Genomic DNA, 144,179 nt, shown 5'->3' with positions numbered 1-144,179 from the left:
AATTAAAATGTAAAAAATATAAATAAAGCTATATCCTCTGTGGGCAAAGATACGTCATCCAGACCCCAGTATGGTCTCTTCAAACCCTACACATTCAAGCAAAACAGACAACAAACACTAGTGTAAGAGAAGGCATGACTTTGAATTAAAAATGACTGTCATTTATAAAAAGATACATTGGAGATCCAGATCAAAAGCCGACTTTAAAATACGTGTGATAAATAGGTTCAAAAAACTAAATGGCCAGAGAAAAATTTATCAGATCATTGTAAAATAAAGAATCACTTAAGAACTGAAAATTACGGTTACTTAAAAACATAGTGAATGGATTTCATTGTAGAGTAGACATCGTTGCAGTGAGCAGTAGTGGATTACAAGACAGTTGAGAATAAATGTTCTGATTGAAACAAAAACAGACACAATAAGTTTTTTTTAAATACGGGAAAGGTTATAAAAACATGGAATTTAATTTAAAAAGACAAACATACATTTAATTGGAATACCAAAAGAGGAAGAGAAGCGAGAGTAGATGAAAAACAATACTTGAAGAAGTAATTGCTCAGAATCTTTTAAAACTAATGACAGCGATCAAGACAGATTTGAAAGACACTACAAACACTAAGCATATATAGAAAGAAAATCACCTCCAGGCACAACATAAACTGCAGTGAACAACAAAAGTGAGAAAATCTTAAAAGCAATCAGAGAACAAAAGGCAAATCTTAGAAGCCAAATAAGACAGGTAGCTGATTTCTTACAATAAATTCTAGAAGACAGAATGATATATTCAGACTGCTAAAAAAAAATTAAGTACATAATTTAATATACAGAAAATATTCTTTGAAAAGGTGGTGAAATGAAAGCCAATTTTAGACAAAAATATCTGAAAAAGATTTTGTCATCAGAAGATTCACACCAAAGGAAGTATTAAAGGATATTAACCTTCAGAGTGCAGGAAAGTGATCTTAAATGACAGAGATGCAAGGAAGAATAAAGGGCAAAATAAAAAGTCTATGGAGAAAGAAACATCTCTGGAATGATAGAGTAAGGACCTCTGAAAATCTGTTTTTTCATAAAAACACTGGAAAAATTATCAAAATCAACTTTTTCAGAACTCTGGAAATTAACCAAAGGCTTGTGAAAATCTGATGAATGTTTATTCGAGAAAAATTATTGAATCTAAGTAAGAAGAGCAAGCTTTGTGGGATTTTAATTTGCCCTATTTGCAGTCCCCTCTCCCAACTATATGATAGCTCTGAAAACCATGGAGATAAAGAAGCTTTCAGTCTAGCAACCACTGATGGAGTCAAAATGGATTTAGTGCTTCCCCAAAAGCTTCATATCCAGATAATTGTTACTTTTTGACTTGTCTGTCAGTTCCCAAGGAAAGTCCAATTCACAGTGTTTATCTCTATTGAATTGACTCAGAACCTGTTCAGTGGGAAAGGTCCTGTTACAGTAGGTAGCTAGTTCGGTATGAGTGGGGCAGGAGAGGACTCCCCTCACCCACACCACCATGAAAGTCAGAGGACCATCAAGAGATGGTCAGGCAATTGTTACACTGCCTCTCTAAAATAATAATTGGTCACAGTCAGCGTCAGAGAAAAGCAGTTTCCCAATAGATAAAAACACCTGAAATTGGTCATTGGTAGCTTTCAGAAATTGGGCAAGTAGGCTTGAGCATGCACATTAAGAGGTATGACATTCTCTTCTAGGAACATTCCACCAGAAAACGGAACACAGTCTTAGAGGCGCATGCATACCACGCCAGTGAACACACTGCGCATGCTCGCCTCCCAGGCGCAAGCCAGAAACCGTGCTTGCAGGCAGCTTGCCCCAGCGGAAAAGTCAAGGGAAAGCCGGTGCAACACACCGGAAGTAGGCCACCATGTATAATCTTAGGTTCAAGATCAGACAGGGCACTTGACAACCAAGATGCCTGCTAGGACCTCTTCCAAGTGTACTTTTTTTTTCTTGCTTGCTCTAAAGCTTTTTCATAAACTTTCACTCCTGCTCCGAAACTTGCCTTGGTGTCTTTTTTCTGCCTTATGCCCCTCAGTCAAATTCTTTGTTCTGAGAAGGCAAGAATTGAGGTTGCTGCAGACTCATACGTATTCGCCACTGTTAACCCGGATAACTTCCACCGCTAACACTATGTCCAGAGCATTTGTGAAAACCAACAAACAAAAAACGAAACAAAACAAAAACAGCAGCAGTTATTTCACACCTAGCCGACTGAGCTGGCAATACTAGTTAGGGCAAATAAGAGACCGGCCGCAAAACATGGAAAGAAAATTTTGAGGGGAGCTTTTGTTTCTGGAGATGGTATAATCAGTTATTTCAGAGTAGTATTCTCTGTAAACAAACAAACAAACAAAAAAAAAACCAAAGACACAGATGTACAAAATAAAGTGCATTTATCAATTTGAAGGCATTAGAAAACTACCTAATTGGAGAATGAGATGTCCTTATGGGGTTTATCAAAACCTCTGATATATACCGGGGGATCTACAAGGCCATATACATGGGTATGTCTGTGGCATGACCAGGACAGACCTAAGCCCTTACTCTCTCACAGAAAGGAACGCAAGCAGAGTGTGGTGGCCTTGTTGGGTTGAGAAGACAGATATTAGAGCATAGAAGCTGAAGGGCTGGATATTGTGCTGAAGAAAACTCGAGAGGAGGGAGCCATTTATCATCTGTTCAGGAGTTGCAGATGTGGAGATGGAGTTTTTTCTCTGGCTTCTTCCCTTTCAGGTTTTTGTTTTGTTTTGTTTTTGTTTTTTTTTCCTCCTACTTCAGTGGTATTTTTCTCGCATCAGTTTTTTGTTTCCTCCAGGCAGAAACACAGTGGGATTTTTTTCACAATTACTTGCCACACTGCTGGGTGGCCTCAAAGACTAATTAACCCTAGCCTAAAAAGCCATGGAAATAGATGTTTAATTTATACCACTCCACTATCCTGCCTGGAGGGTGTGTTCCTCATCTGAGCCTGTCTGCTTTCATTCCTTCTTCAGTGCCTTTTGGTATTATGTCTAAATTTTACAGTTGCTTCCTGATAAGTGAGTGCTCTGATAGGATGTCACTCCATCATCAGTAGAATCTTTCTGACTGATTAATCTCTAGAGTTCTGAAAAAAATTGATACGGATAAATCCTGTTAGAAACTTAATTTTTAAATAAGTAACATCTATTCTACAATATTTACTTTGAATCTAAAGGTGATGATAAGTTTGATGTAAACATGAACCAATAGAATATATAAGATAGACTGGGTGCAGTGGTCTGTGCCCATAATCCCGAAGCTTTGGAAGGCCAAGGTGGGAGAATCGCTTGAGGCCAAGAGTTCAAGACCATCCTGGGCAACATAGTGAGAACTAGTCTCTCAAAAACAACAACAACAAAATTGAATGTAAGACATGTCAAATATGCTCCCATCTCTAGTTGGCATGTAATACCTAGCCTGCCATTCACTAGACAAGAACAACATTATAGTCTCTGCCTCTTTCTGAAGTACATTGATCTTGCTGGAAATAGTTAAGTGAAGTTACTGAGACCACCTAACACAGGATGGGATAGAGAATTCTTGTGAACAAAGAGTCAGCTGGGAATAAACAACCTAAGGAAACAGAATGACCAAATAATAGCATAAGGTAGTACATCCCATCCCTATCAGCTGTCATAGCTTTGTTTGCTTAATTGATTGATTACTCAGCTTGTTGAATGAAAACAAATATATTTTATAACAAAAGGTTGTGTTCTTGGTCATCTCTTTTAATTGACATCCTCAACCAAGTCTTAACTGTAGCCCGAGGGAGAATCTAACTTAAGAATGTATGCTTACATTTAATAACTGGCCACTGCCTCAAATACAGCAGTATCGCAACACATGTACTCTAGCCATCCAGTATTTTAGTTCCCTTATTTTTTTAAACATCCCAAATTAGATATTACTCTTATTAACTTATACAAACAACTTGTTTTATATTTATATATGTATTTTATTTTACTTCAGACAGGGTCCTACTCTCTCACTCAGGCTGGAGTGAACTGGTATGTTCACTGGTGTGTTCACGGCTCACTGCAGCCTTGACTTCCTTTGGCTCAGGTGATCTTCCCACCTCAGCCTCCCTAGTAGCTGGGACTGTAGGCACACGCCACCATGCCTGGCTAATTTTTAAAGAATTTTTTTGTAAAGATGGGATTTTGCCATGTTGCCCACTTTGGTCTGAAGACTGCTGGACTGAAGCGATCTTCCTGCCTTGCCCTCCCAAAGTGCTGGATTACAGGTGTGTCACAGTGCCTGGCCCATTTATTATTTTATTTGTTCAGTATTTCTTATGTCCCAGCTGTCTTCCTGTAATCAATTTTCTTTTCTGATGTACCTCTGAAGTTCATTTAGTTGAGATGATAAACTTTCAAAGGTTTGGTTTCTGAAAACGCCTTTACTTTGCTCTTGTTCTAGAAATAGAGTTTGGTTATATACACAATTCTTGGGATATATATTTTCTCTCAACACTTTAAGTACTTTCCACTTTCCTCTTGCTTCCTTTGTTCCTCTTGAAATTTCTTTTTTTTTTTTTGAATCAGGGTGTTGCCAATGGTGTGATCTTGGCTGACTGCAACCTCTGCCTCTGGGGTTCAAGTGATTGTCCCGCCTCAGCCTCCCAAGTAGCTGGGACATAGTAGGCCCGCCACCATACTTGGCTAAATTCCGTCATCTATCTCTCAATCATTAATCCATCATTAATTACTTATCATGCCTTTGTAGATGATCTGTCTTTTCTAATGATTTGAGGATCCTCTTTACAGTAGCTCCTTGTTATCCATGGTGGGGATATGTTCCAAGACCCTAAGTGAATGCCTTAAACTGCGGATAGCACTGCACTCAGTTGCTGTCCATCAGAACACACTTCCAGTCATCTCTTCTTCTACCCACAAATTTAATTCCTTTGTCCATAACTAAACGCTTATCATGCAGTGTGATTGTGGTTTTTTGTTAGAGATGTGACAGTAAAAATAGTATGACTTTTCTTTCTTCACAATTCACAGATAAAAGATTCTTTCTTACCCAGACATGTTAGAGCCCTCAATATACAATTTCTTTTTCCTTTACATTAAAAACTTTCAATTTTCACTTGAAGGAAGCACTTGCAGCTTCTCTTTGCGTATCTAAAATGCCAGCGTCACTAATCTATTTTTTTGGGGGATGGGATGGAGTCTGGCTCTGTTGCCCAGGCTGGAGTGCAGTGGCCAGATCTCAAGATCTCGGCTCACTGCAAGCTCCGCCTCCCAGGTTCACGCCATTCTCCTGCCTCAGCCTCCCGAGGAGCTGGGACTACAGGCGCCCAACACCGTGCCTGGCTAATTTTTTTTTTTTTTTTTTTTTTTTTTTTTTTTTTTTTGAGACAGGGTTTCACCGTGGTCTCAATCTCCTGACCTCGTCATCTGCCCGCCTCAGCCTCCCAAAGTGCTGGGATTACAGGCGTGAGCCACCGCGCCCGGCCCAGCATCACTAATTTTACACTGTTGAGCCAAATAAGGTAACTTGAACACAAGCACTGGGATACCGCGACAGTCAGTCTGATAACCAGGATGGCTGCTGATTGACTAATAGGTGGGGATGCAGTAAAGTTACCCTGGACAAAGGGATGATTCATGTTCTGCGTGAGACAGAGGCAGATGTTATGAATTTCATCATGCTACTCAGAAGGGTACACAGTTGGAAACTTATGAATTAGTTCTGACATTCTCCATTTAATATTTTCAGACTGTTGTTGGCTGTTGGTAACTGAAACTGTGGAAAGTAAAGCTCTGGATAAGGGACAACTATTATATTTCTTCAATGTTTCCATTTTACCAAAATGTTTCTAGATATGTGTTTTCTTTGTGTTTGTCCTGTTTGGATATATTTACAGATAGCTTTACTCCATGTAATTATTGACGGATTCAGTTTTATAAAATTGTTAGAATCAAAATGAAGTCTCTGGTGTTAAAAACTCCGACAAATAGAGCCAGGGAAGGCCATGAAGTGAGTGTTCTTTTGTTTCGTTTGTTTGTTTTTGTTTTTGTTTTGAGACAGAGTCTGGCTCTGTCGCCCAGGCTGGAGTGCAGTGGCGCGATCTCGGCTCACTGCAAGCTCCACCTCCTGGGTTCCCGCCATTCTCCTGCCTCAGCCTCCCGAGTAGCTGGTACTACAGGCGCCGCCACCGCACCCGGCTAATTTTTGGTATTTTTAGTACAGACGGGGTTTCACCGTGTTAGCCAGGATGGTCTCGATCTCCTGACCTCGTGATCCACCCGCCTCGGCCTCCCAAAGTGCTGAGATTACAGGCGTGAGCCACCGCGACCGGCCGAAGTAAGTGTTCTTATGCACAAATGCCTAATAACAAGGACCATCACAAAAGACAAGCCAAAATCTTGAGCCCAGTGTCTTGAGCAGTAATATAAGGTATCTCTAAAATGCTTCTCCACTTGCCTTGACTAGTCAAGCAAACCAAACTTGCAAACAAAATAACCATTTGTTACTAAAAAGTTCAAGGCTATATGCAGACTTTCTGTTTATTATACAATCCAGCCAATCTTAGCTAAAATGTAAAAATTTGAATATTTAACTCTAAACTTTTTTAAAACTGAAAACAGAAAAAGGGGTAAAAGAAACTTATTTCAAACTGCTGTATTTCATTCAAAATTTTGGTCCACAGCTTTCAGCAGATTACCTATTGGAACAAATAAAATTTTGTCATGTGAACGAGTCTCATTTTGTCAAAAATTTAACTTGGATCCAAGTGTCCTTTTACAAACTAGTGAGGTTGTATTACCAGGTTATATTGTCTCATCACTAAAATTCTACAATGAAAGCTATCTTTATTTGTGTGTGTATTTATGGGTGTATTTATACATGTTTTACGTTGTGTCTACAAGGTAAATAAGTAGTTGTTAACCAGAATGCCTTTTAGTTCCTGTGACTTAATAAATCTTTGATAATAATCTGGTTTTAAATTTGATAATAAAATAAAAATAGAAATGCCTTCAAAATTGTCAGCATACATTTTTGCCTGCTTTTTATGGCCAGTTTTATATTTGTCTCTGCTAGACATAAATGATTTAACTGGTTTAACTATAAACCTAGCCTACAAACAGAATAATTTTTGTGTAATAATATTAATATTGCTTGTTTAATTACAACAACTGTGTCTTCTGAGTTATTGACAAAGTACCCATATATTTAAGTTTCTTACTTAGGTAAGCGCTTGATATTCACAGGCTGTCAAAGTGCTTAAAATTATGATTAATTTTGTCTAATATCTCAGTTTTTTATAAGTAATCTAGGTATGGTTAATAAAAACAAAAAATTAGACACATGTAAATTGGTTAAACATTTATAAATGACTTTTTATGTAATTAAATATCTTAAATTTATGTTAAATTAAATGTTACTCGTTAAATGTCTGAGTCATTTTCAAATCAATAAAATATTAAAATATAAATTACTGAACATAAATATAACTATGTCCTTGGCTTCTTAAATGTCACAAAAGGCTATATTTGGGTCAATTAACATGAAGAGTATGTTATAATAAGCATGTTTCTAAAGTTATAAAGTGGTTCTTGTATATAAAATATTGACATGTAATAAGCAATTCAAATTTCTTTGTTCTTATGTTTTTACTAAAATTAGTATTACTGAAAATTAAAAACTATAATTAATATATAATTCTGTATTCAAAGTGTAACAAAAACTAAAATATGTTTTTGTTTAAAAAATTATAAGACAAATATGTGTTTTTTATTGAAAAATAATTATATCTAAATTCAGCAGTTGCTAAAGGTTGTTGCAAACTATGGAATTAGAAAAAATAAAACAATAAAAATCCAGTAAGTAAATGAGAGAGATGTTTAAATAGCTATACATAAAAAGACTTATTTTTGATAAAGAATAAAAAAGGTTGAAAATTTTTGCATGAAAAAGTATCTTCTATGATAAATTTGTCCCCAAGTAAAACAACTGGTTATTTAAAAAAAATAAAATACAGGACACAACAAAAGGTCTAAGCATGCTGTGAAATGTCTCAGTAATAAAAAAGTTTGTGAAAAATAAATTTGTAAAGAAAATTTTGCATGTGATCACTTTGACCATAATTTGAAAAATTATTTGTCTTTCTAAGGATTAAGCTTTGGTAAAAGTATATGCTGATTTAAAACTAAACATTTGGTCTCTATGTTAGAACAACAAAGATTTCATAAAGTATTTGTTTATAATAAAATTTACAAAAGGTTTTGATTTGATTTGAAATCTGTTTCTTTAAATTTTCTTTTTTTTTTTCAGATGGAGTTTTGCTTTTGTTACCAAGACTGGAGTGCAATGGCACGATCTTGGCTCACTGCAACCTTTGCCTCCCAGGTTCAAGCGATTTTCCTGCCTCAGCCTCCCAGGTAGCTGGGATTACAGGTGTGTGCCACCAAGCCCAGATAACTTTCGTAATTTTAGTAGAGATGGAGTTTCACCATGTTGGTCAGGCTGGTGTCGAATTCCTGACCTCCAGTGATCTGCCTCGGCCTCCAAAGTGGGATTACAGGCATGAGCCACTGTGCCAGGCCTGTTTTTTTAAAATTTTCAAGCATCCCCTGAATGGCAGCTTTACACATTAGAGAAATGTTTTCCTTAAGTAAAATTTAATTCTGCATATTTAACTTTTCTTGTCTGAATCATTCCTTTTTTTTTTTTTTTTTTTTGTACTTTTATTTTTTTATTATACTTTTAAGTTCTAGGGTACGTGTGCACAACGTACAGGTTTGTTACATAGGTATACATGTACGATGTTGGCTTGCTGCACCCATCAACTCCTCATTTACATTAGGTATTTCTCCTAATGCTATCCCTCTTCCAGCCCCCTACCACCCCCACAACAGGCCCTGGTGTGTTATATTCCCTTCCCTGTGTCCATGTGTTCTCATTGTTCAATTCCCACCTATAAGTGAGAACGTGTGGTGTTTGGTTTTTTTGTCCTTACGATAGTTTACTGAGAATGATGGTTTCCAACTTCATCTATATCCCTGCAAAGGACATGAACTCATTCTTTTTTATGGCTGTATAGTATTCCATGGTGTATATGTGCCACATTTTCTTAATCCAGCCTATCATTGATGGACATTTGGGTTGGTTCCAAGTCTTTGTTATTGTGAATAGTGCTGCAATAAACATACGTGTGCATGTCTTTATAGCAGCATGATTTATAATCCTTTGGATATATACCCAGTAATGGGATGGCTGGGTCAAATGGTATTTCTAGTTCTAGATCCTTGAGGAAATGCCACACTGTCTTCCACAATGGTTGAACTGATTTACACTCCCACCAACAGTGTAAAAGTATTCCTATTTCTCCACATCCTCTCCAGCATCTGTTGCTTCCTGACTTTTTAATGATCGCCATTCTAACTGGTATGAGATGGTGTCTCATTATGGTTTTGATTTGCATTTCTCTGATGACCAGTGATGATGAGCATTTTTTCATGTGTCTGTTGGCTGCATAAATGTCTTCTTTTGAAAATTGTCTGTTCATATCCTTTGCTCACTTTTTGATGGGGTTGTTTAATTTTTTCCGATAAATTTGTTTAAGTTGTTTGTAGATTCTGGATATTAGCCCTTTGTCAAATGGGTAGACTGCAAACATTTTCTCCCATTCTGTAGGTTGCCTGTTCATGCTGATGATAGTTTCTTTTGCTGTACAGAAGCTCTTTAGTTTAATTAGATTTTACTTGTCTATTTTGGCTTTTGTTGCCATTGTTTTTGGTGTTTTAGTCATGAAGTCTTTGCCAATGCCTATGTCCTGAATGGTATTGCCTAGGTTTTCTTCTAGGGTTTTTATGGTTTTAGGTCTTACATTTAAGTCTTTAATCCATCTTGAGTTAATTTTTTGTATAAGGTGTAAGGAAGGGATCCAGTTTCAGTTTTCTACGTGTAGCTAGCCAGTTTTCCCAACACCATTTATTAAATAGGGAATCCTTTCCCCACTGCTTGTTTTCATCAGGTTTGTCAAAGATCAGATGGTTGTAGATATGTGGTGTTATTTCTGAGGCCTTGGTTCTGTTCCATTGGTCTATATACCTGTTTTGGTACCAGTACCATGCTGCTTTGGTTACTGTAGCCTTGTAGTTTAGTTTGAAGTCAGGTAGCGTGATGCCTCTAGCTTTGTTCTTTTTGCTTAGGATTGTCTTGGGAATGCGGGCTCTTTTTTGGTTCCATATGAACTTTAGAATAGTTTTTTCCAATTCTGTGAAGAAAGTAGCTTGGTGGGGATGGCACTGAATCTATAAATTACTTTGGGCAGTATGGCCACTTTCATGATATTGATTCTTCCTATCCATGAGCATGGAATGTTCTTCCATTTGTTTGGTCCTCTTTTATTTCATTGAGCAGTGGTTTGTAGTTCTCCTTGAAGAGGTCTTTCACATCCCTTGTAAGTTCGATTCATAGCTATTTTATTCTCTTTGTAGCAATTGTGAGTGGGATTTCACTCACGATTTGGTTCTCTGTTTGTCTGTTATTGGCATATAGGAATGCTTGTGATTTTTGCACATTGATTTTGTATCCTCAGACTTGGTTGAAGTTGCTTATCAGCTTAAGGAGATTTTGAGCTGAGACAATGGGATTTTCTAAATATACAATCATGTCATCTGCAACCAGGGACAATTTGACTTCCTCTTTTCCTAACTGAACACCGTTTATTTCTTTCTCTTGCCTGGATGCCCTGGCCAGAACTTCCATTAACACATTGAATAGGGGTAGTGAGAGAGGGCATCCTTGTCTTGTGCCAGTTTTCAAAGGGAATGCTTCCAGTTTTTGCCCATTCAGTATCATATTGGCTGTGGGTTTGACGTAAATAGGTCTTATGATTTTGAGATACATTCCATCAAGACTTAGTTTATTGAGAGTTTTTAGTATGAAGTGCTGTTGAATTTTGTCGAAGGCCTTTTTTGCATCTATTGAGATAATCATGTGGTTTTTGTCATTGGTTCTGTTTATGCAATGGATTACATTTATTGATTTGCTTATGTTGAACAAGCCCGACACCCCGGAGATGAAGCCGACTTGATCGTGGTGAATAAGCTTTTTGATGTGCTGCTGGATTCGGCTTTTCAGTATTTTACTGAGGATTTTCGCATCAATGTTCATCAGGGATATGGGTCTAAAATTCTTTTTTTTTATTGTGTCTCTGCCAGGCGTTGGTATCAGGATGATGCTGGCCTCATAAAATGAGTTAGTGAGGATTCTCTCTTTTTCAGTTGATTGTAATGGTTTCAGAAGGAATGGTACCAGCTCCTCTTTTTACCTCTCTTAGAATTCGGCTGTGAATCCGTCTGGTCCTGGACTTTTTTTGGTTGGTAGGCTATTAATTATTACCTCAATTTCAGAACCTGTTTTTGGTCTATTCAGAGATTCAGCTTCTTCCTGGTTTAGTCTTGGGAGGGTGTATGTGTCCAGGAATTTATCCATTTCTTCTAGATTTTCTAGTTTCTTTTATAAAGGTGTTTATAGTATTCTCTGATGATAGTTTGTATTTCTGTGGTATTGGTGATGATATTCCCTTTTCCATTTTTTATTGTGTCTATTTGATTCTTCTCTCTTTTCTTCTTTATTAGTCTTGCTAGAGGTCTGTCTATTTTGTTGATCTTTTCAAAAAACCAGCTCCTGGATTCAATGATTCTTTGAAGGTTTTCTTGTGTCTCTATCTCCTTTGGTTCTGCTCTGATCTTAGTTATTTCTTGCTTTCTGCTAGCTTTTGAATTTGTTTACTATTGTTTCTCTAGTTCTTTTAATTGTGATGTTAGGGTGTGGATTTTAGATTTTTTTTTGCTTTCTCTTGTGGCCATTCAGTGCTATACATTTCCCTCTACACATTTTTTTAAATGTGTCCCAGAGATTCTAGTACATTGTGTATTTTTGTTCTCACTGGTTTCAAAGGACTTATTTATTTCTGCTTTCATTTTGTTATTTACCCAGTAGTCATTCAGGAGCAAGTTGTTCAGTTTCCATGTAGTTGAGCAGTTTTGAGTGAGTTCCTTAATCCTGAGTTTTAATTTGATTGCACTGTGGTCTGAGAGGCAGTTTGTTGTGATTTCTGTTCTTTTATATTTGCTGAGGAGTGTTTTACTTCAAATTATGTGGTCAATTTTAGAATAAGTGCGATGTGGTGCTGAGAAGAATATATATTCTGTTGATTTGAGGTGGAGAGTTCTGTAGATGTCTATTAGGTCCTCTTGGTGCAGAGTTGAGTTCAAATCCTGGATATAATCTTTTATCGTCTGTTTTAATCTTCTGTTTTAATCTTCTGTTTCGTTGATCTGTCTAATATTGACTGTGGAGTGTTAAAATCTCCCATTATTATTGTGTGGGAGTCTAAACCTCTTTGTAAGTCTCTAAGGACTTGCTTTATGAATCTGGATGCTCCTGTATTGGGTGCTTATGTATTTATGATAGTTAGCTAGCTCTTCTTGTTGAATTCATCCCTTTACCATTATGTCATGGCCTTCTTTGTCTCTTTTGATCTTTGTGGGTTTAAAGTCTATTTTATCAGAGACTAGGATTGCAAACCCTGCTTTTTTTTTTTTCTTTCCATTTGCTTGGTAGATCTTCCTTCATCCCTTTATCTTGAGCCTATATGTGTCTCTGCACATAAGATGGGTCTCCTGAATACAACACACTGATGGGTCTTGACTCTTTATCCAATCTGCCAGTCTGTGTCTTTCAACTGGGGCGGGGCATTTAGCCCATTTACGTTTAAGGTTAATATTGTTATGTGTGAATTTGATCCTGTCATTGTGATGTTAGCTGGTTATTTTGCTCGTTAGTTGATGCAGTTTCTTCCTAGCATTGATGATGTTTACAATTTGGCATGTTTTTGTAGTGTCTGGTACCGGTTGTTCCTTTCCATGTTTAGTGCTTCCTTCAGGAGCTCTTGTAAGGCAGGCCTGGTGGTAACAAAATCTCTCAGCATTTGCTTGTCTGTAAAGGATTTTATTTCTCCTTCACTTATGATGCTTAGTTTGGCTGGATATGAAATTCTGGGTCATTCTATGCAACCAGGAAATTTCCTCTTATTTTACTAAGAACCATGAATTTCTCTGCTTAAGATATTACTTGTTTTTTTCCCATATAATATGGTATACACTCATAATCTTGAATACATGCTTTTCCTGTGTGATGAAATTCAAGTACCTTTTAATCAGGTTTGGCTTCTAACTTATTTAAATTAGCTTCCCATGAAGGGAAACAATAACACTGGAGAAAATTCTTTTTATCTTAGTGGTAAATGGCCTAAAACACAGACTTGGCAGTTTTATTAGATAATTTCCTATGTTTCATGTTCTCTTTGTTGTGTTTTTTGATTAGTTAAGAAAACTGAGCTTTAAAAAGTTTAAGGCTTTTTTTTAAAAAAAAAAAAAAACATCTGTGTAACTTTCTGTATTGCTTTTGAGGTATTTCATTATCACTCTGGGTAAAAAATGACTATTATTTTACAGATACCTGTTATATTCTCTTGGTGGGGTGTTTTAAACCTTTTGTAATCTTTGACAGGGTTTCTGCATATTAAAATAACTAAATTAAGTCTTTCTGCCTTAAAATTACTTTAGAATATTTCACTTGGGCCTCTAAAGAGGATCAACAGACCTCTCTCTCATCTTGTAGATATATTAAGTGATTAGGTTTATTTAGTAATTGTATAAAGAAAGTCAAATGATAAGTGATGTTACATTTTTAAATTACATTTATGGGTATGTTATTGATATGAAGATCATAAAATTATATAATATTCCTAAAAATCTAGTATGTCATTAGTCATAATTCTGGTTATTATATTGAATGCCACAAAATAACCAAATTTCCTTGTCTACTGCTTAAGTTCCATCAAATTTTTAACTACGGCTATTCTAAGTCTCTGTCATCCATAGTTTTCACTTCCTTGAATGTACACATAGTTTATCATGGGACACATTTCCATTGCAATGCCTTTTCTCAAATATTATTTTTTAAAGAAAGTCTTTATTTCTGGTTGTTATTTGGGTTGACAGTTTCATCCATTTTGTTGTATCTCTACGATTTCCTTTTCATATTATTAATCCAACCAGCAGAAGGGGAAAGAGACTGTTAGGAAGGCACACTAGCCTCTTAAATTATTTGGCCCAATGTTACATACACCAATCATTTTCACTCACCTTTTGTTAGACAAACACTAGTCACGTGGCTACTTCTAGGTGCTAATGGGGCCAGGGAAATGTACAACCTGGTTGGGCAGCTGCTCTGTAGTCAATCCTTTTATTTTCAGCCATAAAACACATTTACCCTCTACTCAAGGAAAATAATGCAAATTCTCATTCCCTTCTCATATCCAGAAAAACAGTCCAAGCTCTCTGGATGATGTTCAGTGGAGTAGGCTGAATAATGTTCAGCTTACTATAAAATGTGACCCCATAAGTAAAAAGCAACTCTACAGATGTGATTAAGGATCTTGACATTGCAGATGAGCTGGGATTAGCTGAGTGGACTTTAGATGCAATCACAAGTACCCTTAAAAGCGAGAGGCAGAAGGAAATTTGAGACAGAAGAGAAGACGGAAAAGGAGAAGACCATGTGAAGATGGATGCAGAGATTAGAGGATGTGGATGCAGCAAAAGTATGCCATGTACCATCCAAACTAGATGAGATAAGGAATGGTCTTCCAGAGCCTCTGGGGGGAACACAACCTTGTCAACACCTTGATTTCAGCCAAGGAAACTGATGTTGAACTTCTGACTCCAGACTATGAGAGAAAAAAATTTTGTTGTTTGAAGTCACCAAGTTTGTGATCATTTGTTACAGAGTCATAGGAAATGAATGACTGACAGTGACTCTTCATGGTCATTGAGCATTTAATTGACCTTAAATGCTAGGACAATAAAGCATTCAGTAGATCTTCTTTTTCCTTCTTGGAAGGGGACAAGGACTTTTTAGCAGTGGATGTCGCATTAGCATCTCTGATACTTTTGGTCTGATGAGATAAAGGTTGATATTATTTCACTGTGAGAAAAAGCATTGGAGAACATACAAAGATGGTCTGCCTCTTCGGAATCTTCTTTGGTGTTTCCACATTCCTCTTTTAACACAGATCTACAAGAGACTATGTTTATCAGACTTTCACCCATTACAATCAATTACTGTTTGTGAGTATTCCTTCTGTGTGCCTTACCTGTTATCAGTGGTGCTTAAGGAATGAGAGACTTGACTTAAAATATTTTTGTGGTGACAAGATTTTTTGATCACCCTATTTCTTTTCACCCCACTCCAGCTAATAGCATCCTGATTTCTATTGGGGTAGTTAACTCTCCCAATTTTTTAGATTAAAAACTACAGTGCTTGTCTTCTCTAGGCAAGGAATAGGCATATGACCTAAACCTCAGATATTGGACTTACCTTCCAAGGATTTTGACTTTTAAGCAGAGGAGGAGTAAAGACAGAGGGTGTTTGGATCTCATTACTTTCTGCAGTTATCTTTTGCAGGATGATCAAGTTGTGCCTGCTGCCTGGAACTCTAGAACAACTCTTGATCCAGATTTTTCCTGAAGTTCTCTAGACTTCCTGCCAATCGTGTAAACTGCCCAACAGCATCAAAATAAAACTTTTTCTAGTTTTTTTCTTTGAAAGTTTTACTTAAAAAGTTTCCCCTAATTATCAGAACCTATGAATAAAACAAAGTTTATGTTTGCTTAGGTTGGACATTGATATGTTTTGGCTCTGTGTCCCCACCTGTATTAGTCCATTTTCATGCTGCTGATAAAGACACACCTGAGACTGGGTAATTTACAAAAGAAAGAGGTTTAATTGGACTCACAGTTCCATGTGACTGGGGAGGCCTCAGAATCATGGCAGAAGGCAAGGAGGAGCAAGTCACATCTTGCGTGGATGACAGCAGGCAAACAAAGAGAAAGCTTGTCCAGGAAAACTCCCATTTCTAAAACTATCAGATCTCATAAGACTTATTCACTATCAAAAGAACAGCATGGGAAAGGCCTGCCCCCATGATTTAATTACCTCCTACCAGGTCCTTCCCACAACACATGGGAATTAAAGATGAGATTTGGGTGGGGACACAGAACCAAACCATATCATTCCGCCCCAGCCTCTCCCAAATCTCACGTCCTCACATTTCAAAACCAATCATGCCTTCCCAACAGTTTCTCAAAGTCTTAACTCATTTCAGCATTAACTCAAAAGTCCACAGTCCAATGTCTCATCCGAGACAAAGCAAGTCCCTTCCACCTATGAGGCTGTAAAATCAAAAGCAAGTTAGTTACTTCCTAGATACTATGAGGGTACAGGCATTGGGTAAATACAACCATTCCAAATGGGAGAAAATAACCAAAACAAATGGGCTACAGGCCACATGCAAGTCCAAAATTCAGCAGGACAGTAAAATCTTAAAGCTCCAAAGTGATATCCTTTGACTCCATGTCTCACATCCAGGTCATGCTGATGCAAGAGGTGGACTCCCAAGGCCTTGGGCAGCTTTGCCCCTGTGGCTTTGCAGGGTATACACCCCATCCTGGCTGCTTTCACGGGCTGGCATTGAGTATCTGTGGCTTTTCCAGGTGCACAGTGGAAGCTGTCAGTGGATCTACCATTCTGGAGTCTGGAGGATGGTGGCCCTTTTCTCACAGTTCCACTAGGTGGTGCCCAAGTAGGGACTCTGTGTAGGGGTTCTGATCCCACATTTCCCTTCTGCACTGCCCTAACAGAAGTTCTCCATTAGGGCCCTGCCCTTGCAGCAAACTTCTACCTGGGCATCCAGGCATTTCCATACATCTTTTAAATTCTAGGTGGAGGTTCTCAAACCTCAATTCTTGACTTCTCTGCACCCACAGTCTCAACACCACGTGGAAGCTGCCAAGGCTTGGGGCTTCCAATCTCTGATGCCATGGTCCAAGCTGTAACTTGGCCCTTTTATTCATGGCTAGAGCTGCTGGGACTCAGGGGACCAAGTCCCTAGACTGCACACAACATGGGGACCCTGGGCCTGGCCATTGAAACCTTATTTTCCTCCTGGGTCTCTGGGCCTGTGATGGGAAGGGCTGCCATGAAGACCTCTGACATGCCCTGGAGACATTTTCCTTATTATCTTGGGGATTAATATTCAGCTCCTTGTCACATATGCAAATTTCTGCACCTGGCTTGAATTTCTCCTCAAAAAATGAGATTTTCTTTTCTGTCATATCGTCAGGCTGCAAATTTTTCAAACTTTTATGCTCTGCTTCTGTTATAAAACCAAATGCCTTTAAAAGCGCCCAAGTCACATCTTGAATGCTTTGCTGCTTACACATTTCTTCTACTAGATACCCTAAATCATCTCTCTCAAGTTCAAAGTTACACCAATTTTTAGGGCAGGGGCAAAATGCCACCAGTCTCTTTGCTAAAACATAACAAGAGTCACGTTTGCTCCAGTTCCCAGTAAGTTCCTCATCTCCATCTGAGACCTCCTCAGCCTGGATTTCATTGTCCATATCATTATCAACATTTTGGTCAAAGCCATTCAACAAGTCTCTAGGGAGTTCAAACTTTCCCATGTTTTCCTGTCTACTTCTGAGCCCTCCAAACTGTCCCAACCTCTGCCTGTTACCCAGTTCCAAAGTTGCTTCCACATTTTTAAGTACGTTTTCAGCAATGCCCCACTCTACTGGTACCAATTTACTGTATTAATCCAGTTTCATGCTGCTGATAAAAACATACCCTAGACTGGGCAATTTACAAAAGAAAGAGGTTTATTAGACTTACAGTTCCACATGGCTGGGGAGGCCTCACAATCATGTTGGAAGGCAAGGAGGAGCAAGTCACATCTTATGTGGATGGCAGAAGGCAAAAGAGCTTGTGTAGAGAAACTCCCATTTTTAAAACCATCAGATCTCATGAGACTTAGTCACTCTCAAGAGAACAGCATGGGAAAGACCTGCCTTCATGATTCAATTACTTCACCAGGTTGTTCCCACAACACGTGGGAATTCAAGATGAGATTTGGGTGGGGACACAGCCAAACCACATCACCACTGAAATATCATGTTGAATTGTGATCTTCAGTGTTGGAGAGGAGGCATGGTGAGAGGCAATTGTATCATGGGAATGGATTTCCCTCTTGCTGTTCTTGTGATAGTGAGTGAGTTCTCATGAGATCTGGTTATTTAAAAGTGTGTAGCACTTTCCCTTCTCTCTCTCTCCTGCCACCATGTGAAGTCGTGCTTGCTCCACCTTTGCCCTTCCTCCATGCCATAATTGTAAGTTTCCTGAGGCCTCCCCAGCCATGCTTCCTGTACAGTCTGTGGAACTGAGCAAATTAAAGCTCTTTTCTTCATAAATTACCCAGTCTCAGATAGTTATTTATAGCACTGTGAAAACTGACTAATACAGACATCATAAATATCTGTTGTTTCCAACTAAATAATCTTAAATCTATAGGAAGTTATGAAAGTAAGTTCTGATATCTTGAGGGAATTTTGCCTCTAGAGGAGAGGAAGGAATAGCACAGTTGAATGGATAATTTGTAAAGAGAAGTGTTGACCTACATATTTATTGAGGTCATGGAAATACCTTAATATCTCTAAAAATTACCTAGTTCTTTTGACCTATGTGCTTTTTAAAATGTCCATATTGATGATAGGGAGCGGCTTTTCATTCTGGTAAATTCATTCGGCTTTGAATTATGTAATCTAACATGTAATCAAATCTACTTCTATTTAAAAGTACACAAATTGATCTCATTTTCACTTGGCATTTTAATGTATCAATACCGATGTGGATATTTCACAGTATTTTCAGTACAGGACATTTCCTTCCAAACAGTAGAGATTAGATACATGTATTGTATTAGATGGTATATTTATATTGCCGTGAGTGGATACTTTAAAAATAATGTCTACTTAAAGAAAGATTGTGGGACCTTATTTTGTTAAGGTAATATTTTGGATTTCCTACATTTTTATGTCATTATTTTGAAACAAATTTATATGTGTACCATTAATTATTATTGAATTTAAAACTGTTTGAAGATGTATATCATTCTGGGATCAATTAGGATACAGGACCCACATTGTAATTTTAACAGAGAAAGTTTAATATAAAAAAATAATAACTACAACCTACCTCCGTTGCTTACCAAGTGAAAAAAAGAACTCTAAACAATAGCGGAATTGCAGATATAGGAAACAGCCATTACCTGTAGGCCTAAGGCAAGAGCATCAAAGGAGAAACAAATCTGGAGTAAGAACCTTTCTCTGCCATTTGAGAGGCTGGGGTCACGACCATGTCCCATTGGTTAGTGGAAAAGTTCTCTGAGGACTATTGCCAGCAGAAATTGCTAAGAAGTTGCCTTCTGGGATGCTTGGGAAACTATCCACAGGGGAGAGTTGCTTCATGGAATTTGCTGGTAAGCTGCTTGAAGGGAAGCTGTCCTCTGAAATGCCAGGGGAAGCTGCCTGTGAAAAGTTGCCATACAGCAGAGCTCACTGGAGGGTGGCCCTAATGCATTTTCTGTGCCCTGCTAGATGTTGTGTATCATAGGAGCAAGCAGAGAAAAACACTGGAAACAAGCCCTGTTTTCCTTCAGTGTTTCCTAGAGCCATCTGCTGACAACACTAACATTGGGCATCTGACAGAGGAGAAATATTTATAAGGTTTAGCTCCAGTGTCACAGGCAGAGCAATGGAGGATGGATTTGGAGCTGCAAGGAAATAAACTGGTAACTGAACAAAGTAAGTAGAATTGCTTTATTTTTTTTCCTAAGTGAAAACAAGGGGTCTTGCAAGACTTGGAATTCACAGATTTATCCAACCAGGCAGAAGAGTAAAATTTTACATATGGCTTCATATAGTTGTTTAAACTGCATAAACAAGAATCTAGTTAATGTTTAGTTTTTGGAATATTCCTTTGAAATATTTAAGTGCATTTATGCAGTGAGAGTGTCAGAATTCTCAGTTTTAGCCTGTGAATATGCTCTATTGGAGAATTTCTTTAAAAAATAAAAGATACTGCCTGGTCATAAACAGTTCATTCCCTAGGGGGAATGTCTGTGGTTTCTTAAAAATTGAGTTGAGATAGTATTTGCATGGTTTGAGCCAAGCTGATTTTGGTGTATTGCTGAATCATCTAAGACATGGAGTTGTATTCCGTTTAACCTGATTGGATAGGAATAAACATGCCATGTGTTGAGGTCGCATCTACAATACATTGTAAATTGTAAAGTACTATGTAAATCTACTCTAGAAGTATTTCTGTTTTGACTCTACTTTTTCTAATGTCATTTAACTTGCATAACATTTAAAAAATTCTCTTTGTAAAATCATTCTTAAAAGCTGTTGAAGTGATATCACAGAGCTCATCGGAGAGGCCAATTCAAAATACTATTTATAACTCTCTGTGACTATAGGAGTTTACTATAAAATAACAGCTTCTAGATGTCATCTAGAGGAAAACTAACTCTTTCCCAAGTGGGCTTGAACATTATTAGAACCTCAGACAGCTGTCACCCCTTAGGCAGAAATCTCGTCATTTCATACTACACTTGTAATGTTCTGAATCTTTATTGTCCAGAGTTAGTTTTGCAGTGGCTGTAGAACCGATCAAAGAGGAATTAAATTGAAGTAATGGCTTGCTCTTTCCCAGTGTATTCCACAAAAATATGATGAAATCCTATCATCAGAATGAATGTTTTATAAAATTGAGTTTATTTTTGTGCTAAGAATTCTAGAGTTTACCTTTTACCATAAGGTTCCAGCATATCCCAAATTTAATTTAAAAAGATTTGGGAGGTTCCAAATATCATTACCATGTTTTCAAATCATGCACAATCATTTTGTAATTTAAGCAGAAAAGAAAATACAGCATGAGTACGGCTGAAGTGTTTGCATCTGATATATCTGCCTAAACCGTGTAGCTGAAAGAGTGGATATTTCAGATACCACAGGGTGGAGCATGGGCCACTCTATAACTCTATTGCAGAAACTGCTTTTTAAATTTTCTGGAGTTATTATTTAATTAAGTAATAGAGATCCCCCTCTAAAAATTAGTCCCCTCCCAAATTCCTCCTCTCTCAATTACTGTAAATACTGGTTTCATTTTGCTTGTCAGTAATTTTCTGCTTCCTACATTTTTGAGGTGTACTGATTTGGAAAGAATTATAATTTGTGCACTCTACCTCATAAAACTCGGTAATGCTACAGAGTCCAGGGTCGGAAAGTTTCATTTTCCGTGTTTTGGTCAATTTCCAAGAACTCTTATTCATAACACAGTCAGTTTTATTTGTTTTATAAGACAAGAATTTCTTACAAATACAAGAATGTTGGAACTGCCATTTAAGAGCAAAAAGCTTCCTGTCTTCGTTTACTTAAATATTAAAATTAGAAAACCACTTTTGCCTAACAACATTCATCCCTTAGATTCAGATACCTTCAAATAAAACCAGTAAAGGTAGAAAGAGACACATTTATCCTTTTACATTTGATTTAATGGAAAAGTTAGTCATCCACAATTTTTTTTTCTCTTGAAAATAAAAACCAGGTGAAGAAATCATGTTAAGGCAAATGGCCATGCAATTTCAGATATTCAACGGTTTTGAAATCTCAGTGGAGTCTTCCAATTCTTGCTTTTAAGAGTGAAAGGTTTACAAGAACTTTTATAGTCTTATCTCACAGGGAAAAATATTCCGTAAAAAGGCTTGTATTGCTTTTGAATCATGCCATTATCTCATAAATAAAGACTCAATAAAAACTGACTAAAAAAGAGAGAGAGAAGAAGCAGTATTTACAGTGAGATGGTATATTAAAGACAATCAAATTCAATAAAACCTTTTCGCGCTCGTTTTTCAAGGAACTAGATACCAAGAACTCATTAAGGAAGAAAACTAGTTCAGAGCAACTAGAAAATTAATGAACTATTTAACTTAAAGTTTGATGGGCACTTGTCTCTAAGGGTTCCATTCTCACGAATAATATTCATAATTATGTTTGACAATATTTAAATAATCCTGATTTACAAGCAATTAGGTATATAAGCACTTGTACATGATTACGGGATGTATGTACAGGGATTGTAAGGGATGGTGAAAGAAAATATGCAAATGAATGTGGACAAACGAACCCCAATCCATAACACAGTTGACAATAATTGGTATACATGGAGTAGAACACATACATTTTTGACCCTAATTCTTAAGTTTTTAACATATATTCCAGTCTCATGTTGTAAAAAGCCATTATTAATTGCTGTCATTAACTTTTTTTTTTTTTTTTTTGAGGTGGAGTCTCACTCTGTTGCCCAGGCTGGAGTGCATTGGTGCCGTCTTGGCTCACTGCAACTTCCACCTCACAGGTTCAAATGATTCTCCCACTTCAGCCACCCGAGTAGCTGGGATTACGGGCGTGCACCACCACGCCTGGCTAATTTTTGTATTTGTAGTGGAGACAGGGTTTCACTATGTTGGTCAGGCCAGGCTGGTCTTTGAACTCCTAATCCCAAGTGATACACCTGACTCGGCCTCCCAAAGTGCTGGGATTACAGGCGTGAGCCACCGCACCTGGCCCGCTGTCATTAACTTCTCAGTGGTTGTTGGTGCTGGGTGACCATTTGCATAAATACATTTCATTAAATGGGACTTATAATTCATTAGCTATATTGAGCTGTCCCACTTCACCAACTTTTATAGTAAATCTGATACATAATAACGACTATTAAATTCTTTGTCAGATAATTCCATCTGTGCCAGTTTGTTCTTGGCACCTATTGGTTGTTTTTTATCATTCAGGTTGAGATGTTTTTGGTTCTTGGTACAAGGATTCATTGGTGACTGTATCCTGGACATTTTGTGTGTTATGTTGTGAGACTGGATCTTACATACCTCTGTTCCATAGACTCCTCTGGTGCTAGCAGGGGATGTGGCAGGATCTCTTCATCACTGTCATGTGAGAACCAAATCCAGGTTCCCCACTAGGCCTCTGGAGGGAGGTGGCCAGGAGGGGATACCTCATTACTTCTGAGTAGGGGTAAGACTTTAGCTGTCCTATTCAACCTTTGCTGACACGTGCCTGGCTGGAATGCCTTCTTATTGCTTTCTTCACGGCTTCCACTGACACCACAGGGCAGGAGTAGGAGTGGCCTCACCCTTCCGTGAGCAGTGGGGAGAGTTTGGAATCTCCACTAAGCCCCCTCTGACGCCACTAAAGGGTGGAGGGGAAGGTGTTTTAGTGCCACAGCAAAAGGGTGGAAGTCCAGACTCCCCGTGTGCTCTTTGCTGACACCTGCAGAGTGGGGTGGGATTTCCTACTGTTTGATGGAGATAAACTTCTCAAAATCCTGCTCAGCCTTCTCTGACCACCCAGCAGGAGTGGAATGTGCAGGGTGCGGGAACAGCTGGGTCAGAGTGGAAACCTAGTCTTCCTACTCCGCCTTTGTTGATCTGAGAGGGTGTGAGACCACAGTTTTTTCTGTGCTATTTGTTTGGATGCGAGCTGTTATTTTTTAGTTTCCTTTTTTCTTACACTTTCGGTGGAGAAAAACAGGCTTTCATAGAGCGCTACTGTTTGTGACCATTAGCATTTCCTGATTGGAGGCATCTTCAGCTTCAAATCTGGAAACTATAGGCAGCTATATATATATATAATATATGAGCCTCAGGCGTCTCATCATGGCACCATTCCTTGGGTCCATAGTCCCTAGCTAGTCTGTCCGCTCTCCGCCTTTGAGAGCCATCTTATTTTGTTTTATCTATGGCGTTGAAGATATTTAGCTTTACTTAGTGGGAGAAATAAGGAAAAGTGCCTCTCCATGTTTCTAAAATGAGAAAGAGTTTTCAGTGATCCATAGTAGAAGTATTAAAAGAAAATAAAGCTTTCGCTATAAGGGAATAGGATGGAAGAAAGGTACCAAAAAAGGCAACAACAGAACAAAGAAGGGGGAGGAGGAAGGCCATTGATTTGACTGAATCTGGTGAAACCGCACTTTGGCAACGGTAACAGCATGTTCCCACAACCACGGCCACACTGTCCTCCAATATGCAGACTTACCCCATGCTTTCCCCCAGGATGTGGCAGGCCAGGTTTCCCTAACGCAGGCCTCCGTGACAACGGCTTCAGCACTAATTGAGTGGTTAAGTTAAATATCAAAAGCTGAAAAAGCCAGTGCCCTTATACAAAGGCTGGAATGTAACAGAAGCCCATCAAGAGTGTTGCCTAGGCCTTTCCTGGGCCTTAAAGCATGACGAAATAATGAAGGAATTCCTCACAGGACCCATTTAGGTTTAAACCAATTGTATTGGGGGTCTGAAGACACTCTCCAAACCTCCGTGATTTAGCAGGAGACAAGATAAAGGTAATCACCCCAGCACCTGGACCCATTTAGATTCAATTCACTGAGGCTTCAGAAGCAGGTCTTCAGGCCTCAGACCTTAGTTATAGATGAAAAGAAGGTAATCATTTATGTCTTCAGATGAGTGCACACTTACACGTAGACATATAGCTTAGAAGGTATATAAGCTCTGAAAAGCTTTGTAATTTGGAGTTGGTCTGGTGATCATTTCCAGGCCTTCTCCCTGTAACTGGTTACAGAAGTAAAAACTCTCTTCCTCCCCAGTTCATCTGCATCTTGTTACTGGGCCATGAGAAACAGCAGCTCGGCCCTCAGCTTGATCTGGGAACAGGACGAAATGACACAAATGCCCAAATCTTTGGGGACAAACTGGCTGAACGATGGATTGTGGCTCACTGAATCTTTCTCCAGGATTTTTGCATAAGGCCTGGGTGGATCTGGCACGCAGTGTGACTGCCTGCTTTTATGGTTGTGTGGTAAACAAACTTCATTTGTTTCTTTTTTCTCTACCCGTGTGCAAACTTGGCTTCTCTCATTATGGTTTCAGGAAAAAGCAATGTAAAGCTTGGTGTCACCAGAAATTTCGTTCAAGACAGATTTTGCGGTTTAACCAGACTTGTGAGCTCTGATTTTTTTTTTTTTTTTTTTTTTTTGAGACGGAGTCTTACTCTGTCACCCAGGCTGGAGCATAGTGGCGTGATCTTGGCTCACTGCAACCTCTGCCTCCCAGGTTCAAGTGATTCTCCTGTCTCAGCCTCCCGAGTAGCTGGGACTACAAGAGAGCGCCACCTTTCCCAGCTAATTTTTTTTGTATTTTTAGCAGAGATGGGGTTTCACTGTGTTAGCCAGGATGGTCTTGATCTCCTGACCTCGTGATCCACCCACCTCAGCCTCCCAAAGTGCTGGGATTACAGGCGTGAGCCACCGTGCCCGGCCGAGCTCTGAGATTTTATGTTAGCCCACTGCTTGTAACCTCAAAATATCCCAATCCAGCCAGGTGTGGTGGTTCATGCCTTTAATCCCAGCACTTTGGGAGGCTGAGGTGGGAGGATCACCTGAGGTCAGGAGTTCAAGACCAGCCTGGTCAACATGACGAAACTTTGTCTCTACTAAAAATACAAAAATTACCCAGGCACGGTGGTGCACAACTGTAATCCCAGCTACTCGGGAAGCTGAGGCAGAAGAATTGCTTGAGCCTGGGAGGTGGAGGTTGCAGTGAACCGAGATCATGCCACTGAACTCCAGCCTGAGCATCTATCTAAAAAAGAAAAAAAAATTCCAATCCATGAAAATTAAGTTGTTTTCAGAAGGACATTTTCAAGAAATCTAAAAATCCCCTATCCTTCGACTTTCCGATGTTCTGGCATTGAAGTCACAATTCCCATGTTTGTTACATTAGAATCATACCTGATATTCATTTCGTGCTCTCTCAATTTACCCAGCTGGGGTGAGACTTTGGGAAATAAGAATTGATGTTTAAAAACAAGATAAAATCATGGCAGAGAAACCAGTAAATACTTATTTTACAAAACTTAACACCCAACATAGTACCTTGGATCAGTGTTGGAACTTACTCTGCATATTCAATCAGGAAACTATAGTTTATTCAACCATGTGCTAAATCTATAGTTTCAATATGTGCTTTTTTGCTCCACTTTAAAAAGTGAGGCAGGCCCTGAAAGAGTTTGAGGCAATTTCATTCACTCATTATCCGAGTCCTGTATCACAAAACCTTGTGAATACTCTCTGCAAAGGGGATGAGATAAGGGCAAGTGCCTTAAGTCAAGATCTGGACTTGAAACGCTCATGATATTAATTGACTTCTAGTAGCAACGCAAGGAGAACTACACTTACCTCTTCACATATCAGTAGGGGCACATCAGTAACTTCATGAGAACATTTGTGAAGATTTTCAGAATCTTGCAATGGTCTCTGTCTAGTTTTACCATCTCAGTATGGGTCATGCTTGAAGGAAGAGGGTTACCTCCAATAAGTATTTGCATTTTGGAAGGAAATAGAGATAACTGGTATTTCATTACATTTTAACACCCATATCAGTGACTCGCATATAGTAGGTATTCACTAGCATTTGTGCATTGACTAAATGCCTCATTATAAAAAAAAAAGGTCATTTTCAAGTATCACAGTCCCTAAAATACTAGATAGGACTCAAGCTGATTACTGAGACCGTAAGGGATAACACAGTTCTTGGATATTTGGTCCAGTTGACAAAGAACTGTAAGTGTCATGGGGTAATATTATGAAATATTAAAAGATGAAAGAGATTCCCTCATCATTGCTTTTCTTTGTACTCTTTGCTTTTCACCCAGTTAATCAACTACAGTATTACTTATATCCTTACTTATTTCCCAAATATTAAATTTTATTGACATTTTAGTCTCTACCACGTGTTTTATTTTAGGAGTATTTTATGAGTAACACAACGCTTTCTGCCTATCAAAGTATTAAAGTTTCCTGGAGCTGAAGAAAAGAGATGAGTAAGATGGTGAAACAACAAGTGAATAAATAATGGGAGTCCCTTGGAGAAGGGAAACTTTGCCTCTCCTTCATGAGGGATCATTCAGACACTCCAGATAGGTTAGGGGATTGTAACAGAAGGGGTGCCTTACTTCCTTGCCTGTGTACAGCCCATGCAGGCATCAGTCTTACAGAAGAGAAACCATTGTTTAACAGACTTAATCAGATGGGTCTGTATATTAGTTATAATATACACTAGCCCATAATAACAGACTCAATCTAGTAATGGCTAGACAAAAAAGAGAAGTTTATTTCTTGATCAGTATCATTCCTATTGGGTGTTCCAGAAGATGGCTTTCTAAATCATTCAGGAAGCAAGGTCCTTTCCAGCTTGTACAGCTTGTGTCTCTGCAATCTTGAGGGCTTTGCTTGTCGCTGCCATAACAACAGAAGGGGAAATAACACAGGGGCGTGTGGGTGGAGGTGTAGGGGCCAGGTCTGGAAGTGGTATCAATTATTTCTGCTCATATCCCATTGGCTAACACTCAGTTACCTGTCCACACCTCCCAACAAGAAAATATGGTATCTTTGTCCAGGAAAAAGACAAAATGGATTTAGATGGACAACTATCTCTGCTAAACGAGATGGACAACAATCTCTCCCAAACTTAAGATAACACGCTTTCCTCACATCCCAGCATGATACCTGAGAAGTACAAATATCTCCTGAAACTAAGAGGAGTAAGGAAACAATGAGAGATTACAGATTGCCTCATCTTGTAAGTCTCTGGCTGTGTGATGAGGAAAAGGAGGATGATCTCATGGGAGTCAGCACAGAGAGAGCGTACCTGAAGGAACCTTGTGAGTGGGGGACCAATGACTTAGCAGTGACCTGTTTGGACAGAAATCTGCAGACCAGAATGAATCGTGGATTTCTCAGCAGATCTCAGGAGATGCAAGTACAGATTATGACACAGGGGCCAGATGCCCTGCTCCTCTCACCCACCCCAGCATTTGAAACCCAATGGTAAGGCCATTCAATGGATACTAAATTGTTGTGATCTAACTGCTTGGAAGCTGGTAATAGAAAACAAACTAAGTATAGAAAAATAAAATTGTATTATGTGCACATCTGAATTTTTATACTGAGTTTTGCATCCACTGCACATATCTACTTATTATTTAAATCATATTGCAAAAGCAATTAAGGATCTCTTATGATTTACTGCTTTGAATACATTAGTCTTCTAAATGTCTATTAGTTTTTAAGAAATGTAGTTGCCATAAACAGCCTTGAAATTGCATAAAGTAGTTATACACCCTGATGTACAGACGTTCCTTATTTCATAATGGATAAGGACAAAAGGCTCCCCAGTTCCACTCAAGATCAACTCCTAGGCATACTATGTAATAGCTTTGTGATTTTGGGTGAATTACAATATTTTTCTGTGCTCCAGTTTCCTTATCTGTACAATAGCAATATTGAACTACCTAATTCTTAGGATTAATGTGAGAATTAAATATGGGAATATATTTATGTGTGTTCTGGTTGTAGCCTCAAATTGCCACTTCTTACTCCTATTTCAGGCTTTCTTTCACCTGAAATTATTATATTTATTAATTCTCGATGAGAATATACCATCTTTTCAAAATGAGACAAACATTCTCTTGGCTTATAAGTTTTGACAAAAATATATACCTGTGCAAACACCAATCTTATTAAGATATAGAACATCATCTACAAAAGTTCCCTTCTGTTCCTTTGCAGTTACTTCCTCACCACCCACCCCTAATACCAGGTAGTCATTAACTTGCTTTCTGTCACTATAAATTTGTTTTGCTAATTGTATAATCTCATGTGAATGGAATCATACAGTACAGATACATTCAGGCCATAGCATCTGTCTTGTTAATCAATTTTATAGGTTTGTAGGGTTAGATCATTAGAGTTTCAATTTGCATCATTTTGATGATTAATCATGTTGAGTATCTTTTTGGGGGTTTATTTGGCCATTTGTGTATTTTTATTTATGAAGTGTCTATTCAAATTTTTACCTTTTTAAATATTTTATTTTACTATTGAATTATAAATGTTCTTTATATATTTTGGATGCATGTGATTTGTTGGATATATGTATGGCAGATTTTTTTTCTCCTAGCCTGTGACTTTCATATTTATTTTTATAATTGTATCTTTCTAGGAGAAAATGCTTTTAAATTTGATGGAGTCTTTTTACATTTATGTCTGTGATCCATTTTAAGTTCATTTTCCTGCATGGTATGAGATGAACATTGAGAATAATTTGTCCAAAACTGATATCCAGTTGTTTTGGCCTGTTTATTGAAAGAACTATCCTTTCCCTGTTGAATTACCATATTTATTAGTCAGGGTTCTCTAGAGGGACAGAACTAATAGGATAGATGTATATATGAGGGGGAGTTTATTAAGGAGTACCGACTCACATAATCACAAGGTGAAGTCCCACAATAGGCCATCTGCAAGCTGAGGGACAAGACAGTCCGAGTCTCAAAACCTCAAAAGTAGGGAAGCCAACAGTGTAGCTTTCTGCAGGCTGAAGGCCCTAGAGCACTTGGCAAACCACTGGCGTAAGTCCAAGAGCCCAAAGGCTGAAGAACTTGTAGTCTGATGTTCAAGGGCAGGAAGCATCCAGCAAGGGAGAAAGACGAAGACCAGAAGACTCAGCAAGTCAAGTCCTTCTAAGTTCTGCCTACTTTACTCTAGCTGTGCTGGCAGCTGATTAGACGGTGCTCACCAGGATTGAGGATGGATCTGCCTCTCCCAGTCCACTAGCTCAAATATTAATCTCCTTTAGCAACACCCGCACAGACACACCCAGGAACAATACTTTGCATCCTTGAATCCAATCAAGTGGACAGTATTAACCATCACACCTTGGTATATTTCTTGAAAATCATTTGATTACATGATGTGTGAATCTATTTTTAGACTTTCTATTTATCTGTTCTTACTCTCAATTCAACAGTCTAACTACTCTAGTGTATTATAAGTTCTGAAATCAGGTATAAAACTCTCAATTTTGTTTTGTTTAAAAAAATTAGTTTGGCTATTCTATGCCTTTTACATTTTTTTTTATTTTTTATTTTTTTATTTTTTATTATACTTTAAGTTCTAGGGTACATGTGCACAACTGCAGGTTTGTTACATATGTATACACGTGACATGTTGGTGTGCTGCACCCATTAACTTGTCATTTACATTAGGTATATCTCCTAATGCTATGTCTCCCCCACCTCCCTCCCCACAATAGGCCCTGGTGTATGATGTTCCCTTTCCTGTGTCCAAGTGATCTCATTGTTTAATTCTCACCTATGAGTGAGAACCTGCGGTGTTTGGTTTTCTGTTCTTGCGGTAGTTTGCTGACAATGATGGTTTCCAGCTGCATCCATGTCCCTACAAAGGACATGAACTCATCCTTTTTTTATGGCTGCATAGTATTCTATGGTGTATATGTGCCACATTTTCTTAATCCAGTCTGTCACTGATGGATATTTGGATTGACTCCAAGTCTTTGCTATTGTGAATACTGCTGCAATAAACATACGTGTGCGTGTCTTTATAGCAGCATGATTTATAATCCTTTGGGTATATACCCAGTAATGGGATGGCTGGGTCAAATGGTACTTCTAGTTCTAGATCCTTGAGGAATCACCACACTGTCTTCCACAATGGTTGAACTAGTTTTCAGTCCCACCAACAGTGTAAAAGTGTTCCTGTTTCTCTACATCCTCTCCAGCACCTGTCGTATCCTGACTTTTTAACGATTGCTGTTCTAACTGGTGTGAGATGGTAACTTATTGTGGTTTTGATTTGCATTTCTCTGATGGCCAGTGATGATGAGCATTTTTTTCATGTGCCTGTTGGCTGGGTAAATGTCTTCTTTTGAGAAGTGTCTGTTCATATCCTTTGCCCACTTTTTGATGGGTTTGTTTGTGTTTTTCTTGTAAATGTGTTTGAGTTCTTTGTAGGTTCTGGATATTAGCCCTTTGTCAGATGAGTAGATTGCAAAAATTTTCTCCCATTCTGTAGGTGACCTGTTCACTCTGATGGTAGTTTCTTTTGCTGTGCAGAAGCTCTTTAGTTTAATTAGATCCTATTTGTCAATTTTGACTTTTGTTGCCATTGCTTTTGATGTTTTAGACATGAAGTCCTTGCCCATGCCTATGTCCTGAATGGTATTACCTAGGTTTTCTTCTAGGGTTTTTATGGTTTTAGGTCTAACATTTAAGTCTCTAATCCATCTTGAATTAATTTTTGCATAAGGAGTAAGGAAAGGATCCAGTTTCAGCTTTCTACTTATGGCTACCCAATTTTCCCAGCACCATTTATTAAATTTGGAATCCTTTCCCCATTTCTTTTTTTTTGTCAGGTTTGTCAAAGATCAGATGGCTGTAGATGTGTGGTATTATTTCTGAGGGCTCTGTTCTGTTCCATTGGTCTATATCTCTGTTTTGGTACCAGTACCATGCTGTTTTGGTTACTGTAGCCTTGTAGTATAGTTTGAAGTCAGGTAGCGTGATGCCTCCAGAAGAGCTAATTATGACAAACCCACAGCCAATATCATACTGAATGGGCAAAAACTGGAAGCATTCCTTTTGAAAACTGGCACAAGACAGGGATGCCCTCTCTCACCATTCCTATTTAACATAGTGTTGGAAGTTCTGCCTAGGGCAATCAGGCAAGAGAAAGAAATAAAGGGTATTCAATTAGGAAAAGAAGAAGTCAAATTGTCCCTGTTTGCAGATGACATGATTGTATATTTAGAAAACCCCATAGTCTCAGCCCAAAATCTCCTTAAGCTGATAAGCAACTTCAGCAAAGTCTCAGGATACAAAATTAATGTGCAAAAATTACAAGCATTCTTATACACCAATAACAGACAAACAGAGAGCCAAATCATGAATGACCTCCCATTCACAATTGCTTCAAGGAGAATAACATACCTAGGAATCCAACTTACAAGGGATGTGAAGGACCTCTTCAAGGAGAACTACAAACCACTGCTCAGTGAAATAAAAGAGGACACAAACAAATGGAAGAACATACCATGCTCATGGATAGGAAGAATCAATATCATGAAAATGGCCATACTGCCTAAGGTAATTAATAGATTCAATGCCATCCCTATTAAGCTACCAATGACTTTCTTCACAGAATTTGAAAAAACTGCTTTAAAGTTCATATGGAACCAAAAAAGAGCCTGCATTGCCAAGACAATCCTAAGCCAAAAGAACAAAGCCTTTTACATTTTATTACTAATTTTTGAGTCTTTTCAATTACTGCTTTCCACCTCAAGTTATTTTCTACTTGGCTTTATGTTGGATCTGTGTATTGATTTGAGGAGAATTGACCTTTAACAAGATTTTTTCTTCTTATACACAAACATGGTATCTAGCTCCACTTATTTAGAAAATCTTTAATTTCTCACATCATAGTTTTATAGTTTTCAATGTTTGAATTTTGCTCCTACTTTGTTAAATTTTTCCAGAAGTGTTTTTGTGATAAGTACATCATAATATATTATTACTATTTTTGCTTTAACCTGTCAATTATCTTTTAAACAATTTTAATTGTCATACAATGCACGTGAAAATATTCTGTGTTAACCATTTTTAAGTGTATAAGTCACTAATGTTACATATATCACATTGTTGTGCAAAGAATATCCAGAATGTTTTTATCTTGCAAAACTGAAACTCTAAACACTTAATGACAACTCCTGATTTTCCTCTCCCTTTAGCCCATGGCAATGACCATTCTACTTTTAATTTTCATACATTTGACTCTTTTAGATATCTCGTATGAGTGGAATCACACAGTATTTGCCATTTTGTGACTGGCTTACTTCACTTAGCATAACGTCCTCAAGGTTCATCCATGTTGTAGCATGTGACAGGACTTCTTTCCTTTGAAAGACTGAATAATATTCCATTGTGTGTGTGTGTGTATATAACATTTTATTTGTTCATTCATTCATTGATCGACATTTGAGTTGCTTATATCTCTTGGCCTTTGTGGATAATGCTTCAATAAATGTGGGTGTGTAAATATCCCTTCAAGATCTTTCTTTCAATTCCTATGGATAAATACCCAGAATAAATACCCAGAATAGGGATTACTGGATCGTAGTTGATATCTATCTTTTAAAGACATTTTTTAAATAGTAAAAGAAAATAAATTGTAATTATCTACATATTTAGCATTTTTGGCAACTTTTATTCCTTTGTATAAATTCTAGTTTTCATCCGATATTATTTTATCTCTGCCTGAAGTAGTTCCTCTAATAATTCTCATTGTGTATATCTGCTGGCAATGAATTCCCTAAACTTTTATTGTCTGAAATATTTAATTTTGTATATATTTTTAAAATATACTTTTATGTAGAGAATTCTGGGTTGATGTGCCTTTATTTTCTTCTTAGAATGAAATATCAGTGGTTATTCTTTTTTTTTTCCCTGGTTAGCTCTATAAAATGCGGAACAGTCCTACACAAGAATGTAAGTACCAGAGAATGAGATCTTTAGAAGTCGTCTTGGCTACAAACATTTATCTTTTGGTTCCCAAAGAACCAAATCCTCACCATATGCAAAATACAGTTGTGCCCTGCTAAAGCCTCCCAGATGTTTCATCCATTGAAACATTAGCTCAAAGTCCAGAATCTCATTATGTAAATCAGATGTAAGTGTGGATGTGTCCCTTAAGATGTTACTCCTTAAGGACATCTCCTCTTGTTCAGTTCCTCTTTATCTGAACTAGAGAGAAGTTATGTGAGCCAAATGCACCAAACATACTGTGGCTGGAAAGGCACAGAATATTTGCTCTTGATCCTCCTGTTCAAAAAAGGGTGAACTTGGAGGCATATAGGAGTTACTAGTTACAGAATTTCTACAATGCAGCATGGCAGTAGTTGACTGCTACTTAAGACCCAAGACCTGGGAGTAATATGCCATAGCTCTTAGATCCACATTCTCGGCTCTTGGTTGGTCTTCAGAATCATCCTTCCTATGCAATGAAAGGTTTCTCATATTTGCAGCAGAGTAGTTTTTTCTGCCTGCTTTCTGCTTGTAGAAGTCTGGGAGTCCAGAGGCCTCTAATCGCTTTGTACTGTTTCTGTGTCTTTCAGTTCATATAAGCAGTGTTTCTGTCAATAAACATCTTAAATGCTTTGTTCATCAGATAAAAGCCACATCCAAAAATCTCTTTGAATTAGGCCATTCTCTACCTTGAGCTTCTGGTGAGATTGCTGAAGGACAATCCCCTTAAGATTTTCAGACTCCCTGTTATCTGACTGAATGGTTCTTCAAGTCATAATCCTTAGTCGTCCTAAGGTCTTAATAAAGAATTTTACAGTTATAGTTTTGGCCTTATCTTTTGACCGTCTTTTATTGAGGGGTGTCCTAGCTTTGGTCTTTACCTGGAATCCCTTTCTTCATTTTGTCATTACTTGTCCTCTGGACATTCATATGCAGCAATTCCAGGATCTTTTTTGTTTAACATTGTTTTCTTTAGATTATCTTTCTCCTCTCACGTTTTAATTTTAGCAGTAGAGATAAAGAAGGTAACGCTTTCCAAAAAAATCCGGTGATACCTTCAAGACTATCAAATGATATGATTGTCACTTAATATTAATATCTAAAAACAACCAGCTATAATTATTGCTTAATTAAGGGAGAACCATAATGGTCAATAATAATTTTGATGAATAAAGTAAATTGTTGAGCTTAGATAGGGATGTTTGAAGGTTTTGTTTCGGGATATACCGATGACAGAGGCAGGAATAGGTTATCTTTAACATTAGCAGCTTGTTTTGTGCTGATTACAAAGGACTGATCATTAAAGTGAGGTTTCAGTCAGTGGTTAAACAGGTTTAAAACAAGTTCTAGAATTATTTGTTATCACAGATTTTATTTTCAAACTACGTAAGCTCTAAAGAATTTCAAAGTCATACTGTCAGTATTCCAACTTCTTTATTGTTAAAAATTTGTTTTAAATCCCTTTACTATCTTACCTTTTCTTTTTAAACGTTTATCCTTTCCTTCATGCACCCAGGCAAATTTCTTTAAATTCGTAATATCATTAGACTATTTGCATTCACTTTTCTCGGCTCTTTTTTTCCTAACAATCTTTGTGAAACAAACAAAATCCATAGTAAGTCTTTCATTTATTTGGTTTTGAGCAGCTCAATCCATGATCCTTCTTCTTCAGCTCTGAAATAAGTTTAGATAGGTCTTTGGGTCACCACACTCCACTTTGAAAGATAAATATCAAGCTATGACATTTTGCTTGAGAATAAAAATGTGATAATATTAATCACATATTTCTAAAGTTTTCAATATGGATATAATACAGGCCAGAAAAACAATACAAAGAGACAAAAACAGGGGTCGCCAAACTTTCCGTAAAAGGCCGCATCATAAATATTTTAGATTTTACAGGCCAAGGGAAAAAAATCTAGGATATTATAAAAGCACTTATATAACACTAAATAAAAATATTTATGAATTATTTCATTGATAAGATTTAAAATATGATAATGATTTAGCAAACATTTTTGTAATGTAGGTTTACTAATGGGAGGAATTGAGTTTTTTTGTTAGGGGATCCACCACTTCACTTAATTGAGTTTTGATGTTAGTGTTTCTGTCTTGAAAATTGATTGCAAATGTTCATCTGTTAATGCAGATATGTAATGATATTTTATGTATTTCATCTTTGGAAAGATCTTTTCACACAGATAGTTACTACCAGATACAGATGTCAATCCACAAACATATGATTTTAATTGAGCATATTCATCATTGGGAATGGATTCAAAAAACTATATTAGATTCTTCTCTTAATATTTACCTTTTAGCATGTTGTTATATTATAATTACTTCCAATTGAAGATGATATAGAAATTCCTCAATTGCGCAACTGGAGTTGGAAGTATGGAAATTCCCTTTGCACAGTTATTTAAGTTCAGAAAAACAATCCTGGAAATGTAGATTCAGTTTGGAAGTTATATGTGTTGCAAATTTTTGTGTGCCTGGAGGTCTCGCTTTTTTTTTTTTTTTTAACTTTTGGTGAATGTAAAAAACAGCTAGACTTATTTGTGATTCAAACAAAGTTAGTTGTCATTAAAATAATTGTTCCACACTATAAGTGTTGCATATAAACACTGTAATTTTAGATTGAATTCATTAAGACACATTATGAAGTCTGCAGCAAAAGCTACTCTCCAAAGCATCCAGTATATGCCAATGGTGGTTAAGGGTGTTCCTCCTCATTCAGAAAAATTTCAATCTCAATCCCCACCTCAAAAATTCACAATAAAACTTTACCACCATGAAATTATCAAACTGATAGGGAAATCGGGATATTCGGTTCCTGCTTGTGACAAAAATTCACAGAACTGATGATGGTTATGAAAGCAAATGAAGCTCACAATTGAAACTACTAGTCAATAACTTAGGATTGACTTAAATATCTTCTGCAAATTACTAGCTGTTGAATAACACGGTATACATCTAGAGTCTTTAAGTACTCTACATTTTCACAAGCTTTGTAAAATTGTCTTTCTCCACATATATTTTTACCAATGTTAGTGGGTAAAATTTGCAGATTCCACTTCAGTTTGTACCAAGTTAATGTTTTCCCAAATTATTTGAAAATATTATTGCCAGTATTTGTTCCACATAGACTATTTGTAGAGGCTAATTCTTTAGTCACCTCAAAAGTCAGCATGACTTGTCCAGTGAACAAGGACTGAACAGTGTTAGTAATCTTTGTCCATTCATCAAGAGGCAAAGAAAGTCACTGAAAATCATTTAGATTGTCTTTAAATTCATAACTGATATTGCTCTCAGTGTTCTTCACTCTCTGAGCAAACGTTCTCACCAAAAGTCTAATAGTATTAACGTAAAACCATTTAATGGAAACTCCATTCTTAGCTCCGATACGATAATAGGTGATCTCCAGGCAAAAATATTTACCAAAGAAGTGTCTTTTGATTAAAATGCAGCCAATTACCAGGCTCACAGTCCTGGAAGAAAATAGTTTAGATCAATGTGACTAATCTTTCTTTAAAAATAGTTACATCTCTTTAAAGAAAGAAATACACTCACAATCTCTGAGAATTGATTTATAATGTTGTTTTCATGATGCTATTTATGTACAGTAATCAAGGGAGGCATTCGTTCTTATAATTCTTCTATAATTGTAAACTCCAAAATTTAGCTGGAAATTAAATGGAAACAATATGACAAAACCAATGATATTCATATAAAATTAACTTAAAAGTGACAGATGATTTCTTTTCCTGAAACTAAAATGTTGCTTGTTATGAGAGTATAATTCTAACTCCTACAGTATATTAAAAAATATTTAACATGACTTCATTTCCATGATAAACAGATTTCCCCAAGGCCTTTCTCTCTTTTCAAAAAACTTAATTCATATGGTATAACTTGATATAATTTGGCTTTTACTTTGTGTAAATGCATCAGTTAAGTATTATGTGGGTATCTGTTCTCTCATGAGCCTACACAAGTAAGGTGGTATCATCAGAGCTTCCATATAAGGAAATACAGACCAGAAAGTGGTATTGGTGCTTACGCAACTGATGATTTTTAGATCATGATCGACATGATAATAAAACAGTTAAGTAAACAATCTAAAAACAATATTCAGACCACATAGAGCCTCTGATGAAAAACTCATGTAGATTGCATTAGTGCCAATTATACATAGAACAACGTAGACCATCATTTCAAAAGGTAGTTATCCATATTTGATGGTCAGTCTTTCCTTGTATTGAGGTGACTCTGAAATAGACCAGTTGCTTGGTAAATCAACTATTTTATTTTATTTTATTATTTTATTTTCCATAAGTTATTGGGATACAGGTATATTTGGTTACGTGAGTAAGTTCTTTAGTGGAGACTTATGAGATCCTGGTGCACCCGTCATCCAAGCAGTATACACTGCATCATATGGTTGTCTTTTATCCCTCGCCCCCCTCCCACTCTTCCCCCCAAGTCCCCAAAGTCCATTATATCATTTTTATGCCTTTGTGTCCTCATAGCTTAGCTCCCACATATCAGTGAGAACAAATGATCTTTGGCTTTCCATTCTTGAGTTACTTCAATTAGAATAATAGTCTCCAATCTCATCCAGGTCATTGCAAATGCTGTTAATTCATTCCTTTTTATGGTTGAGTAGTATTCCATTATACACACACACACACACACACACACACACACACACACACACACACATATATATATATGCCATAGTTTCTTTATCCACTCATTGATCAATGGGCATTTGGGTTGGTTCCATAATTTTGCATTTGTGAATTGTGTTGCTATAAACATGAGAGTGCAAGTACATTTTTCAAATAATGACTCCTTTTCCTCTGTGTAGATACCCAGTAGTGAGATTGCTGGATCAAATGGTAGTTCTATTTTTAGTTCTTTAAGGAATCTACATACTCTTTTCCATGGTGGCTGTACTAGCTTACAATCCCACCAGCAGTGTAGAAGTGTTCCCTGATCACTGCATCCATGCCAACATCTCCTGTTTTTCTATTTTTGATTATGGCCATTCTTGCAGGAGTATGATAAGTTTTTGGTTATGGTTGTTTTTTGCAGGAGTACAGTGGTATCACATTGTGGTTTTGATTCACATCTCCCTGATCATTAGTGAAGCTGAGCATTTTTCCAAATGTTTGTTGACCATTAGTTTATCTTCTTTTGAGAATTGTCTATTCATCTCCTTAGCCCACTTTTTGATGGGATTGTTTGTTTTATTCTTATTGATTTGTTTGAGTTTTTGTAGATTCTGGATATTAGTCCTTTGTCAGATGTATAGATTATGAAGAATAAATCAACTATTGACCCTTATTTAGGCAGTGTGGTTTATATTCTGAAAATGACTCACAGCCATTTTGAAAAAAATTACATAAAAATCTTATAATTTTATAATTTTCTTTCCATCACACTTTCTCAGTATTTTTGCCATAAAATTTTCTTAAACTAAATGAATTTGAATAACTGCTTTGTGATTTACTTAGGAAAATTGCTTATGTATCTGTTTCCTCATTTGCAAAATAAAAATAACAAAACCTTGTTCATAAGATTGTTTAAAGGACTCAATAAGAAACATTTGAAAGTCCCTGTAATCTGGCAGATGTCAGAAATACGAGTTTCTTTCCTTTCTTGACACCAGTGAGTGTAATAGAAAAGTAACAGAAATAATGCTTTAGCTAATTTTGGCTAGAAATCACCATGACCTTTGTCTCTACAGATCCATGAATAGATGAGTTTTAAAGACTGATTCATTCTTCAAAGTCTTTATTAATTCAATGGCATAATAAAAACCTCACAGATACAAGCCATCTTTTTATATCTCACATTTTGACACCATATCAAACCCTTTTCCTGGTACCATTTAACTCACTCAATTGAGAAAGACTGCATGGTTAGATTGCTGAAGACTTTTATTCCTTTCACACACAATTAACACTGGGAATATGCTGCGCAATAGTATAGATGATGTAGTGTAAGGTAGAATAGCATGGCATAAATTCAATTGTAATTGTGTCTTATATTATAAGGTATAATTGGGCAAAAACTAGATTCTAATTTTAGTTTATATAATTACTGTGGTAGAAGATGTATTATAATGTTTAAGTACTGAGATTTTTTTTTTCTGGGTTTTTGCATTCCAATTCTCTGTTATAGTTTTGTCTTCCCATAGTGGTTTTCTGTCCTATCCTCCCTTTATAAAGTTGCAACACACATTTTTAAATGCAATTTCTGCTTAGTTCTCTTTTCTATGAAAGAGCAAACAGTCCAGCTAAGAAAAGAGAACAGTATCAGCCTTTAGATAGTGTGGGCGAAACTGAGAGTCACTTCCCTTTCAGCTCAGTTTTGATTTCATGTTACTTAGACTCTACCTGAAAACGATTTTGTGTCATATATTTGTATGATGTAAACATCATCCACATTAAAAATGTTAAAGCCTCAATGTCTTCCCTAAGTATTTATGAAAAGAAAACAAGAAACTATTTCTGATTATATTATCAATATTGAGAAGGAATGGTCAGTAAGTATGTGATATTTTATGGTCTTTGATCAAGAAAAGAGGAAGGTAATTTGAAAGTGTTTGTATTTCTAACCTTATCTGCTGGAATGTGTGTGTTATCTGTTGGGCTATAGTTTTAAACAGCTCATTTGTTAAAGAGCCATTAAAACTATGAGTTTGAAAATAACCAAGGAATTTAATACTACTTAATAAATATTTTGAGGTTAAAAATAAGTGTTACATTTTCTTTAGTGGCATATTTACAAAGTTTCATCTCTTATTTATATCTCACAGTTTCAACACTTTACTGCAAACTTTAAATACTCATGGCAGGAACCTAGAATGAACAAAAGAGTTTGCATGTCTTTATTTCCATGATAAATTTTCCCAAGGCCCTTCTCTCTTTTCACAAAACTTAATTCATCGGGTGTAACTTGATATCATTTGGCTTGATACCATGTTCTATGTTTGTCTTTTGTGAAGTTCCAGTCATATCTGGATAAACATTTTCTCTCTTTTTAAAACCATTTGACAGAATTACATGCACCGGATTTTCATTCCTTCAATATGTTATCACAATCTTGTTTTTAAAAGTTATTTGATCTCTAAGATCTAATGTACTTTAAGAAGTTCTTTTATTTGTGTTTTTGGTAATCTGGTTTTTTTTGTGTGTGTGTTTTGTTTGTTTGTTTGTTTGTTTTAGCAAAACCTGAAAACTTCTTTGACTAAAAGAAACTTGCCTTGACAATAAATAAAAGATTATTTAGCTCTTATTCAAATTTTAAAAGACAAGTTTTGAAGTCAGTCCTTTTTATTCTGTTATTTGGTACTTATAGTAATACATTAAATTAATTCAGTCTTTAGATTTTAGAGGACTCTTAGAAATATTCCTTTCTTAAAGCATGCACACTTTTTATAGTCATTGTGGCTATTTTGTAATAAAGAAATGAAAGTGTGACTTGTTTGTAGTTACATAGTCCTGATGAGTGGAAAACGGGTCCTCCGATTCTCAACTCACCTCTTTCCACAAGACTTCACTGCCACGTCTGACCTCCCACACTTGTTTTTGTTGCAAGATTTCCTTTTCATGTCCCTGGGTAAGCAAGGGTAACACAGCTCTCTGTGTTTTTGCAGCTTAGGGAAGTGAAATGAAGGGGTCATCAGGGTCAAGATGACAGTGGGATACTCAGTGCTTTCCTCGCCAGGCTGCTGGTCAGCCCTTTCAGCCCTGCTGCCTTTGAAAACACACTTGAAAGTAACTCCTTCCACTCCAAGTGTTCAAAGATGAGCAAATCTTGTGGCGTTTACTAAACATAGTCATCAGCTTCCAGTGATCAGTTTGCAAAGAGAAAAGAGAAAAGCATGTGTAAGAGAAAAGACTGTGTGTTAATGTGTCTCCTATGGCCTTCAGAATGTGGTGAAAAAGAAAACATGTAATCACAAGTAATTAATAAATATCTATGCAGATAAAGGAGATACATGGATAAGGGGGTGATTAGTGGTTACCCCATTTCCTTTTGTCTGAATTATTGACAAAATGGTTTTTTCATAAATAAATGGAAGAGCATATTAAAATTTCTCCACAATTATTTTCAACCCTCAAACTGTATTGTTAGAAAAGTATTTTTATAAAACCAGTAAAGGCACTTGAACTTGTTTACAGAACTAACCTATTTAGAATGAATACTACAAAAACATGCAAAAGAAATGTGTGTTGTTCTGAAACTAAAGCTCAGGAACAATATAAATGAAGAAACATCAAAGTAAGAAATGTTATCTCAACCAAATGTGAGTCACTTCCCATAACGTTGCCTATTGGATTTTAAAACTTGGGGTCTCTCCCATATGGGTAGCAATTTAGAAAGCAGCGCTGTGTCCCAAAAGATTTTCTTTTCAGAAAAATATCACTAAAATACATCTTCCTAGTAGAATCCCTGCTAATAAAATCAGAATATACCAGATAATTGTAGTAACTAATGAAGTCGTATTTTATATGGATACTAGCAAATTTTAGTAACTAAAGACTCATGTGCAATAAATATCCTAGGCAATTGAAGTCCTATAACTTTAAACTCATGCATGTTTTTAAAGAAAATTCTAGCATAAAGTATTGATTTTATAAACAATAACATCTTTATACAGATTCATGGCATTTTGCCATTCAATTTTTTTCCATAATATTTTATTTGCTGAGCTATCAGAATTTAAGTGCTGTGCAAAACAAATATTTTCTGAAATTCACTTTACGATTTAAGATAAAGGTCACTCCTCTTCTTCCCCACTCTTGTATCCATCTATTTTTGTACAAATCATTCAAATAAAAACTATTTAGACTGAACTGAAGTTAAAGAATAAAGGAAGAATGGTTATGGTTGACAAAGGCAGCCTCTGTCCCATTACCATTTTTCCTCTAAGTCAGCTTTTCGTACTATACTTTACTCAGATAAATGCCCAAAAATACGATTCCTACATCCCATGGTGGTTACAGGTTTAGTTGCATCAACAAATGCCAAACTGTTTTAAAGAGTGTTTGTATGTTTTTTACATTCCCTTCAGCAATGTATGAGTGATCCTGCTTCTTCGCATGCTTGTTAACATTTGATGTCACTATTTTTTATTCTATTTATTCTGAGAGGTATGTACTGATATTTCACTTTGGTTTTAATTTTTATTTCCCTCATTGCTAATGATGTTTTCCTATACTTATTTGCTCTCTCTATATGGGAGATATATATATATATATATATATATATATATATTCATATCTGTTATCTGTTTTCTAATTGGGTTGTTTTGTTACTGTTGAGTTTGAGAGTTGTTTATATACCCTAGATACTAAACCTTTATTGGATAAGCAGTTTGCAATACTTTGGATAAGGAGTTTGCAAATACTTTTGCCCAATCTGTAGCTTGTCTTCTAAGTTTCTTAACATAGAAAATGTTTTTAATTACAGTTTGGTCTATTTTTTTTTTAATCTTTCATTTTTAAGTTCAGGGATACATGTGCAGGTTTGTTACATAGGTAAAGTTGTGTCACGGTGATTTGTTGCATAGTTTATTTCAACGCCCAGGTATTAAGCCTAGTACACATTAGTTATTTCTTGTGATCTTCTTCCTCCTTTCACCTTTCACCCTCCAAGATACCCCAGCGTGTGTTGTTCTCCACTATGCATCCATGCATTCTCAACATTTAGCTCCCACTTATAAGTTAAAACATTCAGTATTTGATTTTCTGTTCCTGTGTTAGTTTGCTAAGGATAATGACCTCCAGCTCCATCCATGTTTCTGCAAAAGAAATGACTTTGTTCTCATTTGTGGCTGCATAGTATTCCATAGTGTATATGTACCACATTTCTCTATTGCAAAAATGTTCTCCCATTCTGTAGGTTGCCTGTTCACTTTGGTGACAGTTTTTTTTTTTTTTTTTTTTTTCTGTGCAGAAGCTCTTTAGTTTAATTAGATCCCATTTGTCAATTTTGTCTTTTATTGCCATTGCTTTTGGTGTTTTAGTCATGAAGTCTTTGTGTATGCCTATGTCCTGAATGGTATTGCCTAGATTTTCTTCTAGGGTTTTTATGGTTTTCAGTCTTACGTTTAAGACTTTAATCCATTTTGAGTTAGTTTCTGTATAAGGTGTAAGGAAGGGGTCCAGTTTTAGTTTTCTGCATATGGCTAGCCAGTTTTCCCAACACATTTATTAAATAGGGAATCATTTCCCCATTGCTTGTTTTTGTCAGGTTTGTCAAAGATCAGATGGTTGTAGATGTGTGGTGTTATTTCTGAGGCCTCTGTTCTGTTTCATTGGTCTATATATCTGTTTTGGTACCAATACCATGCTGTTTTGGTTACTGTAGCCTTGTAGTATAGTTTGAAGTCAGGTAGTGTGTTGCCTCCAGCTTTGTGCTTTTTGCTTAGAATTTTCTTGGCTACACGGGCATTTTTTGGCTCCATATGAAATTTAAAGTAGTTTTTTCTAATTCTATGAGGAAAGTCAATGGTAGCTTAATGGGGATAGCATTGAATCTATAAATTACTTTGGGCAGTATGGCCATTTTCATGATATTGATTGTTCCTATCCTTGAGCATGGAATGTTTTTCCATTTGTTTGTGTCCCCTCTTATTTCCTTGAGCAGTGGTTTGTAGTCCTCCTTGAAGAGGTCCTTCACATCCCTTGTAAGTTGGATTCCTAGGTATTTTATTCTTTTTGTAGCGATTGTGTATGAGAGTTCACTCATGATCTGGCCCTCTGTTTGTCTATTATTCATTGATAGGAATTCTTGTAATTTTTGCACATTGATTTTGTATTCTGAGACTTTGCTGAAGTTGATTATCAACTTAATGAGTTTTTAGGCTGAGACAATGGGATTTTCTAACTATACAATCATGTCATCTGAAAACAGAGATAATTTGACTCCATCTCCTCCTATTTTAATACCCTTCATTTCTTTCTCTTGCCTGATTGCCCTGGCTAGAACTTCCATTACTATGTTGAATAGGAGTGATGAGAGAGGGCATCCTTGTCTTGTGCTCCTTTTCAAAGGGAATGCTTCCAACTTTTGCCTATTCAGTATGATGTTGGCTGTGAGTTTATCATAGACAGCTCTTATTATTTTGAGATATGTTCCATCAATACCTAGTTTATTGAGTGTTTTTGGCATGAAGCGGTGTTGAATTTTATAGAAGGCCTTTTCTGCATCTATTGAGATAATCATAAGGTTTTTGTCATTGGTTCTGTTTAGGTCTCTAAGGGGTCTAGTTTCAATCTGCATATGTTGAACCATCCTTGCATCCCAGGGATTTGCCTATGTTGAACCACCCTTGCATCCCAGGGATGAAGCCAACTTGATCATGATGGATAAGCTTTTTGATGTGCTACTAGATTCGGTTTGCCAGTATTTTATTGAGAATTTTTGCATCAATGTTCGTCAGGGTATTGGCCTGAAATTTTCTTTTTTTGTTGTGTCTCTGCCCAGTTTGGGTATCAGGAAGATGCTGGCCTCATAAAATGAGTTAGAGAGGATTCCCTCTTTTTCTATTGATTGGAATAGTTTAAGAAGGAATGGTACCAGCTCCTCTTTATACCTCTGGTAGAATTCGGCTGTGAATTCATCTGGTTCTGGGCTTTCTTTGGTTGGTAGGCTATTAATTACTGCCTCAATTTCAGAACTTGTTATTGATCTATTCAGGGATTCAACTTCTTCCTTGTTTAGTCTTGGGAGGGTGTATGTGTCCAGGAATTTATCCATTTCTTCTAGATTTTCTAGTTTATTTTCATAGAGGTGTTTATAGTATTCTCTGATGGTGGTTCGTGTTTCTGTGGGATCAGTGGTGATCTCCCCTTCATCATTTTTTATTGCATCTATTTGATTCTTCTCTCTTTTCTTCTTTGTTAATCTGCCTAGCAGTCTATCTATTTTGTTGATCTTTTCAAAAAATCAGCTCCTGGATTCATTGATTTTTTTGAAGGGTTTTTTTTGTGTCTCTATCTCTTTCAGTTCTGCTCTGATCTTAGTTATGTCTTGTCTTCTGCCAGCTTTTGAATTTGTTTTCTCCTCCTTCTCTAGTTCTTTTAATTGTGATGTTAGGGTGTCGATTTTAGATCTTTCCTGCTTTCTCCTGTGAGCATTTAGTAGTATAAATTTCCTTCTGAACACTGCTTTAGCTGTGTCCCCTGGTGCATTATGTCTTTGTTCTCATTGGTTTCAAAGAACTTATTTATTTCTGCCTTAATTTCATTATTTACCCAGTAGTTATTCAAGAGCCAGTCATTCAGTTTCCATTTTTTTGTGTGGTTTTGAGTTTCTTAATCCTGAGTTCCAATTTGATCTCACTGTGGTCTGAGATGATGTTTGTTATGATTTCCATTCTTTTGTATTTGCCAAGGAGTGTTTTACTTTCAATTGTGTGGTCAGTTTTAGAATAAGTGTGATGTGGTGCTAAGAAGAATGTATATTCTGTTGATTTGGGGTGGAGAGTTCTGTAGATGTCTATTAGGTTCACTTGGTCCAGAGCTGAGTTCAAGTCCTGAATATCCTTGTTAATTTTCTGTCTCCTTGATTTAATATTGATTTATTATTTATTTAATATTGATTTAATATTATTACTTATTTATTATTGATTTATTATTTATTTAATATTGACAGTGGAGTGTTAAAGTCTCCCACTATTATTGTGTGGGAGTCTAAGCCTCTTTGTAGGTCTCTAAGAACTTGCTTTATGAATAATAGTCACTCTGATTGATGTCAGGTAGTACATCTCATTGTGGTTTTGCTGTGCATTTCTCTAATGATCAGTGAAGTTGAGCTTTTTTTCATATGATTGCTGATTGCACATTTTGTCTTCTTTTGAAAAGTGTCTGTTCATGTCCTTTGCCCACTTTTTAACGGGGTTGTTTGTTTGTTTTTTCTTGTAAATTTGTTTAAGTTTCCTATAGAGGCTGGGTATTAGACCTTTGTCAGATGCAGTTTGTAAAAACTTTTTCTCATTCTCTAGGTTGTCTGTTCACTCTCTTGAAAGTTTCCTTTGCTCTGAAGAAGCTCTTTAGTTTAATTAGATCCCATTTGTCAATTTTTGCTGTTGGTGCAATATCTTTTGGTGTATTTGCCATGAAATCATTGCCAATTCCTATGTCCAGAATGGTATTGCCAAGGTTATCTTCCAGGGTTTTTATAATTTTGGGATTTACCTTTACATCTTTTAAACCATCTTGAGTTTATTTTTGTATATTGTGTAAATAATGGGTCCAGTTTCAGTCTTCTGCATATGTTCATGTCTTCCACTATTATTGTGTGGGAGTCTACGTTTCTTTGAAGGCCTCTATGACCTTGCTTTGTGAGTCTGGGTGCTCCCATTTTGGGTGAATATGTATTTAGAGTGGTTCGATTTTTTTGGTTGTTAAATTGAACTCTCTACCATTATGTAATGCCTTTCTTTATCTTTTCTTATTTTGTTGGTTTAAAGTCTGTTTTGATAGAAATTGGGATTTCAATCCCTGCTTTTAAATTTTCCATTTGCTTGGTAGATTTTTCTCCATTTTAAAAATTTTGAGCCTATGTGTGTCATTGCATGTGAGATAGGTCTCTTGAAGACAGCGTATCAGTGGGTCTTGGTTCTTTATCCAACTTGCCACTCTGTGTCTTTTAACTGGGGGCATTTAGCCCCTTTACATTTAAGGTAACTATTGATATGTGTGGATTTGATCCTGTCATCATGATATTAGCTGTTTATTTTGAAGACTTGTTTATGTGGTTTCTTTATAGTGTCACTGGTCGGTGTACTTCAGTGTGTTTTTGTAGTGGCTGGTAATGGTCTTTCCCTTCCGTATTTAGTGCTTCCTTTAGGAGTTCTCATAAGGCAGGTCTGGTGGTAACAAATTCCCTCAGCATTTGCTTGCCTGAAAATGATCTTACTTCTCATTTGCTTGTGAAGCTTAGTTTGGCCGGATATAAAATTTTGGGTTGGAATTGATTTTAAGAATGTTGAATATTGGCCCCCTGTCTCTTCTGGCTTGTAGGGTTTCAGCTGAGAGGTCTAGTGTTAGTCTGACGGAATACCCTTTGTAAGTGACCTGTACTTTCTCCCTAGCTGCCTTTAACATTTTTCCTTCCATTTTGACCTTGGAGAATCTGAGGATTATGTGTCTTGAGAAAGATCCTGGTGGTTGACTGGAATTCCAAGTTAATGGGTCTTGCCCTGTGAGGTCCCATGGAGTGGGCCCTGCAGGCTGTTGCTGCTCAGCCCCCTGGATTCAGCCTCTTTCTTGGGAGTGTATATGGGGATCTAACATCCTGCTTTGGTGAAGCTGCCACTACTTTAGCCAGGAAGCATGGAAAACCAGAGTATCTAAAGCTCGTGGGTCTCTGCACGTGCCTGAGTGGCTGCACTGCTGAGACTCCATGTAGCTCTGGAGGCTTGGGTTCATGAGGGACTCTCCAGACCCGAGAGTTGAAAAGATCCACTGGAGAAACCTGGGTTCCCAGGGTTGCACATTCACCCACCACCTCCCTGGGTAGGGGAGGTCTCCTTGGCTTCGTGTCACTCTCAGGTGGGCCATCGTCCTGCCTCGCTTTTCTCCACTATCTGTAGGTGTAGTTGTTTCCTTGATTAGTCCCAATGCGAGTACCTGAATGTCTCAGTTCAAGATGCTGTATTTCATTTACTTGCCCCTTCTGTTCCTCTCCATGAGAGCTGTACACATTAGCTGTTTCTAATCAGCCATCCCAATTTCTTAATTTTTCTATTTGTGGATCATTCTTTTGTTATCAAGTCTAAGAACTCTTTGTCTAATTCTGGATCCTAAAGATTTTCTTTTATTTTATAAAAGTTTTATAATTTTACATTTAAGTTCCTGATCCATTTTGACTGAATTTTTGTTTAAGGTGTGAGGTTTAAGATAAGGTTTAATTTTTTTCCTGTGGCTGCCCAGTGTTCTCGCACCGTTGTTGAAAATGCTTCCTCCATTGAATTGTTTTTGCACGTTTTCATAAAGTCAATTGGGCATATTCGTGTATTTCTGGATTCTCTTTTGTATTCCTCTTGATCTCTCAACCAGTATCACATACTCTCTTGATTACTAGAGCTATATAGTAGGCCTTAATATCAGGTAGACTTATTCATCATATTTTATTCCTTTCTTATTATTGTTTTAGCTATTCTAGGCTGCTTGTGCCTTTCTATATATATATATATTTTTTTTGAGATGGAGTCTCGCTTCACACAGGTTGGAGTGCCATGGTTCACTGCAACCTCCACCTCCTGAGTGTAAGTGATTCTTCTGTCTCAGCCTCCCGAGTAGCTAGAATTACAGGTGCCCACTACCACACCTGGCTAATACTTGTATTTTTAGTAAAGACCAGGTTTTGCCATGTTGGCCAGCCTGATCTTGAACTCCTGACCTCAGGTGATTCGACTGCCTCAGCCTCCCAAAGCACTGGAATTACAAGTGTGAGTTGCCATGCCTGGCCCCATAAAAATTTTAGAATAAACTTGTCTATGTCTACAAAAGACATTACTGAGATTTTGATAGAAATTACATTAACCTATGGATCAACTTGAGCCCATTGATTTTTTTTCTTTACTTTTAAAAAAATGTTTCAAGGAGATATAATTCATATAACATAAAATTTACCCCTTTAAAGTGTACAATTACATATATTTTCACATAGTCATAGAATTGTGCACCATCATCACAGTCAATTTTAGAACACTTTTATTGTCCCCCAAAGAAATCCTGTACTGACCAGTAGTCATTTCCCATTCCCTACCTCCAATCCCCTCAGACCTAGGTAACCATTCATATACTATCTTTCTCTAGTTTGTCTGTTTAGGAAATGTAATATGAACAGAATCAAACAATATGCAGTCCTCGTCACTAGCTGTTTTAACTTACAATGTTTTCAAGGTTCATCCACATTATACAATATTCCCCTTTTTATGACTGAATAATATTCCATTGCATGTGTGGTAGTTAATACTAAGTGTCAACTTGATTGGATTGAAGGATGCAAAGTATTGATCCTGGATATGTCTGTGAGAGTGTTGCCAAAGGAGATTAACATTTGTGTCAGTGAGCTGGGAAAGGCAGACCAACCCTTAATCTGGGTGGGCACCATCTAATCAGTTGCCAATAGGGCTAGAATATAAAGCAGGCAGAAAAACGTGAAAAGACTAGACTGGCCTAGCCTGCCAGCCTACATCTTTCTCCTGTGCTGAATCCTTCCTGCCCTTGAACGTAGGACTCCAAGTTCTTCAGTTTTGGGACTTGAACTGGATCTCCTTGCTCCTCAGCTTGCAGATGGCCTATTGTGGGACGTTATGATCATATGAGTTAATACTTAATAAACTCCTATATATATATATATAATAAAAACTATAAAACTCTTAGAAGAAAGCATAGGACACATCTTGATTTTGGATGAGTCAAAACTTAATTAGAGATACAATGCCAAAAGCCCAAGAGATAGAGGACAAATCAGATAAATTGAACTTTATAACAACTAAAAGCTTTTGTGCTGCACACTACATCATTAAGAAAGTAAAAAGACAACCTACAGAATGAAATGAAATATTTGTAAATCATATATATGATAAGAGAATTAAGTTCAACATATATAAAGAAGTTTTATAATTCAATAATAAAAAGACAAATACCCCAAGCAAAAAATGGGCAAAGGATTAAGCAGACAAGTTTCCAAACAAGATATACTAATGACCAATAAGCACATGAAAAAATGCTAAACATAATAAGCCATTAGATATACGCAAATCAAAAGCATGATGAGATACATTATATATATGTGTGTGTGTGTGTATATATATATATATATCCTATTAGTTCTGTTCCTCTAAAGAACCCTGACTAATACATCATGGATATACCGTATCTTTTTATCCATTTATAAGTTGCTAGACATTGAGTTGTTTCTGTATTTTGGCTGTTACAAATAATTCTGCTGTGAACATTTGTGTGGACATGTTTTTATTTCTCTTGGATATATACCTATGAGTAAAATTACTGGGTCATATGGGAACTCCATATTTTGCATTTCGAGGAACTGCCAAACAATTGGTTGTACAATTTTACATTCCAACTAGCAGTTTCTGAGTGTTCCTGTTTCTCCACATCTTAATAATTATTATTATCTGTCTTTTTAATTATATTTATAGCTATTCCAGTTGGTGTGAAATGTATCTCATTATGCTTTTGATTTGCATATATCTAATGGCTTATTATGTTTAGCATTTTTTCATGTGCTTATTGGTCATTAGTATATCTTGTTTGGAAACTTGTCTGCTTAATCCTTTGCCCATTTTTTGCTTGGGGTATTTGTCTTTTTATTATTGAGTTATAAAACTTCTTTATATATGTTGAATTTAATTATCTTATCATATATACGATTTACAAATATTTCATTTCATTCTGTAGGTTGTCTTTTTACTTTCCTAATGATGTAGTGTGCAGCACAAAAGATTTTAGTTGTTATAAAGTTCAATTTATCTGATTTGTCCTCTATCTCTTGGGATTTTGGCATTGTATCTCTAATTAGGTTTTGACTAATCCAAAATCGTGATGTGTCCTATGCTTTCTTCTAAGAGTTTTGTAGTTTTTATTTTTAAACCTAGGTCTATGGTCTCTTTTAAGTTATTTTTTATGCATGATGTAAACAAATTTCAACTCTATGTATCTTGCATGTGGATATCCAGGTGTCCCAGCACCATTTGTTGAAAATACTTTTCTTTCTTTATTGAATGTTATTGACACCCTTGTTGGAATCAACTGACCATAAATGTAAGAACTCATTTCTTGATTCTCAGTTTAATTCCATTGACTTACATGTGAATCCTGAAGCCAGTACTGTAGTGTTATGATTAGTGTAGCTTTGTAGAAAATTTTAAAATTAGAAAATGTGATTTTTTTTCCAAGTCTGTTCTTTTTCAAGACTACTTTGTATATTCTGGATTCCATGCAGTTCCACATGAATTTTATGATCAGCTTGTCAAATTACAAAAAGAAAAATAGCTGGGATATTGATAGGGATTGTGTTGAATCTGTAGATAAGTATTTCCATCTTAACAACATTATGTGTATCAATTGATTTTTGACAAATGTGCCAAAATAATTAAACTGGGAAAATCTGGTCCTTTTAATATATGGTGTTGTACCATAGACTTAAATATCATAGCTAAAACTATTCTACCTCTAGAATAAAACACAGGAGAAAATCTTCATGACCATGAGTTAACCAAAGATTTCCTAGCTATAACATCAAAAATATAATTCATAATAAATATTTGATAGCTTGGTCTTGAACAAAATTAAAAACTTTTGATCTTCAAATTATACCATGAAGGAAGGAATAAGAAAAGTGATAGTTTTGGAAAAATTATATCTGAACTTTTACAACTCAATAATATAATAAAACACCCAATAAAAATCCTTAGTAAAATATTTGAGTAGATATTTTACCAAAGAAGATATGAAAACATTAAGTAAGGAAAGAAAAGCAGTCCCAGGCTTCAAAGATTGGAAAGTGTGGGTAAATGGATTTATGGGGAAACTAATGAAGTAAAGTCCGCTTTCAGACTCCTCTGGTGCCCCTCTCTGAGCCTATAAGCACTGTCTGTAGTAAAGGAAAATTTACATTCTGCCTTTAGGTGGGAAAGGGGGAGAGAATAGGAAGACCTTTTATCTTTGTAACTTTCTGCCCAACATTTAGGCTAACAGAGGGAAGGCTAAGAGATCCCCCCGCATCTTGTCTTTAGTTCAACTATTTTTCATATTCTAGCTTCCTTCAATATTATAGCAGCATTTATTCATACTATCCCTCGAAAAAAAAAATCCTAATGTCCAACAACTATTTTATGGATAAATAAAATGTAATGTATCAATACAGTGGTATTTCATTATTTGCCAATAAAAAGGAATGAACTACTGATACATACAACAATCTACACAAACCTCAAAAACAATATGCTTAGTGAAAAAAGGCGAGCACAAAAGACTACATACTGTGTAATTTCATTTTTCTGAAATTCCAGAAAAAGCAAAACTATAGAGAGAGAAGTCAGGTTGCTGTTTGCCTGGAGCTAAGGCAAGAGCATGGATTAATTGTATACTGGCATGAGGGACAATTTTGGGTTAATAGAATCGTTCCAAAACTGGATTTTGGTGATAATTGCACAGCTATATAAATTTAATAAAATGAAACATCAAAACAGTAAAGAAAGGCATTATTACAGAACAATAGCTTACAATTTATAGGAATTTCAAGTAAGCGGTTTATTTGCTGATATCAGTAAGCAGATCTTCCTTTTGGATGTCTCTCTCTCTCTTTCTCTCTCTCTCTCTCTCTCTGCTTTACCTCCTGAACTTTGCTAGCACGTGGGGAGTATTACTGTGGATACTGCTTCTTTATCTGTTTTCGCTTATGGATTCTGGGTTTTCATTTAGTATCCATGAATCAAAAGGAAGTCTAGTTCCTTGTTATTGACTGTTGTTTAATTATCTCACTATTCTGTGTTTTAGTCATTTACTATACTTCAATTGATCCTCTATCTGTATATTCTTGGTTGACTCTTCCCTGTGAGTTCTTTTAACAAAGATTAGTTTAATATTAATGTTTAAGCAATGTACAACACAGCTGTAGCCTAGCCCCTTATAATAAGTATATCCTGATACACATACACACACACACACACACACACACACACACATTCTATTTTTTTAATGTGATGAGCATAGTTTGAGAGGTAAGTGTAATGTGTATGTTAAGATTAGGTTATGAAGGCCGATTTTCACTGATGAGCATTATATTTTGGATTTCAGCTCTACTTCTCCAAATACCTGTCACTACAGTCACTATTCAAGTGCCCATCTCTATTGGAGCATGCCTCCTGGGCACATATTTTGTCACAGGCTTTGCTTAAAATTACAGCTCAATAAAATTTCTTATAACTACAGAGCATTCAGTTCTGTTGGCAGCAGTTATTTTCCACCTATTTGTATTGCTTGTGACTGAGTTCCAGCAAATCGCTTCACATTTTTTTCTCTGTTGTTATACTTACCCATTTTTATTCTCAATGCTAGATGTGATATTTATCCGACTGCCAACATTTTATATGCCCAACTCCATAGTTTTAAGTTGTTTTCAGATGAGCAGCTACGTAGTAATAGTAGACCAATAATGACAATATTCACAGATACTCAGAAGGCGCTGCAGACTGACCTTTGTCTTCTCAATAAGCATTAAAAAAAGGACATATGTAAAATATATGTCTTTTATTGTAGTCTTATGATTTAAGATAAATTCATAAAATAATTTAAACATCTTAGCTGATTTCCACTTTAATTTTATGTTTCATTTTGGAGGCTAGTGCTTAAAATCCTAACTTCACACAGCAGGAAAGTGCCATGGCTGTGGCCTAAGCCAATGGCAAGATTCCAGATGGTGGCTTCTGGTTATAGATTATTTGCTGTATCTAGGATGATCATGACAGTGAATACTATGATGATGATAAGGAATATGACGATGATGATGAAGATGATTTTTGCTGTCAGAGAGTGGGGATATTCTCGACTGCCATCTTGAAAACTCCTCTTCGGAATTAATGAGGCCAGAAAAATATTCTGCTAATGTATATATAAAATAGGCATTCATCACCAGCATAATGAAATGTATGCTATATATTTTAGTTTTATTGCTTTGAATGGTAACATTTTAGTTGTGTCTTTATATATGTCTCTCTATAATAAAATTAGCTACATTAAATTTTTACCAGGCAATTAAGTCAATGAACACTGCTATCCTACTGGCTCTGAAATGAAGGCACACCCTTTCAGAGTGTACCCTCTCAGAAAGAAAGAAGAGGAAAAAATATATAATTATTAATTTATGATGCTATGCAGGTAAATTCTCTACCTCATCGTTCTGCCACCCGACACCTGACTTAGGGTTTGAGCGTCATGACAGATTGTTTCTGTTGATGGTACTGTGATTCAGGCACCTAATTGTTCTCCCTTAAATCACTTTGGGTTGTGAATACTATAAAAACTTCAGTGTTTGCTTGATGAAGAGAAAATATATATTATAATGAAAATTTCCAAGATATGGCATTTCTTACATGTGATGCTTACATGTAACAAGTTGATGAGTATTTTGGACTCTTGTTAATAATTACTCATTGAAATATATGAGCTGTTTTTAACTAAGCTCAAAAGGGTAATCCATTATATTTAATATGCAAAGATTGATTGTGGTGGAACATATTATGAAATTTTGTTTTGTTTTGTTTTTGAAAAGGGAATATTGAATAGAACCAAATATTTTTTACTCTGCTTTTAAAAGGTACGATTTTTAACTAAAACAAATGTTCTCAACATATACCATTCCCTTCCCTATGATGGTGAATGTGCTGGCCAGTTGAGGGGGACTAAGATTTGGGTCCCAAAACTAATGAGCTTGAATCTTGTGTTTATTCACAGTAAATGATGTTGACAATAGCCATACATCACAAAACAGGCTAGATTAACAAAATAAAGTTACAGAGAAAAAATATTAAGCCATATCGTGGGTAATTATTATAGAAAAGTCTTTCTACTTAACAATAACAATGAAAAAGCTACCCTTGTCCTTGTATTCCGATCACGAATACTTAATTATTCCTCTATCATATTAGGTGGAGGTATAACTTGAGTCCCATAAATGCATACTTATTTCCTTAACAAGCTGTTGGTATGAGAAAGGCTTAAACCTTTCTCTGAGATTGGTACATCAGTAGGTTGGGCATGTTGGTATGAGAAAGCCTTTCTTTCACCTTTAAGAAAGGCTTAAAGGCTAATTACCTTAGATGATGAGGCTTTATGAAACCACAAATACCTTGTAATTAATTTTGAACAATCACAAATTTTTTATAACTTTAATATTGTGTCTTATTGTAAAAATAAGTATTCATTGTAGAATATTTAGAAAATGAAATTAGGAGAAATAAAAATCCCTAAAAATAACTTACAATCCTATTACCTAGAAACAAACACTATCAACCATGTCTTCTATATTATTAAAGTTTAAAAATAGGCACCTAAGCTCCTCTAACAAAACTGGAATTGCAGTGTATATGTTATTTTATATCCTTCTTAGAAAACAAAAATCAAACTTTCATTAAATTCAGGTATCCTCAAACCTTGTTTGCTTGTGGGTGCAGATGTGAGTGTGGTAACCTCTCTGATTTTTCTGGCTTTTGTCTTCACCATCTGGATAGAACTTCAAGTTCTGTTCAAATGGTGACAAAGTTATGTCTGAGAATAGTCTAGTCGTTACTTCATTAGTTCTAGTACGATGTTTTGTGTTCCCTGCCACATAGTCCTTGGTGTCACCATATCCTACTGGTGCTACCATATCCCACCAGATTGTGATGGAACGTTGCTGTGCCCACCAGGCTTCATTGCTCCACTGGGCATTACCACTAATGTCCTGGGAACTCACGGGACAAAATTATGCAGGTCATTTGATGGCACAGTGGAAAAGCCTGCCTTTGTCCTCTTTGTGTTATGGTATATTAGAAGAATGCTAAAAGAATACTTTTATACCCAATGTTACACAAAGGAAATAGTAAAACAGTCCAGAGTAAACACACTGAATAAAATGAAACCACTTAAATGGATACTTACAAGGACTATGTTTTGTATAATATTAACCAGACAAAACCATGTGTATCATCAGGCTTTGTGAGGTTGGAGTTAACTGCTATTGAAGAGATGCTTCAGGCTCTGGTCAACACAACGAAAGACAGGGAACGGAAATCGCCATTTGATGTGAAGAGAGTGACTTTAAAAGAAGACAAGAAGAAGACACAAGAAGATTTGCTCCAAACTAGCTCTTCCCATAAAACCTCTGCGCTGGCTGGGCGTGGTGGCTCACGTCTGTCATCTCATCACTTCGGGAGGCTGAGGTGGGTGGATCACCTGAGGTCAGGAGTTCGACACTAGCCTGGCCAATATGGTGAAACCCCATCTCTACTAAAAATATGAAAATTAGCTGGGCTTGGTGGCGGGCGCCTGTAATTCCAGTTACTGTGGAGGCTGAGGCAGGAGAATTGCTTGAACTTGGGAGACGGGAGGTTGCAGTGAGCCGAGATCGCGCCATTGCACTCCAGCCTGGGCAACAAGAGTGAAACTTTGTCTCAAAAAAAAAAAAAAAATCTCTCCCCCATCCTCCAACATGGAGTAGCCCCTGTGTCTCTGACCACTCCCTCATCTTCTCGACCTTTTTTGGATTTCTACTGATGCATTGAGAATTTTGATTGTCCTACAGTTTACCTTGGTTAATGCAGACCTTAAACCTTGAAGTTCATGTTAAATGCCATTTGTTTTTTTTGTTTGTTTGTTTTTTTGGTGTTTTCCACAGATATTTGCTAAAGCCTTTATATAGTGACATTATCCTCCCTGATCAGGTTCTTGAAGATAAGTATTATTGAGTTTTTTTTTTTTTTTAAATTTTGTGGGCACATAGTAGGTATATATATTTGTGGGGTACATGGGATATTTTGATGCAGGCATACAGTGTGTAATAATCACATCAGAGTAAATGATGTGTCTATCACCTCAAGCATTTATCCTTTGTGTGATAAATAATTCATTATACTCTTTTAGTTATTTTAAAATTTTCTGTTTAACAATACATTTCCATGCCTTTTCTCTGAGATTGGTACATCAGTAGGTTGGGCATGTGTTAGGAAGCATCACACTGATTATTATCAGGCAAGTTTAGAAAACATTGTCTCACAATTCTCATTACCTTCCTTTTTCTTGTAGACCTCAGTTTACAGCTCTGGAGTTTAGAACCATCTGGACCTCACTCCCAGAAACACTAGTTTAATTGGTCTGTGTTAGGGTCTATGTGGCAGAGATGATTCGAACGCTCAGTGTTGATAACTACTATCTTAGGCAAAAATCAGATGCTTTTGCAATCACAGCAATTGTTCTACTATGAGTATCCTTCGAAGTATCTAATACTAATTTTTCAGACTGTTAAGATTACCTTTAGAAATGAAATTTGTTGGGTGAATTTGAAGCTTTTTAAAAATGATTGTTTCATGCATTTTTGAAATAAATTGCTGTTTTTGTTTCCCCATGCCTAAATATGTGGAATTTCAAGCTATCTCTGCTTATCTGCTGTGCTTCCAGCTTTTTATAGGAAAATTGGTTATGTTTGCGTATTGTGCTGTTAGCTGGGAAATTATGTGATTAGATTCATTTTAGGATTTTTAGGATGAAAACATGTCTGAAATAGCTCTTATTTAGGTTGCAGCAGCAGGCATAACTTAACACATGCAAAGCCACAATGAGGTGATTTGAGGACTGATTTTTTTCCACTTGCTGCTGTTGGGATCAAGTCAAAATTTGTCAGTCATTGAATCGGCCCTATGGATGTATTTGCTCTGGCATTGCTAACCAAGTGAAGTCTACCAGTTTGAGCAAAAAGCTCACTACATTTATTCTTACTGGTTGACAGTTTTATTTGTGGTCCCTATTTAAAACGGAGAAATTGAGCCCAGCCCTTAAACTTTTGGCTTTGGCAAAACTGCTTTGGACAAGATACAGAAAGCTAAAGAAGGAGCAGCTGAGATTTTTTCCTTAATAAACGTTTCCTTTATAAAGTTGGCAAACTGTAGACTACTAAATGGACAAGTTTAAGCATGTTGTTCGATGCCAGCATGACCTAGAATTTCTTGACCGGTAAGCACACTAGCTCCTTGTCACAGACAGTGTTGGTACTTTTCAGCCACATATCCCAGAACAACTCCTTACACTTTTGAAGTTTTATAAATATCAATTTGTGGCCTTGGCGCACGTTAGAGGAGCAATGTGTGGCTTTGTAAGTGCTTAACAGCTATTTGCAAACTGTTTTCTTCTTGGTGCAACTTAGAATAATCAATCAACAATTAGCAAATGTTAAATAATAATCTCAAGGTGAACAACTTGTATTTGGAACAATGAGAAGGTTGTCTCTAATTTTTACTACTTTTCATTTCTGTGTTTCTAGCATATGAACACCAAGGTAAAAATGGTTTGAGGAAAAAAAGACAAAAAATGTTAAGTCATGAATTGAAAGTTTTTTTCAGAAAGGAAGTTGTAGCCAACGGAATGGCAGTAGAGAAGTCATAAATACTTCATTCAATTAAGCATAATTTTTATGACTTTTCAAAACATAAAGGGAGAGTTAGGGAAAGGAATTTATGAGTGAGACTTATAAACTGTCCTATTTTCTTTTGGAATTTGAAAGGTGTTGATTTTTGGTAAGATTTTATATATACAAGATTGACCTCATTTTACCAATACCTGCTGAGTAATGCTTTCCGTATTTCCAGACCAGTCCAAGAAGAAGATGGGATATAAGAGATACTTGACAATTTCAAAGTCCTAGGCCCACTTCCTGAGCTGAGCAAGGTAAGTTGTGGACTTTTTAGATCTCCACTTTACACAGACACCTACTTACTGGGTTCTATCAGACTCTGTCTTATGAATAACTTTTGAAAAAATATGTGGTGTCGATAAGATTCATTCAACGCTTTACTGATATTGATAATGTGTCTATTTACTCTGAGCCAGGCACTGTTCTGAGTGCTGGGGATTCAAACAAAATCAATGAAAGTCACTTTCATTCATTGTGAACAAAATCAATAAAACTCACTTTCTTGTGAAGATTATGTTTAATAGGGAAATACAGCGATAACACCTAATAGATATAATACATTCATCAAGTATAATAAGTAAAAATATAGTACATTAGAAGTTGCTGAATGTTATGGAACAGAAATTGTGCAGAAATGAGGGTGATTAAGAATGCAAAAATGGTGGTAGTTTTCAATGTTCAATAGAGTGCTCAAGAGTAGGGGTCTTTTAAACAGAAAAATACGGCAAAGACTAGAAGAAGGGGAATCAGAGAGCCATCTGGATATCTAAGGAAGCTGTGTTCTAGACAGAGGAAAAAGTCATATTTGAGGTGTGAAACTGCAAGTTCCAAGTTTCAGTGGCATGAAAGGAAATCAAGGGCTTAAAAAGCAGCTGATTTCATGTCTAGCTGGGTCTTAGAGGACAAGTGGAGAAGGATAGGCAGAAGCCAGATGATTGAACACTGTGTGTGCTCTGTTAAATTGTTTATACTTTATCCTATGGGGGCCAGTTTATCTTTCACACAGGATACATTCATAGACAGGATAGATACATAGACTCTTATCTGCTGACCTTTGGATATAGGAGGCTCTCAATAAATGTCTAATGAATTAAAACATGTTTGATTTTAAAAAAGCTTCTAGTAGTGTAGTAGTGGCAAGAATTATAAGAAATAGTTCTTTTTCACAAACAATTGTATGAGTAAATTTTATCTGTAATAGTTTCCTATTGCCACCATAACAAATTACCACATTAGTGACAACACAAATTTATCATCTTGCAGTTCTATAGGCCACACAGCCAAGATTCAGTGGCTGTGGTCTGGGCTGACCACACCCAGACATCAGTGGTCTGGGCTGTTATCTGGGGAACAACTGGCTTCTAGGATCTTTCAGGTTGTTGACAGAGTCTAGTTCCCTGGTTTTAGTACCAAGGTCTCCATTTCCTTGCTGGTTGTCAGCTGGGGCTTGCTCTTATCTCCTAGAGGTCCTTCTCAGGCCCTTGCATGTGGGCCCCTGTATCTCAGAGCCAGCAACAACTTGAAGTCAAATCCTTTTTCAGATTAGATTTGTTCTGACTTTCTCTTTTCTTCCTCTTTTCCCATCACTCCATCTCTTAAAACCAATTCTCTGCCTTTCTTTTCTGATTTTAAAGGACCATGGAATTTCACTGAGCCTACCCAGATAATCCAGGATAAGCTCCCTGTTTAAGATGATTAGTAACTGTGATGTTGTGAAATATATATTTGGTCTTTGTCCTATTTCCTGGCATACAGCTCTTAAAATCCTTAGAATCTCCAGAGTGGTAAGAGTGTCCTTTTTATGCTAATGAGATGCCTGTTCGTTGGGGCCATCTAGATTGCCTCATGATTGGGGCTGGTCACAAGAAAGATCACGCTATGACTATGCGGTTGGAACTTTAATCCCATCACCAACCTCCGGGTTGGAAGAGAAGATAAAGGATAAGTTGACCACTAATGGTCAGTGGTTTAATCAATCACACCTACATAATGAAACTTGCATTAAAACCCCCAAAGGACTGAGTTTTGATGGCTTGGGGATAGCTGAGCATTTGGAGGATTTGGGAGGGTGGTGCACCCATGGAGGGCATGGAAGCTCCGTGCCCCTTCCCAAATGCCTCACCTTATGCATCCCTTCCATCTGGATGTTCATCCGTATTCTTCGTCATATTCTATTTGGTATTATTGCAATTTTACATTATATAATATTGCAATAGCGTATTATAATATTACAATATAATTTGAAATATTCTTTATAATAAACCAATGTATGTGTGTTGCAGAGTGCTGTCATTTGCTGTAGTATATTAATAGAACCCAAGAAAGCAGTTGTGGGAACCTAGTTCGTCAGAAGCAAAGGTAAAACAACCTGAGGCTCGTGATTGGCATGAAAGGTAGTGGCAGTCTCAACCTGCGGGATCTCATGTTGCTTCCAGGTAGATAGTGTCAGAATTGATTTAGAGGACAGCCAGCTAGTGTCTGCTGCAGATACCTCTGTGGAATTGCCTGGCGTAGGTGGGAATGGCCCCCGCCCCTTGCCCCCTCACATTGGTGTCAGAAGTATTGAATGAGTGAATAATAATAGGAAAAGCACTTCAGATTTCTGTATTCTCACAGTAACCTTAATTGTATCTGCTATTAAGGTTAGTGTAGTGTAGTGCTTAGATTCATGTTTGAATAACTAGAGGATGGGTATCTTGTGGGAGACATCTTTAGAATTTTTACCTATCACAGTGTCATGTCTTGGGGTGACTCATGCTCAAATAATGATTTTTTTTTTTTTTCCTCCAGTGGGATACAGTTGAAGGGAGCTAGGTGGTAGTACAGAACCTATTCTCTGGGGAAGAACTGACATAGGAGTTGTTACTAAGTTGCAGTTGATGGTAAAGGGATAGTGAGTTGAGGGGTTCAATTTTTGAGGAGTGTTGCAGTCTAATTTAGAAGGCAGAAAAATGTCATTTCCAGTTAAGTCCATAGTGAGTAAACCAGAAAGCAGGGGATACAGAGAGCCAAGTATACAGTGATGCTTATTCATAGAATTAATCTGTCTGTAGGCATAGGTCTCCTTTGCTGGGTAGGGTTCAGGACAGGGCCTCGGTCTTCAGGCGGTGAAAGGCAATGGGGTGATCATGGGGTTTTAGGCAGAGGACAAGTCAAAATTAACCTATAGGGTTAAAATAAAATGAAAAGACAAAGAAAGCAAATGTGTAACAAGGGCAATTTAGGGACGAGAGCCAGCTGTATGCACTGCTTGATGACAACAATTTTGGCACTGACTTGATGTAAGTCATTTTTACAAAGAAGCTTAACAGTTTGTCAATAGTGCTGTATAAATACAAATGTCTAGTCTAAATCCTTCTGCCTTTAGAACATGTCCCATTTCTCCTCTTGTAAATGCAGTGACATAGCTGACAATATATAACAAGAGTTGGTAGCTTACTATGTTTCAGAGGTGGAAGCGGGCAACATTCCTCAATCGGCTTTTCTTTTGTTCTATAGACTTAAATATATATATATTTATACATATCTATTTATCTATTTATATTTATAAATATATATTTACATATTATATATTTATATATTTATATTTATAAATATATATTTATATATTTATATTTATATATTATATCTTTTTACATATTTATATTTATAAATATATATTTATATTTATAAATACATATTTATATATTTATATATTTATATATATTTATAAATATATATAAATATTTATATTTATATATATTTATATTTATATTTATATTTATAAATTTATATTTATATATATATTTATATATATATAAATATATTTATATAATATATAATATATTACATATATAATATATAAATATATTTATATATATTTATATATATTTTTAATTTATATATTAAAAATATATTTATATTTTTATATTTATTTATTTTATAAATATTTATATTTATATATTTTTTGCCAAGTGGTTTACTTTTAGCACATGTTACAAAAAACTTTAGAGAAGAGAGAAAAAATGTGAATGCAAGTAGACATTTACAAAGATTGAAAATAACTTTTTTCCCCCTTTCCTAGTTTTAAATACTTTAAAACATTTGTTTTTGGTCTGAGAAAAAGAGAATATCTCTTGGTAACCTAGAAGGGTTCTTGGATCTGAAAGGAGAACCTTAATTAATCCTTTGGGGAAAACATCATTGAGACCGAGTGTTTTTAGGGCTCTTCCCCAGGCTACATTTGCTGGACTCTGCTTGCTGTCTTGTGACCAAAGACCTTCATGCCAGATAGCCATTTGCTATTAGATGTGAGTGTATGTGTGTCTGGTTGGGGAGAAGTTGGGGGAAAATGTGGTAATTATTGAGTAGCATTATTCTGTTTTTAGTCAACTTGCACCTCTATAATAAGCAAGTTTCTGCTTCACATTTTTCCTCCATCTAGCTGACCTGGCTACAGCTGAACCTACCAGATGATTGACCTTGGCATTATGGCATTAGCCGACACCTTACTGCCTCCAGTTTCCTGCTTTGGGTTGCCTCTCCCGGGGTTTGTCATATTTCAAGTCTGGTTCTTTGCCAGCCGGTTCACTATCCCAAAGATTGCTTTAGTTATTACATGAGCAAGCCATATGTGAGTTAAGTGATGATTAGTTCGTTAATTGGTACGAACTACTCTTTTAGATCATCATGCAGATATAAAATGCTGTGCATTTTGCTGCAGATTATTGATGCTTTTGCTGAGACAAACATAAGTTCATGTAGCAACGGCTATGATTAGTGTAGCAGGTATTTGAAATAGAACAAAAACAATAGGAAAAAGGCAATGATTAAATTCAAAAGAACATTTGGGACCAGAGATTTTTATTTTATTTTAATCGTCTCATTAAGGTTTCTAGCATTTCCCAGGATCCAGGTCCTCCCTGGCAGTCAAATGAGGCTGCTTTATTGAGTAGCCTCTGGGTTACTAATCCGATGAGTTGGCAGTAGGTACTAAGTAAGCTAAAGTTAGAGATTCATGCTCCCATAATTGACATAGATTATACCCTTATTCTCAAATTGAGCTGCAGATGAATTCTGTTTGTAAAAGGCTATGTACTGATGGCTCAGTACCATCTTCTCCCATTCTGGAGAAATTACTAGATATATCTTATTAAGAGAGGACCTGTGACGTAACTTGCATATTCAGAGGACAACGTGGGATATAAATGTGAAAGGGTAAGAAAGAGGAGTGCAGCCAGCTCATGATAGTTTGCCTTTTGGAAGTTTTCTGATAGGGTCACCGTATTCTGATTTGGAGACTGTGTAGGTTGTTCAGTTTTCTAGGCTAAGCTGAATTTATAGAAGTCTGAGGCATAGACTAGAATGCCATTTTTAGTTTTTAAAAGAGAAAACACAGGGGAAAAGCTCCTTGCCATGGGTCTTGGCAATGATTTTTTTATGTGTGACACCAAAAGTACAAGTAATAAAAGCAAACATAAACAAGTGGGACTACTTCAAATTGCACAGCCAAAAAATAAAATCAATAAAATAAAAAGGCAGCCTACAGAATAGGATAACAGTATTTGCAAACCATATATTTGGTAAGGATTTCATATCCAAAATATGTACAGAACTCACATAACTCAATAGCAATAATAATAGTAATAATAATCATGTGGTAATTATTGAGTACCATTGCTATGCTGGTCCTTTATCCACTTTTTGTAAAGGACCAGCATAGACATTTCTTCAAAGAAGACATACACATGGTCCAAGGTACCTGAAAAAGTGCCCAACATCACTAATCATCAGAAAAATCCAAATCAAAGTCCCAGTACAATATAACCTTATATCTGCTAGGATGGCTGTTGTTGAAAAGACAAGGGATTACAAGTATTGGCAAGGGTGTGGAGAGAAGGAGACACTTTCACACTGTGAGTGGGAATACAAATTGGTATAGCCATTATGGAAAACAAGATGGAAGTTACTAAAAAGTAATTTAAATTAAAACTACTGTACAATTCAGCAAGCCCAATTCTGGTTATATATTCAAAGTAAATGAAATCAGTATCTCAGTGGACACTCCCGTGTTCATTGGAGCATTACTGACAACAGTCAAGATACAAAAGTAACCCGTATCCATAAATGGATGAATGAATAAAGAAAATATAGTATGTATATTGACATACATATATGTATATAAAATGATATATTATCCAGCCATAAAAGAAAGGGAATCTTACCATTGCAACCACATAGATGAACCATTGGAAGACAGTGTCATTGTGGAAGATAGCAGGGTGATTCCTCAAGGATCTGGAACCAGAAATACCATTTGACCCAGCAATCCCATTACTGGTTATATGCCCAAAGGATTAGAAATCATTCTACTATAAAGTCACATGCACACGTATGTTTATTGCAGCACCATTGTGAATAATATTCACTATTCACAATAGCAAAGACTTGGAACCAACCCAAAAGCCCATCAAGGACAGACTGGATAAAGAAAATGTGGAACATATACACCATGGAATACTATGCAGTCATAGTTGTTGTTTTTTTTGTTTGTTTTTTGTTTTTTTTTTTAAGACAGAGTCCTGCTCTGTTGCCCAGGTTGGAGTGCAGTGACATCATCTCAGCTCACTGCACCTTCCACTTCCCAGGTTCAAATGATTCTCCTGCCTCAGCCTCCTGAGTAGCTGGGACTACAGGTGTGTGCCACCATGCCTGGCTAATTTTTGTATTTTTAGGAGAGACGGGGTTTCACCATGTTGCCCAAGTTAGTCTCAAACTCCTGACCTTGTGATCCACCCACCTCGGCCTCCCAAAGTGCTGGGATTACAGGTGTGGGCCACCACACTTGGCCACTGAATGGGTAATTCTATCTAATTTTTGAATTTGAGATTTTATTCCGTGTGACCACTTAGTTCAATATGGGCTTTCTCAATGATAAAAATTATGTTTTTCTCTTTATGGGCTAACTCCTTTACTTATTGTTCAATTAATTTAGAACTTGGGCAGCTAAGAACAATGTCAGTTACTGGCCTTTCCTGAAGTCCCAATTAATTGTTAAGCATTAAAAATACCTAAACCTAATGATTTTGTGTGGAGTACAAGAACATAAACTAATTAATCACTTTCAATTTATATAGAATCATATTTCAATGTAATGATTTATTTTCTGGTTTAACATTGCTGTTGAATAATTTTGGCATGAAAGTACATAGAGGCAGTCATAGTAAATTAATTAAAACTTTTTTTTTACTTTATGCATTTAATAATCTCCTGAGATATAAGGTCAAAATTATGTTAAATTATCTCAATACACAGTGGCTTAAAACAACAATCAGCTTTACCAGCTGCTATAATTCTGAGGAGTTGACTGCATTTAACTGAATGGTTCACCTGCGTCATATGATGGATTGGCAACATCCAGAGGGGTGTTGGATGGGCCAGAATGTCCAAGATGGCTGCCTCATGTTGATGGCAGTTGTTGTGGTTGATAGCTCAGCTGGGGTTGCTGACAAGTATGTTCCTGTTCTCCATGTGGCTTGAGCCTCTTACAGCAGGTGAGAAATTAAGCTGACATTTCTCTTAAGGCCTCAGCTGGGAAGTCCCAGAATATCACTTCTGGTGCATTTCATTGGTTAAAGCTAGTCCCAAAGATAGATTCAAGGGGACAGGACATCAGCTTCACCTCTTGATGTGAAGAGTAGCACGTGCATACGAGGTGGGAGAATTTGTTGGTGTCATTCTTGGAGATTAACTTATCTGAGCAGGAAAAATTTTAATGCCTTACTTAGATTATTTCAAGGAAATTAATTCTCATAGTGTGAGAGATGCTTCCCTTTAGATACTTTAGATAATTCAAGCTACATCCTGAGGTGGAAAACCTCATATCCCCAACCAACAGACAGTGAGATCCTGGCCTCTCTGTCTCCACTGCGTACCAGCAGACACCGGATGGAGAAAAGCCTTTGAAAGTAGGTGACAGAAGCTGCAAAATTTATAAGACACTGAAGGGGAAGTGGGATCTCATCACTGTCTCAGATTGGGATTCCTGGAGAATGTGTGGTACATGAGAGCCAGTTATCTGGCTCAGGTTGTTTTTGCTAATCTGACTCCCATACTTGGATTCTGTACAAATTTCAATGAAGAACAGCTTACTCTACCACTGGAAACTACTGTGTATTCTTTTTGGGGGAATGATGGGTGAAGCAATATCAAGGTCATGTAGAGGAGAAGTATCTCCTTTCCTCTTTGTCCAGCTATCACCACCATCATCATCATCCACCACATTGTGAATTACAAGTGGTGAGGAGTGTGCCTACAGTTTGAATAATGGCATGATCAATTCCTTTTACTTTTTCCTCTCCAAGTCTATATACACTCCTTGTGTAGGGATAGAACAGAACCTAGATTACTTGAGTATAGAAGCTTTTATACCTATAGAACTTAGAACTTTTTGTAGAGAAAATGGTGTATTCAGGGGAGAGACAGCATTCGTCTAAGGTAAAAAGAGAGTTTATGCCAAGTATTTCAACATGCAGGAGGGTTTTATTTCAGATGAAACAGGCAAGGAAGTATCATTGCAAGAGAATGCATCTGTAATATTTGGAAAGGCAAAGATAGGATATGTCAGATGTGAGGGAGTGGGTTTGGGTAAAAAGTATATGTAGCTGGGTCAGGCGTGATTCCTCATGCCTGTAATCCCAGCACTTTGGGAGGCCGAGATGGGTGGATTGCTTGGGGTCAGGAGTTCAAGACCAGCCTGGCCAACATGACAAAAAGCTGTCTGTACTAAAAATACAAAAATTAGCCAGGCGTGGTGGTGCATGCCTGTAATTCCAGCTACTTGGAAGGTTGAGGCAGGAGAACTGCACGAACCTGGGAGACTGAGGTTGCAGTGAGCCGAGATCACACCACTGCACTCCAGCCTGGGTAACAGAGCAAGATGCTGTATTTAAAAAAAAAAAAAAAAAAAAAAATTAGCTGAAGAAGTTTGTCTTCTATTACATGATAAAGTCCTCAGCAGTAAGAATTATATTTGGGATGACCATGGCATGCTACAAAATAATTTTAGTGTTAAATATTTGTTCAACATTGGCAAGTAAATGATGACAAGCTATTATATAATAGCTTGACAGAAAACAGTATGAAAGAAGGATGTTTTAATATGGTATTTTTCTATGTTTGAAGATTGGGGCAAATGATTTAAAATTCTGCTTTTGAGAGCTCTTAATTTAGAAAAATAGGTTACTGTGCTATAGGAGTTTATTTTTATTCACTTTGGAATTTATATTTTAATTCAACTTTGGGATTCACATTTACTTAAAATAATTTCTTGACATTCATTTGAAACATGAAATGTAATGAATAATTAAAATAATTAAAATTTCAAGAGAGGATTTGATAAGTAAGCTTATATTCCAACTCTAAAATATTCTGGTATTCCCCAGCTAATACTGGAAACCATCTGTGATGGTTAATACTGAGTGTCAGTTTGATTGGATTGAAGGATACAAAGTATTGATCCTGGGTGTGTCTGTGAGGGTGTTGCCAAAAGAGATTAACATTTGAGTCAGTGGACTGTGGAAGCAGATCCACCCTTAATCGGGTGGGTTTCTGGTCGTTAATACTTAATAAACTCTCTAATCTATCTATCTATCTATCTATCTATCTATCTATCTATCTATCTATCTATCTATCTATCTATCTTTCCTATTAGTTCTGTCCCTCTAAGGAAACCTTGACTAATACAGCATCATTTTGATTTCTTTAGAAAGTAGCTAACTTTTTTCCCCCATGTTTTATATTTCCTTCTTTCTATGTATGTTTGTGAAACAATGTCACTTTTATTTATTTTTATGCTAATATTTGTAATCAGTTATTATACTGTGTTCTAGATATAAAAATATGAGGCATTTAAGCCGAATCTACTCTGACCCGGAACTTCCTTCTTGAATAAATTCCTCATTTGAACTTAGTTGAACTTCCTCTTTTCATCAGTAAATGACAGAATGTTTGACTTCGTGATCTGTGAGCAATACATACAGCTAACTGAAGAAAAGGATGAAACAAACTTTATTAAGCCTGCTTTTTTAGAATCAGAAAATTATAAAAGTCACTGTTTTGGTCAGTGTCCTTCGACATTTTGTCAGCTTTAGCATGTTATTATTTTAGCAGGAGTAATTGCTTCGATCACCTAATCAACATCACTAGCTTCATATTAAAGGAAGTGTAAATCGTCATCTTGCAAAGGTTTAAGACCTTCTCTGTAAAGAATGTGAGAAGTCAGGTTTCTTTTTAAAAGTATATGCAGTGCCTACTTTTCTGTTTTTTGTCTGCTGGGATTACTGTGATTCTGGTACTTCATAGTGCCAGGTTTTTGAGTTCTACATGGGTATGTGAAGTCTTACTACCTAGAAAACTATGAGCTGCTAGATCATCATCTTAACAAGCCAAAAACTGGTTTCTATGAAACCAATTTCCTCACTTGATCGTTTCAATTAGAAAAATGGAAAATCCTATGAGTCATTAGATCATTCTTTGAAAATAAATATTTTTAGGAGGTTCTATCTTCATTTTTACATTTAGAAAGATAATTGAATGTAATTTTTCATTGCATATTTTAACCTGTAAAATTTTTAATTATTATTATATTTTACTCAGATGGGAACATAATAATACTACAGATAGCATCCAATTTTGCTAAATACAAGCATCTCGAAAAGCCATCATCTTTAATGGGACATGAAGAGTGTGTCAAGTTAAAGAAAACAAAACTTTATTATTGTTTACTTTTTTTTTTTGTATTTTACAGCATGCAACCTCAAAGAGAAAAGTTTAAGGAAATCACCTCAGGACAAAAAATTACAATGTAAAGAGAATTATTTATCTCCAAATTCCAGATTACCCCCCTGCCCAACCCCTGCCAGCAGCACCACCCACATGGTTTCTCATTTAGTTTCGAGTTAGTTTAACAAAATAGACTCTGCAATCTGGATAAAGTAGTAAGTCACTTCAGGTATGGTACTGATAGGATGCTCCTATGGACACTGCAGATTTTAAGTACTATCTTTTTATAATATAGGAGGCATATGCAAGCCTGTCATATGTGGAGATGCCGTGCATCCATCATATATACTACATGCTGTTTTAGAAGACACATTATCCATTTAGGTGTCTTATAACAACCTACATGGAAAGTTACTTTCCAGTGTGTTCAAGGTTCCTTATCTGATTCTGCAGAGGTTGAGATCTGAGCAGGTCACTATTTCTGGAGGCTTGTTACTTGATGAGAAATACTAATAAATATCTCCCATCAGACATCTCATCTTTTTGCACATTCCTATAATACTCTTACGCTTTCTACAAACATATAAATACCATCCATTTGTATATTCTTATTTAACCCCTGGTTAAGATATTGGCATCAGTTTGTTTTAACAACAATAACATAATTATCCCTAACAATCAGCATTATAAAAGCTGTCATAATCACTTACATAACTACAACTATTATCTAGATAATAGTTAATAAGTTAGATTAATAAGAATTCAGTGTTACTCAGCACATTGCTATAATGTTTTCATGTGCTTTTATCTTATAAGCTAAATCTTATGAGCTGTTACTTTTGGAATAGAACAATATTTCATTAATATATTTAAAATTTTAAATTAATAAACATTTTCTTCCAAGAGATTCTGGTTCTAAGGAGAAAAAATAATGTGATCAACAATTTCTATTGCTGGAAACAAACTAACAAATCATTTAGCTCGAAAGCCCCTCTCTTACAAATACAGGAGCTGAGCTGACTGACCCCTCGTTTAATGACCGTGCTATTAACAGGTAATGCAGTTTCGAAGGACAGCACAGGCTGAATACAGAAATCTCTTTCCAACAGGTGGTGAGTCTTTACAACAATTGAATACTAATTATTTTTACCCACTAAAATTTGGCTAAGACTGAAATGGTAAACCATGTGAGTCTCTCAGGAGAGTTTTTAATAAAATAAGTAGGGCCTTTATCATTGCTGAATGGTCTTTGTACAGAATGGACCCACAAGCCTCACCTGTTGTAGATGGGATTGCTTTGAGAGAAGTGGATTTGCTGAAAAGCAGATGGAAGAACACAGGATTTAGAATTGGCATATTTGACTATAGCTTCTGCATCTACTTGTCTTTGTGTTACAGAAATGATTAGAGAGAAGAAGTGGGAAAAATTCATAAACTTCATTATGATTATTTTTCATTTTAAGGAGGACATGGGACCTTTATTAAAAAAAAAAAAAGAAGTTTCCCATACGTGAAAGATTCTTATTTCTATAATGGGGAAATGGCGAGACTATGAAAGAAAAAACAAATATGTAATTGAACTTTAACATATAATGCCAAAATAAACTATAGGTCACCTTTGGCAGTATATAATGTTTAAAAATAATTTCAATGTTTAAAATGCCTTAAGAGAGGACTGTTAAGATCAGATTGAGAAGATAAAAGAATTGATGTTTTAGGGTGCCATTCTACTCTAGAGCGCTGTAATTTCTATGGTTATGATGGTTCTCCTTTGTTAAATAAGGACTTATAAAAATTATTTATTTTATGTTTGTATTTATTTATTTGCCTGTTGGTACTAGTCATCTGCTTCCCCTTATTTCCCTCAACCTACTATGACAACTAATCAAATGTAATATTTTAAGACTATTTACCAAGGTTGCTTTAAATTTTTGTCTTCTTTGTAAAGTGCGAAAATTATTTATTTTAAAGTTAGCATTCATTTCATTATTCCTTCTTTAATAAAGTATTTATTGGCCAGGCACAGTGGCTCACACCTTGTAATCCCAGCACTTTGGGAGGCTGAGGCGGGTGGATCATAAGGTCAGGAGTTTGAGACCAACCTGGCCAACATGGTAAAACCCTGCCTATACTAAAAAAACAAAACTTAGCTGGGCGTAGTGGTGCGCCCTTGTAATCCCAGCTACTCAGGAGGCTGAGGCAGGAGAATCGCTTGAACCCGGGAGGTGGACGTTGCAGTGAGCTGAGGTCGCACCACTGCCCTCCAGCCTGGGTGACAGAGCAAGATTCTGTCTCCTCTGTCTCAAAAAATTAATAAATAAATAAATAAATAAATAAATAAATAAAAATAGGTAAATAAATAAAGTATTTATTGAAGGATGGAATTCATGTACTTCCAAAGTTCTGAGAGGCAAAGCATGGTGATGGCTGATTCTTTGCCCGTTATGTCTTGCTATGTTATCAGAGCAAGTCAAATATATAATTATAATATAGTTTAAGAAGTGCTGTAATAGAGGAACAGTACTACTATGGGAATTCTGAAGAAAGGAATGAAAATCAGACAGGGGGAAGGGAAAATGTTTTCTCTTTCTGAATAGCCAGGGATATTTATGACATTGCACTGATAAATGCAGAGATCTCATTCATGCCTCCCTGAGCTAATGTGTATGTTTCCCTTACTGCTATGCAAACTTCTTTAAGAAGGGAGACATTGTCTACAGTATCTAGAATAGTCTTTTGGATACAGTAGACATATACATGAAATAAGGATACACATTAATTACTTTCTCAGTAAGCTTGATAAAATGGAAGATGCTCAATAACAGTTCAGTTTCTTGTCCCTTGAGAAGTGGTGCATGAATTGTAGCCTGGGTAAATTTCATGTCTTTGTATGCTTTTGTTTCTTTTTTATGTCTAAATAGTAAATCAGGAGGAATTTCTTGGATATGCTGGTGATTAAGACTTGATTCTTTGGTTTTAATAATGTTAACATATTGAGGTTTAGTTGTGACTGACTATGAAATTCATTGTTTTTTACTTACATAAAATCGAATTACAGAAGCTTTGGCCAAAGAATAATTGTATAATATAGAGTGTCTGAACTTGCAAGCTGTATCTGATTCGTGAACATTTATTAACATGGCCTTATGTATTAGAATGTCCTCTACAAACATGTCAAATTATCAAAATTCAAAGCTTTTCATTTTCAAAAGCTGCCTAAAATGCCACCCTCTCAAGACAATCACCCTAGAAGTCATGGTCTCTTCTCCGAACCATTGTAATTCCTTGGTTCTTTCAATAAAGAATTAAATGCTTTCCAGTTTCTTTCTGGTCTTGATTGTTCTCAGGGATCTCCTCAGAGTTATTTTTTATATTTTGTTTGAAAATTTGAAGAGTTATTTGTGGATGAATTCTCATAGAATATATTTAATTATGGAGGTTCTAATTATACTTCATACATGGGAAGTAATTCTGAAACAAAAAAGTCAAATGCCTTAAACTCTTTATGGGCTGCTTTATTCATCAAAGGAGATGTAGAATTAACCCATTAGAAGTACTCTGCTTTCTCTGAGGGGAACTTAATTGTACAGTAGATTGGTATATAAATTGAAATGTAATTATTTGCTGTTTTATTAACATATTTTAAAAGTAATTGAATATTTGCAGATGAGAGGGAAAGAAGCAATAAATCAAGCTACAAAGCATTTATTGAACACATACTTGCTCTTTTAAAAAAATTACATTCTAGTTTATATAATGCGAATGCAGGAATGTTCCCTTTCTTTCCTAGTCTTCTTCATCCTTCAGTTTAAAAGAAAGACATCAAGTTGACATTTTGGGAAGACAGAGGCAGTAGCTTACATTTTGATTCTCCCTAAGTGTTTCTATTATGCAAATACAGAGGGAGAAAACCAACTGGAAAGTGTGGCAGTGTTCTGAGAATAGCACTCAAAGCTGGAAGGGCTTTCTCCGGATCTAATTTGCTGGTTGGTTCATGCAGACAACAGTAAGATACGGATCCTAAGAACTCTCATACTATAAAACAGATGCTCTCTTCCAGGTCAAAGCTTTGAAATAGGAGACACTTTTAGGACTAGAATTCAAACTGACCAGGATAGTGACAGCAAGCTCAAAGGAAAATGTTGGTCCGGGAGTCAGGAGTTGGCAAACTTTTTCAGTAAAGGTCCATAAAGTAAATTTGCAAGGTCTATTGGGGTCCACATGCGGTCTCCTATATTTATTTCCTCCCTCTCTCTCTTCTTTCCTTTTTTATTTTCAACTCTTGAAAAGCCTAACAACTGTTCTTAGCTTGCGAGCAATATAAAACAGGCCCAAGGTTCGTATTTAGTACACAGGTTGTAGTTTGCCTCCCTTGAACTCCGTAGAACTGAAAAAGAGAAGCAGGGGAAGCAGGTCTCAGAAAGTAGGACTCCTTACAGTCTTTACCACTTTATGAAAACAACAACAGAGGGCGCTTTAGAGCCACAAAGTTGGAAATGCTAACAGGGCTCATCACTCTTTTCTAAAAGGACGTGAAAACTTGTTTTACTTAAAACAGAGCAATAGAAAAAGGTAAGTCAAATCTTATGCCAATTTAATATTGGGGAAAAAAGAAAAAGGAGTACCAGAAATCCTTACAGATTAAAAACATTCTCGAGAGACATACTCTCAAAGAAATAAACACTGTAACCTAATATTTGAAAACAAAATACGCCTGTAGTCCCAGCTACTCGGGAGGCTGAGGCAGGAGAATGGCGTAAACCCGGGAGGCGGAGCTTGCAGTGAGCTGAGATCGAGCCACTGCACTCCAGCCTGGGCGACAGAGCGAGACTCCGTCTCAAAAAAAAAAAAAAAAGAATATGATAAGAAGTGTGAGTGACCAACATACATTAGAATAATGAAAACACAGAAATGTACTAAAATATACTATTCTGAAGAAATGTTTGCAGTTTTTTTTGTGTACATGCACACATGTATAAAATAAGTTGATTGAATGAATGCTGATTTCCATTGTCAAACGTGAACCTAAAAAATTAACTCTCCCTCTTTAGTCTTTTGTATCGAAAAGAGGATCTCTGGGTTTTGTAAAGCATATGATGAAATACTGTCTTAATTCTCTATCTCTTCTCTTACCAGGTATTTTAAGAGAGAATTTCCTGATTTTTGAAACCATCTAATGATTGGAGTATGTACTAAACAGATGGTAGTTTATTTCGTGAGAAATTTTATTGAACAAGTACATGATAATAGAAATAATATTTACAAGTTCAGAAGTTAGAATAAACCCTGTTTTCAATAAGCAAATTATATGAGTGAGATAGATATTTTCTTACATTCATTTCTTCATTGTTGTTTTGATCAAGTCTCAAAGGATGATTAAATCTGTTGAAATTTATCAAAGTTATCATTTATCTGAAAGATGACCTTTTCTAAACTACATAGTGCACTTAATCCATTATATGAATGCGCACCATTCTGGGAGGAGAGGATTGCCACTTTTCTAATATTACACTTCTTGTAATCAATGCTGTTCTCAGGAGGATTTTTGTTTCATGGACTAGATGTTGTTTGTAAATTCTCAACATGACCTAATATAAAAATCAATGCATCTTTAGGTAAGTTCATTTCTATTATTAGATCTGGCTGTAGCTTCACGCTAACGTGTTTCGAAATATAAGCAGCTCCCTACCATAGGGCATGGCTTTTTCCTGGTAATGTATTAAATTTCATTATGGTAAAAACCATTACAATAAAATCCACTACAGTCTCCCAGCTCCAGCAGATTGCCAGCAATGTGTGTGCTTTAATGTTCTCATTACAATATTTATCTTGATTAAGGCAAAAATACTTTTGTCCAGGCTGTATCTCTATTAGTGATCTCTCCCCACAACAACAGAACATGGAGTTCCTGGCTTAGCAAGGACTGAAGGAAGCACTTTACCATGACACTTGAGCGGGGACAGACAGATAAACGACTGGGAGCTCAGAGCAGAAGGAAGGACAGCCATGCACCCAGCACTGGTTACAAGATAGATTAGCATGAACAATGTATTTCACAGACTAAGAAAATGATGATTAATTCTACATTTGGCCTATTCTTGATGAAACGTGCCCAAATTGAACAAAAGGTGCCAAAAGAATCCCTGGGGGCGTTTAAGGTCTGCTTTATTTTATTCCCTTTTTGACCAGGGAGGTGATTAAGTACCTGCAACTTGGTTTTTTTAGCCATCATTAGAGCATTCCAGCACAAGGAAAGAATTTAGAGGCTCTTTGAAGTGGTTGTAGAAAGATTTGCATTGAACTACACTCCTCCTAGAATCCAGAGTATGTGGAATACTTCAGTGACTGAGGTTTCTATTCATCTTACTCTTCCCTCAGAGGACAACTTTTTGTAAATCTTACGTGTATTTGGATGTGGGTGGCGTTTTATTGGTCACCCACATTTTTCATTATGTATTAAAAATCTCATTCATAATCTGGCTTCCTAATGATGTGTTTGATTGAAATAGTCAAGCTATGCTTTTTCAAGTTTAGCATAGTGAAAAGAGAGGTAGTTCTGAAGCAACATTATTGTACATATGCAAAGGAGCTGTGAGTCAGCAAGTTAGCAGAAATTCTTGGGGCCTGATCACAATGGTGGTGTGAGAGGTGTTCTCCAGGTGAGTTGGAAAGGGGCGAAAGGGCAGTTAGAGGACACAATGGAGAAAATCAGTCTTCAAAGCTTCATTGTAAAATTTCAATATTTAGTTTGAATTATTTCCAGAATAATAGACATGCTCAAAATAACGACATTAAAAATAGTCTTTGGACATGTGATTCTTGGATTGTCTGCCAGTTGGGATAATAAGAACTCTTGTGTCCTTTGATTAGCACTGATAATTTTATTCCATTGCTTAATCTAATTCTCATGTTGGTGCGCCATCATTAATATTTTGTGACATCATCTTGAATCTTAAAAGCAAAAGTATACAAAATGGTTCTTAAAATTCCATTGCTGTGTGCCATAAGCATTTTTTTTGACATTTCATGTTCTGTGATGTTTAAGGGGAAAACATCATGAAAATCGTTACCCTAATATTATTATCCAACATGGCTGCTCACAGGTTAGGAGGAAAAGCTCCAGGATTGCAGGGGGATGGCGACTCACCTAGTGAGGAAGTAGACTAAAAGTTGAGAGTTGTTCTTTTAATCTCTTAAAGAGTTCTTTTGCATAAAGCTTCTTTTTCTGAGGAGTGGTGAAGATTGTAATGACGGTCCCTTCTTGTACTCTTCCCCAGTTTTGCATGACAATTGGCTAGCAAATTTGTCAATATGGTCCAATTAGTCTTGATCCTCATGAACAAATAAATGAGAAATAAAAAAGAATATTGAAATCAATTATAAATCCATAGTGCATGCAAAATTGAGAACTATGGCCCATTCAGTGAGAGACCTAGATGTTACAGGACTGAAGATAGCAGCTACCTAGTTGAGGGAACTTCTATTTAGTGGAAAGAAAGTAAGTGTAGCCTTTAGGTGCCCAGTGATACTAATTCTAATCTGCCAATTACCAGTGACATGACCTTCAAAAGACCCTCAAGTTTTCTGGATCTTCATTACATAAATGGCAAAAAAAAAAAAAAAAAAAAAAAAGGATTTCTCAGATGACATTTCATTACAACACTCTGTGAATAGTTTTTATTCATTATATTCTTATAAGATTTGTGTATTTTGGTTTATAAGAAAAGATCTCATTTTTATTTTATGCAATTAACCTAAGGAAATACTTAAAGAAAGGAGGACACAGCCATAAACAGTTCTAGAAGGGTCATTTCTCTCCGTGTCTCTTCTGGATTCTTTATAGATGTATTTAAGAGAACAAAAAGAAAAGATCAAGAACAAAGAAAACAGTGTTATTTAGTTACACATCTTTCAGTGTCAAAGAATTATTTGACACCTTGAAGATACTTTTCACTAGGATTCTTGATTGGTCAGAGAATGCTAAATACAAGATTTTTCTGGGAAAAGAATGACTTTTATGATAATCAATGTTCTTTGTTCGATTTCTGGACAAAAATCTTAGCCCTTCAATAACGGCCTTTTCTAATTCTGTTTTGTAATTGCAGTAAGGCATCTTGGAGGATTTATCTCTAGTGATACAGGCCAGCAGTATGTGGCCTTTTCTTGAACCCGTCAGAATTGTGACTTTTCTTTGAACTCTTGGCTGCTTGGTGCTACTGACCTTGTTGCTCATTTATAACTTGGGTGCCATTTATCACTCCCAGACTTACAGATATTGTTGTGGAAAGAGACGGAATGCAATCATTCATGCCACTGCCTCTTTCTAGTGGTGCCTTCCAGCTTCCTTCCTTACAGGATAACTGATAGGGAGAGATTAGTGACAAAGCTGTAATTCTATTGAGGGATTGTGATGTAACTGTATCATAAACCATGAAGTGAGACTCCAGAGATTTGAGATCACCAGAATGCTGAGATTAAGTTACAGCAGCCACAGTCAATCTCTGTCAATATGTGTTTTGTGATGGTTTGTAATCTGCCTGTAAAATACTAGCTACCTGTAGAAAATTCCTCTTTTTATAGTATTGACTTTATTATATAGTTTCTGGAATTTCAGAGCTTAAAAGAAATATCGATTTTTATTTTTACAAATACAGACATTTTAGAGACCATTAAGAAAGCTTGCTCTGAGTTGGTAATGTATGTTTTAATTCTGTGAAACTTTTTGTTGGTTTCTCATATACCACTTGAAATATTTAGCTTTTGATATTTTGAAATGAAATCTTTTATGTATGTAAAAAATTAAAAAAAGATTTACTGAGGTGAAATCTACATAATAAATGATTTGTAAGTAACAATTTAATAGCATTTCATGCATTCACAATGCAGTAGAACCATCACCCCTATCTAGCTCCTAAACATTTCCATCACCCCAAGTTAAAACCTTGTACCCATTCAGCAGTTTCTTCCCACTTGTCCCTCTTCCTCATCCCATGTGTGAAATTTTCAAAATAAAAATAAATGAATAGACTTGATATTTTCTTTACTTAACACTTAAAACGAGTTAAAGACACTATGTTTGATTAATCGTTTCAGTAAACTGATGCCTCTAGCCACATTTTCATAAGCCATTTGTGGGGTGGGGCTTGACCGAGTAGCACAAGTCTTCGGAGGTATTAATAGATCTGATGTATTACCTTTGCCAAAGAAACTGGAGATGCTAATATAAACAGATTTCCTTACTGGAGGATTTTCTGTAGAAACCTTTCATGTGTCAACGAACTCTCCTTCTCTCAAGTCTACAGCCATAGTGTACAGCACTTCCTGAATTAATTGCCTCTTTTTTTCTGGAGTATTCTGAGTCTACTGCTAAGACCCATTCAATGTAAAAAATATATATAATAATCTTGGCCTAATTATGACATTGTTGGAGGATAGTACCAGGAAATAGGAGCTTTTTACTAAAGGGATTTAAAAAATATGAATCCGACTTTTAAAGCTAGTATTGACATTATATTCTTTGCTAGAAAGAGAAAAAACCCTGAGATACAGGGTTTCTGAAATTTCTTCTAGTAAATTAAAATAGTAGTTAATATTTTGTTTATTTTTATTTTGTTTTATTTTATACTATTTTATTCTATTTCGTTTTATTTTTGGAGGTAGGGTCTTGATTGGTTGTGGTTAACATTTAAAAAACTTTTATACATTATCTACATTTCTATCAGTAACCCTGAAAGTCAGGATTATTGTCCCAATTTTATGGATGGATAAACTGAAGCGCATGAGTAAATTAATGAACTACATCAAAGTATCTTCCTCTAGGGTTAAATGATTTGCCCAATATCCATCCCACAGTTTTAAATGGTGGAGTAATGATTTGAATTCAGATGCCTGTGCCTCCAAATCCTGCAGTCTTTCTTTGTACCCTGCAGCACTGCTGTGTAAGCATGAGTTCTGGACCTTCGTTTTCATATTTATAAAAATGAAGAAACCGAATCATCTCTAAGTTCTCTTCCAGCTTTGAAATTATATTGCTTAAACCCTGTGCTATTTCCTAGGCTGTTTAAAGGCTTTAGAGGAAAATAAACATTCATATATCAAGAATACCAAGATCTCAATAAAAATGTTAAACTCCGTTCTTGAATAAATGAACAATTACAACAGCTGACCTTTATATAAACCTCCCAGAACTCAGAGTGAATTATAGAATCAAAGGAAGAATTCTGCTCCATTTTTATATAGTTAAGACCAACGTAAATACATGACTTGACTTAAACACTAGGAATTCTTAGGCATAGGTTGAACTTGCAAAGCAGGTGTGTGTGTGTTAGCCTCTGCCTGGCCGTCCTTTATCAGATAAAGAGTTAATCCTGGAGCCTAGGCTTGTGTTCAGGTGGGAGGGAAATGTTAATATAAATCTACCACCTTTAAAACAGCACAGTTGTTACTTTATTAGAGAAAAAGGTGAGAGTGAATAGATGTGGTCAAATGGATTTTATTATTTTTCCTCTCCGACCAGTAAAATACTTTTTTTTTCTGTTTGTAAAGACCAGGATTTTTTCCTCTTGTTTAAAAAACATACATCTCAATTCCCAAATTTTCCTTCTTTCTGATTGTGATAAACCCTGTTAAAATCACTGTGTTATATACATATTACCACCTAGGAAAAATTTTATAGCTTTATTTTCTGTGGTTTGTATTAAACTATGAAATACTTTTTGTAGGCTTTGGAAATTTTTAAATAAATCTCATACTAAATATGGTTCTCAAACTATATATCTCCCTTTTGTTCATCTTTTACCCTGATATTCTGCTATCTCCTCTCAGTCTTGTTCTATGTTTTGAACTGTGGTTGAGTGAGCCCCTCAGGCTATAAAGTAAAAGTTTTGTTCTCACTTCATTTTTGTAAGAAAGACTCCTCTCCATTATTGAATGAAGAAGCTGAAAACGGATTCTGCATATGGGAGAGTTATTTGGTAATTAAGTTTCCTGCAGGTTATCTGGATCACAAAAGGAAAGGGAATAAACTCACCAGATTATATTTTTTCAACATTTATGGTTACTAAAAAACAACAGACTTTTTCTGAAGACCCAAGTGGGCTTTAACTTCACATGTGACTTTTATAATTATCAAGAGAATCATCTTAAAAAAATGGAAACTTCGTAACTTTTCCCCAAATTCACTCTTAATCTTTTGATAGTTAGCATTTGCTTTCGAGGCAATTGTCTTTTCCTCAGTTGTTAACTAGAGTAAGCCAGCTAAATTTTTCACTGCCAGTTTCTGTCCATAAAATAAAAACAGTCCTCCAAAATAAGTTTCATGAACTTTATGAACTCTCACATCTTCTGCATAATTTGTAATTTCACTTAGCAATCAATTTCCACTGTCAGATTTTTAAGCTCCTGAGGAGAAACTGATAGACAGGTTCCATTAAGTGGTTGATATGATGAGCAGGAATGGAAGTTAGCATCAGGTGGAAAGGAAAGTTTCAGTGAAATCTAATTGGTTAAGACATAATATTTATGTTGAATTTATTCATACGATGTGGCTTCATAACAGTGGTGGGCCAGAAAATAAACATCTAGGTGTCGCAGACCACTTTAAACACCACAGCCTTCTGGAAAAATAACTTTATACAGTATAGTTTGTTCTTCGTATTTGAACATTTTACTCCTAATAAAATTGATTTTCTTCTTAGATATCTCACCACCATCCAGACTAGGCATTTGATTCCATTTGTAAGCCTACCCACATTTATCCCTTGTCCATCCACAAAGAGAGAGACATGAGAAGTGAGCATAGAATTGGCGACACCTGTAACTAGCTCTCCTAATACATCCCAGACAGCTTACTGACCATAGAATAGGACAAATACTTCCTATAGATAATCTTAGATATTGACCCTCCTGTCTATGGACAAGCAGAACTGCTGCTCAACAGCACCTGGAGGTCTATGAAATCCCCTTAGGAACATGTGGCTTGTTCTGACAGAGCAAAGAGATCTACGCAAGGACTCATAAAATCTGACTGATTTATCCTAGGCAAACACTAGGATATTGCCCCCTCTGGTCCATTCTATGTGGTGGGGGCACATAACAGGCTATTCTTGCTTTTCATCAGCAGATGTTCATGGAAATTGTCATGACTTATTTCATTGTCAAAAAGATTGATTTTTCCCTTAGGAACAATTGTAATAGGTGGTAGATGTTGTATTTCTGACCAAGGATAGGGAAACGCATACAACTATAAAAGTCTGTAATAATTTAAACTAGCAAAATTGTGCTCAAATCCATAGACTGGGGAAGAATGCATTAAAAATACCAGTTATATAAATACAACTTTTGTTATAAATTTGATAAAGAAGTATAGCTAGTTGTGACAAACACTTAACTAAATGACTGTTTTATTTGCTTTCTTAGAAATTAGAATGTTTTTGAAATAATTTGTTTTTTTTTTTCATCTAGCTTTATAAGCTATCCAGGGAAACTGAATCAATGTCTTATTTTTTCTTTCTAGATATTTTTCTGAAGCAAGCAGATATGTTTTGCAAAAACAATTTACAGGTTGTATTTTATTTTATTTTATTATTTGTATGTTTGCCAAGCCTGTGTATCATTATGTATTGAGTGAGACTTCCAAGAGTGTCAACACTGAACAGAGTTAGTGGTGAAATTTACCCAAAGCAGTTAGCTGATGGACCCTGAGGGCCTCATGTAAAAATACCCAAGGAAAACCTCTTGAAGCAAACTTTTGTGTTTCTTCGTGACGGACGTGTTCTTTGAGTATGGCATGTTCAGGTTTCCAGAGCCCTGTCTGAAGATGAGGAGATTTAAAGAGGCTACCAGGTTAATCCCTCCCTGTAGGCCTTGGCATTTTTTTTCCCAGCCTTCCTTGCAGGTGAGCATGTTGGCGCCATCTCAATGCTTACTTCCTTCCCACCTCAGAGTGGATTACAGACCATTCTCTGTGACAGACGCTCATGAGCCACAGACATTCTTCTCTTCTGGCCCTTCACTGCCATACCTCTTTCTATTTTTTTTTTTTTTTTTTTTTTGAGACGGAGTCTCCCTCTGTCGCCCAGGCTGGAGTGCAGTGGCGCAATCTCGGCTCACTGCAAGCTCCACCTCCCGGGTTCCCGCCATTCTCCTGCCTCAGCCTCCTGAGTAGCTGGGACTACAGGCGCCCGCCGCCACGCCCGGCTAATTTTTTGTATTTTTAGTAGAGACAGGGTTTCACCGTGTTAGCCAGGATGGTCTCGATCTCCTGACCTCGTGATCCGCCCGCCTCAGCCTCCCAAAGTGCTGGGATTACAGGCTTGAGCCACCGTGCCCGGCCATACCTCTTTCTAACGCATACACATGTTCCTTGTCTAGACCAAGAATCTGGCTTATTCAGGCAAATAGGTGCATTCTAAAGAAAGAATTGGTACACAGTAAATGAAGTGGGAAGTATGAGTTAGCTTCAGAGGTCATTTTAAATGTTAAGCACTGAAGTGTGCAAAGAACGAATGTGAACTGAGAAGCCTGCGTAAAGGATAGAATGCTAGCCTAGAACTCAGGAAAGGTGTGCTAAGGATGGTTTTGCCACTTATTTGCTGTGTATATTTGAAAAAGTGTTTAAACTTACTGCATCGCAATTTCTTAGCTGTAAAGAGGACCAACTTTCACATTCCCAATTGCATGTTTATAAATGAGGTTTGCCTTTATTCCTTTCTGCTCTATGGGAACTAGCAAATACCAAACATACGCACCAGAATAAATATATAGGAATATTCAGTTAACATGCTCATCTTAACTAACTTATAGAATTCTATCTTGTTTAGAGGTAGTTGTATTAATCAGGGTTCTCCAGAGAAACAGAACTAAAATGTTCAGAGAAACAGACCCAATAAATCATACATAGTATGATTAATATTAATACATAAAAAATCATACAGCATACCCATGATACATTATATATTAATATATTTTTATTATATATTTATATATCATTATATATTACTATATAATAAATCATATAGTATATATAATAAATTATATATTATGTATTATGATGTAATGTAGTATTTATTATAAATCATTTAGTATATGTAATTATATAAACTATATACTATAAGGATAGAGTATAGATATTAACATATAATGATATATATTATATATAATTATATACATACTATGTACATACCATGTATTATAATTATATATAGTATATATGTTTATATATGATATTATATGATAATAAATACTATACATTATTATAGTATAGAGTATATATAATATATATCATAATATATACTATATGATTTATTATAAGGAATTGGCTTAGATTATGGAGGCTGAGAAGTGCCAAGATATGCAGTCATCAAACTAGAGACCCAGGAATAAAGATGGTATAGTTCTCATCCAAAGGCCAACAAGCTCAACACCCAAGAACAGCCCACATTTCAGGTTGAGTCTGAAGACAGGAAATGATGAATGTTTCAGCTCAAGCAGTCAGGCAGGAGCAATTCCCTCTTATTCACAGAAAGGTGAGCCTTTTTGTTTATTCAGATCCTCAATGGCTCGGATGAGGGTCACCCATACTGGGGAGGGTGATCTGCTCTCCTTAGTCTACTGATTCAAATGTGAATCTTGTCTAAGAACGCCTTCAGAGACACCCAGAATAATGTGCCACCAAATGTTTGTGTACCCTGTGGCTTAGCCAAGTTGATACATAAAATTAACAACTCATTACTCAGAAAGGGAGATATGTAGGAGGTATGTATTTGTCTCTAAGCTTTGGGGCTAGCTACTGCTGTTTGTTTTCCAAGGGGCTTTAAAGATGTTTGAGAAACTAAGAACACTAGAATCATATGGCCCATCCTAAAAGCCCATCCAACTCAGGAGTCTCCAACTTTAATAGGACCACTCGTGTGGGGAGGACCACTCGTGTGGGAAGGATCACTCGTGTGGGGAGGATCACTTGTGTGGGGAGGACCACTCGTGTAGGGAGGACCACTTGTTTGGGGAGGATGGCAGCATTTTTCTTTGATCTGTATCACAAAGAGTAGAGATTGAAATTCAAAGGTATGACTTCCTTTTGATAATGCTCTCTTATCTATGAGGTCTTCTACAGTTTTCTTGACACTCTTTATTTTCATATCTATTACCTTTCAGGAGTTTCAAGCTGATTAAGTCCCTAAGTAGAAGTATGCATTCATTTTCCAAAAAATGTTTTCTTCAAGGTTCAAGGACATGCTTCCTTTTGGGCTCATCCTAGATTTGTAAATGAATATGTCCTTCACGTTTATATATTCTTCTCATGATCTTTACTTTTACAAATGAAAAATCTTAAATTGCCTTTATTCTATTTTCATCTAGAACTTTGTATTTCATCTGGATTATTTCAGTTGTCCTTGTGTTATAATAACCACAATTGCTACTGGATATGAATAGGTGAAAATAGGAAAATGGGGATACTGGAAACTAATAGGAAGAGAAAGATGGTGATGTCCTTTTTTTAATTTTTGAGATGGGAGTTGCCCAGGCTAGAGTGAAATGGCATGATCTCTGCTCACCGCAACTTCCACCTCCCAGGCTCAAGCGATTCTCCTGCCTCTCAGCCTCCAGAGTAGCTGGGATTACAGGCATGAGCCACCACACCCAGCTAATTTTTTTTTGTATTTTTGGTAGGGACAGGGTTTCTCCATGTTGGTCAGGTTGGTCTCGAACTTCTGACCTCAGGTGATCCACCTGCCTCAGCCTCCCAAACCGCTGGGATTACAGGCATGAGCCATCGCGCCTGGCCGGGTTTGAGCTTTTGCACAAATTCTTGCCCACAATCTTCCTTGCCTGTTAAATACTGAGTTACTTTTTCAAAAGTCAGCTCCAGTATTCATGTGCCTTATGAAGCCTTCCTTCATCTTCCACAGGCACAATTAATTTTTCTTTTCACTTTTATGTAAAATAAATGCATATTTATTATGATGCAAAAGATATTTCAACTCAAATAGTTATGATTTGAGTCTCATTCTACTCATTGCAACAAGTAGAGTGTTTCTGGGATACGACTAAGGCGAAACTTATAGCTGCACTTTGAAAATACTTTTTGGAATGTTTTGATGCAACACATAAGAAATTATAGATGATTGAGACATATTTTAAAAAGTGAAATGAATTTGCAGAAAAATTAATTGAGCATGAAACAAAAGCAAAAAAGGTCAGGAATAAATTTAATCAGTTTTTTTAAATAATGAGAAGCAAATTGCATCAAAACATGTTTAAATCATAACTAAACTAATAAGTCATGAAGAGAGAGATTTATTTTTTCAGGATAATAGAACTGAATGGCTAGAGTATTATTAGATAATTAAATTAGCGGAAAGGAATGAGTCATCTGAACCCATGGAAAAAGACTTAAATTTATTGCTGATTAAATGTGATTATTGACTTTAATGAGGATAACATGAAATTCCTAATGACATCAAAGCAATGAAGAGGTCTATGACAAACTGGCTAATAAGTGTTGTCAACTCAGCATGTTAACTAAGTCAACTTCTTTTCATACTCACATACTCCGACATTTGACAACTCAGTCGATGTGCAGGAGGAACATTTGCAATACCTGAAATCTTATCTATATGAAAGAAACTCGATAACTTTCCCAAATTGGAGAACAATCACAAAAATTTTCTTAACTACCAATAAGTTGTGAAGATGAAAGTTTCCTAAACTATCAATAATTGTTAATTTCACATATTATGCTAAAGAAAAGACTGGGTTGGTTGACATTGTGATATTTTCGGCTTTTTAAATTTCACAATTTTTATGATTTTTTATTCTAAATATTCACATACATGTGTAACTTTATATTTGTAAGTTTATATTCTCTTTCTTAAAGAAGTCTTCTTCAAATTGAGTAAGTTTCCGGCACAACAAAAGTTGGACCAAACTGCAGAGCACACTTTGCAGGTATTAGTAAGCATTTATTTTATTTATTTCGTTGTCTGTTCATTCCTTGTAGAAGGAAACCAGGATGTTTGTCTTTAAAACCTTTGGGCCTAGCACAGTGCATGATATACTATAGTAGAAATTGCTTAGTAGATGATTATAGGATGTATAAGTATCTAATAGACCGTGAGATAGGTATGAGAAACCCTCTCAAGGAGGTTCTGAGTCCCCTCTTCTACTAGCAAAATGCTTGAACTATTCAGATGAAAATTATTATATGTTAGCAATTTATCATTTTAGAAAATTTGGAAAATACTGCTTTGAGTAGTCCAATCATTCAGTGAAAGCATAGCATCATTTGACTTAGAAAAAATGTTTTCAAAGGTGTCTGATTCCATCTTTCCCTAACTGTGATTTAAAACACAAAATTTATCCCAAAAGTAATGATGACCATTTTGAATGTCAAAAGAAATTTCTATCAGAAAAAGCCTTACACTTTAACTTTCTTTCAACTTTGAGTGCAAATTACAAGTAAAATGAATTCCAGTCAGATCTTCATTTAACTTAAGAGTATGTTTAGAGGTAGCTATTATTAGTGCTATAATTGGTTTTTTTCCCTTTTGAATATATCTGGAGCATACAACTGGGTGGATCAATATTTTTAGTTATGGAAAGTTAAGGAACAAAGCATGAACTAAAGACTCTGACTCTTGTTTCAATAACGATGGGATATTTTCATTTTCAAAGAGAAGAACAGTCATACTGTTAATAAATTCATTTATTCTGTTGCAAGTAAGTTTTAGGAAAGGAATGATAACTCAAAAAGGAATGAAAAACTCAAATATGTTTGAACTTCATTATTTTAACAGAATGTTGATATTTTATACTGCAGTGAGTGATAAAGTATGAATTTTTGTTGTAGATGTATAATTAAACTAAATGTAACATTTCTTGTCATTTTCTTAAGATTAGACATATAAATAAAATGAAGATTCTATGAAATTTGTCATGTACAAAGTTATGTCTTTTTCTTTATTTTCATTAAACACTGTGATTAACGTATGCAGTAAAATGATGTTTCATAATAGGTATTTTCCAGTTTGTTTCTCTTTTAAAAAAATATTAAAATAAAATCCTAAAATGGGAAATTCAGGTGAAAGCTCTGGTTCTCATTTACTTGGGCAGACTTTAATATGCTTCTGCCCTTATAAATGAGGCTGCTAATTTCCTAACAGTGCAGTAGAGGATATGATGCCTTTTGCAGTTCCCCAAGGAAAACATCAGAGAGAAGAAGAAGAAGAAAAAAATACTGATTGGGTTTCAAGATTGAAGAGTGAAAAATCTAAAAATGTTCTCAATAACCTACTGTAGAAATAATCCCCAGTGGCTCAAACTGCTTAGCTAGATGTAAAAAAAAATAAACATTCTCCTTTTCCCAGCATGCCTGCCCCTCCGCAAATTATTTTATACAAGTCTCATTCATTCGGTCAGTAAATATGCATTGAATAACTAACAACATGAGTGCCAGGCATCATGGCATATTATCATAAGGATATGAAGAAACAGATAAAAACTTAACTTGCTCTTGTTAAACCCTTGGTCTAATTTGGGAAAATAGATTATGAAAAACGGTCATGTTATCAGCAAGTATAGAGTGCTGTGGGAGCAAGGCGGGGCAAGGGAGTAACTACCAGAATCACAGCATTCTAGAACTGGAAGGGGGTTTAGAGATTATTAACCCATATATTGGACACACAGTTTTTAAAAAAGATTAAAGAATCAGTGCACTCAAAGGTGAAACTTTTCATTGATTTAGTCAACAAACAATTTCTGAGTAACATGTGCCCAGCGTTGTTCTAGATGTTGGGGTTAAGACCGTTAAAAACAACAGCAAAGGCCGGGCGCGGTGGCTCACGCCTGTAATCCCAGCACTTTGGGAGGCCGAGGCGGGCGGATCATGAAGTCAGGAGATCGACACCATCCTGGCTAACACGGTGAAACCCCGTCTCTACTAAAAATACAAAAAACTAGCCGGGCGAGGTGGCGGCGCCTGCAGTCCCAGCTACTCGAGAGGCTGAGGCAGGAGAATGGCGGGAACCCGGGAGGCGGAGCTTGCAGTGAGCAGAGATCACGCCACTGCACTCCAGCCTGGGCGACAGAGCGAGACTCCGCCTCAAAAACAAACAACAACAAACAAACAAACAAACAAAAACAACAGGAAAAATTCTTGCTCTCATGGAAGTTACGTTTTAGTGGCAGTGAAAGTCGCACAGCTAAAATTAATCTAAGACTAGGATTGAGAACTACGTAAGTAGAGTAACTAGAAAATAAGTAATAATGAAGATCATGAAATGCACCAGGGCATAGATGTTTTTACATCTGTGTCTCAGCACAACAGAAGAAAAAGCATGACCACTGATTCACTGAAATATCTGCAAAGTAGCAAGTCCCGACTCATTTAATTTCAAAAGATAACCAAATAAATAACATTTATTTTCATTATGGTAGATTTCAAGATATTTGCTGAATCCTTGCAGATCAAAAGAGGGGATTTCTAAAGAAGTAATAGGCAAGTAAAAAGTCAACTCTTCTGGACAAGTATTTTACAGTAGGGAAATTAAATGGAAAGATCTTTATTTGGAAGGCTAATTAGAATAAAGGAGAACTATATCTGTGTTATAAGTGAACTCTCTTATGGAAAAGTTTTTGTAACTCTATATAATACTATAATTGTAGGGAGTATATGATGTATATTTCTATAGCGTATACAATATATTTGTATACAATAAATTTGTATAGAGTATACAATATATTTGTATACAGTATACAATGTGTAAAATGTATAATGGTACTATAATTGGTTAAGGATTAGGTACATTTTGGAGGAGAATTTAGTTGACAAAATGACCATATTTTGTTTGGTCATTTTGTAATTTATTCTTTTTATAGAAGTGCTAAAACCTAGGCTCAAACACAAAACTTGATCCTCCAACTCCGAAATCTTTGCTTTGCAGAATTGTTGGCTTATCTCAGTAAGTGGTAGTCGAGCACATAGGAATTTACACATTATTATGAAAATTCTTAACTTCTCAGAGTTACTGAACAAAATGGGATTCTTAACTCCTCTACATTTGTAGATAAAAAATTCTTCATATTATGCAAAAATTAATATGCCATAATTTTAAAAATCGTAAGAGTAGCTTCGCTTTTATCAGCCTGTGGCTTGGACATAGTTTATGAATCTAGCAAAGGTCATGTTTAATCTGTGGAGCTGCTAGTTTTCATACATGTGGGAGGAAAATATTCAAAGATATATGAATCATTCAAACTCTAGAGATCAATTCTGACCATTTTCTGAAATTTTTTTTCTTCTTCTAGTTGACTTTTTCTTCTCCTTGGAAATATCCATTTCACAAGAGCAGGTTTTGTTTTCTCTATAATGTTCAGCTATTCCTTTCTTTTCTTGTTCTCTTGTCCATTTCCTTTTTATTCTCTATTTCTCTGTTTTTGTGGGGAGAATATTTTATCCCTATTGTTTTCTGTTATACATTGATGGTCACATGATAATAGTACGTGGCAAAATCAATTAACTGGTACTCAAACAGCATTTAAAAAATGAAATAGAAGGGAAATAGGAGGACAATACCCGATTATCTACTATATGTAGTAAGAACAGACATTTTTTTAAATGAAATATTATTAATCTGTTATGTGTGTGTGTTTTTATATATGATATTAAATGAATTTTTTACTGGGAGTCATAGTAAAGAGGTAAAAAACCACTGGAGTAAGGAGTGTTAAGGACTTGATAAAATTGTACAGAATTATTTCAAGTAACATATTTTAAAAACTCAACAGAGCATAAGCCATAAGCCAGGGCGTATGACTGTTTTCCCTATGGTGATTATTTGTTTTAAAATTTTTGTGGTAGCAGAATTTGGCCCTGTTAACATTTACTATAATGTTCATTCATATTAAATATATTCAGGTTGGAATGGATTCGCTTCACAGAACAATCTGGCCCTCAGGAAAAAGGTGAAATGAGGGGATTTTTTTTTAATATTCATACCTAAGATCCCAGACAGCTTTCTTTTTGGGGATTTGCCTTACACCTTCCTATCTAATATACTCTTCCACATAAGATTCATTTTAAAAGTCATTTTCCTCAAGAAAAAATTTCTTACTAATAATTCATGTACCAACTTACTAAAAACACACAACATAAAAATGACAGGTGTGGTCTTATATTAATAAAATGAGAGACTTGCCTGCTCTTGTATTGGGATTAAATGTTTTAATTTTTATTTTTTAATCATTCTTTTACAGTAATTGTGTGGGAATAAAAGTGAGAATGATTTGTAAAATTCTTATTTATATTTAAGAAATCCATTTCAGAGTTTTGTCTGAAGTAAAAAGAGTAAAAGCTCCATATGCTGAATAATTACTTGGTTATTTTTAAGCTAGTACAGAGATTAATCAAGAAGTTACTGGGAACTTACTACTTGAGTAAGAATAAGTTGCAGAATAAGCAGATGACTTTGTTTTTTTTTACTTTATGCAAAAAAAAAAATTAAAGAACTAATACTAGACAATACCAGTTATAGAAATTTATAGATGTGTATTCCTCATTTGCCCTGGTCGACCATTCCCATTTGCTACCAACCTTATAAATCCTTTGAATATGCACTCGCAATGAATAAACATAATGAATTATTACACTGGGGGTACTCAAAAAATTTTGTTGGGAAAATGGACTTCTTGTGGCCTTAAGACTCAATCAGTGTTAGCAGAAACCACACAGAGACACAGAATGTTTGAGCTGAAAGGGCCTCAGAGATCTTAATTTAGGTCTTTGGACTTCGTGACCAACAGCTCACAGGTTCAGGGCCTGTCCACAGCCATAGATTCAGAGGAAGAGTGGTCCTCAAACGCAGGACTTCTTAGTTCAGTTAAGGACTGCTTCTAATAACAGTTGCTTCAGATCTCCCAAAATACTCTCAGGCAGGCTGTGATAATGTACCCCCAAGATAAGAGCACAGCCAGGTGTGGCTAGCCACAAACACAACTCAACTATGTAGACAAATGTTCTACCACAAAAGTTTATACAAATGTGTACATCCTTAATAGTGTTTCTAGATACTTTCAATTACATAAGATTAGCTAAATCTTAGATGCCAGGAAAGTGGATTGTAATTTTTTTCTGACTTAGCGAACTCCCAGATACATGACTGCGTAACTCTGTGAGTGTGTGTATGCACCACCCATTGGTACCTTAACCTCCTGGTGTTGAGAAAGAACAGCCAGAAAATGGGTCATCTCCCTTTATTGCAAGATGATGCTTGTTAGGTATAGTACTTGAAATAGAACATCCATTTTAATGAGTGTCTAATCATGATAATCTTGTAATATATGATGCTCTTAAATTTGTGCTGGATCATGTTAACACCAAATTAAATTTTAAACTGGTACAGTGTACTTTTAAAAGTATATTTAATTCATACTTTACCTTCTACCTATTTTTTAGTTGCTATATTCTCACTCTCTTGATTTTGGGGAACCAAAACATATTTGTACGATTTTCTGAATCTCTAATAAACTCTACTTTGAGCGAACACATCTATCACAAGAAATGCAATTTCAAGATTATATTGACTTGCAACTATCTGTACCAAGCTTTGTTTGTAAACCATCACTAACGTTTTTCACGAGTTTTAATTTTTTATGAACTGTATTTAGTGTCCCTTTAAGATTTCAAATATTGCAGGAGAACAAATGAGTTATGATGTGATTCTCCAGGCTAAGAAATAAAACAGACACTTTTCACAGTTCTGTCTAAAGTGTACTCTTAAGCCAAATTGTAAGAGCCTGGGTCTTTTAAAAATGTTTCCAAAACTAAGTACTCACAAAATGTGCTGTACTTTTCCTATCTTAGCACTCATCACACTTTACTGGACAGGTTTGATAACAGTTAGTCTCTTGTAAGAGATTTTACAACCTATGACCTTACCAGGACCATCTTTTTCCACTCTACCATTTGCACCTAATATAATACAAACACATTACAGGTATAAGACAAATATTTTTAGGTTAATGAGAAGTGGTTTAACTATTGGTAAGATTTTACTTAATATTGTATTTGTATACTGTTTGTGACCTAACCATTTTTTGAGTAGCACCATATTTAATAATTAAAGACAATAACAAAATATGTGCATTTTCAGATTATTTTATCGCATTACTTAAAAAGCTGTGAAAATATATGGTGTCCAAAGCACATAGCTAGCTCTACTGTCAGGTGGATCACTGCTCCACAAATACCCTGAATACGTAACATCTTCTAAGACCCCCAGTGGGACATGCACTTAAGAATATATAAAACATTGCTTTCATATATGGTATTCAAATTTATATCTCTAAAAATGAAAATATATTTTCCTACTACTTTATGTTAAAATTCATGGTAGATAAAAAGGAATGAGATCATGTCCTTTGTAGGGATATGGATGAAGCTGGAAGCATCATCCTCAGCAAACTAACGCAGGAACAGAAAACCAAACACCACGTGTTCTCACTTATAATTGGGAGCTGAACAATGAGAACACATGGACACAGGGAGGGGAGCAACACACACTGGGGCCTGTCAGAGGGAAGCTGGAGAGGGAGAGCATCAAGATAAATATCTAATGTATGCGAGGCTTAATACCTCGCATGGGTTGATAGGTGCAGCGAACCACCATGATACATGTTTACCAATGTAACAAACTTGCATGTGCAGAAGCACGTGTATCCAGAACTTAAAATAAAATTAAAAAATAAAAGATTTATGGTAGAACATGTATGTAATTTGCAAATGAGTATAATATATTGGGAAAATGATTCTTTTTTTGACAAACATGTGAGTTAAAAAAATGGAATATTACTGTTTACAAGACCACCATTAATATATATCCAGAATACTATGATGATGCAAAATATTGAACGACGGTTCATGAACATGTTTACTCTTCATTGACATAAGTGCAGATGATGTAAACAGTGCATTATAAATATGCATATATTTTAAACCACCATTTGAGATCACGTTGTAGGGAAGTCCTGGAAGTTATAAGCAAATGACAGATAAATAGAAACCAAATAGAATTGAGGAAGTTGAAACACAGGTGAAGTAGAAAGCCAATGAAAAAGTGGGATTTCCTAGCAAAACTGCAAAAAACCGCCCCAAACTGGCATTAACAAGATCTTGGCTAGTCTATGAGGTTGTTAGCGGGATAATTTATTGCAAAGCTGCTAAGCTGGGCCAGTCAGAAAGGGCAGTTGGAATGTGGTGGTAAGCAGTATCAGCAACAATGGAAGCTAGAAATAGGAGAATATTATTTTCAAGTAGTGAAGGGAAATAATTGTTTGTCTAGAATTTTCTATCTCCAAGCCTTTAAAAAGGAGAGATAAACTCAAGATTTTTGCAGAAAAATAAATAAAGGGGGCATTTCTCATCAGCAAACCCACATATAAAATAAAATGACTTCAAAGGAAGTCCGAGATGCAAGAAGACACGGTGAGCAAATAAAATAGATACGGCTTTGTAACTGTAAGGAAACATTTACCAGGTAAAAGAATTACAACATTTAAAAACTAACGGGATAAAAATCAAGAAAAATAAATATGAAAGAAGAGAATATAAACTGAGAAATGGCTGATTAGATGAAAGCTTTCTGAGTTCCTTTCATTACTCAGAAGTAGTGTAAAAAGATTGATTAGGCCGGGCGCGGTGGCTCACGCCTGTAATCCTAGCACTGTTGGAGGTGGATCACCTGAGCACAGGAGTTCAAGACCAGCCTGGCCAGCTTGGTGAAACTCCGTCTCTACTAAAAATACAAAACTTAGCTGAGCGTGGTGGCGGTAGGAGGTAGGAGAATTGCTGGAACCCGGTAGGCAGAGTTTGCGAGAGCAGAGACCCCGCCACTGCACTCCAGCCTGGGCGACAACAGTCAGGCCCCCTCTACAAAAAAAAAAAAAAAAAAAAAAAAAAAAAAGATTACATTTAATATGTAAGTGAAACATTATGTTAAATTTTATAGGAAAACAGCTAATAGAACAGAAACAATGTTTATACACCAAAGCATAAAGAGAAAAAAATAACACTGATTTTCAGTGAAGTGATTTAATAACTATTTAGTTAAAGATGCAAAATTAAAGTACTGACAGTAGAGGGCAGGGTATCCCTGAGGCTACGCTGATAATTTCTTGAAATTGTCCAGTATCTCATGTTATCCCTGAAGTCATATATTTCATGTATTGAACCAGATATTAAAGATTTTATGCTTAAAAAATACTGATAACACAATTTATTTTTTATTAAAAACAGAGATCTTGATACGATCTGTGTAATACGAAGACCTAGCTTCTAGACAGGAAATAGTATATTTATTTTCATTCTTTGGTTTTAGAAAATGTATTGAGTTTTGCTGATACATGTTGAGAGTAATTTTTTTTTTTTTGCATTGAAATCAATTTTGAAGTCTCTTGGTTAAAAATAAAAAAAGAAAAAAGAAAAAAGTGACTAAAGTGACTATACAACAGGATAGTGACCATCCCAATATCCAATCTCTAAATAATGCCCAATATTGTTTCTGGATGTGATTCTTTGGCTATATGCTCTCCTATCCTATAAATAACTTTAAAAATCCTTCTTTGATTCTGAATCCCTTACAACATCTTTGTGGTTTAGTGCAGACAAAACTGGATCTTATATCCTGTTTTAAGCAACTCTGTTAACATATAGGAAACACTCAAATGCTTGTTTCTTTGTAAATAAATAAGACGTTTTATGCTGCCGCCCTCATTGTGTTAATTATTCTAATTAAAGTGTCAAAGTACAAAGGGTAACTGGACTTTAACATTTTATTAATTAGTCACTTAGGGAGCCTAGGTTATTCTGCTATTAGTCACTGATATTTAAGTCACTTGCTATTACTGGATCACACTGATATCATTGATATTTAAATATCAGTGACTTACAGCAACACTATTTTATTTCTCATTCTGCTGTGCGGTCCTCCGGGTTGATGATTCCATGTTGTCATCACTCTGGACTCCAGCTCATGGATCAGCCCTTCTCTGCAATATTCTAATCTCATAGAATAGGAGAAAAAAGAAAATGCCAGACTGCATAGTGGCTCTTGAAATTTCTGTTTGCTGGTGACACGTGTTACTTCTGCCTACTTTTCTCAAGTCATGCGACCAAGGCTGATATCAGTGAGTGAGGGAGTATAATCCTTCCTCAAAGCTGGGCTGTAAACACTTGCCAAAAGTAACGCTATCTACTACAGTATCTTTATGATGTTTCTGAGAAATCGAGCCAAAATTTTAGTCAACTGGTTTGTGTAAACTACTTATACAGATGTTCTGCATATATTATTATTGTTTAGTCTTCAGTCCCTGAGAATTCTGAAGAAAGTGCTCTAGGAATCTGGTACAGTAAGTACTGACTTGATATTGTTAATAGGCTCTTGGAAACTGACTGAGTGGAAAGATGCATAGGGAAACCAATTTTCCCATAGGCTACTTGGTATAAATAAGAGTTAAGTTCCTACAGCACATTTTGATCACAAAAACATCTGCAAACTTTTAACTAAAGACTAAAACACTTCTAATATTAAATATTATAATAAATGTGAGCAATGTATGCATTTAAGAAAGATTAATAAAAACAAGTAAGATAATTATTTACCCGTTTATTTCAGTTCAGGGTTGTGGGTGTCCAAAGCCTATGGGGATAGCTTAGAGCACAACACAGGAACCAACCCTAGACAGGATGCCATCCCATCAAAGGGCCCACTGACACACACACACACACACACACACACACACACACACACACACACTCAGACTGGGACCATGTAGGCATCCCAGTTCATCCCACATGCACAGCATTGGGGCATGGGAGAACACTGGAGGATGGGGAGAAAACTCACGCAGACATGAGGAGAATGTGCAAACTCCATTCAGACAGTGGCCCCAGCTAGGAATCAGTTTTTTTCTCATCAACATTATAACAAAGTGATTTTATTTGAGGACCTGCTGTGGACTGTATATTTAGGAATGACTATATCTTATGTTGGTGATTATTAATGGTAAGGAAAATTTTAGAAGGTCCTGAAAAATGAAATGATGCTGTGATAGTGAGTTTACTTTGCTTTTTCACAAGGATGAGACTGCAAAGAGAGCTCCTGGTCTCTTCTTCATTCTGTTCCTGGTGGAAGGGATTATAGATCTATGAAGGAGAGAGGGGAAAAAGAAAACAAAGATTTTTTCTCCTTGTTAGAATCAACTGTAAATCTTAGAAGACTACTTTCGTGAATACAGTGTTTTAAATTTACAAAATCATTTATGATTTTTTTTCATAAAACTTTTAGACTAAGCCTGGTAAGCTAACAGGTGATATGATTGCCATGTTCCTGTGGAGGGTTCAGATTTGGAAATAATTAGCTTAGATAATGAATAATGTAAAGACTGAGAATTTAAATTTTATGACTCTTTTTTTTTCTTTTGCCCATAGATGATATAGCTTCTCAATTATTGTAGAAGTCTTATGTTATCTTTAGTCAGGCTGTATTCCTAGATGTGACTCTCAAATAAATTCTGGTGAAAACTATTATTTAAAAAATGAAATGACTGACCCAATACATTGATTATTTTTCAACTCTGCTTTACAAATATAAGAAAAACTAGATATGATTAAAATATCTTTCCCTAATACTTTGAATTTTAAACTTAAAGCATGTATAGCTATATTGTCCATTATTATTATATTTGTGAGATAAATTTACAAAGTAACAGTATTATTGAAATTAAGAAAAAATATAGATCATAGGACTTGTTAAACTAGATATTTCTGTATTAAAAAGAGCTCAAAATCAGCTCCTTTTCCCCACTTTCATTTTAGAAGGCTGAATACTGTTCAAATTTCAGGTCTACACATCTACCCTGAAATAATGTTGTTACATTCACATTCTGCTAAGGGAGCTACCTACCTTGTTTATGCTCCCTGGGCATCCAAATTTTTTTGTCCACTAAATCATGACAAGTAACAATTCACATTACCTGGTCAGTTTCTTTAGAATAGGACTATGTAGACAGCCAAAATAATATTTGAGAATTAGTGAGCCGGCCCACACTGTAGAAAGAGAACCGTATTTATTTTATTTTCTCTTATTGTATGGCAGTTTAGTTATCAAAGGCATGGAATTGAGTTTGAATCTTGGTTTACTGCTTTTTAGATCAGGAGTTGGCAAACCATAGTCAGTGGCCCCACCAATTCTTTACGCAACACAGCTATATTTTTTGTTTTAAGTAATGTCTATAGATGCATTTTCTTTATGCAGCAACAGAGTTGAGCAGTTGCCATGGAGACTGTATGGCTGCTAGGCCAAAATATTCACTCTCTGGCCTTTCAAGAAAAAGTTTACTGACCGCTATCCTAGGTAGATGACTTTGTTCAAGTTATTTAAGTTTCTTTGCTTCATCTTCTAATTATAAAATGGGAATAATAGTCTCTACTAAGCTGGGTTTGTGTGAAGATTAAATAATTTAATTTATACAAAAAAATTAGCATAGAGATAGATTGGAAATAAGTGCAACCTAAAGACTAGTTATTGATAAAACCATCATCTTATCAAGAAATATAGAATGGCATGTATTTCCTTGTTCCTGGAGGAAATATAAGGAACTGGTAAAAACTCTTATAAGAGAATGAATCTTTGGTGACATTTCATCAAGAATCTGGATTCTTTTCCGCTGAATCTCTTTTCTGGGTTCCATGTAATTCTAGCCTCTTGCAAACCTGTTCTGGACTACCACTTCTTGTAGCAGGCTCTTTCTTATTATTTGTGGGGATATCTCCATGTCTACATCTGGAATTGCCCAAAGGTCACTGTAAGTATTGAAACTTTATTAATGGATTTTTTCCCCTCCAAAGTACTTTCCAAAATGCCTGCAGCCAGGAACTTATAGCTAGAGCAGGGCTTTTCAGTCTGATTTTGGGGACCTCACTGCTTTGCCCTGTTTTTGCTTTCTCAGTGAAGAACAAAAAGGTTTCATTCTGTTTGCTATTAGGCATGAAGAGTTTTCATGAATTAACAAGTTCTTTATTGGGCAAATGTATTTCAGTCCAGCATGTTTAAATATTACAGATTGGAGCAAATTTTAGGGCTTTCTGATTTACAATACTATGTTCAATATCAGGTAAATTGCAAAATATATGAAGACTTATTTTTAGCTTTGTGACTGCCAATATTTCTTTTTTTTTTTTTTTTGAGACAGAGTCTCGCTCTGTCGCCCAGGCTGGAGTGCAATGGCCGGATCTCAGCTCACTGCAAGCTCCGCCTCCTGGGTTTACGCCATTCTCCTGCCTCAGCCTCCAGAGTAGCTGGGACTACAGGCGCCCACCACCTCGCCCGGCTAGTTTTTTGTATTTTTTAGTAGAGAGGGGTTTCACCGTGTTAGCCAGGATGGTCTCGATCTTCTGACCTCGTGATCCACCCGTCTCGGCCTCCCAAAGTGCTGGGATTACAGGCTTGAGCCACCGCACCTGGCCGACTGCCGATATTTCTTAAGATTGTTTTTCAGATCACAAGTAAAATATGTAAATTTTAGAAATTTTAACAAATATAGAAAAAGATAAAAGAAGTCTGCTTTAAGTCTTTTCCTCAGTTGTGGCACTTTCTGTCATGTGTTCTCTTCACACACACACACACACATACACACACAACTGTACTTTATATGGTAATATATCATTGGTATGCTTTATTGTATCTTGTATCTTGTTTAACTTGATATAGTCCCATGCATAGTTTCGTATATGATTAATTATTGCAACATAGCATTTCAGTCTGTAGAAATACCGTGATTTATTTAAACATGTTCATATTCCAAACTTACGAAGACAGTAAATTGTTACAACTTTTCAAAAGGTTAATCTGTTAATATAATGTGAAATTTTAAATTTAGAGGTTCTTAGACATAGAAAATTGCATTTCTAGGAATTTATCCTAGGGGAACTAATAGGAAAACCTCACCCAAATGCATATTGAGATGCTCACATTAGAGTGTGTAAGAGTGAAAATAGTATTGCGGGCTCAATGTCCACAAGTAGAAGATTGTGCAACTACTTTATGGTGCACGCTTCCAGTGGAATGCAGTCTGGTTAAAAGTGAAGGAGTTCGTTTTTCTTTATGTACATTAAAATGGTTTATGCTGTTTTAAGTGAAATAGAGCAAATGAAATGAAAAAATAGTTTGTCAGACACACACACACACACACATACACACACAAATCTGGATGAGTATTCGTCATGATACCCTCTGTAATTAACTCTGAGTACTAGCATTATGTAGTATTGTTTCTTTTTAATTTTTTCTTTGTAACATTTGTCAGTGATCCATGTATTGCTTTTGTGATCAGGGAAGAAAAAAGGTAACTTCAGAAAGAGAAAAAGGATTTATTAGGTATGAGACACTTCATAAACCTGTGCTTCCATTTATTTACAAAAGTTGAGAAGATATTGGGAACAATTTTTACTTTTTAGTGGAATCTTCATTTTTCAAGTACTCACGAGACTTGGTAATGACTCTGCTTACAGTTCAAAGGTGCTATGGAAATATTTTTATCCGAAGATTGTTAGACTCAGGGACAAATGGGAACATTATGATTTCTCATACAAGGTGGACAGTCCTACGGGTAAAAGTACATGCTTGTAGCTTTTGCTTAATATGATTTCTTCAGAAAGCTGCTCAATCCATAAGAAGAAGGAAGGTGATAACAAGGGAACTGAATAGGGGACCTCAAGCTGCTAACATTAAGAAATCTTATAATCAGTAGAGAGGTTGTAGAACTTTTTGCGCTCGTTAGCATTTTGTTCCGTTGGTAAATAATGGGGCTATGAAAGTGCATAGTTATTATTAAATAAACCACTATTATGGCAACCTAGAATTATCATCTTGCTCCTAATTCATCTATAAATAGCATTTGACTAATTAGAATTAAAAAATTCAAACCAAACACATGTCCTTAGCAAGAATTCCTAATTCTAATTAAGTCTGTCTCTTTTTGTATATACATACATATATATAGAAATACATATATGAATGTATATATTTCTTACATATATAAGAAAATTATATGTATACATACACACAATTATATATTTTATATATACTCCTATTATATATTAATATATTATGTGTATAATATGTATGAATTTGGCCTTCAGATAGTTTGTGAAGTTTATGTTAATATCCTCTCCTCTCTAGCCATGTATTATGGTATTTAATTTGTGATGTTGTAGGTCAAAATAGAACGTTATTGTTTTCCTTTACTTTTTTTAATTACTAGTGTGGTTGAACATTGTTTTCTTATTCTATTGATTGACTAGTTTATTCTTGTTCGAAATCCTATTATAGTTCTTTGCCCTTGTTTTTATTAGAGCAACGGGTTTGTAAACTCTGAGCTGCAGACCAAATGCAACCTGCTACCTATTATTGTAAATAAAGTTTCACTGAGAAATAACCATACCAATTGATTTACATATTTTATTGTTTATGTTTTTGTGATTGTTGTTATAACAGAAGGATCAGGTAGTTGTGGCAGAGATTCTATGGCCTGGAAAGCCTGAAGTATTTACTCTCAGACTTTATAGAAAGAGTTTATGGTATCCTACATAACATTAAGAAATCTTATAATCAGTAGAGAGGTTGTATTAGAGAACTGGTTTATAAAAAATATTTTCATCAATTTGAATGAACTATTTATGAAGTAAAAATTTTAACCTTTTCAAATATTTTTGCAAATATTTTAAGTATTTTGCTTGTCTCATTAGGCCCGCATGGTTTTTCATCTCTATGAGATTCCTATTTCCTCCTCTTTTGATTTCTCAGAACCCTGGTTGCTGGAATGATGGATATAGTGTCCAATAACTTAGCAGGGCCGCCACTATCCTTTTTACCATGATTCCTTTTCTCCTTTGACTATCTTTCTCCATTGTCCTGCCCCACTTCTTACTATTTCCTGACCTTGCTATTGTTCAATGGTCTGTTTTCAATGTGGGATCATTAGTTATGAAGGAGGTTTTTAAATTAAGAGCCAATTAGATGTTATATAGCTTTCTTGCATATGTTATTTGTCACTAGGTATTTTTATAATTGAAAAGAAATGGATCAAACTCTTTCTTTCCATTCATAGTCATAATCCAATATTTTGAAAAATGTTTCTCCACAATGGTGGTGATCAAATGATGTTGCTATGGCTTATTCATGTTTATCTGAACATTATAAATACAGGGAGATGGAAATCACTAGCCCCCATGATAATCATTATTTCTCTCCTTCCTAAGCACATGTAAAGATTTCCTAACCTCCCTTGCGTTTAGGGCAGGGACATGCATCTAATTGTATACTAAGGTTTTGAAAGGAAGTGCCGTGTGTCACTTTAAAAGTATGATTGTAAATTCCTATTGATCTGGCCACCTCAGGATCCAAAAGTTGAGATGGCAGACTGACAGTGATACAACCAGTATCTTGGTTCGCTAAATGACTATATGGAGCAGAGTTCCCACATAAATTGCACATTTCATGTGAACAAGAAATTACCCCATGCCTCCATAAGCCACTGAGATTCTGTGATTAATTAGTTACCACAGTATAATCCCATTTATTCTCACTAACACAGAAATTAATTTTAGAAATTGAGTTTTGCTATCACAAAATACTTTATGTGTACTCAGCAGGCAGTGGACAAATGTCGAGAATGTCGACCCTGAGGTAGGCAAAGAAGAAAATTAATATTACATGATAGTAAAACATTTGGTGAAACTGTGATAGTCAGGACTTGGAAGGCAGACCATAGGCCTAGGTACCTTTTAGCTTCTGGGTGAAAGGGGGAAACTAGAACCAAAATAGTAAACGTTAACTGCTGTTGGCTATATTTGGCAAGGTGGTGCTAAAACAAAAATGAATTCAGGAGAGAATCAGCTGGCTCACAAGCAGGAATGAGAAGAAACAAAGAGGATCTATAAATGTGGATTCCTCCAGTATGGGAAAAAAACAACTGCCTCTTGACCCAAAGCGGTAAGCAAAGGGATTTTACAGAGCGTTCAATACAACCGTTTGGTTGACTAAAGTTGTTTAAAGACCTTAAGTTGACGAAAGTCCTTTTTTTTTGAGACGGAGTCTCGCTCTGCCGCCCAGGCTGGAGTGCAGTGGCCGGATTTCAGCTCACTGCAAGCTCCGCCTCCCGGGTTCCCGCCATTCTCCTGCCTCAGCCACCCGAGTAGCTGGGACTACAGGCGCCGCCACCACGCCCGGCTAGTTTTTTGTATTTTTAGTAGAGACGGGGTTTTACCGTCTTAGCCAGGATGGTCTCGATCTCCTCACCTCGTGATCCACCCGTCTTGGCCTCCGAAAGTGCTGGGATTACAGGCTTGAGCCACCCGGCCCGGCCGACTAAAGTCCTTAATAGTGAGGCCTTCCCATCGGTTATTGCAGGTATGTTGAAGGTCACCCCATCAAACTGAGAGAAAGTGACATGGGGTTGAGAAAACAAAGAGCTCTCCAGGAGATCCAAAAACTAGGTATTTGAAAGCGTGGGTGTAGTTACTGGCACAGGGCAGGGACTGGAAACGGATAGAGAAGAAGCCTCTTAAGCATTTGCGAGCAATGTGCTGCCAAAACGACCACACGTGTGGACTGAGGAAGCCTTTGACCGTATGAGGCTGAAAATGACCTTTGTGCACAGAAGCTTATGTGAGCAAGAACGGGGCTGGCAGAGCTGTGGAGTCTTATTTTCAGTTACAGTCGCAGAAGGGAATGGAAAAAAAAAAAAAAGAACCTGTCAGAGGGTAGAGACAGAAGCCACATACAGGTGGGGAGCCTTTGCTGCTTGCGCTCGGCAGGACTTCAGGATTTAAATGGGCTGAGGCATATGTCCTGTTCCTCTGCTTTCTAAAAGTGAGTATTATTATATTCTGGCTCTGCCACGCATTCATTTAGCGTGCGCGTGCGTGTGTTTGTGTGTGTGTGTGTGTAGGACAGACAATTTGGCTTTTAAATTTAGAGGTCTCCAGACCAACGGAAACACGCTCTGGGCTTGGAAGGGATTATTGCATTTCACGTAGATGCTCTGGACTTTGAGATTCAGGGACTGACTGGATGGACTTCAGGCTGTTTCCCATGTGCAGGTGCCGAGTATGCGTTATGCGTCAGAAGAATAGCGAACTGAAAATTCATGAATAAGAGGTGGTAGAGATTAATAGTCTTCACCATAATGGATTCTTCTCCTTTTGCTTGAAAACTTCCTAACACTCTTTGAAGTACTCAGGGACAAAATTTGCCAACGAGCTGTGAACAGAAATGAAGTGCTTCTCTTAAGAGTGGCTGTGAGTTCTCTAAGCTCTTCCTTTGCTATAGCAAGCGTTAAAGCCGTGTGTGTTTGTGTGTTCCAGCATCACAGGATAGGGAGGTCTCCCTCAGCCCAGGTTCCAAAAACACCATGAAGAAACCTTTGTTAACCCAAGCCAGACACATGTGCAAGAAGAGATTTTTTGTTGCACTAAGCCATTGAGATATGAAGTTAACATTTAAAAAAAATCAATGTTACAACAAGTTCTCTATTTGAAAAGCTTACCTGGGATTAGTCCCAGGTAAATAATGGGGCAGAACAGTTAAATAAGAAAACAGAGGCTGCTCAGAATAAAGACTACTTAATATAGGTTCAAGTTAAAAGAACGATGAAAGGTCCTATTCAGCAAATGCTGATCCCCTAAAAACTGTACTTCATGCCCGCAACAATTGTTCATAAATTGTAAGACACAAATTATTTGATTCTAAACATATCCCCCTCCCTTTTTTTTTTTTTGAGATGGAGTGTCATTCTTGTTGCTCTGGCTGAAGTGCAATGGTGTGATCTTGGCTCACTGCAACCTCTACCTCCCAGGTTCAAGTGATTCTCCCATCTCAGCCTCCCAAGTAGCTGGGATTACAGGCGCCCAATACCACTCCTGGCTAATTTTTGTATTTTTAGTAGAGATGGTGTTTCGCCATGCTGGCCAGGCTGGTCTCCAACTACTGACCTTCGGTGATCCACCCACCTGGGCCTCCCAAAGTGCTGGGATTACAGTCGTGAGCCATCATGCCCGGCCCAAATATCCCATTTTTAATGTTAACTACCCCAAAAGACCAATGAATGCTGTACGTATTTTCTTTTTAGTACAAGCTATTATTTTCATCTATAATCATGGACTGGTAGAATGCTACATAGTACCTGATTTAATTATGCTTTTCTCATTTTCTAAGTTAATTTAGTTTTATCTAAGGACATCAGAGTAACTTCTTTAATTTTTCATAAGAATCTGAACAAACAGTGCTTACATTAGGGAAATAAACCATTCACTAATTAAAAAGTTCTAAGGATATAGATCTGCAGTTAATATAAGTTATGTACAGGTTTAATGTGTAGCGATAAGTCAAGAACCTTTATTCAAAATATGACTATATCAAATTATTTGCTTTTCTGCTTGATTGTTGGTACAAACTGTAATGAAGATTGGAGTTTTCTAGGAAAGGTAAATGAGAGTTCTCAAACTGAATAGTGTTCACTGAAGGAGAACTTGGGAAACTGAAACTTAGTTTTATAGGAATAAAGAAAGTAAAACTAAATAGATAAAACTGAACTGTAAAGTATTTCTTATATTTATATAAGAAATTTCTTATATTTAATATATAATACTTAAATATAAGTATTTCTTATATTTATATAAGAAATTTCTTATATTTAATATATAATACTTAAATATAAGTATTTCTTATATTTAAATACATAAATGATATGTACATGCAGATCATTTTTGTTTCTATAAACAATAATTTCTACATATTCTTTATATAATAATATGGGGATTGTCAAATTTTCATGTTTGCAAATTAAAATCTATACGTGAAATTGCCTGAATTGTGAAAAACTATAGCTATTCCCAAAGTTTTTCAGTTAAATTTACAAACATTGAGTCTTATTTTCTTGTCTAAACTTTGCTCTTTTCTTTAGAGTACAGTCTATCTTTTTATCTCTCTCAAGCAGCCTCCGATCTTGCACTCGACCTGCCCATAAATATGAGACAGATGGAAATAAATAATCCACTCGAAAATCCACTTGACACAAGTACTACATTTTATGTCTTACAGGACTGGAAATAGGTCTGACTTTAAAGTCATTTCAGGACTGTATGACACTTAGAGAAAATGTCTTTTTATTTTTCCCATTGAGCTAGACATTTCTGGCCTTCTTCAACCTTCATGTAATAGTGAATTTATTGATACTGCATTTGCAAGGTAAATGTTTCATTTCTAAAAAAAGAATGTTTACTACAATCAGATGATAAGATTCTCTTCTGGTCAAAGAAGATCTCTTAAGAGTAGTTCATATGGGGAAAAGAAAAGTGAGTATTATTTATTTTTAGTAGTGGGTTTGTAATGCTGTTTTGCATCTGCACTTGTAAGTAGCTTTAAAAATCCAATATCCATGCCAATAATGATTGTAGAAACACATACAAACCTTACTTTTTATTCCCTAAATTGCATTAATTTCAAATCATTCGTATGTATTTCCTAGTAAGGTAGGTAGAATGGCTCTTTTTCACGGCATCCCACGAATTCTAAGTGTAATTCAGTAGTCCTCCCTTATCCGTGGTTTTGTTTTCTGAGGTTTCAGTTTTACCCAGAGTCAACTGCGATCCAAAAATATTAAATGGAAAATTCTAGAAACAAACAATTTAGAACTTTAAATTGCACACCATTCTGAATAGCATGATGGAATCTTGTGCTATCCTGTTCTGTCCAGCCCAGAACATGAATCATCGTTTTGTCTAGCATATTCACATTGTGGAGCCTACTCAGTCCTCAGTCACTTAGTTTCTGTCTCATCATCAGATTGAAAAACACAGTATGTATCAGGTTTGGTACTATCTGTGGTTTTAGGTATATACTGGGGGTCTTGGAACACATCCTCCTAGGATCAGGAGGGACTATTGTAATATTGCATTGAGGATAACACTTTGTCGAGATAATTTAAATGACTTTATTTGCTATAGTAGTAATTAAGGCTTAGTGATCCACAAAGTCTTTAAACCATTGGAAATAAGAGCAAGCACATTGAAATTTGGGACAAATATTTCACTAATACATTTCATCCTAAAACTTGAAATGAAAACAACTGATACAATTAATGAGCCTACTAAAGAAGCACGCCATGGAACTAACTATAGGTAGATGGACGGGGTTGAGAGGGAAGGCAATCAGATGGCTCGAGTGGTAAGTTTTCAAAATATTGGCGTTCACCTTTCTTAGGTTCCTCACTGCTGCTTAGTGGAGTATTTTTTGGCAGATAATTTCTCTGCATTTTTATGTGTTTAATGAGAAACATCTTTATATTTTGAAGATGATTGAGATAGTTTCACTTTGAGGGCTATTTTATCTGTGCTCCAAAACCCAAATAGAAGCTTTTAGCTGATTAATCTGAATATTGAAAGCATAAATTCAAATTAAACTTCTCTCCGTGTCTCTCAACCCAATCTTTCTGTTTAACTAACAAAATAAGCAAAAACAGTGCACTTATTTTTATTTAGAAACATTATCAAAATTAAGGCAAGAGTTCCAAATGCCAGCTGTGCCATGGACTCTAAGTAATTTCTGGAACAATTAATAGAAAAAATAATTTTGTTTAATAAGTTACTTGAGAGGCTCAGAATATGTCTCTTATGACTTTACATATTTACATAAATGAGAAGTGCTGAAATTGAAGTCATTAAAAGATGTTTATTTACTTCAGAACTCTACACCAATAATTTATTTGATTCCACTGAACACAGTCTGTTCTCCCTGCCCTTAGGTAATGACATGTATGCTAATCACTCATTTTGCTGGAACATTTAAAAAATGTATTTTAGATTGCTTTAGAAACTCAATTTATAACTTCTTCAGATGCTCAAAGCCAAGTGCAGGACTGTAATACATCTTTAAAAGACAGCGGCATTTTTGTGAAAACAACTAAAAGATCAGTAAATAGAAAACAGAAAACATTAAAGACATTTCAATTCTTTCACTTAAGGAAGAAAGATTTACACTGTCAAATGTCCCTGAAGGGCATTGAGGAGATTTAAGTAGAACATTAAGTAAAATATTTCTGATTATGAAATGGGTTATTTTTAAAGTGGTCTCTCTGTTTTGTAGCAGGATTATTAGTAGAGGCAGCAGTGGTATTAATGACAGCAACGTCTATTGAGAGCTTACTAGATACCAAACACTGTACTAAATGCTCTGCAGGATTTCTCATTTAATTGACTCCTCCCTTGCTGAAATCCTGAAGTTCATTTTATTTGTATTATACAGATAAGGAAACTGAGTCTTAGATAAGTTCATTTGTTAAAGGCCACAAAGCTAGAGGGTTACTGAGCTGAAACTACAGCAGCCAAGCCTGTAAATGTTACTTAGTTTTCTGAGTCTTCAATTTGTTTTGCTAGGTAGAATAAAAATGATAAGACTGATCTCTGATAATGCTTATTATTACTAAATAAGGTAACAAATGTGAAGGTACATAACACATGTTTCATAAATGTTACTTATCCTCCTTAATTAACTATGCACATGTCACCAAAACTCTGCCATTTATGACATTACATTGAAATTATGTGTATATCCTATTACCAAACTCTGAGCTCTGAGAGGAGTTGGATGGAACCATGTTTTAGTCCTCCTGTATCTCCTTATCTATTACCGCATACACACTCCAGTATGTTTTAAGCATGCAATCAATGTTAACTCTACAAAAAAATGAATGGGGAAGAGTGCAAGGAATGCACCCATGTAATATTGGTTGGAAGGCAGCTGGATAATATAGTTTAGATTTTAAAATGTGTTTACTCTTTGGCTCAACAATTCCACTTCAAAAAATGATGGGGCTTCTGAACTAAGATATGTTTTCACCTATAGTCATCACAACATTGTCTTCAATATGGAAAAGTCAAAAACATCCTAATTGTCAATTTAAAAATTGTAACAGGCCAACAATGGAATAGTATGAAGTCATTAAATGATGTACAAATGCACTTAGTGGGGAGAGAGTCTCCATTTGAGAGTAGAGGGTTGGGAGAGAGAGAGAAGCAGAAAAGGTAACTATTGGGTACTAGACTTAATACCTGGATTTGTTGTCATTATTTCACCTGTACAACACCCATGACATGAGTTTACCTATTTATCAAACCTTCACATGTACCCCCGAACCTAAAGCTTTTAAAAAGATATATTTGTTAGTATGTGAAAAGAGATGTGATATAAATATATGATCATCTTCCTCATACACACATGCACACTGTAACAGTTAATAAGTCAAAAGAAAAAGTTATATCTGGGTAAAGGATCACAAGCTATCTTTATTTCTCACACTCTTCTTTATTTCTTTAAAATATTTTGTAGAAAGTATATATATCTTAATCTGTGGAAAAAAATAAGTTACTTTAAGAGATGAATGGCATCATTATCAATAATTGAGTTTTTGACATAAGGCGTCAGCAGTGGATGGCATTAGGTTTTTAAAATATTGAGCAAGTGACACCTTAAAAGAGTCATTTGGTATTAGGAAATTATTTAAAGCAATGCCTTTTAGGCTATTAGCAACTTTTTTTACTTCGTTAATAACTAAACATAGGAGGCTTTAAGTCATTTCTCAGATTACTTCTTTTTCTACCCTTTGTGTTTACATGAGGTTAAACATATAGAACTTTGAGATAGATTTGTTTGTGTAGTTTGATGACGAGGAAAGACTCTGGATATGTGTCTTTGTCCATTCAGGCTACTATAATAAATTACCATAGACTGGGTGGCTTAAACACACAGAAATTTATTTCTCATAGTCCCAGAGGCTTGGAAGTCCAAGTCAACGCCATTGGCAGATTTGGGGTCTGGTAATGGACTATTGCTTGGTTCATATGTGACTCCTTCTCACTGTGTCCTCATATGGTGAAAGGGGCCAGGCAGTTCTCTGGGGCCTCTTCTATTTTTTTGTTGTTGTTGTTGACAGAGTCTCACTCTGTCACCAGGCTGGAGTGCAGTGGTGCGATCTCGGCTCACTGCAACCTCTGCCTCCCCAAGTAGCTGGGACCACAGGAGTGCGCCACCACGCCTGGCTAATTTTTGTGTTATTAGTAGAGACGGGGTTTCACCATGTTGACCAGGATGGTCTCGATCTCATGATCTTATGATCCGCCTGCCTTGGCCTCCCAATGGGGCCTCTTCTTAAAGGGCACTAATGCCATTCATAAAGCCTCTTCCCTCATCATCTAATCATCTCCCAATACCCCCAGCTCCTAACACTGTCACATTGGTGATTGGGTTTCAACATAAACATTTTGGAGGGATACAAACACCCAGACCACAGCAAAACATTTGAAACCCTCTTCTGTTAGATAAAACTACAGGAAACTCCAAGATGGTTCATTCTATGCTTTTTTTTAAAAAAATATGAATACACATTAATATTAAAAGGGAAGATCTATTTCTATGTCAGAGAAATATCAACAAGGGAACACTTGGTTCTAAGCAAGTTGGCTGTAAGCCTATTGTAGGAAGAAATTATATTATGAAAAGTAAAACAATAAAAATAAAAGTTTCATGTTCTATCTTGGGAGTGAGTGGTATTTTGACAACTGCTGTTTGTCACAGTAGACAGAATGAGATTCAGAATGGTAGACCCCAGAAGAGGGGCAATAAATATGGAAAAAACTACATATGACATATGAGTATATGAGGAAATGTGATTCTGGAGATCAAAAGTGAAATTAGAATATGAGATTTCAGGAAATCTAGCCCTCTTGAGGTAGCTATAGAATAATTTTTAGGCATTCATTTTTAATTTTCATGAGTCTTAAATGATTACAAATGAGCCTCTAGTAGCAAAGGTCTGGGAAAAATTGGACATGATTCCCTGCCATGATTGCCTGCCTTGTCCATGATTGTCCTTAAAGAGAACTTCTTTCCTGGTTTATTGTTGCCTCTTATGATCTTTGCAGTTGAGCATTCCTAAATGAGGTGAAGCAACTAGAACACAGGACTGAATATGGCTTGGAAGAACTTTGTAACAATGGTGGTTATCTACTATATAATAAAGATTGTGATTACAGGTTTTATAAAATGTATTTCTCTCACAGAGAGACTTTTTATATAGAGAATACCAAACTTAGTTTTAGGCATTTGACCTAAATTCTATACTGAAGGCCATCGGGTCTCTTTCATTATGTGAAATAAATGAGATTTAGCCTACAGTAGGGTCTGTGATTACTCAACTCTACTAAAAGTAGCTCCAGACTTTGGTTTTGCAGAACACATTAATATTAATTTTGTTACTTGAACATTTGCTTTTTGTGTAACAGAATCCACATGCTTGGTTAAGGCCAACATATGCTGTTTATTATGCAGGTTTATGTGTTCCTGATGATACAGCACATAAATCAAATCTAAATTAAACCACTACCACTTTTCCCCTATGCCATGATATTTGGGGATGACATTGTTGGCTAAGGAATCATGAGAAAACAAAATACTTTTGCTTATTGAACATGACACAATATATTTAGAATTTTTGGGGAGATACTCATACTGACCTCAATAACAACACCATTACTGAACAGGAATTTTAGGTATTCCCATTATAAGTCCTCCTGTTTATGCAGTTGTTTTGCTTAGCTTTTAAGATTTTTCTAGTAGTTACATATGATCTTCCAAGCCAATGAAATTTAAAAAATTAAATTGGCTTCGTGAGACTATGCCTTTTTGCTTATTTGGTTGGTTTTTAAATCTGGGAAAGACAGTATGACACGAATCATATATTGCACATGTTTTAAAAAGTTTGGGGTGCTGATTTTTGTTCTTTTTATCTTCCGTGGAATGAAAGGGTGGTACGACAGCATTCAGATAAATGTTGGGGAGTTTCTTACGTGAAAGTGGTTTATTAAACTACAGCACGGAGGGAATATGGAGAGACACCTTCGTTAATGGTTTTTAAAATTGTCTTTATTATCAAACCCCTTATTTTCATATTGAGCTGTACTGAAGAAAACATTTTTGTGATAAATTTTTGTGCTTCCATACCCTTTATTCAATGAGGAAATATTTATCAAGCTCGTAAACGCAATACACTTTGAATTGGCGACTGTAAGCCTAATCTCAATGCTCTCAAACTCCCATCATAAAGATAGACATATTGGCACAACCAACTTGTCAAATAGATCAGTACATCTAAGACTTAGCTCACATGTTACCTCCTCTGGACAGCTTTCATCTATTCATTGAGTTTGTTTTATTCATTTGCCTGTTTGTTTCCTTCCAGAGCTAGAAGTTATCTTCCCCGCCTGTCAACTGTCATGACAGTTTTTATCTCTAAGCTTTGGTTGCAGGGAACAGATTCATTCAATTTACCTCCAAGTAAAGGCAAGTTTCTTACAAGATTCTAAGGGTCTGGAAATGGAATCTCCTCAGGACTAGAACAGGCATTCTAGCTCGAACTGCAACTCACTCTGGGGCTCAGTGGTCTCTCTACTTGACATTTTCATCCCTCTCTCTCTGCTTTGCGTGATCCTTAGCGACACTTGCTCCACTTCCCTACATCACCTCTTACTGACCCCACTGCTGGGTTTCTTGGCTCTAATTCCCCGTGTAAGACCGGCTACTTTACTTGCCATGCCAGCTCCCCTCCAGGGCTTGTGGCAAGTCTATGAAATGCTTTCTGACATTTGTCCTGTAGTTTCCACTCATAACTGGCACTTGGATAAGCAAGACATCATGAATATTGAATCATTCTGAATGTCTAATAAGTGGAAGGTGAGTTTTTGAAACACATACTAAAAATGAAGAGTCCAGGATTTCTGTTTCTACTAAAGATTGTCAGAAAGCTGGAGAAAGGAGTATGATACTCAAAATGGGTTTGATGATGCATCAAAAATATTGTCTCTTATTCTTTTAAACAGAAATAAAAGTATTTCTGCCTGAATAATTAGCAAGATTATATATCAAAAGACAATATGTTATGAAAATATAAAAAATCGATTGAGTGAATTCTGTTTAATCCTCATCATATCTGGCCTGTCTGTACTTGACAGCATTGAACACTCTTGTCATCTTTACCCTTTGTTCTTGGCTTCTAGAATATCCCATGCCTTGTGTCTCTTCTTACCCATCCCCCAACTAATTCCTTCTCAGACTCCTCTGTTGGCTTCTCTTCGCTTTTCTCTCTCTGTCTTTTTTGAAAACTTAATTGCTCTCCAAGTATTGGTGACATCGAGGCGATTGTTCTTGGATATATTCTCAATTATCCAACCACCAGTGACCAATATCCTTCTCTCCCATGAGATTTTCAGTCAACTGTAATCATCAAAGTTATGTTTCCATCCTCAACTTCTCTACTAAGTTCCAACTTACAGGAATTTTCCATATGGTTTATTGGACTTTTCCAGCTGGATACTCACAGGCATATGCAATCCTGCCTTGTCAAATCCAACTCTTTGTCTCCACCCCTCTCCCCTGACACTTTTTCTGACTTTTGTTATTTTTTATGTCAATGAACATTTCCAACTAGCCACCCAAGTCACAAAGGGTGAATAATTCTATCCTTCCTTGTTCTAAGTCCTGGATTAAATTATCTTCTCTAGTCTACTATTTTTACTCATTCAGGGCTTGTCTCCAGTCTCCATTCCTTCTGCTACCAGTTTAGAACTTCCTCATATCTCCCATGACTCTTTTCCCTATTTAGGGATCATTCTCCTCTGTTCCATAGTCCTCATTGCTTCCAGAGTGAGTTTACTAGAATATAAATATGTCATGCTACTCTTTTTTAAAAAAGCCATTTTTAAAGGCTTCTCACTGCCTACAGAATCAAGCTCATACTCATTTTGATGTCATCAAAGATATTCAGGGATCATGTTCCTCCTCTCTCCTTTGTTCTTATCCTTCCCTTTCACATGGTTTTTCCTATATCTGTAACCGACATAAACACATAAAGTAAGAAGATCTGGTGTGCACAGAAAATTAAATAAAACACAATCTTTCAACATTCTGATGAAGTCTGTGAATTAAAATGATCACTTTAAAATTTTATATTAATTTATAAACCGCATTGACAATTTTTTTTACTTCTGATAAAACACTTAAGATTATTTTTAGTAAAGATTGCCATAATACCTGGCTTACCAATAGAAGGGGTAACATATATTTTTGGTTTCGAATCAATTAAATCACAAAGAAAATATGCTAGTATGTGACTTATGACCAATAAAAGGTGTAAATTGTGTAACTTGAATCTATGGTATCTTTATGTGACAGTCATATTAGCAATGGATTAGCATTTTTTTTTTTTTTTTGGTTGCTTAGAAAAAGCATGAACAGGCCAGGCGTGGTGGCTCACACCTATAATCCTAGCACTTTGGGAGGCTGAGGCAGGCGGATCACCTGAGGTCAGGAGTTCGAGACCAGCCTGACCAACATGGTGAAACCCCGTCTCTACTAAAAATATAAAAATTAACCAGGAGTGGTGGTGGGTGCCTGTAATCCCAACTGCTTTGAAAGCTGAGGCAGGAGAATTGCTTGAACCCAGGAGGTGGAGGTTGCAGTTAGCCGAGATGGTACCATTGCATTCCAGCCTGGGCAACAGAGCGGGACTCTTTCTCAAAAAAAAAAAAAAAAAAAGGCAAGAATATATCATACATTTAGGAAAATAAATGGAGTCCAACATTTCAGTGCCCCTTCTGCTGAGTGATTTCAGAGACTATTTGGGAACATGATTTACTGACGTATGATGTGGCCTGTAAGAAGAATCTGTATAGAAAAGTGGGGTTGGCTGAGAAAAATGGTTACTTTCTTCAGTGTGAAGAATTTTGAACTAGATAATTTGTCGGAAAGGTCAGAAATTCAATTTTGGCTACTTAAAAATGCCTTTGTTCTGTTTCCATTACATCATAAAAATACAATTTTTCTCCCCTATCATATAAGTTCTGTATGACTAGTTGGACAGAATGATTGTTGAAGTTTGCCAAACTAATTTTAAGGTTTCTAGTCTGTTTGATATGATGTTCCTTATATAATCAATAAACTTTAGATGATGGGTGTTCTTCTAAAGTCAACATCGTATAAGAAATAATAAATTCCTTCTTGGAAGAATATACTCAGAGCATATAAAACAATCACTGAAATTATTTTAATGAGAAAAGGTAAATATTTTAAGCCTGTTTATTTCAGTAGGCATAAAAATGAACTGGTCAATTTAAATAAGTATAATTTAGCAACCCACAAAAAAGTTAAACAACTAAAGATACTACTCTATTTAATAAAATAGGTCTATCTATGAAAGTGTATCTTTCAAAAGAGATTACTGTAAGACAGGATATAATAAAAATGTAAAGAAGACATAGAACAATGTGCTCCTTTCTCTTGTGTTTTGTTTGTTTGCTTTCATTTTTATATCTCCTTTGCATATCTTCATATATATATATTAAGACTGGTTGCTCTTAGTTATTTTTATTTCCTGGAAAGATTTTGTTTTGTGTATCTCTGAATTCTGAAGAGTGTTATTATTTTTTTCTGTCACTCTTTCTTACATGAGTTTTCCCATAAAATTCATTCAGAGAAATAAAATATAAGCAGCACTTTCTAATACTAGGCCTCAGGAGGAAATATTACTCTATGTGACTTCAAAATTTGGTCTAGTCTATTCCAAAGGCCTAAACGGAAAAGGTAAGTAGATACATGGAAGATACATCTGGTACTGCATTAGCTCACAACTATAACATGGTTTTGTCATGTGTATTGGTTTCCTATTGTTGCCATAACAAATTACCACAAACCGCAGTGTAATTATCAGGTTCTTAACTACTTATGTCACACTGTTAGAATGACCGTGGACTAACATGGATTAGTTTGTCACAATAAGTATGGTTTTCTGGAATTGTAGAATATTAGGATCAATGCCATGGATAGAAAAATGCTTCCTTCTTTGAGAAGTAGGAGCTGTCTGTCAGTTTCTGGTCCAGGGACTCAAGGGGAAACTAATGAGGGAGGAGTGACTATGAAGGTAACATAAGGAGGACTGTCTATAAAGGTAACATAATGTAGTGATTAATTTTGTCCCAGCCTAGGGCGTAACGTGTGAGGAATTATATGGTCTATTTGTCGAACTATACCTAGAACACTCGATCGTGCTTCTCAGAATAAGACAAAGGCCCCCAGGAAGAGGTGCTTGCTTCCTCATTTTCTAGATCCTGATGTAAGCAGGCCTAGGAGTCAGTGAGCTGTCCCCACGGGATCTGACGGTTGGCAGGCCCCACCGTTTAACTAAACCAAATCATCAAATTGTAGAAGTTTGATGCCAGAAAGGATCTTGAAAGACCATGTTCTCTACCATTTTTAACATGACAGAGTGTATACATTAGATAAGGAAAAGAAAAAAAAGATGCTGAGGGTCCATCTATTCATTACAATGGGCACACAGTAGCAAAATTACAGGTCAACTGTTGTCCACCTCCCACCCCTTCACAAGTTCCTAACTTGTTGGTTAGGACTGTACTTGGAAACAGGCTCTATATAATACTTATATATTATTGTACTCAACTCGCTATTAAACATATATACAGAATTTTTATGTTTTTCTCAGCACAGAGCTTTATAATTTTTTTTTTTTTTGAAACGGAGTCTCTCTGTCGCCCAGGCTGGAGTGCAGTGGTGTGATCTCGGCTTACCACAAGCTCCGCCTCCCGGGTTCACGCCATTCTCCTGCCTCAGCCTCCCCAGTAGTTGGGAACTATAGCCGCCCGCCACCATGCCTGGCTAATTTTTTTTTGTACTTTTAGTAGAGACGGGTTTCACCGTGTTAGCCAGGATGGTCTCGATCTCCTGACCTCGTGATCCACCCGCCTTGGCCTCTCAAAGTGCTGGGATTACAGGCGTGGGCCACCACACCCCGCCATAGCTTTATAGTTCTTAACTGGAGTAGCCAAAGTCTTCCTTTTCTGTGCCTCTAATCCTTTCTCCACCAGTAATTTGTGTGATTTGGTCTGGACTTAATGAGTGCTTTTGGCTCCAAGACCTTAGTCACCGATAACAGAATTTTCTCGGTTTTTGCTTATGTCTTTCCCCAAAGTAGAGCTTGAAAAATCAATTCCTGACCAGCGAATAGCCTTGAGGTTTGGCTAATATGTTCAATGAGTAATGTGGCTCTTCGCTACTGAAGTTCTCTGCCTTTCTGTCTACGGTGCACAGTGTCTACACCTGTGCTCTCTCTGGGTGCTTCAGTGTCAGGATTGGTTTGGTGTGCCAGGGGGTTTGGGTCACTTCCCACTTGGAAAATAAATTGAAAACATCCTTTCCGCACTCTGAAGTGTGATGTTACTTTCCCCATTTTCTTTAAAATTTGCTCTAAAAGAATGGCTGAGGGGTGATAATACTTCATCTTCAAAATTTGCTCTAAAAGAATGGCTGAGGGGTGATAACATTTCATCAATGTATATCCAATAGTGTGGGAACCACACATGTGCAACATACAGAAGGATGAAATTCAGAAAAAAAAGCAGATTAAAAAATATACACCCTTACTACCCAAACATATTTTGATATGCAGATTTTTGCCATATTTTTTAAAAAGTTTGATTTAGCTGTGATCTTACTACTTTCACGCATTTTTTGTTTTTTTTCCACTTCATAACACATGTATCTATTCCTCACATTTTAAATATTATCTCATTATTATTCCACAAAGTCAACTTTTCATGACATGTGTGATAATTTTTCTAAAGAGTTCGAGGAGTTGTTTCTGCTAATTTTACTGCAATAAACGACTTTGTGCTTTAAGTCTTTCCAGCTTTCATATTTAAGATAATTCTTTAGAATATATTGTCAGAATCTATGTGGTCATTTGCAAAATAGGCCTGATTTTTCCATACTTCCTGAATTTATGCCCCTTTGCAATGTCATTGAGAAATTTTTCCCATCAAGAGCGAAGCCTGTTTCTCCACTACTTTAATCAGAAGCTGTAACTTGATTTTACCAATAAAATGCAGCAGAAGCCATGTGCAGTGGCTCACATCTGTAATCCCAGTACTTTGGGAAGCCAAGGTGGGAGGATTGCTGGAGGCCAGGAATTTGAGACCAGCCTGGACAACACAGGAAGACACTGTCTCTACAAAAATCTTTAAAAAATAATAGCCAGGCATGGTGGCTCATGCCTGTAGTCCTGGCTACTAGGGAGGCTGAGGCAGGAGGATCACTTGAGCCCAAGAGTTTGAGGCTGTAGTGAGCTATGACTGCACCAATACACTCCAGCCCAGATGGAAAAGATGTCTTTAAAAAAATTAAATAAAATAAACAGAGCAGGAATGCCAACTGTGCTAGTTCCAAACCTAAGTCGTAAGAGGTCTTGCAGCTTCTGCTCTGATTCTTGGACTCCTTCCAGCTGGAGGTTCAGAACTCATTTGCCCCTCTCACTCTAGCTGATTGTCAGCCAACTGCAGAAGCACGGCCACCTCCCTGATTGACACGAGATACAAGTGCACAAGTGAGCCCAGCATGACCAGAACTACCCAATTAAAAGAATAATAATAAATTGTTGTCATTTTATTTAAGTTTTGAAGTGGTTTTCACAGTAAAACTAACTGATACAACCTATTTGATTAAAAAGAATAAATATGTTTAAGCCTTATAATTTGTAGTGATGAGTTATTTCCCAAAACTGTGGTAAAAATTTGCCCTATCAATAGTTTTGCTGCCTTCATCAGCCAGGCTTATATCATTGTAAATTTTTGCTAGTTTGTAAAAGATAATTAGTATTTCGTTTTAAATTTAAGTGCAACATTTTAAAACCCAGTTTCCTCTTACCCCAATGAAATAGTTACTAATTTGATGTCATTTCATTAAAACAAGTCACATTTTGCTGTGAATCTTTTTCCAAATTATTTTCCTAGAATTAATATAATATTTGTCAGGTTTATTTCCTCTTAGAAGATATAGAGATTGCAGCACAAATTTTAATTTTCAATTTGCTAAATAATTCTTTATAAAGTCTGTGTTGTGACCCTTTTCCCAGATATTTTTAATTCAATACCTATCAAATTTATAAAATTGAAGTTGGTTTTATTAAAGTTTCTACTGACATCATCTTACTGCATTGGATGTTGATCCCAGTGATTGTGACTATTCTCAGTTGTTAAAAGCCATATAATCATTATTGGCTCACAAGCAAGAAAATGAGATAATTGTATTCAAATTGGAAAATTTGCTTCTGGGTAAAGCATATGCAAAGAAAATATAAGGCAAAGTATTGGCCATTATACTTGTGAGACTTTGAAGTGTTGCCATCACCCAGTGCATTTTCATTGCAGACAGAATGAAAGCAAAAATTACATCATTTATGTGTCTTTGGCTGTAGGTAAGAAAACCCACTCAAACAGCACTAAATTATGAGACTCATTGGTTGGACTGATGGTTAGCCAATTCCTGTCGGGATAGGAAGAGTAGTTTTTAAAAACTTGAAATACTTTTTCACTGATTGCTAAAAAGTATAAAAGTAACTTCAATAAGTAGTAAAATTAATTAATAAAAAGAAATTAGTAGATGAAATTGCACCTGCTGCCTGTGGCACAAGAACTCAGTGGTATATATTCATAAAATTTATTTAGCTTATGGTTTTATGAGATTCAGGTATTTTCATGTGAGCTCAGCTGATCTCACCTGGGTTTGTTTATGTGGCTGCTGTTAGCTACATGCCAGCTAAGGTGTCTTTCCTGATCTTGGCTGGCCTTGCTCACATATGTTGGGGCTGGCATGGACTTTGATAACTGGAGTAACTCAACTCTGCTCCACCTGTCTCATCTTGTAGAAAGTTAGTCCAAGTATGTTCTCATAGTAAAGGCAGAGGAGCAAGCACGTGCCTAGTCACTCATGTGTTTTTCAAGCCTCTGCTTGCAGATGCCTACATTTGTCAAGCCACTTTGTGGATTCCAGAGACAAATGGATGGCACTGCAAAGTTACATGCCCCAAACACACAGATGAATGGAGTGGTGAAGTGGTGAGATCATTGATAACAATCAAACTACAATAAACGTACTGATTCACGTGACTTATAGGATGCTATTGATAAATAATCCTCTTCTTGGAATGAGATCCGAAACATTCGCAGTTCCACTCACCTGGTGTAATCTTGTCATGGTAAGCAGCATATGCATTCTCTAAAAAGTGTTCTATGTTTTAGGAGAATCAGCATTTTCATTGTCCTTTAAACAATTGCCATTGTTTGGAACTACACATACTCATTATAGGAATTTATTGGGATAATTGAGAGTTTGGATAGCAATAGATGCCTACGTAATAAACATGAATCTTTAGAATTTGTGAGAGCACAGCAAAAATATAAAGAAATAAAATAATAAATTGCCTACTGGGCCATCTTCTGATGCTAGGTAAAAATCAGAAAGTGGAATATATTTTGATAATGTCAAGAATTAATATAAAATGTAACAAATCATTTGCATTTATTGAATAAAAACTATTATTTCAACAAATGTATAAGTAGCTTATCATTGCTTTTGAGCATTAAAATTGCTTAAATTTTGTGTCAATAAAAGATGAAAGTGCTTAACACATGTATTTCATTAGAATTGATCATGTTCCATTAAAGTTCATAGTTGTAATGAGGAAAATTTGCAAACATCAAACAGGGAAAATTGGCAAACATCAAAGGGGAAAATTGGCCTCGCATGGTGGTGTGCATCTGTAGTCCTGGAGGCTGAGGCAGCAGGGCCACTTGAGCCCAAGGGTTCAGTGCACTGTGATCGCACCTGTGAATAGCCGCTGTACTCCAGCCTGGGCAACATAGCAAGCCCCTGTCTTTTAATTAAAAAGAAAAAAGATGGGGTGGATCATCAATCAGTTATCAATTCCATTTCATATATCCCATCAATCAGTTTCACATAACGCACTTGAAATAATATCAGCTTCCAAACATTTTTAAAAAGAATATCAATAAAGAATATAAACATTTAGAAAGTACCATCCAAACTTCATTTTAGGTTAGAAATATTCAAGCACTTCTAGATATAAAATATTAATAGAGCATAACAAAAATAATATTATGTGCATATTATCGTAGTCTAGATTTATGGCTCACTTGGAATCATACTTCTGGAAACAGTTTATGAAACTTTCCCACTTTTTTGGAAAAATGTGTATATCAAGACAGTAGAATTTCAATTATCACTGATGAAGCTTCAATTATTTCACATAAAAATGATTAATAATTAACTTAAAATGTGAAATTCAAGGCTGAAAATAGTTTTATGTTTTGTTATTCATCAGGGAGCCAAAAGAAATACCAGAAATAATAATATATCAATCTTTATTTTCTTTATTCAAGAAAAATAATTGGCAAATATTTGCATACAAATCTTATGATATATTTTCATATAGTTGTGTTAACATAATCTGAAGGACAGGTTGGAGTTTAGGCTAAGCTTTCATAAAAGTTTTTGGATATTTTTATTTAGCACTACATTATTATATTCAATTATCTCTGGGTGAGGCGATAGAAGATGTAAATAAAATTAAATTCCTTTCTTGATGGATTTTATACTATTATCATATATTAGATGAACATCAGAGAGAATTAAATGATGTACTAACTGGCTGGGGGAATTGATCTAATGAAAATTGAATCATGTACCTCTATTTGTAGCCTGTTTCACTAGAATAGCAAATATAGTTTGGAAATTTTATCAAATGTTGAATATTCAATAGAAATTGTGAAGTGGAAATAATTAAGAAATTGGAAAGTGGACTTTTTAAAACAAATTTGGGTTTAAATTATTATAGTTTTACAGCTTTCACTACTTTGTTTAACTTGAAAAATTTTTGTTAAAGCTGGCAGATTAATGCATGATAAAAGTGATTAAATCTATAAAACTAAGTAATGCTGTGAAAGAAAAGATGTAAAAATAAAGGCATATGATTTAACAGTTGAGGCAAAATAGTTATAATAAAAAGACTGTTACATACACTTAAATCACATAAAACTGATATCACAAATGAAATGTTTAATAAATTTTATGACCTTTCTATTTGTTGGATCCTGACATTTTCCAGGTAATATTAGGTAGATTTGTAGTTTTAAGATGAACATACCTATAAAATTAGGCTAAGTAATTAAATATGATATTCTAATAAATACCTTATGAATTATTAATACATGAATTTAATATGTAAAAATCAGAGTACTATAAAAACTTGAAACATTTTCAATATAATTTTTGGTAGTTTAGCAGACATGTAGACAAGATCCAGTAAAATTAATTACATTTCGTGTGTGAAGAAAAATTCCCTATCTGTTTAGACTATGTTACCTAATAACTAAAAATTTTATGAGGAATTTTTGGAAGGAGTTGATGTAGTTTCTTATGTCAAATCATGACTGAAAAAGAGATATTATTTAGCTAGAGGCAGTCACATCAAAGAAAAGATCATAACACTCTAAAAATCAAGAAGCAATTTAGAAGTTATTAGAATGATTTGATGAGTGATATGTACTGTGAGTTATTTATAAGTTACAGCATACATCACTTAATAAAGTTTCAGGCTGGGCATGGTGGCTGAGGCAAGCAGATAGCTTGAGCTCAAGACTTTGAGATCAGACTGGCTAACATGACGAAACCCCGTCTCTACACTAAATACAAAAATTAGCCGGGCGTGGTGGCACAGACCTGTGGTCCCAGCTACTTGGGAGGCTGAGGTGGGAGGATTGTTTAAGCCTGCGAGGTGGAGGTTTCAGGGAGCTGTGACCACGCCACTGCAGTCCAGCTGAGGTGACAAAGTAAGACTTTGTCTCAAAAAAAAAAAAGTTTCATAGTATATATGTACATATATGAATAGTTTATTATATTTTGGCTTATATGTACATATATATCATACTATACAGGTTGTTTCATATTCTTAATATCACTCAGCTTATTGGCCCCTGTACCTGGAGTCCAGAGACAGGAAGGGACTTGGGGCAGGCTTCAGCTGGCATTTCCACCTATTTCTCTCTAACCCCTTTGGCTCTGCTCTTCTCCATAAGGACTTAGTTCTTCAGCAGTAGAGTTCCGTATTGGTGGCAAAATGGTTGAAGCAATCCCAGGGGTCATCCTCATGTCATGACAAGCAAAGAAAGATTATCTCCTAGCAGCTTTTTTTCCAGAGCAGTTAAACTTCATCCCCATAACTGTGCAAGATATCCTCGCATCTTGCATCTTGTTCCAGACTGCGTCATGGGCATGTGTTAAATCTTGTCTGTGTGGTCAGGGAATATCATACACAGTCTGGCGTAGGCTGATTTCTTGAACAACTCCTGGCTCAGTCGATGGTATGCTCCTCGGCCTGACAGGTGCAGCCCTGAAGTCTGGGTGATGCAATGAAAGGGGAGCTGAGTCTGGCCTCTGGTCACATCCAGTGTAAACACCCTGAGTTAACCTGCAGTACCCACTGTGGCCCACTATCAGCCTATACTTCTAGCTGCATCCCCTGCTGCTATATTGCCTGCACGTTAAACCCTGAATCACTCTGCACCAAGTATTGTTCCCTGAATCAACAAAGTAGAAGAAAACCTGTAAACCCCTTTTTCTTAATCACTTCAATCTGGAATGTTTTCTACTTCCAGCGCATCAAAATCCTATTGCCCCCTTTTGTCACAAAGTCGACTTTATTTGTGATCTGAGACCGTATGACATGAAACAACAGATTGACCCTTTAGTTTAAAAAGTTAAGTCATTTATTATTCACTCATTGTCTTGGAAAAAATGAAAGATCATTTGAATCTGCAAGGATGGTATGAAATTGCTTGGTTTGTTAATGTAAATTGAATTGAGTTTTAATTTTAGTTGTTTCCTTGAGGAAGCAGAAAAATGGTTTTCCTACTAAATTAGTATTTCCTACAAAGTGAGGGAAATTTAGTTTGGACCACATGTGCCTAATGTGGGCTGTTAAATGTGGAACACCTAGAGCTTTGAAAAATATACTGTGAAATATTAGGATTTTTTTTTTTTTTTTTTGAAATTTCACTTGACCGAGCTATGGGGCATGGGGAGAGTGTAAGGAAAGGACTGTGTCCTCTCTTATAATGAATTAACTGGGAGTGGATCACGGGGCTGTTTCTGGACATAGTGCAGTCCATGTTATTGTCTGATATTCAGATTATTCACAGTAAATTTTTTGAATTAATGACCTTCTTAACTATATATAAATTTTTATCCTTTCTTTCCTATACACACAACACCTAATATGGTGTTCCACTTCCCCCTTTTCCTTTTCCCCATATAATTGGACAAAATCACTTTGCCTCTGACTCTTTAATATTGGGTGAAATTCAGTCCTCCAATCTTAGTCCAGGTTTGGAAGGACAAGAGACAGAAATCCAGTTTCAAGGGACTAAATGAAGGGCTACCCAAAGCCTCGGAGGCCCTCCCTCTATTAAATATCTTCTCTGTTACCCAGTTCTCCAGCAGTTAACTGGTTAACTTGTTAAGATGTAAATCTAAAAGAATCCCTGGGAAAATGGAACAGTGGGAGTCTAGGGTTCTAAAATTTGTATTAGCAAAGGGTCTAAAACTCCTTTGTTTACAATGTCTTAATTATTAAAGAATCCAATAGCATTAAACAGCTTGAGAGAATGTTTGCCCAGGGGAAGTCTATATTTTTGGCAAGCAATAAAATGTTGAATATAAATGAAAGCTACCCTGAATCCTAGCATATGTGTCTCTACTATGTTATTTGCTTCCAGATTTTTTCCAAATGGATACTTTTAAACATATTTGTCAGAATACTAAACTTATGCATCTCATTTTTGTTTAAATATGTCTTAAAATTTTCCCCTAGGTTGCTATGGTCTTCTTAATTATTATTAAATATAACCAATTTTCCAAGAAACACTTTCCAGTTTTGTACTGCCTAAACAACCTTGCATTATGATATTTTCTCCTTTTGAATATATTTTCTTGGACTACATTTCCGGAAATAGAATTACTGAATAAATGGTTTGGAAATATTTATGGCTCATTATATGAAATGCCAAACTTTTTCAAAAGAAAGTTTAAAACAATTTCTATCTCATAATACAGTATGTATATCAGTTTTGGTTATCCTCCACTATTATGCATTTTATTTAATTATACTTTCTTTATTCTTTTCATTTTACTGTCCCACTTCCAGACTCAAAGAAGATCCTAATTTCCTGGAGAACTAGGAAAGTGTATTTATTACTGTTGTATTTATTTACTTTTCTATAACATTAGAACAATGACTAACGCAAACTAAGTAAACATTAAATGTTTGTTGCATTTGATTTAAATTAATCATGGGAATTCTTTTTGCAGTTATAGTAACTGCCAAATTACTTCATGTTTTGGTAAATTACTTTATTATGATTTTAGCTTTTTTCATTAACTGAGACTCATGTTCCTCTTTTTAGTGCTTTTTTGTTTTTAATGAAATGCTTCATGATTTTCTGTGTCATCCTTAAAAGAGGACATGTTTATTTTTTCTGGATTGTGCCAATTTTAAGATATTTTCTGCCAAAGCATGCATCATTTAATTTAATTTTACTCCTTCAATAAGCAATTATATGACTGAGTTTACAGTTAGCATTTGAGATACAATTGAGGTTAAACATTTTAAACATGTGCTTATTAAAATAATATTCTTTATTTTGTGAATTGTTTGTTCTAGAGTTTGTCCATTTGAATCTTGAATTTTATCTGTAAAATAATTATAATTAAATTTTAAACTTTTCCTGTTACATTTGCTCTAGATTTTTTTTTAGCTTTTTTCAATTTTTATTTATGGATAAAACTCAGAAATTTCAAAATTTTATAGTCTCATTTGTTTTGGGGGCAGCAGATACCTCTTTTTCTTAGACAGTTCAAAGGTTATTGACTACTACTTAGCATTGCCACGATAGGCTAAATGTCCAGTTTTATTCTATTTGAGGCATTCCAGATATTATTAATGCTTTGTATAATGACATGTTGCACTTTCAGAGTATATTTAGGGATGGGATGTGATTAGCTTGCATAGTCTGCATAGATTTTTTTAAACTGGGAAAACAATTACCTATGCATATATTAATTAAAAACATTTTCTTTTATTTTGATGTATGGGTCAGTTTTTAGTTTTTCCTACTTTTCAATATGATGTAATATATTGATTTTTGTACCATGCTCTTTCATTTATTGATTGCTCAGCATGTATTTTAATATTTGCTAAGTCTACTTTCTCCCTTGTTTGAGATTGTTCTGAAATATTTTTTATTAATTAATAATCCAAATAAAATTTGTCATCTGAAGGCTATAGTCTAAAAAAGAGTTTATCGTTTTGGTTGTGATTTTATTAAACATTCATATTATTTTGGGAAAGTCCAAAATTATGTATGACTGTCTTTCCATCCAGGAGCATGATTATGTGTTTCTACTTATTAAAGTATAAAATTTCTTTCCAATAAAGCTTTATAGCTTTTGCAAAGTATGTCCTATATCTCTCATTTATGTTTTCAAATTAAGATTGCCATTTTAGAAGTTTCGTCTCAGAGGGGCACCTGGCTGTGTGAGGTGTCAGTTGGCCCCTGCTGGGGGGTGCCTCCCAGTTAGGCTACTTGGGAGTCAGGGACCCACTTGAGGAGGCAGTCTGTCCGTTCTCAGATCTCAAACTCCATGCTGAGAGAACCATTACTCTCTTCAAGGCTGTCAGACAGGGACATTTAAGTCTGCAGAGGTTTTTGCTGCCTTTTGTTCAGCTATGCCCTGCCCCCAGAGGTGGAGTCTATGTAGGCAAGCAGGCCTCCTTGAGCTGCAGTGGGCTCCACCCAGTTCGCACTTCCCAGCCGCTTTGTTTACCTCCTCAAGCCTCAGCAATGGCGGGCGCCCCTCCCCCAGTCTTGCTGCCACCTTACTGTTTGATCTCAGACTGCTGTGCTAGCAATGAGTGAGGCTCTGCAGGCACGGGATAATCTCTTGGTGTGCCATTTGCTAAGACCATTGGAAAAGAGCAGTATTAGGGTGGGAGTGACCTGATTTTCCAGGTGCCATCTGTCTCAGCTTCCCTTGGCTAGGAAAGGGAATTCCCTGACCCCTTGCCCTTCCTGGGTGAGGCAGTACTCTCGCTCAGTGGGCTGCACCCACTGTCCGACAAGCCCCAGTGAGACGAACCCGGTACCTCAGTTGGAAATGCAGAAATCACCCATCTTCTGCATCTGTCACGCTAGGAGCTGTAGACTAGAGTTGTTCCTATTTGGCCATCTTGGAAGCTTCCAGAGGAATGATCAGGCAGCAATATTTGCTGTTCTGCAATATTTGCTGTTCTGCAGCCTCTACTGGTGATACCCAGGCAAACAGGGTCTGGAGTGGACCTCCAGCAAAATGCAACAGACCTGCAACTCAGGGTCCTGACCATTAGAAGGAAAACTAACAAAGAAAGGACATCCACACCAAAACCCCATCTGTACATCACCATCATCAAAGACCAAAGGTACATAAAATCACAAAGATGGGGAGAAACCAGAGCAGAAAAGCTGAAAACTCTAAAAATCAGAGCACCTCTTCTCCTCCAAAGGAACACAGCTCCTTGCCAGCAACAAAACAAAGCTGGATGGAGAATGACTTTGACGAATTGAGAGAAGGCTTCAGACGATTGAACTTCTCCAAGCTAAAGGAGGATGTTCAAACTCATCACAAAGAAGCTAAAAACCTTGAAAAAAGATTTGACTAATGGCTAACTAGAATAACCTGTGTAGAGAAGTCCTTAAATGACCTGATGGAGCTGAAAACCATAGCATGAGAACTATGTGACACATGCACAAGCTTCAGTAGCTGATTTGATTATCTGGAAGAAAGGATATCAGTGATTGAAGATCAAATGAATGAAATGAAGCGAGAAGAGATGTTTAGAGAAAAAAGAGTAAAAAGAAATGAACAAAGCCTCCAAGAAATATGGGACTATGTAAAAAGACCAAATCTGCATCTGATTGGTGTAACTGAAAGTGATGGAACCAAGTTGGAAAACACTCTGCAGGATATTATCCAGGAGAACATTCCCAATCTAGCAAGGCAGGCCAACATTCAAATTCAGGAAATACAGAGAATGCCACAAAGATACTCCTTGAGAAGAGCAACTCCAAGTCACATAATTGTCAGATTCACCAAAGTTGAAATGAAGGAAAAAATGTTAAGGGCAGCCAGAGAGAAAGGTCGGGTTACCTACAAAGGGAAGCCCATCAGACTAACAGCAGATATCTCGGCAGAAACTCTATAAGCCAGAAGAGAGTGGGGGCCAATATTCAATATTCTTAAAGAAAAGAATTTTCAACCCAGAATTTCATATCCAGCCAAACTAAGCTTCACAAGTGAAGGCGAAATAAAATCTTTTACAGACAAGCAAATGCTGAGAGATTTTGTCACCACCAGGCCTGCATTACAAGAGCTCCTGAAGGAAGCACTAAACATGGAAAGGAACAATCAGTAGCAGTCACCACATAAACATGCCAAAATGTAAAGTCCATTGATGCTAGGAAGAAACTGCATCAACTAACAAGCAAAATAACCAGCTAACATCATAATGACAGGATCAAATTCACACAAAACAATATGAACCTCAAATGCAAATGGGCTAAATGCTCCAATTAAAAGACACAGACTGGCAAATTGGATAAAGAGAAGATTCATCAGTGTGTTGTATTCAGGAGACCCATCTCATGTGCAGAGACACACATAGGCTCAAAATAAAGGGATGGAGGAAGATCTAGTAAGCAAATGGAAAACAAAAAAAGCAAGGGTTGCAATCCTAGTCTCTGATAAGAGAGACTTTAAACCAACAAAGATCAAAAGAGACAAAGAAGGCCATTACATAATGGTAAAGGGATGAATTCAACAAGAAGAGCTAACTATCCTAAATATATGTGCACCCAATACAGGAGCACCCAGATTCATAAAGCAAGTTCTTAGAGACCTACAAAGAGACTTAGACTCCCACACAATAATAATGGGAGACTTTAACACCCTACTGTAAACATCAGACAGATCAATGAGACAGAAAGTTAACAAGGATATCCAGGAATTGAACTCAGCTCTGCACCAAGTGGACCTAATAGACGTCTACAGAACTCTCCACCCCAAATCAACAGAATATGACATGATTGTATATTTAGAAAACCCCATCGTCTCAGCCCAAAATCTCCTTAAGCTGATAACCAACTTCAGCAAAGTCTCAGGATACAAAATCAATGTGCAGAAATCACGAGCATTCTGATACACCAATAACAGAAAAACAGAGAGCCAAATCATGAGTGAGCTCCCATTCACAATTGCTACAAAGATAATAAAATAGCTAGGAATCCAACTTAGAAGGGATGTGAAGGACCTCTTCAAGGAGAACTACAAAATACTGCTCATGGAAATAAAAGAGGACACAAACAAATGGAAGAACATTCCATGTTCATGTATAGGAAGAATCAATATCGTGAAAATGGCCATACTGCCCAAGGTAATTTATAGATTCAATGCCATCCCCATCAAGCTTCCAATGACTTTCTTCACAGAATTGGAGAAAATACTTTAAAGTTCATATGGAACCAAAAAAGAGCTTGCATTGCCAAGACAATTCTAAGCCAAAAGAATAAAGCTGAAGGCATCACACTACCTGACTTCAAACGATACTACAAGGTTACAGTAACCAAAACAGCATGGTACTGGTACCAAAACAGATATATAGACCAATGGAACAGAATAGATCCCTCAGAAGTAATACCACATATCTACAACCATCTGAACTTTGACAAACCTGACAAAAACAAGAAACGGAGAAAGGATTCCCTATTTAATAAATGGTGCTGGGAAAACTGGCTATCTATATGTAGAAAGCTGAAACTGGATCCCTTCTTTACACCTTATACAAAAATTAATTAAAGATGAATTAAAGACTTAAATGTTAGACCTAAAACCATAAAAACCCTAGAAGAAAACCTAGGCAATACCATTCAGGACATAGGCATGGGCAAGGACTTCATGTCTAAAACATCAAAAGCAATGGCAACAAAAGCCAAAATTGACAAACGGGATCTAATTAAACTAAAGAGCTTCTGCACAGCAAAAGAACTACCATCAGAGTGAACAGGCAACCTACAGAATGGGAGAAAATTTTTGCAATCTACCCATCTGACAAAAGGCTAATATCCAGAATCTACAAAGAACTTAAACAAATTTACAAGAAAAAAATTAAAACCCCATCAAAAAGTGGGCAAAGGATATGAACAGACATTTCTCAAAAGAAGACATTTATACAGCCAACAGACACATGAAAATATGTTCATCATCACTGGCCATCAGAGAAATGCAAATCACAACCATAATGGGATACCATCTCACACCACTTAGAATGGCGATCATTAAAAAGTCAGGTAACAACAGGTGCTGGAGCGGATGTGGAGAAATAGGAACACTTTTACACTGTTGGTGGGACTGCAAACTAGTTCAACCATTGTGGAAGACAGTGTGGTGATTCCTCAAGGATCTAGAACTAGAAATACTGTTTGACCCAGCCATCCCATTACTGGATATATAACCAAAGGATTATAAATCATGCTGCTATAAAGACACATGCACACGTATGTTTATTGTGGCAGTATTCACAATAGCAAAGACTTGGAACCAACCCAAATGTCCATCACTGACAGACTGGATTGAGAAAATGTGGCACATATACACCATGGAATACTATGTAGCCATAAAAAAGGATGAGTTCATGTCCTTTGTAGGGACATGGATGAAGCTGGAAACAATTGTTCTCAGCAAACTATCACAAGGACAGAAAACCAAACACCACATGATCTCACTCATAGGCGGGAATTGAACAATGAGATCACTTGGACACAGGAAGGGGAACATCACACACTGGGGCCTGTCCTGGGGTGGGGGGAGGGATAGCATTAGGAGATATACCTAATGTAAATGGCGAGTTAATGGGTGCAGCACACCAATATGGCACATGTATACATATGTAACAAACCTGCACATTGTGTACATGTACCCTAGAACTTAAAGTATAATTTTTAAAAAAAGTATTAACAAAAAACATGGCTACTTTAATTACTGTTGTGATGAGCTACTTTAAAAATTTTTTTTATTTTTTTGAGACAGCATCTCAGTCTGTCACCCAGGCTAGAGTTCAGTGGCAGATCTCTGCTCACTGCAACCCCACCTCCCCGGTTCAAGCGATTCTCATGCCTCAGCTTCCCGAGTAGCTGGAATTACAGGCACGTACCAACCCACCATGTCTGCCTTTTATTTATTTATTTATTTATTTATTTATTTATTTATTTATGTAATTTATTTATTTATTTTAGTAGATAGGGTTTTATCCTGTTGGCCAGGCTGGTCTCAAACTCCTGACCTCAAGTGATCCACCTGCCTCAGCCTCCCAAAGTGCTGGGATTACAGGTGTGATCCCCTGCACAAGGCCTAATTTTTTTTATTTTTTTTGAGACAAAGTCTCACCCTGTTGCCCAGGTTGGAGTGAAGTGGTGTAATCTCAGCTCACTGTAACCTCCACCTCCTGGACTCAAGCGATCCTCCCACCTCAGCCCCCCAAGTAGTTTGGACCACAGGGGCTCACCACCAGGCCCAGGTAATATTTTTATAGAAATGGGGTTTTGCCATGTTGCCCAGGATAGTCTCGAACTCCTGAGCTGGAGCAATCCTCCCACCTGAGTTTACCAAAGTGCTGGGATTATCCGCATGAGCCACTGAACCCGGCCTGAGTGTTTTTTTTTTTTTTTTCAGTGTTATATTATTATCCTGTCTCATTCATACATTTAATTACATGTAATAGTTTGATTTCTTGAAAATGATGTGCATCTTCTTTTCCCGTAGGTATATACTTTCCTTTCAGTATATGTTAACAGTTGCTTCAGGGTAGACACTATTATGGCAAGTTATCATGAGAACGTCCTTCCATTGAGCAATTGTGGGATTTCTGAGCTAAATTTTCTAGGTCATAATAGATTAGCCTATCATTCTATTAAATCTCATATATCATTTTTTAAAGATCTGCAACGAAGCAGAAGGAAAAATAGCTACAATGAAGTTAGAGATTTGCTCAAATATTTCATGGCCTTAAGCCCAAATGCTTATGGGAACTCTGTCTGCTGTAGCAACGCCTACTGACTTCTTGCATTTCCTGAAGGATGGTTAGAAAGGGATGCCCGTGACTTCTTGTGGGTTGGTCAGATTTCCCAACACTTCCTGCCTGATGTAGGTGTCCAGGTGGAGGAGTGTTCTCATGATCTAACAGTCAGACTTTCACTTATTTCCCTTTTTGCCATCCAGCTTCTTGTCTTTTTTATCAGCGGTTTCTCTATTCTATGGCACAGCTTATCTAGAACTCTCAAAGCTGAAGAATACAATTTTGTTGTACAGACTGAAAAAGGAACCTGGGGTTTGAATACTTTTGTTTCAGACTTTTTAAAGCAATCTTCCTGTTTTATGCCTCCCCCCCGCCCCACGTCCCTACTCCTTGTCCTCTGGAGATAGTGGTTACCTTCAATTCCTGAGCTTTTCTGGAGTTTTATGGCACAAATGGACTTATTTATTCTGGCTTCTCTCCAAGAATTCACTTACCTATCTGTTACTATTATTGCATCCTTAAGTCAGCTTTCAAAAATTTATTGGTCTTATTAGAGTGCTTTTGTTTTCTCATCTTATTTGTCCTTGTAGGTTAATGATTTTATTTTTTTAAACTATCTGAGCATCATTTTAGTCAGGTTTAGGGAGGGAACAGAGGTGCACTTGTCTTCCATGTTTTTAGGAAGTCTCTGTCATGATATATTTTCATACTGTCTGCAGTGGACAGAGCCAGTAAACTCCCTGGCATCTGTTTTTCTATACTCATTGTTAACAAGACATCAGATTACTAACTACGTGATTTTGGAGGAGTAAGCCATTATTAACTCAAACTAAAGGTGAAACATTTTCCAGCTCTTGGCTTTATTTTTCCTTGTGGGGGGAATTCAGGTGGAATAATGCTCCCCACTTCTCACTCCGTCCTCCTTAAGGAAAAGGAATAACATCTGATTATGAGGTAGAAAAATAAAGTAAGTGTTCTCCACTCAGTTTTATTTCTTCTTATTAGGTTTTCTCCCCTCAGCAAGCCAGCTTGGAATAAACTCAGTAGTACAGGCTTTGTCTCGATGAGGCTCTCCAGACATCTGTAGTTGAAGTGTAAGTGAATTCATTTGCCCACAAACTAGACCATGTTCCCTATCCAGCCACGTAAGTAAAAAGGCTTACGTCTCCATAGGTCCATCTCCTGTGTTTTATTTTTCATTTGTTTCTAAACTTGGGCAGGAAAGAAAAAGCCATTATATATCTACTTTCATCTCCATCCTTGAAACAAATAAACAAAACCCAGCCCGACAAGTTAATTCCTCATGCAGCAATATTTGGTTTAACAGTGGACGTGGAGTCTGGGCCTAAGCCATTAGTGCTTAATATTCCTCTGACCATGGCGATTGGTTCACGGTTGGGCAGCATCTATGTTGCTTCTGCAAAGTAAAGACCATGACTTTCCTTTGATTTTTTAAACATCAAAACATGTTTATTCTTTCTCTGGATGGTTTTATGAGAAACTCTTATAACTGGGAAACACTGCAGCAATTTTGTACCCTTGACAAACCCAGTAAGCACATGAAGGAGGAATTCTCCTTGGAGGAAGAGCAGAAGATGGAGATAGAACTCAGATAGAATTCCACCTGAAGTCTACACTACTCCTAGACTTTTCATTTGTGTGGTATATTAGTCTGTTCTATGCTGTTAATAAAGACACACACAAGACTGGGTGATTTATAACGGAAAGAGGTTTAATTGACTCACAGCTCTGCAGGGCTGAGACAGCCTCAGGAAGCTTACAATCATGGTGGAAAGGAAAGCAAACATGTCCTTCTTCACATGGTGGCAGCAAGGAGAAGAATGAGTGCCCAGCAAAGGGGGAAACCCTGTATAAAACCATCATATCTCATGAGAACTAACTCACTATCATAAGAACAGGATAGGGGAAACCACCTCCATGATTCAATTTTCTCTACCTGGTCCCTCCCACAACATGTGGGGATTATGAAAGCTACAGTTCAAGATGAGATTTGGGTGGGGACACAGCCAAACCATATCATGTGGGTTAACACATTTCTTTCTATGTTTAAACTCACTTGAAGTGGGTTTCTTACCATTGAGAGCATCTAATCACTGCATTGTTGAGTTTGCTTTTCTAGGGTTTCTGTAAAATTGTCACATTTTAATTACAAGTGAGTTTCCAAACAGTGTTTCTCAGAACATAAGCATTATGCCCAGTCTGCTCAAGCAAAATCTCTGCTCGTGGGTTCAGATTTACTTTCACAAGTCAAAATTGGTTTCATCCTGGGTTAAGTTTACTTAGCTTTAAGACAGGATATATGGTAGGCCACATGGCATGAATGGCAACAACAAATCAGAGGAATTAGGAGACTTACTTCATTGCTAAGATGGACATAGTCTCAGGAGATGAGACAAGATGAGCATGAGCCACCTCAACTCATGGAAGCCACATGTTCTGGCGGCCCTTTCAGCTTTGACACCTTGTAGGATTCATAACATTCTCCTCATATTCACATGACTGGCCCTCATTCTCCAGTATGGTAGTATTTCATTGATACTTGTTCCTCAATAAACAATTTCAGCAATGAGGATCAAATGTATGGTCTGGAATGTAGTAACCACAGATGAATTCTCAATAATCTAGGGTCTAGTCTGCTCCTGTGACTCCTTTAATTAATATGCAAGAAAGATTTTAAGAATACCAATTCCTAGCAATGAAGCAAGTCTCTTAATTCCTCTGATTTGTTGTTGCCATTCATGCAATGGGGCCTATCATGTATCCTGTCTTAAAGCCAAGTAAACTTAGTCCAGGCTGAAACCTATTTTGACTTGTAAAAGTCATTCTGAACCCAAGAGCAGAGACTCTAAGCAGACAAGGCATGGCACTAATGTTCTGGGAAACACTGATTGGAAACTCAATTTGTAAGTAAAAATGTAACAAGTCTATAAAAATCCTAGCAAAGCTAACCCAAATCCTCAGCTGTCTATGAGGCTAACAGTTAAATCATGGACCTACTTTTAACTCTACTCTAAATTAGTATCCTATGAATATGGACAACAAGAATAATAATAATAATATGTCAGGTACCAATTAAAGTGCTTTATACATATTAATGTATAATAAATAATTTTGTTTGGCCTTTGTTCCCAGTTCCTGGGAGTTATATTCTAAAGCCTTAGAATTCCCTGAGTGACAGGAGTGTTTTTGCTATTCATGGTATGTTCTGATAGGTTATGTCAATGAGGTGACTTATGGTGAGCTCATAGTTTATGCTAACAAGATGACTCAGGATGGTGTTGGCCAATCCAGAAAGGCTAACCATGTTTTTAGAGGGTTGGAGCTTTGAACCATGTGATATTAGCCTGACCTCCAGTGAGGGGAGTAGGAACTGGAGATTAAGTTCAGTCACATGGCCAGTAATTCAATCTATCATGCCCACAAAATAGAACTCCAATAAAAACTTAGACACTGAAGCTCATATGAGTTTCCTTGGGTAACAATGTGTATTTTTACACATCAGTGATTGGAATGGTGATGTGTCCTGACTCTGTAGGGAGAGGGGATACCAGAAGCTACACATCTGGGACCTTCTCAGGCTTCACCCTATGCACCTCTTTTTGTTGATCCTGATTTGTATTATTTGTGCCATCATAACACTGTAATTATATGTATTGGACTTTCCTGAATTATCTGTCAGTCTATTAAATGATTGAGCATGAAGAGAGAGTAGGAACGCCTGAATGTTTAGCTTGTTGGTCAGAAGTGCTGGTGGCTTGGAACTCATAAGCTTGTGGCTAGTGTCTGAGATGAGTGAGAGCAGTCCTGTGAAGGCCTGTGCCTTCCGCCTGTGAAGTCTGCCGAACTCTGGCTAGCCCATCGCAAGTCACTACACACGTGTCAATTCAATCAACTCTGTGGTGTGAGTGTTTTATACTCTCATCTTACATACATAGATTCATAAAGACTCATACATAACATGTTGATAAATTGCTGAATAGTACATTTCGTCTCTTTGTTTCATAGTTTATATAATAAATTTATTTTCATATTCTCTCAGAATTTTTACAGCAAAAGAATTATCTGATTTTTTCTTTATGTGTCTTTTAGAAATTTAAGTTCTATTGCTGAGTACATTTTACTTCCTTTTGTAGAAAAATTTTTATCTTACTTTAAGTTCTGGGATATCACTTCCTTTTTAATTTGCTGTGTATTTTTTTCTAAGTCCAAAATTGTTTGGAAGATTTCAAGGGAGTACAGTGGAATATATTTAAAGACTGCCAGACCTCAATTCAAAACCTAATGATTATGTTAAACGAATTTACAATTCTTTGGAGCTTCAATTTCCTCATTTCTGAAAATGGAGATAATTATACATATATAGAATAATGCTATGAAGAGGTATGAGATAACATATGTAATAAATCCAGAAAATATATTAGGTCAATTTCCCCTTTAGATTCAAATAGCCTCAGGGTAAGGGCAAGCAATCTACATATTTTTATTAGCATAATTCTTTTAGGGATGATAAAGTTATAGAAAGACATTCACTCTTCTTTCTTCTCTTCCTCGGGGGTTACTTTTGCAGTGGTTGATACCATCTCAGAGCAGTGTATGTCAGCATTTGGGGATGGGGCATGGGAGAGGGAGAGATAACTCTTATTTTAAAATAATTTCCTAACAGGAGAGGTTTTGTAAATACCAGCCTAAGTTGCTATTAATGAGACTTTCTTATTTCCAAAAGCCTTCAGAAGAATGTGGTGGTGGTCATGGATTCACAGGTCTCCATTTATAGAAAGCATAGCTAACTAAGGCATGCAAAATGTGTTCTCATGTTTAGGATGAGGCCACGCTTCCTATGTGTTGCTCCCAGCCAATAACTGAGCACAAGACGACTACTAAGTCAGTCAGCTTCCCTGGAGAAAGGGGACTGCTTGATGGCCATTTTGCTTGAATTCTCTACTCTTAATCTGTGGTTGCTTTTTTCTCTTTTAGCTTACTATTGAAATGGAAAAGAACTGCTGCTTTGAAAGTTGATGTTGACGTAATTGGGAAAAATTTGGGAACATTTATCTTTGAAATCCCTTGAAACTATATTATCTAAGGATTTAGTGTTTTTATTTTTGTCAGTAAGTAAGGTCTATATTTATGTTTTGGTGGGGAAATGCAGTAACAAGCAGACAGAAAATAAACCTTAAGATTCCTCATTCTGAGTTACTGGTACAAGTAAATATTTCACATGCCATCCCTTTCATATAGATACATTAATTTGTGAGCTATATTAATTATTGTTATGGGTTACATGACCCTATTTTCTCACTACTTCTGTCAAAGTAATAAATATACCTGAAATTTAAATATTGTTCCCTCGATGTAGTACAGGTTTTTGCCCATGATAGTGGGGTTGGAGGGTAAGAATAACCTGTCGTTATCTTTTAGCTAACCCAGGCACAATGGGAATACAACCTTTTACTACAGATGTGTGATTGTTCATGTCATCTACTAATGGAAGGTACACAGCTTTTTGACAGCGTTGTTCTAAAAGCAGCTATTTCTATAGCTTTAAATTACATGCTTAAATTTATATTTTGCGACCATATTAATGTCAGAAGTAAGATAGTATTAATTTCCTCTGTGGAATTCTAGATAATTAGCATGCTTACATTTCCTCGTATCTTCCCCTCCTTCCTTCAATGTCATAAATTTTGTTGATATTCTTTAAAATTTGTGCCTCAGTTTGTTTAATTAAAATTATTATTTACCACCTGACTTTTGTATAACATATGTCATTCAGTTATGTCAATGTTGGCATTTTATATTATAATCATTTAAAATTTTTACCTTTACAAATTAATTCAATACTTGGTTGCCACTGTAAATATTTATTTTTATCACATGGTGAGGCAGACATAAAACATAAGGCCTAAGAAATAGGCCATATCTATTGAGAAGTATCTGCAATAAGTAGTTGATAAGGGGAACAGAGCTATGGGACCAGGCACGGAGTGTTCAAATTCTCCAAAGAACGAATAGGAGATACATATATAGAGAGATTTATTATGGGAATTGGTTCCTGTGATCGCATAATCCAAGAAGTCCCAAAAACTGCTGTTTGCAAGCTGGAGAACCAGGAAAGCAGTGGTATAATTCAATCTCACACCAAAAGGCCAAGAACCAGGGGAGCAGATGGCATAAATCCCAGTTACAGTATGAAGGCCTGAGAACCACGTGGGGAGAAGTGGATGCTGGTGTAAATCCTGGAGTCTGAATTCCCAAAAACCAGGAGTTTCAATGTTGGAGTTTAGGAGAAGATACATGTCCTAGTTTAAGGAGTGAGAGACAGAGAAAGAAAGAAAAAATAGAGAATTCACCCATCTTCTGCCTTCTGTTCTGTTTAGCTCCTCAACACATTGGATGATGCCTGGCTACATTGGAAAGAGTGAATTCTCTTTACTCAGTGCTAATGATAATTCCTTCCACAAACATCCAATCAGACTGACCCAGGAATAATGTCTTACCAGTTATTTGGGCATCCCTCAGTGCGGTCTGAAAGATGTGTACCCCTCCACGCCTGCCAAACCCTTGGAAGGTTGGTGGGAAGGTTGGATGACTGTCTCTCCCATGTCCTATGTAACATTCTTGTTTTATTCCTTCAAGTTTGTGAGGGGTATTAGTGGAATTTGATAAAACTACCTCCACTTATTTACTATAAAATTAAAGTACTTTCTTGGGAAAAGGAGTTGTGTTTCAGCTTATGTTTTGTCAGTTGGATTCCAATTGTGTTGTATCTGATAAATTTTTTTTAAGTTTGTGACATGTGGTTTTAATATTATACTTTCCTAAATCCAGGATTGAAGGAGTTTCCCTTTCTCTTCTGGCTTCTATTTGGTCTTTTTAGTTAATTTTTAGCATAGAGTTCGTAAGTCAAGTTCTTACATTTCTCTTATTCCCAGAATTTCATTTCATGAATTGCCTGGGCAACTTTCTGAAACTTTTGTAGCATGACATGTCGGGATAATGACTTAACTTACCTCAAATATTTTATTGGTGTTCTTATTTTATAATGTCCTTTTTGTGACACAGTTTGTCTTGCCTTAATTGCTTATCTTGCCATTACTACTAATTGTCGAAATGAATGAATAAGAATGAGAAATGAAAATGAAAAGTAAATGAGAAAAGGACATGCAAAATCACTTCATTCTCATACTCTTACCAGCAAAACAATGTTTCAGGGTTATCTCTTCCCTAACATGGAATTCTTTCTAATTCCCTTTCTGTCAGGCTGAGATTATTTCTTGTGCACGTAATTCCTCCTGTGGTCTCATTATTGCTGCAAAATACTTTAAAATACATGTTTCATAGCCTGAAGTATTAAGGAAGTGTCAACCAAACTGCTCCTGGGAAATAAAATGAAGTATATTTGATTTTAAATACTCTTTTTTAAAAAAAACCCTTGTTTGTTCTTAAGCTCTATTTAGTTGAAATCAGTGTATAGGCAAAACTAACTTTCTTTGGTCTGTTTTGAAAATCACTGTCTTTTCAGAATACAACATCATATAATTATGTAAGCTTAAGAAAGATTAAGTATAACATAGCATTTGTATCTTTATATAACTAAATTCTAATTATTTATTAATACTAAAGAATTGGGGTTGAGGAGATTTCATTAAGATGAGTCAAAACTTACTCCTATTTTTGTGTTGTTGTTGTGTTGTTGTTGTTATTGCTTTTTTTGTTTTGTGTAACTTTATCGACCAACAGTATGCACCAACCTCCTTTTGGCAAAACAGTGAATGTTATATCTCTCTTAAATGATAGTGCTTTATTATTTGAACATTTTTCAAAGGACAACCTTATTTTAACATGAGGTAACTTAATATTACTGGAGAGTTTTCATTTTTAGCAGATTCAGAGAGCTTTATGTTAGGGTTTTATGAATTCCCATAACACATTTATAATTTAAAGAAAGCCTTGGAAACAGCCCTTCACCAAGAGACAGTTACCATTCAGGGCTTGCTTCTGTGAGAAAACACCTCACCCACAGTCTGAAAGGGCCAGCATTTAGCACCAACAGCCTCACTTCCCCGTCCCACAGTAATTATTTATGGATGCGCGCTTAATGTCAGTATGGCTCACAAATTTTGGATGAGGTCCTAGAGTTGCTGTCTCACAAAATCTTACGTTTTCTCATTCTTTGCAATAGTCTTCCTATATTTTCTGCAATTGTTTCTGTAATTTCTGCAATATGGTTCTCTGTATTCTTACATGTTTTTTAAAATTTAGTTTGAGTAGGATTTTTTTCTTTCCAAACCAACTGATTTCTGACAAAGACAACCTCAAACTCGGATAAGAAACCATGTGTTGTATTCCCAGTGCTGTTATAAATCTGCAATAATCTTGTCACGAAGAATTAGGCTTTTCTCTCTCCTCCGTAGTATTATTCATAACTCTGCAGCCTTATTTCGTCTACATAGTCTAATTTTTTGATCATCTGTCTTCTTTAGAAGAGGCGATTATTTTATTTTTATCACCTTGATATATTCAGCATCTACTATTGTGGTTGGCTCAATAATGTGTGCTTGATAACTTTTTGTTGATCAAGAAAGAAACCACTGACTATTTGGAGTACAAGTCACTTTATAATTCTTGGATGCAGTTTGCTTAGAAGGAATCAGAATAGAGAATTTCTAAAGTTTCAACTACTTCTAAAATTTTACCGGCCGGGCGCGGTGGCTCAAGCCTGTAATCCCAGCACTTTGGGAGGCCGAGGTGGGAGGATCACGAGGCCAGGAGATCGAGACCATCCTGGCTAACGCAGTGAAACCCTATCTCTACTAAAAATACAAAAAACTAGCCGGGCGAGGTGGCGGCGCCTGTAGTCCCAGCTACTCGGGAGGCTGAGGCAGGAGAATGGCGGGAACCCGCGAGGCGGAGCTTGCAGTGAGTTGAGATCGTGCCACTGCACTCCAGCCTGGGCGACAGAGCGAGACTCCGTCTCAAAAAAAAAAAAAAAAAAAATTACTATTGATCTCTTGTTTCCTTTGGTTGATATGGACATTTTTAGTTTTCCTTTTCCGTCTTGGGTTTTGCTTTCTGCAGCAAGCCCTTTCTTTGTGTGTATTAGGAAAAAGTCTAGCTTTTTGGATATTCTTTTCTTTGTTTCTGTCTCTCCACATATATTTACATATGCTATTTTTAGTGGTGGTGTCTATGTTTGGGCTTCTATAACAAAATGCCATAAACTGGATGACTCGTAACCGTTCCTATTACTCACTGTTCTGGAGACTGGACGTTTAAGATCAAGGCATTGACAGGGTCCTGTTTGAAATGTTTCAGCATGCAGTGCTAAGGTTTAAGAATTCAGTGCTTCCTTTTAAAGAGTCACATTGCTCTGTAATAATTTGAGTATTAGGAAATGAAGTTCTAATATTGCTTTGATGTAAGCTAGTGTGCTTGGCAATTTCTAAATAAAAAAACTAAAATATAATTGATTTCAGCAAGATGATAAAGATTTGTAGAAATAGGCAACTATGTTTGCAGTGTGACAAATATCTTTTTTTTTAAAAATCCTTTTAGTAATTTCTCCTAAGTAACTAAAGAGCAGGGTAAGGTCCAAGCACTGGCAGAGTTGGTGTTTGGTGAGGGCCCCTTTTCCTGGTTCATAGGTGGAGCCTCTGTGAAAGCTCTTATCATAGGAACTTTCTGGGACCCCTTTATTAGGGCACTAATCCCGATCATGAGGGCTCCACCCTCGGAATGTAATCACCTCCCTAAAGTCCTGCCTCCTATTGCCCTCCCATTGGGGATTAGGTTTCAACATATGAACTTGAGGGGGACACGTTCTATCTATAGCAGGTGGTTTTTTAAAAAATGCTATGAAGACCCTACCTTTAAAATAATTTAATAAGACCATTATTTTATAGGTGATTAATATGTGAAATAGAAAAATATAAAAACACTTATGTACTCATCCCTCAGTTTCCACAATTATCAGCACGTGGCTGATTGGACTTCATCTCTACTTTACTCAATCCCCCAGCTCTGCTGGATAATTTAAAAGCAAATACTAAACATCCTATCAATTAATCTGTAAATATTTTAATGTGCAACTCTAAGGTTTAAGAATTCAGTGCTTCCCTCTAAAGAATAAAATTGGTTTGTAATAATTTAAGTCTTAGGAAATGAATTTCTCATATCGCTTTGTTGTAAACTAGCATGCTTAGCAATTTCTAAATAGAAAAAAAACTAAAATATAATTGAGTTTAGCAAAATGACAAATATTTGTAGAAAGAGGCAATTATAACTAAAGTGTAGCAAATATCTTTTTGTTATCCTTTTAGTCACTTCTCAGTTTCTAGTCTCTTTTCTCAGTGCTTGGCTAAGATCAGTAGAGAACCGCAACTCCTCTCAAATGCTATACATTCCATTCTAGTAACATGAGATAGTTCTCCAAAAGTTACATCAAGCCTTAAACTTTATAGCAAACCTTACTCCAACATAATAACATGGATTCATGTTACACTGAGCATAGTCCCTAAGTATTACCCTGGGAAGTCTTCATCCAGCTGTTTCAAATTATTTTCATTTCATACGTCACGTTAATAGCAGGGAGGAGACTACTGCTAATGGTTTTTTCTTGGAAATTAATCTGTCAACCTGGTGAAAGTATAATGTTTCAGCAGATGAGAAGGAACCCTTCGGTTTAACATCCTAAGCATATTAATACACTTAGCAAAAGCATAGCAAGATTAAGTAATCGATTAGAATTTCCATTAAGAATGGGGAAACAGCACATACAGTGGGGCATTAACAGCCCTTCAATGTGATGTAGTCATAAAAATGTTTAAAAAATACGTTTAGATTTTAGATAGTGATGGTTGAATTCTAATGATGCACTTTGGGCGTGGGGGTAGATGTACATAGGCAGTGTAGTGTCCAAGATTTAATGTAATATTTTATGATGTAATACGCTATACTGAGCCTGCATTTGTGGTGTTGGGATGGGAGGAGATTTTTCCGGTGAGCCATGTATAAAATAAGCTTTCCATTTCTCTGAAGGTAGTCACTCAAAGGATTTTCAAAAGTTGTTTTGTGACTTTGTAATTGAATAAGGGTGCCCAGGATTCACAATGTTTTTTATTAATGAGTTAGGAGAAATCTTCCATTGTGCAAAAACACAGATTTTAATCACAGGTACAGATTGTTATAGAATCAAAGACAAAGAATGTAATGATGTATCAGTCCTGGAATGTATAACCTCAAACAGATTGCAATATTTCTCTGCCTTTGGCTGTTAATGTTCTGCTTTCTCCAGCATTGAATATGCCAGATACTTGTTTTTCACTTTTACTTCTCACCCAATAATTTATTTCATATCCTTTTAATTCACTCATCACTCTTATGCAACTCTCACACTATAACATAAACTTAAAGCTGCCATAAATTACTTTCGATTTTGCATGTATATATTTATCTTTCATAATTTTAATAGCTTGTGAGTGGACTGTAAGTCAGATAGAAACTTATAACATTAGAGTTCAGCAGAGGTGAGCTAATTTTTCTCTTGTGATATATATATATTTGATAGTCAATAATGACTTAATTTTACATTTCATAATAACTTAAGGATTACAATTGGATTGTTCTTAACTCAAAGAATAAATGCTTGTGGGATGCATTATTACCCCATTGCTATTACTACCATTTTCCCTGATGTGCTTATGTCACATTGCATACCCATATCAAACATCTCATGTACCCCATAAACATATACATCTACTCTGTACCCAGAAAAATTTTAAAAATATATATTGAAAAAAATTTGTAAGCATTTATAGTGGTTGCGTTTGGTGCTAATACAATGGTGGTTTATATCTCCTATTTGCTGTGTTTTCTCAGTTTTTGATGACACAGATGCAACACCGCTACTTAAACCACGTCTTGGGAAAGGTTAAACAACTTAGCGTAAGTTAGTGCCATCTTGTAAGCTTAATTCGATTTATGTGACCTAAAACAACATTCTGCTATGAGAAGGAAAATGTAATTAATTGTTTTGAGATATATGCTGTAGCTATTATACAGTAATAAAATGTTAGTGAGAGAAGCTAGGTGTGGTGGGATACACTTATTTATTGTAAAATGCCTTCAACTTTGTTGAAAGCTTGAAATATTTTATGACACAATGTTAGGGAGGAACAACAAAAACATGCTCTGAATTTCTGACAACCACCTTACAGTTAAGCTTTCAGAGCATCATTTCTATGCATGTCAGAGGCAGTCAGTGTAAGGTCCATTATTCGTTCAATATTCTGTTTTTCCTGGTATAATCTAATTAGATGTGAAACAGTCAAATATCGGGGGTTATACAAATTGATCTGTGAACACGTAATTTTTTTCTTGTGCTTAAGGTCACTTTTACTCTAAGTTTGATTCTATGGGTTATCTATAATATTTTATTACCCATTCTCCTAAATATTATCTCCTCTATTATCTGCCCTTAAAATTTCTTAATATGTTGATGTAATATTTGAATGATTTATTTATAGGGAAACAAAAGTACATTTTCCATAAATAATATTACTA

Source organism: Macaca mulatta, chromosome 3, assembly GCF_049350105.2.
Source record: "Macaca mulatta isolate MMU2019108-1 chromosome 3, T2T-MMU8v2.0, whole genome shotgun sequence".
Classification (NCBI taxonomy): domain Eukaryota; kingdom Metazoa; phylum Chordata; class Mammalia; order Primates; family Cercopithecidae; genus Macaca; species Macaca mulatta.
The sequence above is the reverse complement of the archived record's forward strand: the minus strand, read 5'-3'. Positions refer to the sequence as shown.